Source organism: Grus americana, chromosome 12 (genome assembly GCF_028858705.1).
Source record: "Grus americana isolate bGruAme1 chromosome 12, bGruAme1.mat, whole genome shotgun sequence".
NCBI classification, from domain to species: Eukaryota; Metazoa; Chordata; class Aves; order Gruiformes; family Gruidae; genus Grus; species Grus americana.
In genome coordinates, this window is record NC_072863.1 from 8,369,336 (window position 1) to 8,472,127 (window position 102,792).

Here is a 102,792-nt window from a genome sequence, read left to right on the forward strand (position 1 = left end):
GCCATCATCGGAGCACGACGGCAGTATGGCAGTATGAGGAACACAGCACTAGCCTGAGCAGAAAAGCAAGAAACACTCTGCTCTGGACAAACAATATATATACACACACGTATATATAAAAGCCTACCTAATGTAGGGAAGTGGTGTGAAACTTCCAAACCTCTATTCATACTAAACCATTAAAGGCAGATTGCACTGATGGGATAACTGTGTTTATTGCAGAACAGCAAGATGCCTACAAACCCAGGCACGCGCATTGCTGTGGTGGTGTAAGACAAAACAACGGAGCAGGACAGCTGCTGTCCCCCAGCCCTCTGCCCCAACGTCATCATTCTTCCACCAGCCGGGGAAGAGAGCAAGCACCTGCATGCCCGGCTTTCAGCGCGGGTGAGTGGGGTCCAGGATAAGACCCCAGCCCTTGGGCTGCTCAGGCACTTGCTCCCTTCCCCCGGGTCTGCTGCTCAGCCGGATGGCAAGGACGCGGCATTGCCAAACCTTGCAGCGATGGCTCAAAGTGTTCCCACGTCAAGGCAGAATCGGTGATGCCTTGTGTCCTTGCAATAAGTGACACGCATTTAAAAACAGCAGTATTTTTCCTCCCCAGTGTCCAAACCCACTTGGCTGATTCACCAGAAACACGAGTTTTATAAAACACCTTGAAAATTTCCAGCTGTGACATGCACAGGACCAGACTGTTCCAAGAAGCACTACATTTTAAGAGCATTTAAATATACGGTTACACGTCTTTTCAGACCTTATAGATAAATTATTTAAGTATTTTCTTTTAGGAGGTATGGCAGAGGGAGACAAAAATAATTTTTCAGTATTTTGAAGCAATAACTTGACTAGAATTACAACACACACTAGTAAGACAGATGTAGGCAGTACAGCTTGGAAATCTTTGCTTTGGCCCACAGAGGAAGTCAGATTATATTACCATGTGGCCTCAAAAATCAGAGAATTAAGGGGTTTGTGGATGACTAAAGAAAACTAATTGGAGAGGTATTCCTAAACTTAAAAGATAATTTTGCAGAAATATTAAAAATGAGTGATTTTTCAGTGGTTACCTATAGGAAGACGGGATGTTGGTCTACCTTTTATTAATTTAATTAAGATGGATCCTCCTGTACGTGATCTCAGGTGGTCTAGCTCATGTATATGCTAGAGCAAGTTTGTATGATAGGATTTTTTAAAATTTTTCTTTTAAAATCAGAATCATAAGCATCTAAAGTTGCTGAACTCGAATTATTTATAAAATTACACAAGGTGTTATAACTGAAGTAGACCACTGGCAGCGTAGATATATGGTGTAAACAGAGCCACAAACACACCAGCTAAGGATTTGTCCTATAAATCACAAGCCCTAGGATCTTGAAAGGTCAACTTTTTCCTTAAGCAGCTGTGTGGAGCTGTCAGATAAAGTTAATTGTGCTCCTTCATATTAAACTAATGTATAGCTAACGAAGAAGGAAAAAATAAACTGAAATCTTTTTTATCCTTAGGATTTACAGTAAAGGATTACATATACAAACCTAAACACCAGTCACATGAGGCTTTACTCACAGTAGCTTCAGCAAACGTATTTGCCAAGGGCAAGTGGTGAAGCAAGGTGGGGATCTGACCGCGCAGGATCGATGCACAGTTCATGGCTGCCACTTCTGCTGCATGGAGGAGCATCGAGATGACCCTCATTTAGCCATTCTGAGGTCAGTGGGATGCAGTTACCTCGAGCAGAGGGATTTTTTTTGCTTGTTCTGGCAACAGCCCTTCAAGCTCAATAATTTAAAATTCAACCACACAGAGTTTATTTAGAAAAACAACCTTTTATACCTGCAGAGAGCCTGGGAAAATAGACCATTCCCACCTCCAGCTTTTTGCTCAGTGGTATTTTAATCGCATCCAGTGAGGACCCAGATTTCCTCCCAGATCTCACGTTAATTCACTGTTATCGAGAGAATGATTATACATTATGAGAGAGCAAACCAGAGCCTTCGGGCATATGCATATTATATAGTTTCTGAAGAATGCCCCTGTGAATTGCAAGTATGGTTACAAATTACTGGACTTCCAAAACATAAATATGATAACGTGCTTTGCTGACCTGTGGTTGTCTTGAAGTCTCTTGCCCATGGTCTAAGACTATTTTAAACAATATAGAGATATCAAATCAAGATAAGAAGCTGCAGCACTGAATTTATGCTAACTGCAAACCTGCAGTTATCAGTTATTAACCTCATTGATAAGAATTGTTCTTCTCATCAAGAGATGGTAAATGAAAAAACCCAGAAAGATTAAAAGGTGCTAAGAGTCCTTTTGGAGAGGGCTACATGAAAAGCCTTAAGTAGACAATATTTCTTCACAACAAACATACTGTCAGGTTTAATACCACAGCTATTAGAAGTTATTTACTGACTAGAAAAAGATGATTTTTCATTCCCTAAATAGTAAATAGTACACGTATTCTTCCAACTGAGAGGAAAAGCACAGAATAGCTGCAGTTCATTTCTTCTTGATTCACAGTTGCAAACAACAAAAGTTCACAGCAAAAACTTCCTCTTTCAGAATAAAGTAGAAACATCCAGTTGCTAGAAGTACAAATCTCGTCTTCTGTCATGAATCTGAATACCTGAAAGACACAGCACTATCAGGACAGTCAAACAGCATAGTCCATGCAATCTCTTAGGATGTTGTGCAAACAAAATTGCACCTTTGGGTCTCTTCTGATGCAAGGCTGCCCTTAGTAGAATAACCAGAATGACCCATCCAAAGTATCCCCAAAATATTGCACATCAAAGAACCAACACCAGGGTATGACACAGTCTCAAGAGACTAATAAAAGCATGGAAGCCTGAATGCTTTGGGCATAATTTCTTAGAACAACTCTCCTAGCAGTGTGGTGGGTTTGTTGGTGAAAACTGCAGTGGTGCTAGCACACAGTCTGACAGGGACCTCAGCCTGAAGCTGGGTGCTTGAGATACCAAGCAAGGGGTGTCCTATCTTTTGGGGATCTGAAACTTGGGGAGTCAGTGCAAAATAGGCGTGAAGCAGCAGGCTGATGGTATAACCACAAAAACTAAGGCAGATGGAGTTAGAAAATCATATATGTCATTTTAATAGAATGTTTTTTCTTCTCTCTGTTGATGTATTTATGGGAGATGGTGTGTCTATCTGGGGGGAAAAACAAACTTTTGAAACACAGTCTGGAAGCAAGTAAGGAAGCATCTTTAATTCTGCATGCATAAGCAAGGCAGCTATCCTTCACAGGCAGGCATCGATCTGTTCCAAACCTGCTGGTTTCATTACTCACCTGCAGTGGCATGGCTTACGCTGGGATTTTCTGAGCCTTGGTAAGAGCTTGCTTTCCTCTCTTAAAAAAAAAAAAAAAAACTGAGATGAGCAGAGATTCAACATAGAGCTAAAAGTAGACAGCAGATCCTAAAGAAACCTTGTGCTTTTGCAGCCCAGCCTATAGCACAGGTGCTGGGAGCTCTGTGCTGTCTGGCACAGCAATATACACTTCCATAAATATAAATATCAGCTGTTCTTAAACATGACACAGCGCAACGAGAAGTATATTTAATAGATAGAGCCAAGAAACAGGGACTCCCACAGCCAGACTGGATGCACACATCCTAAGGACTTGCCAAAGACTCCCTGTGAACACGGGCCAGCCATTTCTTATCTGTTCCTTTTGGGTCGCTTGATAAGCACATGTATGGCATTATAGATGTGGTGCTACGAGGATCCCCAGATATTCAGAAAGGCCCTGTAAGCATCCTGAAAGAAAAGGCTTTAACTGGTGATGGCTGGGGAACGTTGAGCTGTTTAATTTCCTTTTCAATTTTTCCCCACTCGTTTTCTTTCTGAAATTTTGAAAAAAACATCCACTGTTGTTAGCACTGCTTCACTTTTTTGATCTCAAGACTAGTTTCAGGAAATATCTCCTTTGGGCTCCCAAGCCTTAATAGGCTCACATTGCCCCCTTGGGGGAAGAAGGGCACCTAACTTAAATTAAATCCTAGAAGTCCAGACTTTTAAAGTAATTAGACTGTCATTTACTAGCTGCAAAAAGTCTAGGGTGCGTGCCTGTGCAACACAGACACACAGTCTCAGCTGAATCTACCTAACTGCGTACCACAAGCAGAATGTTTGTATTCCAGCTGAAGACATACACACTCTCCCTTTTCTATGCACAGACACAAACAGGCATTAGACACTCTAGCAGGAATAAGTTAGCAAAACACCTGTAGTCAAGGTCCTTGTAACAACATAGGTTCACTGTAGCCTCAAAAGAGGAACTGTGGATAAGTCTACTTGCAGATATAAGCAGTAGTTTCAGCCCATGTTCTGCCAAATTCCTGCTGACGCAGATTAGAACCTGGGTAACCAGTAGGTATTTCACAGCTGTCTATTTTTCAAAACCTAAGACTCGGGATCGCTTCTTCACCGGCCTGGTCCTTTTTATCTAGGAGCACCAGGTGGGAGACACTGTATTTTTCCAGCAGGCTCCCTAAACATTTTTGCAACTCTTGAAGGTCAGTGCCAAGCTGACTATCTGGGTAACACCCAGGAACAGCAATGCAGGTGTACCCTAACAGGGCACCAGGAAGCCTCGTCCCAGAGAGCTTCTCAAAGGCAGAAATTACTCACAAGGGAGCAATTTTATCCAGCAGCCCTAGATGCCGTGGGAACATCAGCTCCCAGGAAACAGACATCAGTCACCAGCCATCTCTCTTCTGTGTGCTAGCACTACACAGGATTGGGATTCCTACTAACTGTTCATAATAAATAAGCAACAATCATTGCTCCTGCATGGATTGCATTAGCTCTGGGAAAGCTACTGCAGAGAGCAATCGCAGCCTTTGACACGCAGGGCAGCAGTGCTTCATGGCAGGCAGCAATTAGCTGGGAGACAAGGCACGGCCGGCCCATCAGCCCCTTTACCCCAGTCCTTCCAGCTACAGACAGAATGGGGAGGGAGAGAAATCCCTGGGCTTTCTGCTAAGGGCTGCAGTTTCACCTCCTGTAGGCAGACATCAGGAAGATACAGTTGCTCAGGGCTCTTACCTGGCCACCCCTTTCTGGTCATAATACAGGAACATCTGGTACACACCACACCTGCTACCTACAAGGTAGAGATCCTGATAGCACTGTGAATAACATTTATATTCACTTAAAATATCTCCCTACCGTAAGCCAGAAGGTAAGATATTGCACAAGTGGGCAATGCATATTTTTTGATTAAGCCATACTATATAACTAATCAATCCCAAGTATCACACTACACATCACGGGTTGTCTATCAGAAAAAAATTTCTATGAGCTGGGCTGACGATGGCTCCAATTTGAGAACCTTAGGAACAGGCTGTGTTATTTTGCCTCTTTACATAATGTGCCATCAAAGAATAAAGTGATAGTAAGTATTTCCTTACCTCCCCCAGGAGCTGAACTTTGACTTATATTTTGAAACCTAGCAGGTCCAGTCATACAAGCAGAACTTGAGTGTTGCTTCATGGTACATTCTTGCATGGATGTTAAGCACCTTTCCTGTTGCAGGAGACCAAGAAGAGAACTGTATTTCCTGTCAGAGATTGGTTCATCTACCACGTGCAGGTCAGGCAAGGCATGATGATATACCGAACTGGTAAGGCTGGGAGTCCCAATTGAAGGGAAGGACCATAAATCTGCAGGTTGAGTTGGATGACTCCGCAGAGCTGGTGGCTGGTACTGGCCTGCCATACCCGCAGCAGAAAAATTCAGACCAGAATTTGACATGCTTGTTGCAGAAGATGACGGATATGGTTTGGAGCAATGTGAAGAGAAATTCCACTGATGGGGAGACATGTTATCTACTTAAAAAGAGAAAGAAAGCATCCGAAGTCTCATCAATTCTTACTTTTTTCCAAGGCAAATTCCAATGGACTTCTAAGGGAATGCTACCAGATTGCATATCCCTTTTTACAGGAATAGATATTCACTTCAGTGCTGCTTCTCTTAAAAATCAGCCACAAATTCATACTAAAAGCAGACTAGCCACCACCACCAATACTTTCACATAAATATTACATGTGTTTTCTTACCGGCCACTAGCATTAAGCAGGTTTTTAACAATTGAAAGCTTAGACAAATATATTTTTGCAAAGATGACAAAGCGTCGTGCACTTAATGCATCTGACTGTGACGGAGACTCTTGGCTGGGAAATGAGGACCCAGTCCTGCCAACAGGCCCATGGAGAGCTTGGGAAGCACCCCAACAAGCACAGGGATTTACCCAGGAAGTCCCAGCTATGTAAGCCAGGGCTTTTCAGGTGTGATACTTTGCTTTCTGTTTGCGCACAATTCCAAATTTAAGCACGCTGCATCTTAAATTCCTTAGTGAAAGCTAGTCACCCCCCATCTAACACCACGCTCATGCATGGAAAGCAGCTCACCATTCTTCAGCACAACAGTCTCGCCTTTGTGCTTTGTGCTCAGGTCTTGTGGGTTCTTGGCATTGCTTAGAGCTCTAGAAAAATGTTCATCTACCACACTGTTAATATCCCCTTGGAAATATGTAAATACAACACTCTGAGACCCCCATTCTGTTTTCACAGGTTCTTTGCTTTTACATGGCTTTGGAGAGAGCTTCCTTGTTTCTTCCATTTTCAATAACCAACAGCCCCTGCCAAAAAACCCAAAAAACAGACCAGTCAAAGAAATACTGTTCAACTTAAAGTATTTCATATTGGAAGCACATAATAAGGAAATCAGTAAAGAAAAGGTGTGTGGAAGAAGCAGAAATCCAGATAAAGAATCTAATCTTACTAGTAACAGTTCTTCTGGCCCTACCAGTTTCAGCAGGAAGATGGACTCACCACAGACTGTGCACTTTAAGTATAAAACAAAAGGAGAAATCTTTCAATAAATACGTACTACATTTTTCAGAATTGTCATGGGAATGCATTTTTCCCCAATCAGACGACTTGAGTCCAATTAGTCCTTAACTCGTTCAATGCACTATCTTAAGTTTGATATAACTGTACAATATGCAACTTGAGTAAGGGATACTGCATCTTGAAAGCAGTGAATGGCTCAGAGATGCAGAGGGCCTGATGGATACCAAGCTGGTATGAGTTACCTGTCAATGCCATAGTATCGGCTCTATTGAAGAATAAAACAAACACATCTGTCCACCAGCTGTCATTTCTCACCCTTACTTCATCCTTCTTTATACCCCTGGGCGTAGGACCTAGTACTGTGCAAATATGCCCTGAGGACGGAACTGTGCTGAAAGAACTGAAGCACTTAGGCAAATAATTCAGAGGTGGCATTAACGCTGGATGAAGTTCAGGATGAACTTATCAAAAAGCTTTACCCAATTCTAGTTTTTGCACTGTTCAAAAAACATATTGACAGAGAAAAAAAAAATAAAGAAGAAAAAATATTCATTGGTGCTTAAAATAACACTAAATTTAGATAAGGTAAAGTTTGAAGTACCTTGATCACTGTCAACACAGACCTCCACAAGGAAAAGACTTCTGAGTAATTAGTTTCCTCACCTGTTAGAAAAAGACACTCAGATTGAATTACTGAAAATTCAAATTATGGCAAATTCAAGTTAAAAAAAACAAAATCAAAACAAAAACCCCTTTTTTGTTTGAAATAACTTACCTAGGAACATGGTGGGTCTGCCAGTTGCTTTAAACTTTGGTAGCAAGACTGCTAAAACACACACTGTGGCTCAACCAGAAGATTTAAGGCAGGAATTACTCTAAAATAGTTTGCAGGAAGTCAACAGAAGACTATAAGACTCCTTTTTGTTCTCCTTAAAAATCTCTGCTGCCAGATAAGGTAAGAGTAGGACAAGGAACATCACTGCTTACCCTGAAGAAGCATCATTTTTATGCATTTGTGCAGTTGCTGGCCACAGGGGAGCTAGTTCTACAACCGGAGCTTGTACGTTCTGCTGTAATCAAAATCATATTTAGCAATGCTCATGCTATGAATGCAGTGAGAAGTGCCTGCTGTTTCTATTCAATTTTCCAGCCTTATTGTCAGCTCATCACACTGCATAGCACAATTGATTTACCTTGGTAGTAAAAAGGCGGCTGTTATTTTTCAGACAGGGGAACCTTTGGCCGATAGCCAGTTGTATCACGCAAAACCTAATGAATCATTAGATTTGTGTTTCCAGCCAACTAACCCTGCAATACACAGTGTTGCTTAACCTATTCCGATACATTTATCTGATTTCTTTTCTAATCATAAATCTCTGAATCCTCAGAAGCTTCCTAATAAACATTGCACTCATTTGCGTCTCAAAGAGTATCCTGAAGTATCTGCAACGGCTGCCTCCAAATGGTCTCTCAGTGTTTCTTACACATGAAAAGACTGTTCAGGATGCAAAGCCAAGTATTCAGACATTAAGAAATAGGAGGATTAAGGTTATCCAGCTGTAATCTTTTTATGCTTAAGCCTTCATCTACAAACTTCTTGTCTATGCTTAACATTTGCTTCTATGTCTCGTTTTGCTTGTTACCTCTACCTCCCCCCGTATTCTCTGCTCAGTTCTCCCCCTTCATAGTCCCTTGCTCAGCCAGCCCTAACACCCTGTCGTCAACTACTAATTTATGTTCAAACTCAAGAGTTCCTAGTCCTCATCTTAGGATTTCTATTGCTTTGCCCTTCTTGCATCCTTTCGCCAGCTCCAGCCTCCAGTCTACCTAAACATAGTGGTGGGGATGGGACACATGCAGGTTGGTTGCCAGGTAGGAAACGCAAGGGCCTACTCTGTAACAGTCATCTGATTCAGAAGACAATCTTTCAGAACTTTAAAACTGACCAAACTTTCCCAAACACAGAAAACAAACCAAAAAACCTTCCTCCCAATTTACACCTTCCCAAGGGCCACGAGGGGAGCAGGAACTAGCACAACTCAGCCAAACAACTGGAAGAACAAGCACAGGAAGAGACTATTTTTGCCCAGCCTTGTTTTAGAAAGCAACCCACTGTTTAGGTTAAGAAACTTTCTGGTTGCTCTGCTGGATGCCAGCGTTTGCCATTGTAAATTCCAACCCAAGCGGTGAAAGCTTGGCAAAGTCACCAGCGACCATAAGGCCTGAGAAAGGACTATATCGGGCCATCTCGACAGCAAGCAGCAAACCAGCTCTTCCTACACCGCTCCACCACTACGTACCAACATACAATTTACAAAGCATTAGCTCTGGCCCAGAGGTCTATTTTTCCTGTTCCTCACTCAGTGCAAGCCAGCCATTGTGTCTTTGTGCCACTTTATTAACGTGCTTAACTTGCTCGTGACATTAATTGTAAGCTCCTTTAGCACTGTTTATTGGTGCGCAGCAGCTGTTATGCTTGTGTGAATTGTGACCACAGTAGTTAGAACACTAGAAAAATAATATATATTTTCTTAAAGAAAGAATGGTCACATCTATCTTTTTTTCTGCATTTCCCTTAAAAACCTCTTGTGCTTTCCAACAAGTAGTCACAAGAAGGCTGGACATAACCTAGGTCATATCTCAGTCCTCTCAGTGATCATATGCACATGAGGAATCTAATGTCCCGAGAGTCAGGACTTAGATTTGGAGCACTGTGGTCTTCGTTACCTCAACTTCCCATTCTTCTGTCTTCCAGCAGGAAGTCTGCAAAAAAAGGCAGAAATCCTTCCGATTTGCGTCTGCCACAAGCTGCTGTCAAAACATAGAAGTGGAGCTCAGGATGAAATGAACTCAGCTCAGCTCACCTCACACTACTCTCAGAATGGGTTAATTACGGCTAAATAGTGCAAGTAATTATCCAAGTTATTTGTCCTTCAGGTGAACAAGGATGCATGGTTAACAGAGGTTTAAGAGCCATGTTGTTGACTACTCACCACAAGTGACAATACTTTACAGTATTTTTCACATTCCCCACCCATGCTAGTAGTATTAATTTCCCATCACTATAGCGTCAGACAGGGAACTCTGTTCTCTGTTTCATGCAGCCCAAACCAGATTTAAAAATAAATAAAATTAAAAAATTTCCACTTCCCAAGTATTAAGCAATTATCTGCCAAGTAGGCATTCTCTTTCATCAAGTATCTTTCAAATAAGGAAACATTTGAAGAAGTCAGTGAACACACGTTGAAATTATCATTTAATTCTCCTACCTTAACTCACTGTCACGAGTTGTGTGACACCAGTAAGGTTTTCCAGATGCGGGACGGTCATGCTGTGTCCAGCAGTTTGGGATCCTTCCCCCAGCAGGCTGTGTGCACTCTGCAGTGACTGCAGGAGGAGACAAGCAACGTTCATGAACTCCCTACATGCTTTCTAGCCTCTAGCTGCGAGTGAACTAGGCGTTTCCTTCAGCCTATCTGCTAAGAATGCATGAAATGCACTCCAACAAGTCAACCAGGTTAGGAGGTTTCAGGAATGAGGAAAATAAGATTGTAAGTAGGTTTGTGTTTTTTTTATGACAATGTGTACACAATAAAGAAGACAGCGTCTGGACTTCGGAAGAGTTGAAAGTAAGATGATAAACAAGTTATGGCAGAGAACCAAACTTGGCCAGGGTCAGTGAGGACTTTCCTATGCCAAGTTATAGCATATTCAGCATTAAGTGTGTAACTACAAACATCTGCAAGGAAAAGATTACCTGTCTCCATCCCAGTATAAGCTGAATAACCAATTCTCTCTCTCCTCTTTGCTGGATCTGTTGAAATAACTACAGAAATCTTCAGAAAATATTGTTCTTGTTCTGTAAGGGCTGTAGCAAGAAACAAGTAGCTTGGGGTTTTTCTGTAGTAAGTTAACCAAAATTACCAAATTGCAGCCATTCCAGAAATGCTGGATCAGGGTCATATTTGCCAGTCACAGCTGGAAAAACACACTGGGGAACTCGAGTCACCAAACTGGTGACATTATGTCTTTTACTCAGTAGTTCAAGAGTTTGTTTACTGACCCAGTCAGAAAGTAGGAGAGCACAATCCAATTCCCTCTGCCTAAATACACATGAATCCGCCCTCTGCCATCTCCCAGAACAACTTAACTACCAGGCTGTGAGATTTCCTGGGATGGTGCTTAGCCTTTTATTGGCACAGTCTTTGCATAAACACATTTTCATTGTGAGACAGACTGGATTCCAGTCCGTCAGCAGGGCAAGTGCCCTCAACATCTCACTCACACGTTGATCCCCTTTCCTGAGCTGTTTCATATAGCAGAGATTTCTTCTGCTGAAGCTTTTCAAGACCTCATTCAAGAATTTCCTCTTAGATTGGTGGTTAAAGCACTTAAGGTTGTTAGATGGCATCAGTTTAAAGATCCAAGGTGAACACCCTAAAGAACTACTGGGTAAAAATGGGATTATCACCCCTGTTCCTTTAGAGTGTAGGAATTGAAACGACTGATTTCCAGTGCATTTTAAGCATTCAAAATGTTAAGCTTTGAATGACCAATAAATAAATAAATCTTCATTTCTGAGAATAAAAACTGAAATTCTGCTTGTCCTTAACAACTCCCCCCCACCCTCAATTGTAACCCTGCTGTCTGCAGTCAGTCATTCCTCCTGTTACCATGCAAGGTACATTAACACACCAAACCAGAATGAAGTCGGAGACAAAACCCACAGAGAGGGAACAAATGCCACATCCCACTGTAAACACAGTTCTAGCAACTTGTCTCCTGGACTCCAGTTGGAACCCTCTGGAACATTAATACATATGCTTTATAAACTGAAGTCGCTGTGTATCAAATGCTACGGTTATCTTTTACTGAGGAAAAAAGACAAATACATTATCTCAAAACTAATCAGAAAAGACTTGTTTTGGTCACGAGTTTGTTTATTAAAAAGGTAGTATAAAACACAACCCCTTTAAGAAACAAAATTGAAGACAAATCAAGGGATTCTCAGATGCTGTCACAGATCTAGATACTATTCAAATTTTTTTTTAAATGTTGGTTTTCTAAAGGATAAGCGAAAATGATCAATTTAACTTAACGAAAGAAAATAACCTGTCAGAAAAATTCCAAGTCAACTTACTGAAAAGTTTAATCTAACAATATACTTTCATATTACAGAATGAGCAAAAAACAATTTGCTGCAAAAGATTTCATAGTTCTATAAATATTTGACAGAACTTTCAGAGTATCCTGACAGTAAGACTTCAAGCCTTGTATAATGAGCACTAAAATACACACAAGTCAAATCAACACAAGTACACAACTTACATAATTCATTTATCATACTGCAGTATGTTTCCTCAAATTCAGAAATAAAAATAAGAATTTAAAATCCAATTAAAATCTATAGGTATGTATCTTTTTTTAATTCGATTAGGTTATACAGTTCAAGAATTCAGGGTATGGATATCGATTTTAGTGGAAAATTTAAAGGCAAGTTTGAGTTTCTATGAAGCATCCAATACCTTTAAGTTTTTTTAAGTGAATTAAGCTAAGTATTTGTAATTGTAAATAGAATAGCCTTAACTGAATCATGTCTAGGACAAGTTTTAGCTAAAAATGCACTGCATTTAACATACTAACGATTTTAAGTGAATTGCAATCCTTATACAAAACGTAAGTTGTACGAGGGACTGAAATTCAATTAAAAAAGTAATTAAAAAAAGTCAGCAGGAGAAACAGATAAACATTTTGATGCAAAATGAAACTAATTCTCTCTTTACAGCTGTATATGAACATTCGAGAACCTGCTACAACTTACATGCCTTTTCTTTTGGGGCTTTTTGTTTCCAGATGTTTACCTGGGCCATGCTCCTCAAACTGTGAAATCTCTGATGGATATTTGTAACTCCGTACAATTACCTTGCCAGCAAACCACTCAATAGCATTTCATGGTAAAGCAAACTACCAATCTTGAAGCTAAGCAACTGATTTTGTATTGTGTGGTTAAGAAAGTGATTATCTATGCTGCAGTACGCTGAAGTACCAGTTAGTTAATACTCTTTCCCTGCTGTTCTATTTAAGTGGCTTCACATCCATTTTATCACACTATGCAAATTAATAGCAGCAGCTATTTCTCTAGTTCAAAACTGAGCAACCACGATTATCCACAAATTGTTTCAACCTGCTGCTAGTTACTGTTTTCATAATATACGGAGGGAAGGAGACAGCTTTTCTCCAATGAACCTCTCAGCAAAAGGCTAGGGCTAAAGGAACATGCAGTACACTGGAACACTGGAATGGAACCTAAGAACAATTTGAAATTGAGCAAAAAGTTTGATTTTGTCACTTCTAATGAGCAAGACAAGTCATTAGAAAGCACGCTTAATTAAAGAACAAATATAGTGAAAATTTCACTGGGGTTTTAACTTCTTACCAATTTATTTATGATGCTGCTCAGTCAGAAAAAATTAAGTTTAAAAAGCAACTCAGCTTGTTCAGCTTCAGATTTGTTAAAATTTGGTATTAAACATTACTGTGCTATACTACAAGATTTTCATAATCATACTTCAAAATAGTAATTTAAAATTGTGAAAAATTTTAGTTCTTGTTCAGATTAATTTATAAAAAATTGCATCATTTAAAAAATAAAACATCAAAATAATTTGGTCTCAATGAAAATCTGCTGAAAAGAAAGTCACAGCTGCATTAACCTCTCCACAGATTATTACATGCCTCAATAACTCAATGAATAGTTTATAAAAATATATTTTTACATTTTACTGGGGAATAAACAGAGGTAGACAAAAGGAAAATACCAGTTTGAGTGTAATGCCGCACTTCAGAACAACATATTTTCATGGAAAAAGTTTTTATTTTCTTAAAGATCCTAGTTAATAGGAAAGCCAGTAAAGCATTTGGTCTCAGTCTTTGTTGGTGCTCTACTTCAGTGTGAAGTCTAGAGGAAAAGGTGAAAAGACTAACATCACGTTTGACTTTTGAAGCAAGCCAATCAAATTTGTACATCAATTGGAGAGAGGAAGGTTACTGCACATACAATGATTCTTTATTTTTCAAAGTCTTTTTGCAAACACTAACACTAACCTTATTTTTTATATCTGATACCATGATAAGGCTTCATAGAACTGTACAATATTTATACATTTGTCAATAGTTCCCTGTATCAGTTGCAACTGCACTGTAAAACAGGTGATTGAACTGTGTAGAGTGTTATATGACTAGGCTCTCAAAAAACCCCAAACAAAACACAATAGTCTAACAGATCTAAAGCCTGGAGTCTAGAAGCTGGAAGAAAAAAAAAAGTAGCACTGAAAGCAATACACACCACACTAAATTACACTTTTCATATGCCAAAACTTCAAGCACTCAAAGGTCTGTGGTGCTTTTTACCAATAAAATAACTAAGGCAGAACCAACACAACCCAGAGCTGTAATACAAATATGCTGCTATGTGCAGCTACAAACCAGGCAGTATTTCAGATTCCGCGAATTGTTTAGACACCTTTTTTGCTGAAATGTACATTTTGCACACTTGTAAATATGAGAAAATGGTATTTCTTAGCTGGCAAGAGTTACAGCTCCTCTTTATAATGCAACTCAAAACTGGAAATTTGTCATGCCAGCTTGCAACGAGCCCACAGACTTTTAAACCCTGAATTCACCTATCATCTCTGTTGTAAGACCAGGCATTTTGTCACAAAAAGATATAATTTATAACCACAATGGCAAGCTGTAACTTAGATGCTCTGGTTGGCGTAGCTGCCCATACATATTGATTACTATCAAAAAAAGCCCAAACAACCAAAACAAACATAGAGTATCATAACGACTTCTGGAAAAAATATAGATGGCAATCTCGGAGCAAAAGTTTGAAAACATCAATTTTCAGAGTATTCCGAACACTTCAGGATGGAAATATAATAACTAGCATCTATGGTTTCCTGCAATCCATATGAATTAAAAAAATTCAGAAAGATCCTTCTTACAAATGTGCACTAGTAACCATCCATATGAACAGCGTGCTATGAATTTAGCACCAATATTTTAATTGTTTAGTGCCTAAATCCATATTCTATCCTTAGGTATCAAAAAAATGGGATTCTAAATTAAGAACAACTATGCCCAAAACAGCTCTCCCAAAGTTATTTTTGAAAGCCTGCCACTTATTAAGGTATCTAAAGTTAGAATGTCTTCTAAATCCTTCTTTTGGAAATATTTCTAAGAGGGCTAGCATTTGTTTTTTCCATATAAAAGAATATTATTTGAAAGCATATTTTCAAGTTTCTAACTTTTGCACAACAAACTGTATTTCAAGTTGCCAAAAGCCTTAGAATTTTATGAAATATGGGAGATCCTCCCCACTTTGGAGAGCACGTAAGGCTAACCCAAAATGTTGACGAGAACTCACACTCATCATTCTAACAAAGTTAAACGAAACCCCTTACTCTAATATTGAAGTAAAAACTGAACAGAGCCAACCCATCAATCAAAAGCCTGTTTTGCGTACCTACTGCACACAGACCACCAGAGTTTAAGATCAGTCTTATTTCATTATGGCCTAGAACGTCTGTGCTCATGCATTTCTAGTCTTCTTGACGTAATTCCAGCCTCAACAGATCTAAGCATCAACAGAAGATCTAAATGGGGGAAGAGGTATTTACTGAATGCTGCGATTTCATAATCTATCTTCACTCAGTTTGCCTTATGTTGGCTATGGCAACCTTGTTTGTTCTCCACTTCCTTTACGTTTTTAACTTGGTACTACCCTTACCATTTGCTGCTTAATGCATAGCAACATACTCAATGCATTCACCCTATATGTATCACAGCACCTGTTCCATAAAATGATCCGAAGTACTCAGGACAAGAGTAATTTTTAAGGATGAGATACCAAGTTCCAAGGGGTACAGGAAAATTAACAGTAAAATCCACAGACCTTGTAATAGCTTTGCATTACTTAAGTTACATATAGTTACATAAACTTAAGGGTTGGAACATATTTCACACTTACATAATGGAACACTGACAAGCATAGAACAGAAGAAGCCTGATGAGTTTACTGCATTCTTGGCAACTTGAGTTACTTTACCTGAACAGCCAATTAATACAAACTTTTTGAATCTCATTAAATACTGCTTTTAATGAAAACTTCAAAGCACACAGCTGATGACATTCTAATATGCATATATTCATATGAACATTGTCTGCAGTCACCCTGAAGAGAGGGATAAACTCAAACATCACCCTAAAAACCATGCTTTCATAAAGCATTAAAGATGTTATGTATCTGCTTCAACATCACTGCCTGCAAGGCTGCTGTCTGTAGATGGAGCACCATCTTCATTAATACCCTCACCATTATTCTCCTTCTTATGGGCTTCATCATTTACATCCTTAGATGTGTCATTAGCTTTTGAAGGTTGTCTGCCTTCAGGCAGTTTAACGCTACTTGTTGCGGAATCCGAATCAGATGTAGGTTGCTGCTCCTTTGCATCAGGATCCTCTAAAAATGATCCCCACACCTTGAGCCTTTCTTCCCTTTCTCTTGCAGTCTCCTCCACCTATTAAAAATATGTTTGTACGCATCATTACAAAACCATGCTTGTAAAAATGTGTATTTACACAGATAAAGTTATACACTTATATTGCAGTAGTATCTCAAGACTTCCATAGGTCTCGCTGACTGTGAACTACTGATCCGTACATCCAGTGACTAATCCTCCAACTTGGCATCTCCAACACACAATTTCTAACATCAAACAGGTCCTTTAAATTTTTGCTGAACTGAATAATTAAGGATGATCTTTCTGAGACATCCTAGCAGTATTTGACAAGAAGCACGATGGGGCAGGGGTGGGAAGGGTACGGGAACACCAAGCACTTCTCAAATTAAAACAGATTTTCAGTTTGGAAGAAATATTTTATGAAATAGGACCACAAAAGGCTACCTGATAATCCGTTACACCATCCCATGTTTCAGCACTCAGCTGACGGCCACCAAACCACCTTCCATTTAGAGTTAGCTTGCACAGATCAGCTTCTGTTGCTTCTTTAAATGACACAGAAGCCACGCCATCAGGGTGTCGCTGTAAGGATGTAAGGAGAGACAACTTTCATTTAATAGTTTTCTAAATAGTGTATTTATTCCAAGATCTTTTAGACTGTCTTACAAAAATCCACCAGGATATAGCTCCATCCTGATCATACACAATCACATATGAAAAACTCAATTAGCAAGTTTACACATTTTGTTCTATAGGTACTCAGAACAGACTTTTTGAACACAGAAAACAAGCATTTCAGCTAGTTTAGCCACAAATAAATGTATTTATAAACTTCCAAACTTGTGACATGTATCCAAGTTATTGGAAAGAGTTATGAGTTTGCCTTCACGTAGGCTGAAATAGATAGGTGCTCACAAATTAATTTCCAAAACAGCTAATTTTAAAATAGTGGAAGATTAGGTCAAGTTTCCAGCAAATAAACACACAAAACCAAGTAAATGCTCCACTCATATTTAAAGAATCCTAAACGTTTTGCACATTTACACATTACAGCAATTCTGCCAACACAACCGGTAAAAAACACCTACATCAAATATCAGAACCTTCTTCACTTGACCGAACTTTTCACACTCTGTCCGCAGATCTTCTCTGATCTCATTTAGCACCAAGGGATCCTCCTGCAATGCAATCACAGATTAAACACAAGCACTTCTCAGCTTCGTTTTTGCTCAATCACCAATGGAACACATTTGCCAATCTATTAAAAGTTCAGAAATTCAGCTGTTGGCAGACAGCTCTTATTTGAATTTAATAAATGTTACTTATTAATAAGGCTTTTATGCTGGCTTCTCCATTCTAACACAGTTACCGTCTACTCCTCTTTCCATCCCAAAAAGGAATATTGTCAGGATACACACAGTGAAAAAGGCCGATCTGAAAAACACGTATCTTTGTCTTGCTTTTTGGAAATAGATGAATGAATTTTAAACAGATGCTCGGCACAGGGAAGAACCCTGCCCAAACAGTAAGTTTAATTTTGTTCTCATCTGCCTAGAATTTTGCTAAAATTTTTATGGCAGAAAGTTCAGACAATATTAACTATAACAGCACAATCTACAGTAGCAAACTGCATCTTCCTACCTCAAAGTCCTTTGGGTGAAACATATTCCTGATAATAACGATGCGTTCATGTCGCATTCGAGTTGCGCCATCTTTCTTCTCCGGCCTCCAATCCAGCTGTCTAATGAAATGAAGCAACAGTAAGAAGATATTGTTGCGGCTCTCTTCAGTTTCTACAAGTATTTGTTGAAAAAAAATCATTAATTTGGCATTTCTTGCAATACATCAACTAAAACATGTATTTTGACACAAAGAGTTAAGTTACTTTTCTAAAAACTGCGATAATCATCCAGTTTTACCACTTCTACAAAGCAGTGGAGGTTTTAGGTACTTAAATGCTCATAGAGGGAATATAAATTATTTTAAAAATCAAAACATTTGCTTAAACATTGAAAAAACAATCTTCAAGTTTTAATTTCTTCCTAATATCAGCTCAGATACAGGAATCACCTGCTGCCAAGTATAATACGAATGTCAGTATTTTACCATTTTTTAACTTATTTTGTAAAAAAGGAGATCCACGATTCCCTTTAAATAGAAGTAGTTAAGTTTTACCAAACAAACACGCAAGAACATCTTGAGTCTACACAGGCATTGGTGCAAGATGTGTTTTGTTCTACGGCGTACAGAGCCACCACAAACAAGCAATGGAACTCAGCACATCTGTTCTATGATTTTGCCTTCTCATGAAAAATGATACTTCTGGTAGAAATGTCTACTTCATATCTTATCACAAAAAACAAAACAAAACAGACACATTCACTTACACTTCTAAATCTCAATATCTTATATTTAGGAGGAAAAAAAAATCCTGTTTAAGTTCCTTCTTGTATCTGCCACTTCACCTGAAGAAAACTTAGATTTCCAGTGAAGACAGTAGCAAGTAAATTATGCTCTTCCACTCAAAAGGAACACCAACTGAAGTCAGTTTATTGCCGTCAAATGCAAGTCCATTATTTTCATACTTCTCCCTCCACACTGAAGACTTCTTATAGCAAGAACTGGCAGTGTATCTCTGAGGCAGATACATTTCAATCTACTTTTATTTTTTAATTGATGTCAAGTAGACTTTGCTCCCTTTAACTACGGCAAAATACTTCTGCATTACTATTTAAAACATTTAGTGAAATGCTGCTTTTATTAAAATATTAAGAGTCCAATATACTTAAACTTCTTTCTTCTTTAATCCGCATCTTCTTGGTTCCAAAAGGCAGAAGAACAACTTTTAAGTGACAAAAGCATGAATCTAGGTACAATTAAAAAAAACAGCGTATCTTATACCAGAGAGAGAGGTCTGGGGGAATCTACAGAGATATTTTAGTATTTGCTCCCATGGAAGCTAGCACCTCTTGCCCTTTGCAACTATTAAAGTATGGTACAAACAATAAGTGGACAGCCAGAGTGTTATTACCTTATAAAAGTAATCCTAGATACGTTGACAGGACTTGCACACTCACACACTGAGGAAAAAAGTCTTTTCTCCCCAGAGTTTTAATATTTTCTTCTGTAACTGAAAGGACCTTGGTTCACTATGCATTATTTTAATGTGTCAATCAGGAAGAAGTTCATTATGTCAACCTTTAGGAGTTTCTCCCCTCCAAATGTGTATTACTTAAGCTATTTAGCAGTCAGATAGGACTTCAATTTTTGCATAACTCTTAGCATTGCATTTGAAAGAAAAAGCAGCACTTTACTAATAGCACTTAGAACTCAAGCAATGTTTTACTGAAATAAAATATACAAACTTCTGCTGTTGAGACAACTTCTTCTTGTAGTCTTTACATTTCTTCTTCTTTTTGCTTGCATCATACTCCCCCTTCAGTTGAAACTTTGCAACTTCAACATGCAATTTATAGCCTCTAATTTCTGCCTCATCCAGAAGTCTCAGTGCAAGTTGAACTGATTCTCTCTATTTGAAGATAAAACAGAACACAAGCTTTAAAGCACATGGCGTAGTCAAATTACTCCAATAACATTTAAAAATATTGTGCAAAGAATCAATTCCCTGCCACTAAAAACCATAATGCCATATCTCTTCCAAGTCTCTTGACACACAGCTGGTAATGCTTTTTTCATCAAAAGCGAGTATTTCTTCACCACTGTTACAGCACATTAATGCTCCCAAAAGCAACTGCATACATTTCATTCAAATACATCACAGACTGATCTGTAATGGTCAGGCAAGCTGATTTTCTATAGAGCTTCTATCACTCTTCCAAGAACAGCAGATGTTCAGACTAACTTTTAACATTTTCCTAAAAGTCCTTTAGAGTGGAGACTGTCTTTATACTTGTGCACTGAACAGCCCTAACTACTAAAATTACAATACTAGCACAGACTTCAAGGCAGTTGATTTAGTATTGCCTGGAGCTTCTTGCAGAATTGAAGTAGATTGCACTTGCAAGCACTAACTTTCCAAATGTGAAACACATGAAGGAAATAGCACTGCAGCCTAAACTTTTCTAGGTTAACACAGAACGCAAGAACAGTTCGGAACCTAACCAGTCTCAACTAAAAGCTGTAAATACAGGACTACAGTATGTTCCTTCCCGCCTCGTTATTTCTGTGTTCTTTGCCACACAGTGGCCTATTTACAAAGTAAAAGGTGACGAGGTCCCCCATTTCACCCCATAATCACTGGCACCCAAGACAGGAACATGTAGAGACACGTTCAGCAGGTATTACGGACATTTTCAGGGGGAGCATGGGGGTGGATGACAGGAAAGGAATGAGGTGCACAAGCAGATAAGTAGGAGTTTCTGGAATAAATCTTTAAAACAGACACCTAAATTCTAAGTTATACTTCAGATATTTCAAGAATCTTCTGACTATGATTCTGAAACAGTGGCCACAAGTACCTTCAGCAGGAAGGAAAACTGCATTTCAGTGCACCACTGACCTTTAGATAGCAACAGAGACCATCTCCTTTAAGATTTCCTTCCTTATCTTTGTACAGTTTGATTTTGTGTTCTTCTGTCTGAGGATCTCGCATAATAATGCCACATTTTGACATGACTTGTATAAATTCATCTTTTGTAATGTCTGGAGGTAAACCTGCAAAATGAATTAAAACGGAAGGCTTGAGTATGTTCATTTTTTTTAAAACCTCATTAGAACAAAAACCCCACAGTGTTTCTTTAAGTAAAAGGTATCAATCTTAAGGATGAAATCCAACATATACCGTAAGAAACCACTGCCTTTGGGACCAATGTTTTTGATATTACCTTTCAAACACTACTTCATACCAATATTTTGAAAATCCTTTTACTTTTTAATAGGTATAACATACAGCAACATCTTTGTGCTCCCTAAGATGCAGACCTAGAGCTTTAGCGCTATACCTGATACGACATTGCAGTGGACACAACGGCCTATGCAAACATAACTATCCTGCCTAAGTTTTAAGTTCCACTGCACCTCTACGTATCAGAGACAAAAAAAACCCCCACCCAACCTATAAACAGATGACTATTTTCTCCATCCACAAATTCAACAAAAAAAGCAACTGATAACGTATGGAGTCCTTAAAGTCTGCACTTTGAATTGAGGACAAGAACAAAAAACAAAATGGAGGAGAAAATTATGTGCATATTCCATGCTAGTTTGGCCTGGGTGTAGATTTTTCAGAAATCAAGTGTGCAAATTTCTGTGACTATCTTATTATAAACTTGTTCTCATTATCCTATTCCTTAGGAGCTCACAGAAATTGTTTTCCTTTGCTGTAGCTTGCTTAAAAATAAATTAGTGACTTGGCTGACACAGTTCACAGAATATCACATTTAAAAGACAAAATCACGGAATATGTCCCTTATATTACTTTCCCACATCTGCAATTCAAAGGTCACAAAGACATTATGCAGTCAGGAACACGACGCTAAGTAGCTTGCAAGTCATAGACTGAACAGATAATATTAGAAGTCAGTGAGACATATACAAGTCTCTTTTACCATCTTCAGCTCAAAGTAGAGAAATAAATGCTATTACTTACCAGTCACGTAAACATTTGTGTTTCTGTCTTCTTCAACATGAAACCAACCTAAAAGCAAGAGTTTTAATTCAGTTACGCCAATATATTAAACATGGGAGCATCCACTGATGTTCACATTCTGTCAGATTTCTAAGCATTTTTGCTTGCTTACAGGAAAAGCTCTGAACACACTTTAATTTGGTTTTTTCTCCCCCATTCTGTATATGGACTTAGTAGGATACCTATGAAGTACCATACAATTTCAAATCATTCTGGAAACTTCCAGAACCTCTCATATCTTTGCTGTACACGATAACACCGAACAATTGCCAGTTTCCACTCGGTACTATTCAGGCTGCAGCCCACACAGAGGGAAACCGTTTGTCATTTACCTGGCTCAAGCTTCCGTTTTTCTGCTTTTTGTTTTGGATCTGTTTGTTGTGGTCCTTTCTCATTTGCTGATGGTTGCGTTCCTGATGTCTTAGAACTTACTGGTTGCTTACTTTCAGTTGCTGTGCCAGAAGCAGATGAACTGTCTATATCATCTGCATTGAAGCCATAGTTGGCATGATATGTTGCCAGGAAATCTTCTGTTATCTGAAAAGAAATTAGGAAAATTAATTCAAAATTTTGAAGAACTACAAATTCAGGTTTGTGTTTTAATGTTAGGTGATGGTCATTTTCTATTCCAGCAACACAGAAAATAACAGTATTTTAAAAGTGTTTTTAATTCATCTGTGTAAAACCATACATACAACAAGAACAATCAGTTCAGGCATTAACTGAACTAGATTAATATGCTAATTCCATACAGCACATGAAGCTTTTAAACAAACATTTCACAAATTCTGCCTTTTTCCAAGCAAAGCTTTCTGTCTCCACATAAATTTGACTTGCATGAAGGACAGAAACCAAGTGCTCCTGACCACGTTGAAAAGATAGTGACACTGAAGGTAAGCCAACAACTTATCCACAGGTGACAAATGACTGGCATTTTTAGGCATCTGCCTTTTCATAGAGACATTTTCAGAGATGGCACATATTTCTGTTGATAGACAATAAATATTGCACTTAGACGGAGACGTATCTTAACACACTGTTTATAAGGCCATACACTCTACTTTCTATCCTACTAATAGATAAACAATTAGCTTGCTCTTTTCCAGAGAGATACTACACTGGGATAAAATACAAGATTGCCTAATGTCTACTTTTTAGAGACCAAAACAAAAAAACCCTACAAATTACACCCAGTATTTCCAGCCAGATAAATTTTAATACTAGCCACTAGCAATGACATGCAGAAAGATACCATGTCATAGCTGATTTTGCTAGCATCTATGAATTATTTTCTGAAGTTACATCTTCTGAAGTGATGTATTCCCAAAGCTGAGCCTTAACCTTTGAAAGTTTTATCTGACTCTGACCTGTGCTGCACTTGCTTCATCTGAATTCAAAAGGGAACAAAACTTAATGTCATTAAGCTATTGTAACAGTGTGGCACAATGAACAGCAGTGTCAATGATAATAATGCAATCTCCTATCTTCCATAGTGATTTGCAGTTAGAGGTTTCAAGTCTTAAGCTTTTATTATGACAAATCAAAAATGCAGAATTGACAGTAACAGGCTTGTCACAAATAAAGCAAGATGCTGTGGAGCCCCATATAACTTAAAAGTTTAGCATGAAACAGCTCCGACACTAAACAACATTTGCAAGACACCTTGATCAGGAATGTAAATGGCTGCTCTTACAGACGTGACATAACACAATGTCAAGAGAAAGGAAGAGTACAACCACCTCTGGTGAAGAAGACAACTGTGTTCTAATCAGGTTCATTACATTTGACACTAGCAATCTCAGCAAATCCTTAGTTTCACAGCTGATGAAATCCAGAGAATTAGAAGCTTTTAAACTTTCTGGTGAACAATATTATTCATTTTCATCAGAGAACTTACTGATAAATTAGTGATTAAACCTGAAATGACAAGACATCTTCCTGCAGCAGACTTTTTAAACTTCAGAAGAAACTGTATTCCCATGTAAAGCTAAATTTATTCTTAACAAATTACTTACCATGGACTGCCAAATTTTGCCAGTCAATAACAAAGACTTTTTTTCCATAATATGCTATCATACCATACATACCATTACTTCAATTTAAAATGCGTTTTTGCAAGCATAAAGGAATTCATACAAGTATAAAGGCTTTTATTGGAACTTATATCATACCAGGCCTGCACAGAAAACAAGCACTCACAGAATTTCTTACTTGGGGCTTCAATCCAGTTCTGGTGGAGAACTCCATACCCCCACAGTTGTACAGTTTGGGGCAATTAAGCTCATAGGAAAAGAAATACAATACTATAGGACATGCTAGTATGTAATTAACCACTGGTCACGCTGAAATGGAAAGGAATAGATTAACCAAATGAAGAACAGATACCCTACACTGACAGAAGACATCCAGCGTCTGTTTTTTCATGGCAAGTGATGAAGGAAGGCAGATGAATTCAACATGCGATTTTGTGCTGTCTGTGAAGGACTATAAAAAGCTTGTATCCATCAATACAGCACCATTGAAAAAACACTCCATTAAATAATACACAAAGTTGCAATCACTTTTATTAAATATCTGGCTGTCTCCAGTGTTTTCTGAGGAATGCTGACCATTAATATCATTAACGTTTTGCACTGCATTGAAATATGCTTTAGTAGAAGTTCAACAGGCACTCTATTCCCAAAGTAGAGTACCAGTGCAATACTAGTCTGTAGATGATGATTAGACCAGTTAGAATATTTTAATTTTTTGCCAGAGAACAGAGATAAGGAATTTTATTACTGCTTGTGGAGCAGAGAAAGAACTACAACTTCTGGCTCCTGCAGTCTTTTAAATCTACTTTGATAAAACGTTCTGTTGAATAATCGCCAGCCAAATGAAGTAACCTGAGATACGGTATCTGGCTCAGTGACCTACCTTATGACACATAGTGCTTCACAATCAATCTTTACCAACGTCTATTATATTTACTACTGAACTTTGCTGTTCCTATATAATCTGTCCAACCCTTAATGCTATCTCCTCTCCAAGAAGGAAATCTGAGGTAAGAAAGGCATTTAAGAAAGACCAATGCTCCTGAGAAAAAGAGATAAATTTAGAAAAAAAAAAAAAGTGAGAAAAAAGGGAAGGAAGAAGGGGGGGTGGGGAAAGAAGAACCTTTTTAAAAGTTACTGTGCTTACTGGATATAGCACTCCACAGGGAGCCAGGGATACTCAGTTCTCCACTGCTCCACTTTGTGAGTCTAGATTTTTCACATGTTTTTACCCCTCTGTAAGCCATCTGCTACATGGACACCTTACTAGGTTTACACACATATAAACTTGGCACAACAGGCTTCATTCTCACTCAGATTCTCTGAACTGCAATGAATTCAGAGTCACAAATAAGAACCGGCACAATACATTTATCAAGTATATGTATAAAATGTCTTGATATTTGTAAATTAAGTAATTGTGCTCATTGTTATATGGTAACAAAACTACCATTTCACTTGCAGATCAGTAGATCGGCTCAACACCTTAGATCTGTGTTCCCTCCCACCTTGAAGAACCACATTGTTACAGCAAATTCATTTTTTATACTTAAAATATTTAATTTAAAAAAAAGTTTAAAAACTGTAACATGTTTCCATTCCACGGAATGCCTCTAAACCAAATAGACTTAATTTTCAAGTGCATTTCCAAGAACTAAGGAAAGGGAACAAGACATGTTTACACACACATCATTTTCAGATAATAATAATAGAGGAATATACTATTCCATTTTCACCTAGATCTCTTAACAGACTAGTTCACTTCTTCACTGCCAACAAAAAGATGAAGATTACCACAGCTACTGTAATAAATCTAAGCATGTCAAAGGCAGTACCAGTTCGTTAAGATCCACAAATATAACTGTGACTTCATGCCGGGCCCGAGCCATTCTACAGATTCACAGCCAAGGAGAAAAGCCAACCTACAGCTCTGCACAAGCAAAAAGCAGAAAGCAGCCGGTGAGGTTACAGATGGAGACAACGCCAGCTGCCGTGGTTTTGCCTGCAAAAAAGAGTGTTTCAGTGCTACAGGCTTTGCAGCAGCCATCTAATTTGCTGAATCCAGACAAGCGAGACACCTCCGTGGTGAGGAGACCCAACACCCACTGTTCTTCATTCTCACCCTTCCTCGGGCAAACTTCGGCACGCCACGGGGAAAGAGCTGCCCCGGGGCGCTGTGCGGGAGCAGGGAGAGGCACCCCGTGACGCTCCCCCGCAGAGGGCCGCAGCCAGGCGAGGAGGCCGCTCCTCACCGCGGGAAGGGGGGAGGGAGCACCGAGCGGGCCCGGCCGCCCGCCCTCAGGTAGCGCTGAGGCGGCTCCCGCACCCACCTTGGGGAACCAGGCCTTCTTCTCCCGGTCCCACTCGTAGGCAGCCCCGTCGGCCGGGTCCACGTAGGTGAAGGGATCGGACTCGCCCTCACCACCGCCGGGCTCGGCCTCGTACTGCTGCTGGAGCTGCAGCTGCCGGTAGAACTCCTCGTTCCCGTCCTCGCTGCTCATCCTGGCCCGTTCGGCGGGGCGTGGGGTGGGGGAGACGCCCGCACCGGGCCTAGACACCCGCACCGCCGCCGCCTCAGGCGCCCGCTCGCCCCGCCCCTCTCGGCGGCGGGGCCGGGGAGCGCGCGGGCACGCGCAGCCGGGAGCGGCGGGCGGGTGCGCGCGGGGCCTCTCCGCCTCACGCGGCCGGTGACCGTCCCAGAGCCCCACAGCGCGCAGGAGCGGAAGTGACGCCCCGCCCGCGTACGGGCTTTTTTCCTCCCTCCCACCCCTTTCTACGCTGCAGCCACTGAGCTGCGGGCTGACTGATCACGTGCAAGGCGGCGGAGCCAATGGGAAGGAGGGCGGGGCGCTTGGGGCCGCGGGGGCGCGCGGCCGGGGGTTGGGCGTGGGCTCGTTTTCCCGCCTCTGGGCGGGCCGAGGCCTGCAGTGATGGCGCAGCTCCCCGGCGGGCTGAGGGGTGGCTGGGCTGGGGTGAAGGCGGTCGGTCTCCTCTCTGCCTCGAACCGGCCTCGCTCCTTTCCCTTAGGCCGCAGTTCTGTTTCACCATAGGCAGGGCCTTGGCATGAGGGCGGCTGGCTCTGAGGCCCTGGGCCCGAAGGCCCTTCTGGGCCCGCTGTGGGTGGGAGCCGTGCCTAGGTGGGCCGTGCACGGGGACTGTTGCAGTTTTACTTACATGATGAAATAAAAGCCTGCTAAGGGGCGTGATGCACTGGAAGTGCTTCCTCCTGCAATGCTTTTCCCTACTGTGCCTTGCACAACACTTGAATAGGCAAGTTGCTGCTGTCACTTGAGGTGCTGTGCAGCTAGCTGGCCATCATCTCTCACTGTGACTGAAAGTCTCTTGTCATATCCTACTAGAAGCAAAGACAAAAAAACAGGTAGATGACACAAAAATGGCATGCTAAATGCAAAAAAAATCACATTGGTTCTTGCTCCTCCCTTGGCACAGGTTGCTGGTGCAAATGGTTTGACTGATTGAGCTTCCTGTAGAAGGAGCCGCTGGCTGGGTCTACCTGCCTGGCAGAAGTACCTGTGTTCCCCAGGGTGGGTGTGACGGCTGTTGCGCTTCCTTTGGAAAGGATTGGTGCCTTCATACAATGCAAGGGATGAGGCTTGTCTTCAAAATTTTGAATTGGTTTGCATTAATGAAGCCTGCAATTAGTTATTGATCAGTGTAGTACTCTATCTGTGGATACTTAAATATTTTAAATACAGTTTTCTATTTGAATCAGTTATTTTCAAAGACCTTCATTCAGTGCCATCTAGTGGTTTTCACTGTGTAATTCAGATAGTGTTACATCAAAACCAAATTTAATTGCTAAAGTATGTATTTAAAAGTATATATTTTTATTTAGAGGATGAAACTGTTTAGGTTTTATTCTGCAAAATTTAACCGAGAGCTATAAAACCCAGGTATTAAAAGAGTTCTCATATTTTAAATGAAAATTTAGCTGAACAGTCCCACCGAAGCTGGCAGGGGCTGGTTGCCAGTGGCAAAGTAATCTTTCCACTCAGCAATGAAAATAATACTTAGTACAGTTTTCTGGAAATGAGTCTTCCAGGAACAAATATATCTTTACTGTCATACAGACTGGAATGATAATAAAATCAAAGACACAATCCTGAGCTTGTGAAGCTCTGTAGGGAAAGACCGACATCAGCTAACTGGCTGGTCAACAGACCGTCAGATGAAATTGCTGAGGATATAAATATAGACTTCTAGTAACCTTTGGCTGTTTCACAAAGAACATCCAGCCAAGTTAATGACATCTTTCATGCTTCAAGAATTTTCCCTTGGCAGGGCTATTACGATAGTTGTCCAAAGATTGTTTTGTGGTCACTTATAAACATTTGTATTAGTTCTCAAATGGGTATTGGATTTTGGTGAGGAGCATGAGAGGCTTAACATAAACTGTGCTTATAAAAATTGGAATTGTATAGCTGTTTGGAAGTGAGATAATCATAGCCTTAAACATTGTAAGACCAGTACAATTTAAGTCTTAAGCTGCTAATTTGATTTTGGCAGCTTTTTACATTCATAACCTGAGTAAATGTAGTGAGCGCTGTGCCCACACAGTACAGATTGCCCTGGTGTGCAGATCTGCCTACAGTGAGTCGTTGGGGCACTGGCTTGGGGAGTGGGAGATCCAAATTTAATCTCAATCCAATGGAAGTGAGAGTACACTTGTGTGCAGCAGGGTTAGTGCATGGTACGTCTGATCTACATGTTGTAGTGTAGCTATGAGGACAAACTACCTCAAATTCCCTCACACTTTCAGCAGATAACAGCATGCGTGTCGGCAGCTACTGCAGCACAGCTTCTTACCGTGTCACTGCCATCTGTTCTCTTCCTCTTCAGTAAAGATGGCACGGTGAGCCACTCAAGGAGCTGATTCGGCTGGAAACTTGTCATTTATGGGGGTCAAGACAGCTTTCCTCTCAATCACATCCTTAGAACGATGTAATTCATGGCTGCGCAAGCACTGCTGCTGCAAGGTGCATGTTCCAGGGATAGTGTGAAAAGCTCGAGTGTTACACAGCTCAGATCAGTCTAAGCTGTCAAGAAATGGTGTTTTAAATCCTGACAAAGTATCTCAAAGTCAATATTAAAAGGAGGCATTAGCATGGTGATTTTTTATCTGTGTCTGACTCTTCCGTGTGATAAAAGACAATCTTGGTTCATCAGAACTGATTGTTGGTCTAGAGACACGACCTACTAAAAAGTACCCAAATCTTGATTTTCCTCAAGTGGCTTTTGCTATCTGTCAGAGGGGAACCAGGAATTCACTAGCTAATTCTTAATTAAATAAAGAGTTAACACTCTTTTCTTAAGATGGTTTGTTATGTTAAATCAAGGAGGCAGTAACTAGCGAGTAAGGACAGAGAGGTTACTCCTCCCTGGGCTTTCCTTGGGGCTGGAGCCTGTAGCTGTTATACAGACTAGTGAGAGTGAAGAGGAGCCTTCACCATTCACGGTGTGAAAAAGGACAGGACCAGATCCAGATGTGCTAAAAAATCTGATACCCTTTCCTATGCTGATGGGGGAAATTCCACAAAACAGTTCAGCTTGCACTGAGGGGACCATCTGTGGCAGAGCCCATAACTAAACACTAATTAAAGCCTGTATTTATTTATGTTTTATTATAAGTACTACTGCTTGAAATGTGTAAGTGCTGTAGCTATGTGTAACTTCAGCTTATTCTTTAATTGTAATATTCTTAGCAGAAGCACATGAGCGTCACCAGGCAGCCCATATTTAATTATGTAAAATAAAACTATGACAACAAGATGGTGAGCTTTGAAATGGCTATCATGTCATAACTGACTGTGATACTCTGTGCCATTGGCTGGAGATGCAGTCTCTTACACTATATCCATGCTTTGACATGGTTTTGTGGATTTTTTTTAAACTGAACCAGCATCCCGTAGTAACAGCACAAATTAGAGTGCTGATGCTAAACCTGTTGCTAAGGTGAACATTGTTACATTTATATGTATTAAAACTGCTACATCTCATTCACAAAATAAACTATAAAAAGGTACATGCTAGAAATCGTATTTACTTACTCAGTAAGACTCCACATGAACAAGACCTTTAATGGAGTCTTGCCTTTCAGTATTTTGTGCCTTTTTTCTACCTATTCTTTCATTGTGGATATAAATAGTAAATCCCTAAATATTCATGCCAGTTCTTTGCTAAATAACACTCAATATTTCTGTAAATGGACGTTATTCCCATATGTTCTTATAGAATTACACTTGTACTACCTAGAACTGTTTTTTGGAACACTGAGAAGAGATTGCAAAGGAAACAACCCTTTTCCCTTAAATACAGTTATGGTAATGTGGAGACATTTTATAGATAATTATATTGGGGGAATAGATGGAATGAATAATATCAGATCGGTTAGATAAAAATAAATATTGACTAATATATCACTCCAATACAATGTCATGAAGATTTGAAAGTACAGAATTATAAAGGCATAAGGTACACAGAATGGTTAAATTATGGTTAGAAATATTGCCAGTCTTTAACCAAAACGTGAAGAATATAGCAAAACCACCGATTTTGTAACAGGATATATTAGCAATAGGGAGACCATCTAGTTAGAGAGTAGTCACACAAGCAAGAAGTAGCTGCATGCAAAGCAAGGAAAATGGTGAATTAGGAAATTGTGGGTTTTAGGGGCTACTGTAAGGTGTAGCCAAGGATTTTGCAGTGGTAAATTTGGTCTCCAACAGAGACAAATTGTCAAGTCCAGAAACATGGGGCAGATTTGTTTTCCAAAGGCTTTAATAAGCTAGAAAAAAGAATGATGTAAGGAACTGTAATGTTCGTGGATTTTTCTTTTGTTTAGAATTCCCTGTGGTAAGATCCAGGAAGATAAAAGTAGGCTCATAAGTGTGTAGGCTTATTTACTTATTTCGGTCTCGCCCTGCAGCTCCGTCAACAAAAAAGAGAAGGGGAAAATATCAGTGCAATATGTTTGTTATATTTGTACATAGCAGGGACTGTGTTATATTAAGACAAAGAGAGTAAAATAAGGTCTCTGGAGTCTGCTTTGCCATTATTTCTGTGATGTTATATTTCCATTTATTTCAGTGGTCCTGGTGTACAATTTGTTCAATAAAAGGGAGAATCCATTTGAAAATTAGTGCTTATAGCCTTGCAGCTTGTAACATGAAGAATGTAGTAAAATAAGGCCAGGCCTGATGGGATTAAAATGGACTGTCATTAAACTGGTTTAAGATGATGACAAAGGTTTTATTCCAATGCCCTTGGGATTTATAGTTTGGTTTTATTATTCTGATTAGGGCAGGCAACAGAGAGAGACTGCAAATAGATTTTCTCATCTTATAATGAACTCTAATGGTGCATGGATGGATGGATTTCCAGCTACATGTTTTTAGGAGCTTTGTGCAGCTGGAAGGGTGTTACAGCTTCAAGGGCCAGTTAAAATTGAAACTTCTGTGACTAACAGCACTATTTTATTTAATTCATATGTTGCAACCTCTCTTCTATACTTTAAAGCACAAATTCTTTTTTGAGATAGAAGTCCCTTAGTTTAAGCAATGGCAAATTTATTGTGTTTTCTATCACCAGCTCCCACAGAACAACATTTTGGTTCAGGGTACACAAAATGCATAAAACTAGGTGTCTTTCAACATTTTTGTAATGTGGGGTAGGAAGACTTGCCTCCTGTCTGTCCTGATGGGAAGGCAGTCCCTGCCAGCAGTGTTGCTGAGCGTTTTAGGGATGCAGAGGCTGCCCGTGATCGGCTGTCACTGACTTGCCTCTGCATGCAGAGTCATAAAATCAGTGGATTTGAGATGAGAAAGCCTATCTCATAAAGACAATCTATCCTAATATTAAAGAGGGATACTACTTGAATAACTTGAAGAACAGAAAATTAGTACAGTAGAAAAATCCAGCTCTCCCAGCATGCTTGAAAATGTGCAGACCACTTAGCTATGACCATGTACACTACAGCAGGGGTGGATCTGTGGAGGGAAATGGTTAGCCTGACCCCCACACCGTACACTTTTGGGGGCTTTACTTCAAAAAGTACTACTTCTAGTCTGGTTCCATGGACTGGACACACAGTTTCATCTGGGAGAAATCCACATTGTGCACTCAAGACCAGTCTGGGAGACAGAGCAAAGTAAGGCAAGAGGGGACGTTTGAGGAGTTCGCTTCCAAAGTGCACTGTAAATCCAAACTAGAACTCTAATACAGATGCACCCCTACTTCTTGATGTTAAATCACTATAACAATATAGAACTTTGTGCTGTCGATATGGTTTACCCATAGATCGCAAAGGATTTTACCAGTGTGGTTAAAGATGATTATAGCTTTTTGAGAGAGATGATCACCTGCTGGTTCCCTTGCCTTCCTTAGGAACTGAGAAGGGCATCCCTTTGCAGAGCAGTCAGCTCTTACCCAGAGTTTCAAAGTCACTGGCAGAGCAAAGGCTAGTGTGGATCTGGCCCATAATGCTTTTTCTTTTTTACTACACCGAACTACAAACTTTAGCTTTCTTTCATTTTAGGATGCTTTCTGATGTGATTACCAATTTTTAACATTTGGGACAAGAAAAGAAATAAATAAAAAATCTGTCTGGTTGATGGTGTCATGAAGATATGAGGTTTTGCTCACTTGCTGTAGATGCAAGTACTTGACAGAGGGAGCTCTCAGTCACAAGTCAAAGAACAAGTCACCAAGAACAAAACCATCCTCACAGCCAATTCTCACACCAACTTTGCTGACTCCTGTCCTGCCCAGTGCAGGAATTCTAGCTAGGGATCCTTGTTCGTGCTTGGAAACATGAACAATCCCTTTGAGCTTACGCTGGAAAGTTCAGCTGTTGCAGCTTCTTCTCCCGCACAGTTTGATTTCTTTATTGTATATTAAAAAAAAAAAAAAGGAACTCCTGATGAAAACTCTTTCACAGGCAGGGCAAGGCTTGGCATCTCTTTCCAGGATCCCAGTAGTAGTGATTTCATTGCAAAGGCTCAGTTTCTGTTCTTCTTCATCCCAGACAGACTAAACACTTTCCTCTTCTTTTGTGATACTATAATCTGTTAGCAGTGTAACACTGATTTCTGAGCCATGCGTGCTGCCCGTGACTGACAGGGCTCTGGTAGGCGTATTACTGTGAGTAGCACTGGGAGGCTTTGTATGAAATTTTGCCTTGCAGCATGAGACTTGCTTTTTAAAATGTTGCCGGAAACTTTTACTCAGCCAATACAGAGCAAAAGGATTGACGCAGGAATTGCTGAAGGCCAAGGCACGTGAAAAAATAGTAGCTATCAGATGAAAGGTGGAAGCATCTACAGAAGCATGGTATGTAAAAGAGCGGTATAGGTAGAGGATGTGGTTAGGCAGCCAGCAAAAGGCAAACAAAGCAACAAGCACCAGCACTGTTTTTGCAACTCTCTTGCGGGATTCAATCTACAAGAAAATAATGCATATTTGGTATTAATAGCAATTAGTAACACATGTTTATGTAGTTGGTGCTGATTTTCAAAGGAGTCTAAAAGTCTAAATACAATAGTGACCAAAAAAGCAAAATGGGGGAAAAAAACCCAAGAAACCAATAGAAGAATAAATCTATTTCATAATTTTTAAACATAGTGTTTTCAGTGCAGAGCACATTCCCTTTCTATTATAAATCACGTGGCAATCTCATCTAGACTAGGATCTAAAAGTACAATAGTTAATGTGTCAGCTCACATGGATGAGGTCTCAGTGTTTAAAATTCAACTTTGTAACTCCTGAGTTTAATAGGTTCATAATACAACAAAAAACCCCCCATCCCTCTTTAGGAGAGCATGTACACTCACGATTAAGTTAATGAGTTGTAAGCATGTCCTTAAGTGCATAGCTGAATTTGGATTGCTAATATGGGCTGAGTTTATGGAGTTTTTTATTCTATTATCAGGTAAAGGTTTTGCGCTCAAGAATTCAGACTTAGTCAGCGTGATAGATTTTGGAAAATTGGACAAGTTAGTGCTTGATCGTAGCTTACCTGCTTACGGGCATGACCATGTTCTTCTGCTGGCATGTTGGACGTACTTTTATATAAAGTTCTGGCAATAAGAAAGTAGTAGACAGAAATGACAGCTAAGGGTACAATATAGAACACTAAGAAGCAAACCAGGGAGTGAGCTTCCTGCAGGATCTTCTCAGATACAGGATAGGGGGCACATGCCTCAAAAGTTACATTTTTCTCAGGATTGCTGAAAGAATACAGATCGGAAAAAACAGCCTCTGGGATAGCAAATATCATGGAGATGATCCAAACACAGCCAGCTTTACAGCAGGTCTTCAGGAGTGCATCTGAAGTCTGCAGTTCCAAGGGCTTAACGATGGCTCTGTACCTAAAACCAACCAACATCACTGTCAGAATAAATACAGTTATAATGCAAGCACTGACAATGCAAACTTCTTGAAGATAAAGCCATCCCTGGTCTTGCTAATTAAGGGTGGTAGAATCATCTTTAAAAAGAAAACAGATACTAGATCTTTATAATTAAGATAGAAATGTAAAAGTTAACTTTAAGTATGCATTTTAATGAATTGGCTGGCAGGACTTGTCATTAAAGCCTTCCTAAGTAAATATGACTTCTACTATTTGGATTAGGATCAGTAAGGGCAATCATCTCTCCTATTTTTATGGCACTTCCTAGAAAGGTAAATGAGGGAATTAGTATGCAAAACTGGTAAAGGTATGAAACAGGTTAACTATTTTACAAATACACCCCTCCTCTCTTCCATGTTCTTAAGGTCCCAGCTGAGTGCAGCGATCTGACTGAAAGTAATGCTCCGGTATTCATTCATATTTATAAAACAGGAGCTAACACTGCTGGTGATTCATGGCTGCGATTCTGCAGCATGTGGACTGAGTCAGACATATGAAAAAATCTGTGTAAATCTATAGATGTGTGAAAATCAGTGTGGAAATGGGACATGGAAAAAGGACCAACTGCTACAAAGGTGGATGAAGCAGAGGAAACAATACACGCTGCTCCCAAAGCATGAGGGACCCTCAGTGATGCCGACAGAAGACCCTTCCGGGGGGGCACAAGACTGGCATGAAAGGAAAGGCAGTGAAAAAGACTCTGGAGGATAAGACAGCTTCATTGTTCTATTTTGCACAAGCTGAGGGTCTGGTCTTTTTCTCCTCTAGGCAAACTTAAATAGAAAACTCCAAGCTGGACTGCTATTTATCAAATAAATACCATTTTTATTGATGTCGAGCTCTTCTAGCACACTGGAACATGATAGTCTAGCATTGTGCACGACTGATGTTCTGAGCTTTCTCAGTAAGTTTACCATATAGTTACCCTGTGAAAATGTAACGTGGAGTTTTTATATAACACCTACCATGAAGAATTAAATACAGAAGCAAGTGTCATCCTAGAATCATAGAATAGTTGGGGTTGGAGGGGACCTTTAAAGGTCATCTAGTCCATAATGGATTCTGAATTGACATCATATAGGACCAAGACCTTGGAGCTATGATAGATAGTTCAGTAAAAACATCAGCTTAATATTCAGCAGTAGTAAAAAAAACCCCACCAAACCCTAAAAAAAAAACAACAAAAAGGCAGAATGTTAGGAATTATTAGGATAACAATGGAGAGCAAAAGAGACTACTGTGCAATTATCTCTGGTTCATGCAACTCTTGAACACCATGCGCTGCTCTGCACAGCTTAACTCAAAAAAGCCATACTAAGGATGGAATATAACATGAATAGTCTGGACAGATGGATAGGGATCATGGTCTTTTCTGGCACAAGAGCCAGGGCCACGTGCAAAGCAAAAAAAAGGAGCCGTTTATGCAACAGGCAGTGAAAGTCATTGCTAAACAAGTTCAAGAGGCTGACCAAGGATCTAGAAGAGAAATCCATTGAGGTTATTAAATAGACAGAAACCACATCTGCTCTGGAGGTCATCTGAAGGCTTAGGGGATAAGTGTAGTGTTGGATAGTGGTCTTTATTCTTCCTCTGCATCTTTTCTTGTCCTTGTCCTACCACTGCTGGAGGCTGGTATTGGCCTACACGGACCTTTGATCTGACCTGGTGTGGCCATTCCTGTGTTGGCTGATTTTTTTTGGAGTACAGTAACTGACATTACTTAAATTCTGGACACATGAGCTACTTGCTGTTATATACAATTCACAATTGCTGCCATACAATATGAAAATCTTTTTCTCTCTTAATACTAAAATTCATTTTGGTTTTTTTTGCTCCTTGATGTGCTCGTGCTGATTGAACTGAAATCTCATTTTTGTTCATTCAGGGAAGACGTGCGTGGAAAACTGACTGTTCAACTCCTGACAGCAGTCAGATGGGAGCAACTGATCCCTGCTAACAGTGCTGTCGTCGTAACCTGAGTTTAAATTCAGGACCTCTGGGCTAAAATATCTCTGGAAAAGTTATAAGAACTATAAGATAAAATATTCATATTGTGTCATGTCACACTAAGCACTTATCAAGCTGAAAATTACGATAGTATTGCAGTAACCATCAAATCACAAGAGTCATCCATTTGTCCCCCAGTCTGTTCTGTTGGGGTTTTTGGCTTTTTACCCCACATGTCAATCTTTTACATTCTAGGATTTTAGAGCCTCACTGAGTGCGTAGGACAAAGGATTTCCATTCAGTCATTTTCAGTTTTATTTTTCATCTTCCCTGACTACTTTAGTGCACCACTAGATAGCACCAATATACTGTCTTTTCCCTGCCTTAAGCAATTTCCCTTTTTCTGTGCAATTGAGAAAAAAAAAAAAAAAAAAAAAAAAACAAAAAAACATGTACTGTACTTCAAGCTAATAAGAGGTCAAAAGACTTAGAATCTTTCTCACTTTACTCCCTCAGAAAGAACTGCTCCAATTTTTCTCACATACATTTTAAAATTAAATGGGAGAGTGGTTGGTTGTTGGCTTTTTTTTTTTTTAAATCTATTACAATGTGCCATTTAATATTGTGCAAAATGATTATTTCTGCTCTTTTATTAATTTCTAACTTCACACCTGCGGTATGTCCTGGCAAATCAAGTCGCATTAGACCCACCTGTCAGCACTGAGAACAGTCAGGGTAAACACTGATACTCCAACTGAGGTTAACTGGATAAAAGACAGCAGCTTGCACCCAATTCTTCCGAAGAGCCAGGTATCCACAATATAACGTGTTGCATCTACAGGCACACAAGTTAATAAAAGCAGTAGGTCTCCAAATGCCAGGCTGGTGATGAAGATGTTTGGAACCGTCTGCATTGATTTAATCTTGAAAAAGACTTTGATGAGTATAGCATTTCCAAGGAGACCCACTGAAATGATCACAGCATATGTAACATAAATTGTGCACAGTATTTCTAATCCTGGAAAGGAGTCTTCGGTCCATTTTTCATTTGTGGTTTCATTATCAATGATTGATGTCAGTTCTGTACCATTTGTAGATGCACACAAAGTCTCATTAGCTGAATGCAAGTATACTTGAGACATTTCTTTAACTGTTTCTTCTCCCCAGGCTGGACTTAAATTGATCAAAAAATTGTTTAATATTTAGCTTGCAGCATATCATCAAGGTCTGTAGAAAGGTACAGATTTGTGTCTGAAATTAAGATTCCCATTGCACATTAACTACTTTCATCCCCTTCTGGGTCTCCAAACATGCCTAGGAGAAATGCACACGGATCTTGTTCTGAACTGTGTAGGAGGTGGAGAATCTTTTTATTGGCTTTTCAGCTAGTGGAGCAGAGAGGGAGGAGGAAAAAGAGAAAAGGGGTTTCTTTAAAGATATTAGCTGAAATGATGGGTTTTTTTCTTGGAGATATCTGGCAAGTAAATATTATATTGTAATTACCGTAGCATTAGGGTTTGCATATTACCTACCAAATGTTTGTTAATATTTTTCAAAATATTCTAAAAAGGAAATGAAATGAAAACCTGAAATAGTTTTCTCAAGCATAGAATATACTAATTTAACACAAGACTCTACAGTATATCTTAATGGCACATAAAGTATCTCAGAATATAGATAGTATTTGCTGAAAAAGCCATGGAGACAGCCTGTGCTTGTCTACATTGTGATCAGTCTTTCTATCACAGAAATGCAGTAACCTTCCAAAAGGCAATATAAGATCAAAATTTATGGCCATAATCCTGCTAACACCTATATGAAAGCTTAGGTTTGTCCCTTGAAACAGTCCCATTGCCATCAAAACAACAATTTATGCTGAAGTTTGAACATGTTTATAGATAGTTGCTGTACAGAAGCCTGTTATCTTGCAATAATCATAGAATCATAGAATGGTTTGGGTTGGAAGGGACCTCAAACACCATCTAGTTCCAACCCCCCTGCCATGGGCAGGGACACCCTCCACTAGACCACGTTGCCCAAAGCCCCATCCAACCTGGCCTTGAACACTTCCAGGGATGGGGCATCCACAACCTCTCTGGGCAACCTGTTCCAGTGCCTCACCACCCTCACAGTAAAGAATTTCTTTCTAACATCTAATCTAAATCGACCCTCCTTCAGCTTAAACCCATTACCCCTTGTCCTGTCACTACACTCCCTGATAAACAGTCCCTCCCCATCTTTCCTGTAGGCCCCTTCAGGTACTGGAAGGCCGCAATTAGATCTCCCTGGAGCCTTCTTTTCTCCAGGCTGAACAACCCCAACTCTCTCAGCCTGTCCTCATAGCAGAGGTGCTCCAGCCCTCCAATCAGCTTCGTGGCCTCCTCTGGACTCACTCCAACAGCTCCATGTCTCTCTTGTACTGGGGCCCCCAGAGCTGGATGCAGTACTCCAGGTGGGGTACATGCATGTATTTATTGGCTTTGGATGGTACAATTGATGATTCAAGTCTTCTGGGAGAAAAATAACTTTTCATGATACTATCACAATCAAACACGTTAGTACTGTGGGTTTTCTTATCTTTAGATTAGTCAACAGTCAAATCTTAACTCTGCTCTGTGATGAACTCCTGATTAACTTTAATGTAAACTAAGGTAAAAGGAATGTGACCTATTGAGTTAAATCTCCTGAAATTAAGGAAGCCAAGATCTAATTTCTAAGTAGTGCAAGTGGAAAAGATATCAAAGGACTGAGCTTTATGCCTTGAAAATGAAGATCAGTAGCTGGAGTATTTTTTCCCCCAGATTGTTCTTCGGCTGTGATGTTCGAGTGGAGAAGGTACCCTGCTCAAATCACAACTGCTGTCTTATAGCCAAGTCCCTTTAGCTGCACACACATGGACACACAGACACACAAAATCACATTTGTTTCATTTACTCAAAACCCCCTCCTCTAAGTACTACACATGAAAAGTCTAATATTCCCTTTCCCAATTCCAATCCTTGAAAACACAACTATGCCTGAGGTATCAGATGGTAGATGGTAGATCAAATGGAAGACCAATGCTGTGGCCAGGTGACTGAAGGAGTCACTGGTACAAAAAGGATGCATGGGTTAAAATTCCAACTACGTTTTTTGAAAGTGCTTTTAGAAGAGAAGTTCTTGTCACGATCAGCCATAATACATCCTTTTATGCAGGCACAGTATGTAGGTTGCTTACAGATTTAGGTGCCTTTGAGGATGCCCGATTATGTTGTCCACCCACACTGGTGTAGTTCTGTGTATTATATTTAATATAGACTTCAGCAACTGTAGCAGATTGTGACAGCTTAATGTCAGATAGTTACATAAAATGTTTATAGATTTCCTGTATAGGAGAAGTAGGGTATCACCAAACATTGGGAACTAATTGCTGTTTACCAAGTGTTGAATACTGAAGGCATCTGAATGAAACATCAGGTGTTTAGCTGAAATTGGAATTTAACTGAAAGAAACATGGTACTTGCCTTGAATTGCACTAGAGGTTGGTTGATGCACCAAAGTTCAGCTAGCAGCATAGATCCCAACCTCTTACAGTCCCAGAGCTTTCAGAGCCATCTGAGAGAGAATCCAGAGGACTGGAGACTCTTGAGCAATGAGCTGCTCCAACAGTTGTTTTGGGGGATGATTCAGGCATGAAGGGAAAGGTGACAGACCTCTCAAACCAAATTTAAACCTCTTGAGGACATCAATGTGTGCCACCAAGATGAAAGCAACCACAGAAAGCAGCAAGGGCTTAAAATTCTGTTTACTTCTGGTACTTCAAGTGCTTTTTATTCCAAGCTGGACCTGAATTCATATATCTGAATCTGAATGTTCAGTCTGACGCTTCATACTTTAGAAGCCCACATTACCTGGGAACACAGACACCTTTTCCCTGCTCTCTAATAGGGCACAGTACCTCTGTCTAACCCAGCTCACAGCAGCATGAAATTCTACTTGGATTTCTATTTCTACCGAGAGATTGTATTTTTCCCAGCTTTCTGCCTCCTTGGGGGAATCTGGCAGAAGGAAGATCCTTCATTTCTCACAATTCTTCCTACAGTCCTTGTGTTACTGCAGGTTTTAGCTACTCAGCCAGGTTCTCTCTTTATGGAGCATAAGATATTGTCTTAGTCGATCGTTAGGATGTGAAAAATATTATTTTGAAAAAGCACACAAAATCACGTTCTCTAGACCCAACAAAAGCCTGAAGGACAGATAGTAAACATCGAATATGCAATTTGTTGACGGTGGTGGAATTTCAGTGTTTCTGTTCATCAATTTTGTGTGCTTTTGATTGGTGTCATGGGTAGAGACCAGGCAAGACAAAACACACCGCGTTTTTAACACAGATTCCGATAGCTTTCAGTTGTGCAAATCCAGCTGAAAAGGAAGAGAATGGCATCATTATTCCAAACAGTAAACAACTCTAAGGCGTTATTTTAGAGCTCTGTCTTCTGGTGCAAAGAGAAAAGCAATTTGGGTATTTGTGGCTATTGTTTCAAGTACCAGGCTTCATAGAAAATGAATCATAGAATTATAGAATTGTTTAGGTTGGAAAAGACCTTTAAGATCATCAAGTCCAACTGTTAACCTAGCACTGCCAAGCTCCATGCTGAAAAAAAAAAAAAAAAGAGTAAAATTCTGAAGAGTATATAATTTAACTGTATTTTTAATGCAAATTTTCTGTTTTAATGCAGTGTGACTGCTGACTTAAGTAATTTCCATGTGCTGTGTAGTGTCACCCACTCAGAAAAATCTCTTTCGGAACCATTTGCTCTGCACCAAGCCAAAATATGGAGAAAACAGCCAAAATCTTAACTTCCATTAAAGAAATTGATTTTCCAAAATTGTAATTATTTTGTGTAGCGTATTTTTGTTATTTCAGTATACATTGGTCATGCTGCATTGATCGTTATTTATACAAATATGTCAAAATGCTTTGTAGCTGGAGTGCTAGGAACACAAAACTGATACACACTGAACTACAGCTATATTAGCCAGCCTGGGTTTTTTAGGATTATTTTAACTCACTTTCTTAGGTCATTATTTGAATAATTTCTGCATAGAACTATTTAGTTGTCTTAATTCTTCTTTTATGCCTCAAACTCATTTTCGACCCTTGCTTTGATTGTCTCTCCTAGCAATTTCACCATCTGTTTATTGCTGGCTGATGTATCTTTCTGTCTCTCCACTGAGCGAACTGACGTTTATGTTCTTTGGGTGTTAACGGCAGAGAGATACCGAACAGCTTGTCTATCCTAGTCCTGAATTTTTGGTAGACTCTGTTGTGGCATCCTCTTTTATTAAAGGCTTTTCTCAGATTAAGATCTCTTCTACGGAGGAGCCTGATTGCTATCCACTGCCCAGATTGTTCAGCACAGAGCAGGACTCTGCCATGGGGCCATCACAGGCACATTCCTCTTACTCCTCCTTGGAGGTAGAAAACTGATTTGAAGTCTGGCAGTCTGCCCAGGTCAATGTAAATCTTTTTCTTCCAGCAAATCTCAGTAGCCTTCCTTTTCGGTCATCTTCTTTTGACATAAATATGAAGGAAGGCTTTTTGCTCCTCCATCAAGAAGTCCTAACCTTGAATCCTTTAACAACTCTAGCCTATAGGCTAGACTCTGCAGTTATAACTAGAATTATGTTATCTGAAATATCTTTTTCTTCCTAGCGTTTTCTGAAGTGGCTTTGCCCCCTTTGTGTTGGGAGGAGGAGTCCCTGCTCTAGAGACAACGTTCTCAGGGATGGGTGTGCGTAACTGTCTTGTTTCTGACTTGCATGTGTGTTGCAGCTCTAGTGTCTTCTCTTTAAATTGAAATTGCCAATAGCATGACAAATAATGGCAAGATGAGGGGACAAAAAGTATAACTCACCTCAAAAGTAAGAATGAAGCTTTTGTCTGACAGCCATTTGATGGGCTGTATGACTTGCGTGACTGTTCCCAATCCATTTTCTAGTGTTCAGGCAGGCAAGTATTAAAGGGAAAAGCCTGAATGCACACCCAGAGGGAGCGTCAATGTCAGAGACAGCGGTCCATATTTAAAGCAAATTCCTAACAAACGCATCCAGGGCTGTTTCCAGTTTTGCTCTGTCCTACTGCGAGAGAGTGTGTCATTTCTGAGCACTACTTCTGCGTCCCTCCCTAAACAGAGAGAACATCACCTCCCCATCTCGCCAGGCATCCATTTCAGAGCTACAAGGATCAGGGCAGGAATCATAGAATCATAGAATGGTTTGGGTTGGAAGGGACCTCAAACACCATCTAGTTCCAACCCCCCTGCCATGGGTAGGGACACCCTCCACTAGACCACGTTGCCCAAAGACCCATCCAGCCTGGCCTTGAACACTTCCAGGGATGGGGCATCCACAACCTCTCTGGGCAACCTGTTCCAGTGCCTCACCACTCTAACAGTAAAGAATTTCTTTTAGAAAGAAATTAGGAAGGTTGTGTAAGGCACTGCCTGTGCTGCATTTCTTCACTTGCAAGCACCAGAGCTTGGTTTCAGTGTCCGTCAATCTGATGTTTTTCAGCACTCAGTGGGAACATCTTCTCTAGCCTGTATTTTGATTTTTTACCATTGCCAAGTGTCCTCAGCAGTTGGAGACAAAACAACTACTGAGCTATTAAAAGTGAAAATATCTTTTTAGGACACTTTAATGGCAATTTTCTTGGCTGTGTCACATTCATAACAGAGTGTAACCATTCATTGTCAAAGACTACCCATGTAGGAGAAAAATACATTGGTTTATTACTGGTTTTATCGCGCTGTCATCTGTGTGGAGTTGATTCCACTCCAAGGGCAGAGGGAGCTGTGCAGGCACTGAGACTCAGGGCACCAAATCCTGCGGTAATGTTTGATTGGAACTGCGTCCCTGGTTTCTGGAACTGAAGATGAGCTATCCAGTTACACTTTCAAATACCACAAGACTTATCAGCATGTCTAGGAGCAAAACCACACCATCCCCGCTCTGAGTGTTAGGAAGGTGAGATGGAAGATCAGTTCAGATGAGCTGTCAGGAGCGGCACTCAAGTGACACAGCAACAAGTTGGCTATCTTCTTGCTTAAAATCTAAGAAAATAGCTTCTGATTTTGTTGCAATGTCTAAATCCAGATTATTCAGTGGAGTTAGTGGGATTCAGTCTGCCTGTGACAGGATCTCAAATACTGGTATTAATTAATCAATGGCTCCAAATACTGTTACACTGTTTCTCTGTTCTTGCATCCCTTCCAGCCTCCTCAAGCGTTTCCTCAGCCAGTTTCCGTATGGGAATGGCCAGTGAAATACTGGTGTCATTTCTCAGAAAAGAGAGAAAAATAAACACTGGAACGTATCCTTGATTTTCTTCTGTTACAGGAACAATCAGGCAATGAAGTAATATAGCAAGCATAATTCTTTTGGGCATCCTTGAAACTCTCAATGATACATTTAATTTAGAACCATTAGAGTGCCATTACATGCTAAATACTTTCTGATACCTAAAAGCACGGAGTATTGTGCATTAAGACTTAACAATCATCTTACGCAAGAGGTAATTATCTTCCCAGTATTTTGATTTTTAATCTCAAATCATTTCCCATAATGACATTTCTTTCGTTGTCCCAATAAGAACTACCTGCTAAATTTAGAAAGAATTATACTTATTGGGGATAAGTATTGCTAACCTGTATTGCTAACCACTACTGTAGATGCATAAACTGTCAGAAGAAAATTTAAATAACCTGTACTGACCTTTAACAGTCATCCTATGTAATATTTATCTATCACACGGTTATCAAAGTGCTGTGCATACACTGAGCTAGAAGGCAGCTTTGGCCACTTGTCCATGCAGAGACATAAAAGGTCTCCAGGGACCCTTGAGTGAGCTGCCTACACCTCGGGTCTGCACCCACTGACTTCGTTGGTACGAAGGGTGGTGGAGTTTTGTCTAAATAGCAAGATGGGAGTGGGGAAGGTTTTGCCCGAGTCACTACAGCCGCTGCAGTAATTTTACTATCATTTTTTATTTCTTTTGCATCATCTAACCTATTGTTAACAACCCACTGAGATCTGACATCAAATAATTGTCTTCATAGATAAATATACTTTCAGGAATGCTTCTTTCTTTGGTTTAAAATAGAGCATGCATTTCCTGGTGTACGTATCGCTAAAAATAAGCAATCTGGGAGTAAATGAGAATGACTTAGAAATCAAAGGAGCTTTTAGATTGCTGCTTTCTCAGAGAATGAGCAGTCTCTACTGACACAATCAGAATCGCGGGGAGGAGGATGCATTTGTACCGGTAACACACCGCTGCCCGTCAGGTCACGTTCAAGCCAGAGCTGCGGAAGCTGTTCCCAACACTTAAAATTATTAGGATGTGAATCAGAAGCGCATAGCAATTTTTTATTAGATTTGTCTTTGTGCATGTCCTCTCTCTGTGAAAACCATCAATGCACAATTCTGTGACAGAATGTCAGCGTAGATATGTTGGAGAAAAGCAAATGTAATGGTGTCGGCGCGGAAGATATTATTTCAGCCCAAAGAAAATTACACATCTTCATTCCGGCTGACAACCTAAACAATGCCATGCTTGAAACATAAATGATACACTGTTTAGCAAGAAAAGCCATTAGGCATATGATGGAGAGTGGAAGTGAGCTAACCGCCTTCCCAGAACAAATAGCGCTTTGCATTTTACATAAGCACGTTGACAGGTTTTTAAAAATTTACTTCCAGATTTTGCTTTTTGAATAGAAAAAAGATCAATAGAAGAATGGAGACCTGACATCACTCCGCGCCATACAGCTTGCTCTTCTTCCCGCTGTTAGACCTCCAAAGCAGGAAACATCCTGATGGATCTGCCCAAGAAATGGCATTTCCAGCCCTTTCTTGGCAGCTTTAGAAGTCTCGAGTATTCCACCACTTTTCTCACTGCTTGTCCAGCTTTTATCCAAATCTCTGCTGCTCCTAATCATTTAATAACGTTATGAGGGTATTTAGCAAAAACTTTACAAAATCAAGGTACATTTCATCTTTTATCAGGAATGTAATAAAACAATTACAGTATGCAGATGACAAGCCAAGTCTCATGGTGCTCTCATATTGATCCTCTTTTGCTGCCTTTTTATTTTCAATTAGAGTAATCAAAAATAGGGTTGGGAGGACTTTCAACAGGTCTGCCAGTCCATCCTTTGCCCTAAGGCAAAATCAACTTTACTTATACCAATTCTAGTAGATATTTGTCTTATCACTGTGAGTGTTTTTTAAGACCTACAGTGACAGTGATTCCATGTTCTCTCTAGACCACTAATTCCTTAAAATTAGAAATTGTTACCTAATGTCTAGTCTAAATTTAAGGCTATTCCCTTCTGTCCTATAAAGTGTATGCAGAAAGAATTACTGCACAAAGGGAGGACAGTGAAGGTCAAAGCAGGATGGTAGGGAAGGAAACAGAGTCAGACTGTCCCTCCCTTAGACTTACCGATATCATAGCAGAGACAAACTGATGTAAGAGGGACTCAGGGGAGGACTAAAGCTCCAGTTCCTCCAAAGACCTCCACAGCCTCCTTCCTCACCCTCACAGGACTCTCCTGGTGTGTGCAGCAGCCAGATTAGGGGTGCAAGGGGAGTCAGTCACAGCCTTGGCACCCAGCACCATGGCACAGCGTGTCCTGCTTCTCATTGCAAAGCAGAGAAAACTCATATTCAGTGGCAGATTGTGGAACAAAGAGTTTACTAATGAAAATAAAGAATACAAGCAGACGATGATAGTTCAAGTGTCCGACATACTGAACTGTATTTTATATTCAATTTCTTTCTCATTGAAAGCAATTTCAAGTGAGAAACAAGTGAGTATGAAGTGGAGCTTGTTTGCATGTTTTTAATGCTAATATTTCTCCCAGAAAGCCAAGGAACTGAAGGTGATCTGTCTAATTTCAAGTAGGCTGGCTGTAGTTACTGTATATTACTGAAATATTAATCTTTTTCCACTAATTGCTGTGTGGGAGTTATTCACAGAATGAAAGAACCTTTTGTATTTGCTATCGTACATACCAGCTCTAAGACATCGCTCCATTGTATTTTTTTACTTCTCTGTCATTGGTACAGGTTAATATTTTACTGTATTAGCAATCATCAAAAAATCTTTACTTGAATGATACAGTGAAAGGCATTCAAAACTGAAACAAGGATTCAGTTGAGCAGGCAGGTTATCAATACAAACACATTTGCTGAAAGAAAGCCCCTCTTTAGTAGGAGAGAAATCTTAAGTCTCGCTTGTGATGTTATGAAATGGAATTTACCTCCTGCTGTATTCACAGCAAAGTTTTACTAAACAGCAAACTTCTTAATTGCCACCTCCAAAGACAGTAGGATTTTATCTGCTGTTGTTCTGTGTCGGGGTTTTTTTGCAGGAGAGGTAGTCTGAAACCTAGATTGTACACATTGATACCCATTAGAGGTGGGAATTTAGTTTTTCTTGTTGCCACTTTCCATTTGAAGCTACTGGGCAAGATGTTCAAATATTTAAACAGGCATCTACATCTCTTTAGAGAGCTAAATCCAAGTCACCAGTGCCAGCACATCTGAAAATAAAAACATACAACTGCAAGGAACATCTTGGAAAGCTGAGTCCAATTTCTTAATGTATAAGTTGATCAAAGTCCATCTCAGAAAAAGGAAGGATACTGATTGAGGAACCTAGACATCCATGCCTGAGACAGTCAGTCAACAGGCTCAGAAATATGTCTTGAAACTCAATTTTATGGGTATTAGGTTGTGAGGATAAGTATCAGATGAAGAAGGGAGCAGAGGGATGGCAGGAGGGTGTAAAGAGAAAAAAAAGAGGACAAACTATGAGAAGGGCTAATGATGAGGAAGAGAATGTTTCCAGTCTCTGTTTAACATGAAGGATAATCTTGGAAACACAGGGGGACCAAATCCTTATGTGGTCAGTACTGCCACTCCACTGAAGCCTAGAGAATTGAATCATGGGATGTTTTAGCTCTATAATGGTGTTCAGAGTGATAATTGTACATTAGAAGTAATTATTTAGATCAATGTTTATTTCTACATGCCACAAAAGAGAACCATCGCTAGATAATCAGATGAAAACAAACTCAGTATCAATGAAAAAATCTTGCTTTCTGTGGATAGTGCCGCCCTGAATCCATGGGGAGTATTCTTCGTGAGCAAGGATGTTTGGTCTCACCATCTTCTGGAGGTACAGCACTGGGGTTGTAATGAACTTCAGCTATTGAGAAGAATTGGGGAAAAATGTCCGTAATAATGATTTGGTTTAATATATTTAGAAAGAAACCTGTCTATGCAGAACTCACTGATTTAAGATCTTTGGGAAAATAACAGAAATCAGTATGTTTCCAAAAAAACCCCAGGTATGTTTGGTGCTTAGGTCGGACATCCTATAAAGGCTTTTCTTTTGCAGAATATGGATCTGCAACAATTTCTCCATCTTGGAAGGCAAAGCCTCCTGCTGGGATTCTTCTGGATTAAACAGGGTCAGAGCAGATCCTGTTCAGCTTTCTGTAATCCCAAGATCTTTGCTCTTTTGGGAATGCCTGAGATAGACAGTAGTGCTCCCTAACTGGGAGTAGGTCCTGTGCGAATGACAGACAGCTGGCCCAGGGCAGAATATCTCTTGGGTGCCTAAGGTGGAAGCTGAGCAGAGAGTTGCCTTCCTTTTGGAGAAGAGCCATAACAGGATCTTAAGGGCTTTCTTACTTTCCTTAGTACAGCAAAAGCCATCTGTAATGTAGCCATTAGCCCCAAACTGAAGCCTGGCACAGACAAAGCAGTGAAAGGTTTCCTGTTTCCATTGGTTGGGATTTAACAGTCACCATATGAAACCTATTGCATTCTAGTCTATGCAGTGCACCCTGTTTTTCTTACCGATCCTAAAATTTATATCCAGAGAAGTCCTGGGAAGAAAATCTGAACCATTGAAAGTTGAACTTGTTCCATTAGAATTTAGGCTCCACAAAGCCTGGGATGGTGATTTGTGGTTTAAATGCCTTGGTGTAGATCCAGCAGTTGCATCTGACCCACTCCAGCCTGAAATCAGAGAGTGGAAGGCACAGGAATAAAATTCTGTACAGGTGTCACATCTCAACCTGCTAGACACCAGGGAGGAGAAAGGTCTGTGCTTGCTTCTTGTACCATCCTTGGACCTGCCCTGAAGCCACGGGTCTCCCTGCAGCGCAATGCACAATTCCTGCTGTTAATTTTTATGCTAGCTCTGTCACACTTGTGCAGGTGGGGCTGGATATTAGCAATTCAGTCTTCTATTTCCCCTTTAGGGACCCAATCTAGTAATACTGGTTTGAATAAGGTCATACCGAAGAAGACAGGAGGTGCACAAAGGAGCGGAATGACAGCCTTACCCTTATTGCATCATACAGCATCGAGCTGGCTCGTGCTCAGGGGACAATACTCTATGTGCAACTTAGAGCGTTCTTGCTGAATTCCCTCTCTGCAAAGGGAAAGCTACATATTCCTCAGCAGCACACAATGCACAGGACCGCTGTGTTCAGCATGTATGTGTTAGTACAGGATTTTTAGTCTGGTTCTCTGAAAAGACTAAACCAACTGATTTAGATTCTTCTTTGTTAGACCCATTCCTAATGTCAACTACTTTTGATGGACACACAGAGGTACTGAAGTTACTAAATTCTTCCACATTTCTGTGAAAAATCAACATCACTGGGGTAGCCCAGAATAAGCCACAGCTTTGGTATGACCTATTAAAGAACAATGTTATTTCTTGCTGAGCTGGTAGATAGCAGAGGCTTCAAATAGTTTAGGTTGGAAGGGACCTTTGAGGGTTTTCACTCCAACCTCCTGCCCAGAGTTGGATCAGATTGGTCAGGCATCTGTCCAGCTGAATTTTGACACTCCAGGGAGAGAGACTTGCTCCACCACCTCTATGGGCCACTGTCACCTATTCAACTACCCTTATTGTGAAAAAATGTGTTTCCTTATAAATAGTGGGAGTTTTCCTAGCTGCAACTTGTGTCCATTGCATCCTGTCTTCCTGCTGTGCACCTCTGAGAAGAGTCTGTCTCTTTTCAATAACCAGCCCTCAGATAGCCAAAGACAGCAATTACATCTCCCTTCTCCTTCCCAGCCTGAGCAAACACCCCTCCTGCACATAAAAAATAGCTACTAGTATGTCCAATATCCTGCATAAAATTCTAAATCTCGGCTTTATGAAGACTGGAAGGCCATCAGATACATAGTTCACATAAGGGAACACGGAATGGCATGTGAGAACAGAATTAGAGACCAAGCTGAAATATTTTTCGGAAATCTACGTTTTTACTGCATGCTGTCACCCCGTCATCATATCATATAAGCAGTTAATGGAAGAGGATAAAGACCTATTAAAGAATAATCATCCAATGCAATGCAGAAAGGCTACTGAGGGGAGCCTTATTTCTTAATGTAGAACAAATGTGACGGCAGTAGGAGGCAAAGACTTATGAGTCAAGCTAACCAAAACCCCTCGATGCTTACCAGAATAATTACTCAGACGAAATCTCCCCCAGCAAAAGTGCACTCGGCACTGCTTCACTACTTCTTCCTTCATTAAGCAGTGAAACACAAAGATAAAGAACCCTAAAGAAGTAAGAAGAGAAATTCGCAGGGTTTCAGGTTTTCTCCAACGTGCTGTCCCTTTTCTAAACTGTTTGTGTGCCACTCAGTTACCCGTATGTTATGTCTGGGCAGGGAGGTGGTCCCTGGGCCAGCATCATGTTGGCCCAGAATTGCACTGAGTCCTTTGTGCGTATGAAATGGTAACGAGAAGGGCTTGCTGCAGATTTGGTATCAGAACAATCTGCAAGTCACTGTAGATTCTATTAACCATTTTTCTGCCCAGATAAAAAGGATTGTGCCAGCTCCTGAAAAGAAGCATTTATTGGGCCCCATGTTTCAAAGGCATGAATTCATGTCTTTAATAGATCTATCACAGCAATGCTATCTAAACAACACTATCATCCCACTGCAATGCAGCATTCCTATTAAAATAGCTAAACGCTGTAACACAAAAGCTATATGAGCACTCCTCTTCCCCCATGCTTGAATTACATGATTTTACAAATTTATTTCTATTCTACAGCCCTAAACTGTTGTATTTATAGCAGTACTCCATTCAGAAATTACCTTGCAAGGTGTTACAAATGCTGAAGAGATACAAGAAAAATATCCTCACTGCTCCCCAGGCAAAAAAGACAAAGCCCCAAGTTAAGCCCAAAAGGAACATCAAGCTGAAAGCACTTCTGAGGTCTTGGAGAAAACCCTGTTTCCAGAATCTGGATCTCTTTTGTGTCCTTGATTTCATGGCATGGATTTGAAGGAGAACTGTGATGTACATGCCTGTATTCGTCAAAAATACTAAGAAGACATAGGCCACAACGGAGATGTAAAACACTATGTTCTCCTGAATCCAGCAACTGCAAGAAAGGGAGGTATGTATTCAATACGGAGTTTTGTGAGCAGTGAAACTAATGAAGCCTGGTTTCTAAAATAAGTGTCCCACATGGTTCTCCAATACCTTGTAAGGGGCATCCCCTAACACCCATTACTTTCCCCCAGTGAAGACATTCATAGAATCTCTCGACTTGCCTTTTTTATGGATGTTATAGGAATTCAATAACTTTAAGACTTTTATACTTCTGCCAAATTCAGATAAACCTGGCAATCAGTTTGCAATTTAATCATGTGTACACACAAATACACACTGCCATAGGAAAACCAAGTTAAACATGACTTAATTAGAAGTCTAAATAAATGGTATAGCACAGAGATGAGCACAGGTTAGCCTTTCCTCATACATAAATTAGGGAGTTTTACTGCCTTTTTGCTGAAGATGGGCCACACTTTTCCCTCTGAGGTGTCACGAGTGTGTGTTGCCTCTCTGACGGGATAGAATTCAAATATTCCAGGTAATCTTCACCAACAAGCGATCAGATTGTGCTAAACAGAAAGCCAGCAAAAAAAAATGCAAGCATTCTCTGCTATAAAACCCTTTTAAAAAAGGATAAAAGAATGCAGTGTTTTCCCACTGGAAAAGAGAGGAGGTTGAGATGATTTAAATAAAGGAATTTGAAATGATGAAGAGACAGTGATGTGAATTGACGTTAAAAAAACAGAAGCAAATGTGCAAAATGCTAGAGCAATTGTTCTGCCTTTGGGTTTTACCAGAAATCTAGAACATGCAGGAGCATATACAAATGTCCCATCAGACTGAATTAATGCCATGTACAGAAAGACATTTTCCAGAAAGTAAAAATGGAGTTAACTGGCAGAAGCCCTCCCTGTCCACTGACAAGAGAGTTACTCCAGGTAGTAGCCATACGTCCAAAATGAGAACGACTAAAAGGAGAGGGTTAAGATAGGGAAGAAAAGACAAAAGCGAGAGAGCAGTTGTTGCCTTCTGGTTATTTCTTGTATCTTTAAAATACTCTGGTGACCATCAAAAAGCCTGAAGTATTATACTTACAAACTGCTGAACGGATTGCTCTCAGAATGTGATCCATTGCCATAGAAGTCTTTATTTATAATGAGCACAATAGTAATTACAATAGCTGGTATTCCTAATATGGAAGGCAAGAGAAAAAGAGATATTTGAATTAAAAAGAAAAAATGGAGAATATGGAAAGATGCCGTATAATATCTGATGAGTAATTACAGCCGACATGTACATCTTAGGATCAAACTCTACCCCTAAAGCTCCTTCTGAAACAAGTGTAATTAAGTGTGGCATAGCAGGTTTAATCTCCTTATTGATGTAAATTACAAATGAGTAGGCATAAAAATATCTGTGTTTGCAAAATGTTTGTGAGTGTTCAAACATCTCCAGAAGGGATCCAATCTGGTAAAATAAAACCAACTGATTATTACAAAAAGCAGAGTGTCAAAAGATAAGCAGACCACAGCATTTTGTGTTAAGATCTGAGACAGACATTTTCCAGACAGTGTTTTACCGGTCTTCCCTTCCACTCATTTCCCATTTCCCATATCTCTTTCAGTTCTGGCTTTTCCGTTGAGAACAGCTGCCGCCAACACCACCATCGTGGATGGCTGCCCCTGAGAACAATTCTGTGCGACATCAGAGCTAAGGATAGAGAAGATGCTACACTGCACACTATTCAAAAGTCTGATAAAAACTTTAAAACAGCATCTAATGGTGACCCAAAAAATATGGACCGAATTCGGCTCTGGGTCAGTGTCTCTGATAACACCTTTTCTAAGACCTCAGCCAGCCTTTTGGGTCATTTTTGTTATGTTTCTCCCAAATGAGTCTCTGATGCTCAGTGCTTGGAGGAAAGGTGAATCAGTGAAGTCCTCAGGAGAGCTACGAATGAAAGCCAAACCCACCCCCCGCAGGGGAATCATGCACCGAATGGCAGGTAAGGACGTGAGGCCCGGAGAAGATCAAAATCACCTCTGAGCATCACCAGGGCCGGGGGGGAGGCTGTGGGCAGCTCATACTTCCTCCGGCACAGCCACTGACATGAGGTACTGTGATAAATCATTCCTGTAAAGAGCAGGAGGGGTAGGGAAAGCAGTTCTTAAACCCACTTTCACCTTTCCTTGCATCTGTGCAGGGAGCAACAGGCACATTCTGTTAATGTCTCCCTGGCAGAAGAAACTTAAGCTGAACCTCCCTGGGAGGGAGAAGAAATCCATCCTTACAGCGCAGGGTGTGCACCACGTTTCTACTAGCTCAGTGTCCAAACTTACTTTTGCAGATCTGCCCCTATCTTGGAGAAGTTAACAAGCACAGAAATAGAGAAGAAATCCGCTTACTTACCCCAGCCAGCAATACAGCATTTTAGGATGTACTTTGGGACATAAACATTGAAAACTTTGACAAGAACCAAGTAAAAGTGAACAGACTCCAGGCACATCCACGTGAAAGCTGCAAGAAGGAAATAGTGAAGGAGCACAGCCACGGTGATACAGAGATCTGGCTGGTTGAACGAGGACAGCCAGGAATTGGTGAGGAAGACCATGTTCAGCATCAGCAGTGCGGTACAGAGATTGAGCAGGATTTTTGAAGGGTTGTCTCTCCGCAGCTTTCTAAAAAGAAGGGGAAAGTCCACAAGGTTATCATTGCATGAGTTGTGCTGGGTGCATTCGCTAATGCAAAGGAGCACAAATGTGTACTCATCATATTATAAATTGGCTTCTTGTGATCTAAGTTGGGTCTACATTAGTGTTTTATATCACATCACTAGTGTGTTTTTGAAGCAGATCTCCCAGGTTCTGTATACATGGAGACCTGCTAGGTTTTTCACACTTGGTGGCGGAGAGACAGACTTAACATCATTTTTTTACTACTGCATCAAATATTATTGTTATTGCAATATTACTGGATTATGAAAGTACCCACAGTTACCTAAATCTAGGGCTACATCATCTCTGCAGCTACTGGCACATATAGTATAAAACAAAACCTATTCAAAATGACAAAACACAAGAATGACCAAGAGCAAGAGAAGAGAAAATTTTCCCTGTTTTATTGTTGATATTTTCCAATGTATAGTCCATATACAGGGAATATTCCCGATTGCCAATATCATCCAATGTATAGTCTATATACAAGGAATATTCCAGATTTTTTACATATCTTACCCGTGTCCATGGGTAAATTTATGAAATGACAGAAATTTAGGAGACCAGTTCAGACTAATGCTTGTATTGAAGCATGAGTGTTTGAATCCCTCTTATTTCACCACAGTCACGGATCAAAATAAAACAATATTTATACTGTCAGCTCTCAGTCTTCTGTCCTATGCATCACAGCATCAAACATTACCAAACATTCTCATAGTTGCTGCAAATTCATTATTGCTAAAATATTAAAAGCGATATAAGAAAAAAGATCAGACTTACTCAAGGGCTAGATATGTCACCAGTGTTATACCCAAAAAAAGGGAAGAAGCACCACATCCTGCATAGCTTATCAGAGTTAATATACGATCATGTGCGATATCTATCTCTGTCCGGGACAAGTCCTATGTTACAAGATAAAGAATCACAGTTGTTTGCCATAACAGATAAAGAAAATTGCTTTCCTTATTTTCACATTGATAAAGAAATCGATTTCTTTTCTGCTTACTGCTATTCTTGGAGGGTTTCCATTAATATTTTTATGTGTTTCTTATTCTATAGTCCTACAGAATATCTAAACTAGTAAAAATACCATATTTAAAGTATCCAGTAATAAGTTGTGAAGCTAGAAAAGCTGTACTTCAGAAACCACAAATTCAGCAAGGATTCCAGGATCTTGCCAAAATTATTCCAGTGGGAGCTCGCTTTGTAGGAGAAACTCTACTTTGTTTCAACGGCAGCAGCCATGCTGGGAACTGCACAAATCTGCTAAATGTCGTGGAGCGTGGGAGGATCCTCCACGTCCAGAAAACATCCCTCAGCAAAAATCATCTGGGAGCCTGGGCCCTGATTCTCCACAGCTGCTGCCGGGAGTAATATTGAGAGGATTTTATTGTTCCCTGCCACAAGTTCTCTTCTATTTGGTGAAACTTCGAACCTTAGACTAGTAACCTACATCGGTGATGTGATGCTGATTACTAAAGTGGCAGTGCAGAAGAGGTGTGATCTTAAAATCAGACTGAATTCTCTTTGCTTGAATGGAAACTTTAGCAAGTTGTCTGAAATCTGTAAGCGACATTCCTTCCTGTAGAAACCACACTTTCACTACCAGGGAGGGCTTTCACGCCTCTCTGTGAGCAGGGTAATGCTGACCTCTAGGGGAGGCTGGGCAAGCAAAAGGGATGATGGCCTTACCCCATCGAGTAGGTTGTATCCTACTGGGGTTGGACAATTTTAACCTACTCAGTTCGCTTTGAACTTGCCTATCGCTTTGCATTTGTTGCAGCCCATTCTCAGGCAGTCATCTCATTTTTTGACGTCCAACTTTTAGAGGCAGTTTTCTCTGTGTTAAAATACTGGCTGCCTTGTCTGCCCTATAAATAAGAGACGGTAGTTAATGACATCTCCCATATTTGTATTAAACTTCTCTTTCTGATGGAGCATAGATAAAACTTTCAAAAAGATGTAATGTCATTAGTTGCCACTGGCAGGTAATAAATTTAACACAGAATTTCCAACGCAGCAAATAACACATTAACGTTGATTAAGTTACATTGCAAAGAAGCACAAACTACATCTGTAAAATGAATTTGCCTTGAAGCAAGTGACATTTAGAGGACTTTATACCATATAAAATATTGTAACTGTTTTGTTTGTTATTAACTGATTTTGGCAAAAATTGCAGATCTCTAACAGCTTGTATAGATGTGAATCTCCCATCTCTCCCCAAAACCAGCGATGACTTTGTTTAGTGCCATGGGACTTTTCTGGAGGTGATTCATGGAGTACTTACCAGTAGGACTCCAAAATGGGTAAGATGGTTACAAAAACAGATTGTGTAATTCATATCTGTATATTCTATTTCACACCCCGATGTATTCCAACCACCCAGTCCATCTGTGTAATAGAGAAAAAGGGATTTTTAAGCAGAGTTAGTCATGCTCATTCATTTATAGCTCTGCAGCACGCACAATGTGTGAATATGAGCTCAAGTTAGTACAGATTGCAGGGTCATTTAGCAGCACGCAAGTGAGATTTCACACAGGAACATATCTTATATAGTTGCCTGAGAACCTCAAAACTTGGATGAAAGCCTTTGGTGGAATGCAGAAATATTTAAAGTCATTTACATGCCTGCACACAGAGAAAGCAAGAAGGTAAAGAAAAGTGCACCGGACTAGATTACGCCGCAGGGTGTGGAAACACAGAAGGCAAGAAATATTTACAGGGCAGAGGATTTGTTTAGGCAGAGTGTAGCATTGAAAAAGCCAGATCTTCCCTGGTAAGACTAAATTTATGACCCTGTTTATGTGGCACGTATGACATTCAGAAGTTAAGCTTGTGATTTAAATATATATATATTCTAACACCAATAATTGCAGAGAAAAATCTCTCCCACGTGTTCTAATTTAACCCAATACACACTTCTCTGTCTGTGGACTATCTGAGCCATATTCAAGACCTGACCACAGGAAAGCCCCCACTGACTTCCCTGAAGTAACATTCATACATTTCATTGCATTTCTGCTTTTTTCTTAGACTAAGTCTTCTTATTCATGTAGATGCACCATTGTACAATGCCGGACATGTATCTCCTAGTAGTAACACCAATTACTGAGGTATCAACATCAGTGGAAACCAGCAACACAGACTCAACAGGAGTTTCAATGCAATGTCAAAGAGCTGAAGACTGTGTGAAGCTGGCGACAGCAAGCGTACCAGCTCTGTATGTAACACTTACCGTTCCTCTGAAAATCCCAAAAGACACAGTGCACTGCTGCATTACCCTGAAAGCAGAGAAAAAAGAGGCTGCGACATTTATTCAGTACGTCTGTGCGTCGCCTGCATTTGCAGATGGTGCATCATGCCTGTAATCGGGGTTTATAACTAAGGCAGTTTGATTTGATTTCCTCTATACTGCTCGACAAGAAAGCCCACTGATCTCTGCGATTATTTGCATGGTGGTGCCGCAGAGGGTCTGTAGGTGCCTGGAGATGGCAGCAGTTCAGGGGCAGTTGGACACTTGGTCGTGGGGAGCACGCTGGATATCGGCCATCTCACCCATGGCACTGAAAACCAGCAGAGGGTCCCAGTTCTCACCTTCCCCTTTACCAAGGGAAATCCTGGGAGTCAGTGATTTTCCCACTTTTCCCAGTTTTTCTGTATCTTGTCTTTTAAGGACAGCAAAAAAAATCTGACAAGTTGTCCAGCTTAGACCGATTCCTATGTCTAATCTCATTGGCTTCATGTGGTATCTTGAGATGTCATACCGAATTACTGGTGAAATTCGAAAGTTATGTCTAAGACCTAGAATGGCAACCTGAGATTTTATACAATAAAACCCCCAACAATTCTCAACACAAGAAAACCTTTATTTTATTATTTCAGCGTTTTCACTGTCTCTGAAACCAGTCAGGGAAGACACCTAAGAGAAAATAAAGCTTGCCTGCATACTGCAAACAGCTAAACAGATTATTCAACGCAATGTTTTCTCTTGGGGACATTCTGGTTTATTACTCATCATGCTGCAGCAAACTTTCCCAAGGCACAGATTCATTTTCTTTTATTATTAATAAATTTTAATAAAACACAGAGTTTACAGGAAGCCACCCTAACAGATAAGCTGTTAAGACGTGTGATCTGTAGACTGTCAAATATAATTGGGCAGAGAGCCAGGGAAGTAGGTTAGGATGATATGTCATTAAATATTTAATTAGGATATTTTTAAAAGGTTGAGGAAAAAAAATCTGAGAGGTGCCAGATGGCCTGGTGGAGTAAAAATGATGGAAGAGAAAGGATATCTAGATTAAATTTCTGAGTATATATTATTTGCCAGAACTGAATGGAAAGAGCATATTGCCATAAAAGCAGCATTTTCAAGCTCTCATTAACTTGAACTTTAATCAAATTCATCTTACTGAATAATTTTGTTCTGCCCCAGGTTTGCAATATATTCGTGTGGAGGCTGGACCATCAACATTGGCAACACAAAAATGCTAAGGTGGAACTCGGTCAACAAGTTTGATCCATGCCCATTTAAAAATAATTTAAGATAGATTTTAGTTTTGAAACATCATTTTGAAACAAAGCAAAGCAAATTAATTTTGAAAATATCTATGCAATGTTTCGATTTGTTTGAAATTTACCTCTTCTGGTGACTAAAACAATTTGCTGAATTTGGAGGAACTACAAATCATTTCAGTCAAATTCCTACCAGTTTTTAGCAAATAAACTATTCCTTGAAAAAACTTATCCAGATCAAACCAAAGAAACAATGAAAACACCCCTTGCTGCTAAGCATGGATCTAGAGTGGAGACGCAAGCTTTACTAACCTGCAGGAATTGGACACTGAGATCTGTGTGGTCTGTCAATGTTTTGGCTGGTGGAGAGGTCAGGCAGTAAAATATTTTAAGCTTATTTGTCCTGTTGCCAGTTTATTGTAAGGCTAAGTGAAAAAGGCTCTACTTCAACACGTCCCTGATGAAATGAACACATCCTACCATATTTTGGTCTATGTGCTGAAGAGTAATAGTCACAGGCTCATTAAGGTTCTGAATTGATGCGTTTTCAATGCTGGCACTCACAACATAAGTATTCAACCTCTCCTTCGTTAAATTGTCATCCTGCAGTGGAAAAATACAGTCATGCAAAAAAAAAAAAAATTTAAAAAAAATATCCAAGCTCTTCCCTACTTCCATTTTTTTAAATTGTATTTCTTGGAAATGGTGACCAGCTAAACACCATGCCTGATGTAATTTAGCTACTTGCTACTTCGTTAGAAAATGTAGTTAGTTGCAAATTCAGGGACAGTTTCCACATCAGCTGAAGCAGAACAGAGTTTCAGATGCATCAGCTGGATTGAGAAAGCTGTATAATCATTTCAGTATATCAAAACATCCAGTTGTACATCATTAAGCTCATTAGACAGTAGACACAATTGTGCATGCTTCTTCTGTGTGAAAAGCATTGCTCAGCACACTGTATGCTCCATCATACCAAAAGAAACGTCTCCCTTTTTAATTACACTCATTCACCTCCCCCCGAGTTAAGAAAACACTGCAAATACTAGAAGAGTCCTAAATGCTGCCTATCAGTGGTGCTGTTATTTTAATGGAAACATAAATCTTGAGATTATTTTAATGATATTGGACATGTACTATGCATGTTCCTTAAACAAGAGGTTACTATCAGAGGAAGATTAGGGTATGTGCTTTTCCTGCAGAAGAGCAGTATTGGAATAATGTTATCTACAGAAAATGAACAAAAAGTCTAAGTTCTACAGACACCTCTCGGAGCATCATTGCTACAGCAAAGGTTTTGCTGCCTGGGTACATTGTCCCTGCACATTTCTTAGTGCTCCATCAGTCTGATGCTAAATATGCCCAGAACAGATGACACTATTGGGATTTTTCTTTTGTACACACTAAGAACAGCTGAACCGATTACTGCCGTGTTAGCATTTGGTAGGAGTCATAGTTACCACAAAGAGTGAAGTAGCGCCAAAAAACTTAAACTGGATCTTCGAATGCTTGTTTGGGTCAGAGTGCTCAATCCCTAGGAATTTCTTCAGTGATTTTGGCAAAAACACTGAGGCCAAGGCCTTTTTGAAAGGATTTTCTTGAACAGTGATCTGCAGGAGAGAGATGACATGCTCAGAGCTGCCTTCCTCAGGTCAAATACACAACGGTACAAAATAGCAGCAGGATTGTCTGGTTTAATCAATGGTCCCTGAGGTGATACTTTGCTCTCACCTTGAGATCCACCCCTCTGTCATAGGAGGTAACGCCAAAGGCCAGTCCTCCATATACGCTGGGATCTGGACGCATCACCAACAAAGCCAAGGAAGTGGTTATGACCGACGTATTTCTTTCTGTGTAAGTCACCTTATAGCCAATCTCCTCAGTTGTCTTCAGGATACTTTACCAAGAGCAACAGCAAGAAAAAAATAAATACATCCTTTTAAATGTTCTCCTGGCTTCACAATATCCAGCCAGGAGACAATCAGCTAAAAACCTCTGCTCTGATTTATGATCACAAGGAGCATTCGCTCGAGCAGAATGGGTCAGGTGATGGCAAGCAATTGAGTTGGCATGTTTCAGTAAGCTGGAAGTCTGGCAAGTGGAAGATATCCTCCGGGAGGGTCAACATGAGGTGGTTCTGGGAAGACCCAAGTCAAAAATCACACCCAGTCAAATATTGCATTTCATCTGGAAGGCAGTAACTTGTAAAACCTGCTAATTTGATTGTTTGGAATCATCTATTTGTACCCTCAGGTAAAATATCAGAGCCAGAATAATCTAGTCTGCAAGGGATGTCTGGAGGTCTGTCATCCAAGTCCCCACCTCCCATGGGCAGGGCATATTTTAAAGGTAGGTCAGCTTGCTCAGGGTCTTGTCCAGTAAAGCTCTGAATATCTCTGAGGATGAGATTTCACAGGCTTTCTGGGCCCTGCTCTCAGTGGGGTTTTTTTTAGGTAGAGAGAAGAGGCTGGAATCCAAAGGAAGCAGCACATGAGGGTTGTTTAATGCTCATGGGTATTACAAGTCAGAGACTGTTCCACGTCTTGTTTGGCCTCCCTTAAGGCTGTTCAGCAGTATGCAAGAAGGGATAATACTCTGTTGAAAATGTGCAAGACAGCTGGCCCTGACGGACTAAAGGAAAACCTTCCTGTCGTGCTTTGGTCTGGTGTTATCCTCATGCATCGTCAGTCCCAGACACACAAGGACCCCCATGGGATCCCTTCAGCCACAGCTGCCCTGTAGCTGCAAAGTTTGGAGTTCAACGTCCCCAAAATATCTGGGATCCAAAACTTCTACCGAGGCCTGAAAGAAGGAACGTAACAGCTCCTTGCGAGGATATCAGGCTAGCACTTGTCAGGTATCATCACAGTGGTTGTGCTCTTCTGAGGTCTGATTTATGGAAAAATTAAAATACCTAAGATTCTCCTGTCCACAGAAATTGTAAAGACATTGTTATTACAACATGTACATACCAACTCTATCTCCATTAAGGATCAGGAATCCAGGGCCTATTAGAATATCATCCTCATCCCCTAAACCTTACATTTCACAGGAGGAGAATTCAAAGTAATGGATATTTCACTTAAAACCCCCCTACAGCCTATTTGAGAAGGCAGAGGTGTTGAGTGCTGGCAGCTATCACAGCCCCCACTCCACACACTGCAGTGCGGTAGACTTTGAAGAGAGAGCATGCAGCCAAAAGGATCACGATGCTACTCAACGCTTTCTCTCCAGCAGATTTTCTAAGCTATTTTTGGCTACTCTTCCTTGCGGACTCCTGAGTTTGAAAAGTCAATGCATAGTTGTCCAGTACAAACAACTGGAAAGGTCATTTTTCTTGCTTTTAATATTTCTTATTAAAACATTGTTTTGCATTAAGTGAAACAGAAAACTGCAGACAGGCACAGCCTTTAAAATGAGAGATGTTGAAAGACTTTTTAATATGATGAACAGAACATCTCTTACACTGTTGGTTAGCGTTGGATTGGTCAGTGCAAAGTAGAATAATCTTCCCCATCTGGAGCCTCAGGCTGTGCAGTGAGAAGTGGGTAAGCTGTCTTGCCCAAATCAGAAATGGGTAAACTGTGTACTTGCATTTGCCTTTGCAAAGGCTGGCAGTAGTTTTCTGAATGGTGCTCTGCTCAGCAACAGAAGCCAGACATTTCAAAAACAGGTAGTTGAGTTACCTTTAAGTTCTCAAAGGAGAGAGATGTTTTTAAGGTGATCTAGCAACCTCGATTTTAGCATGTGTGAGAATCACACAATGGACGTAGGATCCTAAATGTGCATTTTGAAGTCTAACATTGAATAGCTATATCTGAAAAATCTTTATCAGCAAAGGTACAGTGCTTGGGTCTGGCGTGCTGGTGGAACAGACACATGTCTCCAGGCTGACCTGCCAACAGACCTGCTGAGCTGTAAAGATCACCGCTGAGCTGAGCTGAGCTGAGCTGAGCGGGCAGCTAGGCAGTCACCCTGATCTGCCCTCCAGGCTGAGATGCCCAGAGAGAACAGCTCTGCAATGGTGACTTCTGCAGAACTGGTTCTGGTAAAAGCACCTTTGACAACACAATAACCATTTTCTACTGCTAAGAACCACACACATGTTTAAGATCCAAGTACAGAAATAGCTAACTCTCATGGTGATATTTTAATAGACTGAATGAATTACTCCATGGTGCCATTTTAGCTTAGGAAGCCACTTCTGGGCAAGTTATCTCACTTACCTATTGGTCATTTTTCTAATATTCTGATCTTCTATTTCTTGCAGCAAAATATAGTTTAGTATAGACAATATAGTCCCTGCAAGTGTCACACTCATATCCGCAAGCCTTACAATATCAGAAATTTTACTTGCAATGATTTCTAATTCTTCCATATGCAGTGTTGCATCTGGCAAGAGGTATAAAATATGCTGTACAACATCTTGTGCGTTCTCTGAAAAAAAAAAGAAAGTACAGACAATATATGTGGCATAGCTACATGCCTAGCTATATAGCTACATGTCTCTCTTAAAGCAAGGAGTTAGTCTGCTTCTCCTCTCTTTCCATATGGTCATAATGCTTCTGATCTATTACAAAATTGTCACCTAAGAATAAGTCAATAAGCCCTCAACATGTCAATGAAACTGGCAAAAACTTCAGAGCAAAACCCGGATATCTCAGGTTGTATTTTAAAGGAAGAATAAGAATATTATCGCCTGCTTTTGGATTATAAAGATTACCTGTAAATAATATTTAGTTCTAACTTTGATCATGTTTACAAGCGTTTGTGAGTTCAGAATTATGTAAGATCCACCCCACTCCCCAAATGCTGCTTAACTGGTGTAGCAGCAAAAGCAAATTCTGAATGGTATAGTTTGAAAAGTTGTATTTGCCATTCATCATCTCATCATCCTTCTATAATTTTTTTTATAGAAGCAGAGTTTTACACCCTGGGAGTCAGACAGACTGTACGCAACTGCAGATATCTTTCAATGATCTATTATTTGATGCCACTGCTGAGTAGGTGGATAAGCTGTGGTATTGTTTTTGTTCACCATTCACACAATTTGCTCTGTTTGGCATAGCTTAAAAGAAGGTATAATCAGGTGGTACTGGTCACCTTATAGCTTACATGAATTACAGCACAAACTTTTCAATTCCGTACACTGATTAGTGCTTCTTTGTATGAGATCTACAGAACATGAACTATGAACTATTTTGATGTGGTAATAGAGAGAGTACAGACAGGCAAAGCCTGTCACATGACTTATTGGTTATTTACTTCGTTCTAAATCTAAGTGTAGGATTTGAGACAAGTCTTCAAAGTGATAGCTAGAGAATTTTGCAGCACCTACAAAATTCATCTACAATAAAAATGCTTTAAGATGACCAGGTGAGTAGGGTGTATATAAAACAACCTTTTTGCTTCAGTTCTTCAGATGTCCAATGTAAGCATTATCTGAGTATAACTATTTTTACTTTGAATCACTGTGTCACTGAAGTGTCTGGTGCCTTACCTTCTGTTATCATGATATCATGGAGGTCTAAAATATTATTTGGAAGTTCTTCCAGTAATTTACATTCAGTCATATTTGGTTTCTTCCAAAAAGCTTGTTCAAGTTCAATATTAATTGCACTGAAAAAATAAAACCGTGTACATTGTTACAAGAAAATTGATGTTCCTCACATTTCCCATTCAAGTAGCTGAGAATGTAATTAATTAGCCCAATTTTGAAAACTAACTTGCAAGTCAGCTCTGACTTAGCACTCATTTCCCAGAGCCCAAATGCCAGAGCAATTTGAAATGCATCTAGAGGTATTGGAGGGCAGAGAGCCATGAAAGGATGGCACAAAATGCTACGGTGCATCTGTTTCCCCTCCATGCCCAAGCAGAAAGTCAGCTTCTTACTGTGCTGGCTTGGACTGGCTGCAGGTGATGGAAATGATGCACTACTCCCTTTTCCTGCAGGCTCTGCTGGACTGGCCCTGTATACTATGCATCTTTCTTGGCATGCACTGCCAGGACAGACCACCATCTGGTTCCCCATCACACAAAGCTTGGTGCTCCCACCCGTTTCACACACAAGAACCAAAATGAGATGATCTCATCACTCACCAACTCCTTTGAGCAGACTGCAGAGGGTTTTTCTTGCAGCTGACCTCTGTTTTGGTAGCTGGACTTGTTAGCGGCCAGGAATAATTTCCCTTGTAGGTTGTGTGTGAAAAGCTTTCTGGACAATCCATTAGTGCTGAGGAAGAAATACATAAAAGCTCTTTAAAAAGATTTAATAGTCAAAAAGAAGACCCCTCTGACACCCAGGGACCCAGCTGTTCTCTGGACCTCCTTTCCTGATGGGACTGAGCTGTAATTTGCAGACTGGATAGGAGTATTTTACAAGTTTCTCAGCTGCAAGAATAAATTTTGCTTAAATATTTCACCTGTTCTATGACCTTCTTCTCTTTTGTTCTACAAGGTCAGTTCTCAGGTAAAGTGTTCATTTCTCAGCACCACAAACTGTATTTAATGACACTACATCCTGCAGGCTTCTCTAATCTATCTGAAGGTGCTTTCTTACTGCCCCTCCTTATCCCATCAGTGTCTTTCCTCTAGGCTTGTAGTTTAATTGTCTGCAGCTGATCTTTTGTAAGTCTTTAGTATAAAGTGTGGATTAGAATTTCAGGTACAGTCTATTAGCTCCTATCTCTGGCTTACTTCTGTATTTTAAAGAGCAATAGGGATTGTAACCAAACCAACAAAGAGATCATTTGCCATTTGAGGCTTGGTCCAATATGCACTGGCATTAAGCAAGTGTCTGCAATGGGTTTGGTTTCCATGTTTGGCTCCGGTCTCCCTCAATAGCCAGGCTCTGGGCCACCAGCTATGAGCAGGGGCTCCTGGATTTGCAGCTGCATCAGCCTGACCTTCCCTTCATGGCAAAGGTGCTCAGACCTGTCTCGGATTCAGGATTCCAGTTTTACCTTACCTCGGTTTGTCTGGAACTTAGGTTTTCGGTCTTGCTGTCATTGCATGATGCTCTGCAGCTTGTGCATCAGATGAGGCCAGCCTAGCTACTGGTAGCGATGTTTTCTAGCCTTAACCATTCCACAAAGTTTCAATTAGATAAAACTCTTGTAGCCAGAATTACAACACATGGGATTTCAATGAGGTTTCAACGACATATTACCTATTGGCTTGACAGCCACATCTTCAGGCTTCACAAATAAGGACAGTGGTCCCTCCTTGTAAGTGTCATTCAACAACTGTTTGATCTTGAAACTCAGCACTTCTTGCATTTCAAGTGATGTAGCCTTTATAATGCCCTTACAGACGTAGCTATAGATATAATACACAAACAAGGCTACCATATTAGTAACATTTTACAATTGTAAGTGGCTACAAAATTAAGGAATAACTCAGAAAATTATATTGAATGGGACAATTTATGTATGTATTTTGTTCACCATAAGTGCAATCCTATGACAAATGCCACCAAACGCCACCTCTTCTATACACTAGTACCTTATTGCTGGAAATGCTTTCTAAAGTACAAATTATTGGGAATACAGGTACAAGAATCTATTTATAGTTTCATGGTAAATACCTCAGAAGATTTCCTAATCACATTATCTTGGCAAAGGAACAACTCTGTCACAAGTAAGCATTTTTCAACCATGTTTTAAAGTTTGGAGTGAGCTAGTCATAAAACAATGAGGTACCTGAGTACTTCTCTGTCCAAACAAAGGTAGCAGACTCCAAGGCTCCCTGGAAAACTGAGACTTAACTAAGTGCATTCAGTGGCTCCGCTGGATTCCAGCTTTTTTCTCCTCAAAACAGCTATTCTTCCGGATAACTACATTTGCTGGCTTTACAAGGTTTGGAAAGACTGTATCTCAATCTTTGAGTGGCTTCAGACGTGACAGAAGGAAACAAAAGCCAGCTCTCAGTTGTGCATGGATCACCTCAATGGACCTCTAATTTAACTGAGGGCTAACGAGTGAGGTTTCCTTTGGACTGGGATGTTTCATGTGTTTCTAGCTCACTCCTGTTTCTACACAGTTGTTCCCCACTCAGCATGGCCTTTGTAAACCATCTGCAGCCCCCTGAAGGTGATGGGAACCCAGCTTTCCTTTCTTTTCTGGCCTAAGGTCAGAAGGCAGTTAGGATTTCCTACAGAAGAGGTGCATGATTCATCCTGGCAGACTTCTGGGGCACTGTCCACCCACTGTTCTGGCCCCAGTGAAGGATGCTGCTCACAGCCAGCTCTTAGAGTGAGTGCAAACCTCCCAGCTTGCCATGGAAGCACCTGGAGCCCCCCAAGGTATAGGATATGAGAGGGAAACCTTGGATGCTCAAATACATTTCCTCAAGCCAAGAATTACTGTGGATCTGACTCCACATGTGCTTTTCTGGTTTAGACAACTAAAGATTCCACACTTACTCTGAAGCTAAAACAGCCGAGAAGGGGTATAATTCCTCCTCACCCTAAAAATGAAATCAATATGAACTACAGACACCCAGTTCATAACCATGGGTCTTACCTTTGTGACATCTGCTTTACCTTCATCTTCTGTTCACATAGAAGGACACAAAAAATTAGAAGATGGTTAAAAATCAACTGGCACAACTTGGATTTTAAGGAAAGCAAACAGTAGAAACTCAATGTGCTCATTAAAATAGATCCTATTGCTTTAAATGTTACTAGGACTTGACTCTCTAGAGTAGCTTTTGTTTCACAGTACTTCTGGAGGTACATCAGGATAAAGCAGAATCTCATAGTGCATTGATGCTGCGTCATGCAGAGAGCAGAGCAGATCTATATTTAATGCTGTTCAATGAGTATGCTCACCAGAAGGCTATTGCAAAGTAGTCTGCTTGCAGATAGTGCTGGGCACATCCAGCATTCCTTTGTCTGCACAGAACATATCAATATCTATTGAAACATAGTGGCTCTCCAGCCCAACTATTTACATGGGGTACACCTACCAGATTGAAGGTCAATATTTAATAATTTCAATAAATCACAATAGTATTAGCATTTACACCATGCAACTACTATATCCTCTGTGCAGAGATAAGAGAAAGTAAGTTTTTCAAGCAGAAAATAACACATTACATACATGAGCCCTCTTATAGACACTGCTTTGTGGATAAATACCCCTGCAAACAAAAAAGAATAGAATAATTATTTCACAGTAAGCATATAAATAGACCATGCCCCATTCTGCTATCACTTATAAAAAATATTTTGCTACCACAATAAGCCAGACTTTGCAGCAGAAAAGTCATCTTGAATTCATCAGAGGTGCGTCGACATAAATCGCCAAGAACAAGTGCCGTAACAGATATGCACCCTGACAAAAAACGCTTCTTCCAGAATGGGACCCACCCTTCTCTTACGGTTTTCCAAGTCGGATTCACCCCATGTAAACAGTGCAGAGTGTTACTGCGTTGTCATTTGTAAAGCAAGCAGTAACTGTGGAAATCAGAGACGATAGTAGGAAGTCAAAATATGCATAAAATGATAAAACTCCAAGTCTGTACAAGGGATCCTTTTATGAATTGCTAAATATCCCTCTCAGCTGCTCACAGTTCAGATATGAATACAGCTGCATTGGGCTAAAAGCTATGGAATAGAGGAGTCATGCAAAAAGCCATTGCTTCTGAGCAGGGTTTTGGAACTAGAATATCCTTTCATTAGACACTGCCACGCAAGAGCCAGTGTGTACGTACTTACACAAAGTAGACAGCCCCCAGGGGTCTGTGACCCTCACTCTGCGGATGGACATGACCCCTAAACTCCTTCACACTCACACACAACCGCTGAAACAGGCCTTCAGCACTACTCACGTGAATGGACCCTGCAGGTACCAGCACTCTGCCCTACTTTCCATCTCCCACAAGTGCCAATTTCTGTCCTTTTTGACTTGCCAGCATGGCATACCAGATACATCAGCCCACCTGACGCATTGCTCACACACTGCAGAGGCAGCAAAGGTTTCATCTTCATCATCAACCAATTTATATGGCCAGAGATGAGGTCTCAGGGTAGCAGCAGCTACTTGCCTTGCATTAGGCAGGATATATATTTTCAGGTGAATGAGCCCAGTAAACAAAATGTGGGTGTTCCACGTGACCGCAGTTGTACAGATCTGGAGGGTTGGTTTATACCCGTGTCACGGGACTGGCCAGTTGTGAAATGGGTATTTGGAACCTGGCTGCAATTTTGCTCAAAGGACAGAGGGTCAAGGTGACACCACTTTACAGCCAGACGCTTACCTGACTTTAAAGTTTGTCACCACAAATTCTTCTCCAGTAAATATGATACTAAACTGGAAAGAAAACAATAACATTTTTATTAACTTGATTTATCGATACTTAATCTAGACCTGCTTGTAAATTTAGAATTGTCATCAAAATTCTAAATCCTGATGAAAATGGCTACAAATTTTTGCAAAATGTCAACACTTTTCCTTCCTTCTGAATTTAATTTTATCCTGTTAAAAATGCGTTGGATAACATGATTCTGAAACGCCACAATATTGTCACATGGCTCCTCATCTCCGTGTTGTCCCATAAGTTTGCATTCTGTACCAGCTGTCCTCATCATCTGATACTTGCTAGAAATACATGAGAATGAGAAAAGCAAGCTACTCACCCAATTTCCAAGAAGCTTCCTTGCATCATAGTAATCAGGAGCTTGCTCAGATTTGTAGAAAAGGGAAAAGTTCATGTCAACGTTAAAGAAGCTGACTGTAAGAAGAGAACATAAGTGAGATGCATCCCCTAGTTTGCACAGAAGGTGCCTGCACCCCTTCGTACCTCCTCACCCCTCCGTTGAACCACGGTTGTGTTTCCCATTCTCACAGTCACCGAGGCTCTTTGGGAAATCCCACTCTCCAAGTGTCCGAGTCTAGAAATTTTACTGAAGAGCCTAAGGGCCCAAGCACACGGCCAAGTTGTGACACCTTAACAAACAAATTGTGGTTCGTACTTGTGGGCGCACTACCTTGGATTTTACTGCCTGCTAAGAATGCATAGGAAGACACAGGAGGATCTGCTGACATACAACAGCTTGCTAAGCAGCAATAGCTTAAACATGTGACTGAGTATTAAATGGCCATGTGTGTGGTGTCAATCAGTGTCAGTGATGGTCGTGTCAGCATTTAAAACAGCCTCGTTTAGCACTTACGTGGAATGGTGCCATTGGTGCTACCAGTTGGGGATAACGGCAGCAGCGTGGGAGCCCTTGTTGATGACACTTCACTCGATCCTGCTGCAAGGAACATTAAAAGGCCTAAGAATCCACAGTGGCAAAAGTGTAAGGAAGAGCACAGTCCAGGTGAGAGAGAGATATGAGTCCTTCAGCGAAGGTCATCATAACAAAGAGCTGCTGTTGTTCCACAGACCTCTGCAGGGTGGAGGCAAAGGGGGAAAATACACCAGGGAGGGGGGGTAATTTCTCCAGAGGTAACTACAGGGTTACAAGGGAGAAAACAGGATTTGCAGAGTTTAGATCACGAGGAAGACCAGAGTCCATGCCGCATTATCTTTTTTCGTTGCTTCTGTCGAAGAGCAGTTATCTCTCTGTTCCCTTCCCCTGTGCCAGCCTTCAGGAAAAGGCATTTGTCAAACGCCGAATGCTGATGGCTTAACGTGCGGCAACGAATGTGAGGTGGACATTGATATTCATGGTCTCTGATTTAATGATAACCTGGCATAAGGATTCCCGTTATAAATGCTGGCCACCCTGCCTGTCGTTTTCAAAGTAAAGCACTCAGAGAATTCGTTCGCAGCTAATTTTCCTTGAAGTGAATCACTTTGTCAAACCAGATATGATTTTTGCATTTCACATGCAATCTGCCACATCACCAGGCAGACAAGGACAAAAGAGGTGATGTTTGTCACATGTACTACAGAAAATTGCAGTGAACCAAATCACCGTATAACGTTACAGGCCTCGGTGATGAAAGAAAAGCAGGATCACAACATTTTGCTCTAGAGGTACCATTTCCTTGCTATGCTGGTAATTTGTGGTTTTTTCTTCACTCACATGACTGTCAGAGACTTGACATTCTAGCTCTGACTAAGAGAAATAAACTTAACGTATGAATACAAAGCCAAATGTCTATGAATAAGGAATGTGGTTGGAAATAAGTAGGATAAGGCCATGCTTCATAAAACATTGTTTTCTCTACTGTAGTTCAAGGTAAGGAGAATCACCCATGCTTAAAATATAACAGCCCATCTCTGACCCATTCAAATCAATGGCAACACATCGATGGACAATAACAGAAACAGGGTCTGTTAACAACTTGAAGCCTCCTATTTTTGTCCTAAATAGCTTCAAATTATTTTGTGAAATTGAAGGGACAGCCGAAGTCAAAAGCCTCTTCTGAACAGGCACGCTACAGTATACAAGCTTCTGCTTCCTAGACAAACAAGCAATTTTACCCTTTACATTAAGCCACCGGCTGTGCGCTCAGCACAAAGTCAAACCAGAGTAATTTCTGAGTTCTGACTTCATGAACACGTAAAATTGGAAGTCCAGCTCTGAGCTGTCTCTCCAAGGCTGGCTCTTGCAGACTAAGCTCAGACCCTTCAGGCTTCAGCTCAGACCTTCAGCCTCCAAATCCTCCTTGGAGGTGCCAGTCTGTGTTTTGGTGTCACCTCAGGATCTAGCCGGTTTCAGCCCCTGTAGTATCATCAGCAGAGGCAGCAGGCTCAGAGCTGGCAGCGAGCTGAGCCAGGAGGCTCCCCCGTACCAGGAGGCAGTGGGATGGGGAGCAGGAAAGATGCACAGGCTGCTCCAAAGACCAAACTGTCCAGCAACCTGCTTTCACAGAGCAGAGCTCTTCGTAGCACAGTCTCTGCTGCTCCCAGTGTGTACAGAAAGCTGTAAAAATAACAAGCCTGCTTTTCCCAAGATGCTTGATGAATCTTGGGTTTTCATTTGGAAATCTCTCCTCTTTACTGAGGCCTTTTGCTTCTGAGATAGCACTAAACTGTTGGAAAAAAAAAACAACTAATTTACTCTGCTTTACTTTTCCACTAAAACACTAGCAAGTCCAGGAGCAAGCTGCCATTTCAAATCCGTGGCCTGCAGTAGGTCAGAAACATGACCTGATGTAATGGGTATTTGCTGATTCTTTATTTGGAAAAGATCCGCAGGCTTAGACCATCTAGCTGCAAGACAGACCTAGATATTCAATACACAGATCTCCTACCAATAGCCACTAACACTCTTTGACATACATATGAATATGCAGAAAACAAGAAGCCAGAAGTGTCTACTGAATTACAAGCAAAACCCTAGAGACAAAGGAAAACAACCCCTCTAAAAAAACCAGAAGGACCTGAAACTAAGGGGATGTGCTTTTCCCTCCAGCCCCCGTGCACACCAAGCCCTCCCCGTCCTCACAACACATACTACCGTGAGAATACAAAGAGCAAAACCCGGAGTACCTGACCCCCAGTGCTGCGGAGAGGCAGATATTCCAGCATCCCCAGTGACTTTAGTCCCACAGCTTCGACTTCTAGTGGAAACCTCTCTGCCTTCCTGTGGTGCGAAGCTGCAGAGATGGGGTCGGTGAGCCCCAGTGTGATACTACAAATAATTAGTCCCTGGTTTCAAGCTGACAGAAAATGAGTGTCTTGTTACAAGCTTTTTTTAAGAACTGCTGTCATAGAGGAAATGCGATGAGAATGCAGAAGGGCCGATGCTGTGCCGACATGCCCTACCACTGGAATAAATGCTTTTTTCTTTCCTTAGACAAATACACATGTGATATTAGGCTATGGTTTGTCAAGCCATAAACCAAACTGTTAGTACATCTGGGGTTTAACTTGTCCTCCTGACTGTTACAGTGCTGCAGATCCTCTCCAGATAGGAGGAATCTGCATATAGCTGGGTGATTATGGGCTCCACTCTGCTCCTGTTGTTATTGGTTTAATGTTTCAAAACCCATCGTCTCAGGGGTGATGTATGACATCACCCAGTGTCAGCCAGGATGAATCAGAAAAATCTGCAGGGGGAAAAAAATAATAGAGAAATGGCCAAATAAATCCCAAACCCATTTGTCGTGGTTTAACCCCTGCTCTCTCAGCTTCTTCTGCACCTGGCAGGGTGTGAGAAGCTGAAAAGTCCTTGACTTAGTGTAGAGACAACAACTACCTAGCAACAACTAAAAACATCAGTGTGTTATCAACATTCTTCTCATACTAAATCCAATACACAGCACTACAGCGGCTACTAGAAAGAAAATTAACTCTATCTTCGCTGAAAGCAGGACACCGTTCTAATCAGGAATGTAACTCTCAATGCCATTCTCATCTCCTGACAAATGAAGCATAATTACAACTTCACATATTCTAATTTATTTCTTTCTCTTTCTCATTACCACCTGCAGAAAACAACAATCTGTTTATTCTCACATGTCAAGGATCATTACCGGCAGGCAGGTGTGGGACTAGCCACCTACATCCTGCAACTTCATTTGCTTTAATTAACATGCATGTAATTCCATTCACGAAATGAGGGCTAAGGAGTGATGACAGATGAGATCTGAAGTTAGAAAAATACTGTGCCACTGACGTTTTTAACATGGATTTTGATTTGATAATTTAATAAATGGTTTACTTGGCATCCTGTAAATATGTATGGTTTCCAATAGAAAAGCAGCAAAAATTAGACCAACCAATAAGAGAACTGTAATAAATATATTTCTATATTATTAGCAGTCATTTTCAGATATTATATATTCATCCCTCTTCCAGATTATTTAAAATTAAGAAGAAAATCAGAAATCAGTGTGTGGGTGAGGTAGGGGGAGGAAGAGATGAAGACTGTGAGTCAGTGAGAGGATGAGCACACACACTTTTACTTCTACACTTTTAGCAAGGGCCCAGCCGAGCTGGAAAACTAAAGGATCATCTTCAAGAACTCTGGGAAAAAAGCAGAGACAGAACAATAACTTTACTTCTGCTATAACCCAAAGCCAGTGCAATTTCTGTGATAATTCTATCACTTATAAAAAGTCATCGCACCTTCTTAAGGCAGCTTCCTGCTACATTTATGTGAGAAGTTTCACTCACTTAGCCTAAATGAGTCCTGGCTTTCCAAAATTATTGTAGGATTTCCAAAACAAAGCAGGCTGCCCAACTTCCCAGCACAACTGCATAAACTGTCCACCGTCAAGGTGAACCAAGCCCTGTAAACTGAAGCAATGTCCAGGTCTATGTCTATAAACAACATATATAAACACGAGAAGCAAACCTTGCAGCTAGTAATTGTCATAGGGCATAAGTAACAATCTGAGTCACCACATCAGCATTGAAACGGCACTTCCCTGTGACATTTCATTACATAGCAACACTTTGGCACAACTATGTCTTATACACATGGTCCAGATGTTCTCACGTAGACTCCATATGTATGACTCCATATGGACAATCCATACGGACTATGGCCAAGCGCAGCTTCCCCTGCTTTATGTTCCCCAGGACATAAATCTCAGTATGTATTTACACCACTCACTGTTATTCCTACCTAGTGGATCATCAGCATGCTTCTGTGCAATAGCTAGCTCACGAATTTCAGTTAATTAAAGTGAGGAGATTTACAGTGGAAGCAGAGGTCTTGCCAAGATCTGACACATGACAGATTCTCAAACGTGATTAAATTTTATGGACTTTACAACAGTCATCTTAGTTATTGCTCTTGGGAAAAAATGCTCTCCCAGTGTGGAACACAATGTGGATCCAGTGGTTCATGGCACCATAGCCAAGAGTAGCCTCGGTGCCCGTTGGTGTAGTTCATCACTTGTGAGACACGCTGCTGTTTCTCCTTGCTGATAACCTTTGAGTATTTGGACCAACATTTTCCAGACTGAATGTCCAATTCAAGCTGCACTGGAGAATCCTAACTAGAGGAAATCACTTGGTTCTTGGGGACTGCTTTAGAGGGAAAAAATGCTTTGACCATTGAAAGTATCTCTCTAATGTGCTTTGTCTCACTAAAAAGCTGCTCAAATTCGTCCAGGTTGTTGTTTTTGAAAAATCAAAGTCCAGGAACGGTGAGTGGAGGCTTTGATTTTAGGTGCTAAACTTTTCATCAGCAAACATGACTAAGCTGCTCACAACTCCTTGCCAAGCAAAGTACACACCTTTCCCACAGAGCAAATGTGCCCGAGGGTAAAGGTGTTAATTGGAAAAGGGAAACTGAGCCTTCCTCCTCCCTCCTCATCAGATCATGTCCCTCCCCCCAGTCAGCAACACGAGTGGGGATATAGCTCAGGCAAGATGCAGTGCAAAAAGAGGACTGCCTGGATAAAGGCAGTGGGGCAGGGAGCCAAGAGACAGATGGGAAGGTTGTAATTTACAGCAATTGTTATTAGTGCCTGCATTCTTTGGTGCAGAGCGAGGGGGTGTGCAAAGAGGGAGGTGGGGGAAATCCCTCTGAGCACAGGTTTCAGCCACAGTCTGTGATTTCCTGATGCTCTTCTCACTGCCTTGGGCTCTGGTTCGATGAAACCTGGAGCAGGAGATGGGAAAGTGCAGTGAAGGCAGCGGGTGCTGTGCTTGAGGGAGACATGCTGTCTGATAGGACACTCCTTAGATTCTCAAACTGGACACTAAAAATGACCAATTACTTATAACTGTGCCTCTGCTTTCCCTGTGAAGCCATCATCTTACAGAGGATTAGTAAAGATTATTATTGTGGAGCACCTAAATATCATGGCATGTCATTAGCTTTATGTAGATTAGTCAATCAGTCAATTAGTCTCAGTCCTCTGTTTTAATACTTTGTCATTTAAATGCTGTATAGTACATACATACAGACATCAGGAACAAATGATGAGACAATACAAAACGCTGCTAAAGAGTGCTTTTCAATGAAGCAACATCCATCTAGGGCACACAACAGACAGGAGTCTTGCAGAAAAGCAATTACTATCATCTAACTAATGCTTCTAGTTAAATATTGTTAAACATATTTGAAGAAAATTTCTGTGTCCAGCCTACCTCGTTCAGTGCCAGGCCAGCTGAGTAGCAGGCTGGTGCTCCAGCAGAAGGATGAACCATTAGCAGGTTCATCTAAAAGATGCCACCTGCCGGCAGCCTCCAGGGGATTTTGGTGGCAGAGCCTGCCCCTGCCAGCTTTCCCTCAACGGCAACCTCTGTATCTGCTTCAAGAAGAGCCTGTGTGGAGTGAGTAGGCAAAGTCATGTGCACGGCTACAGCCCTGCACGCTCCCGGTCTCAATCACAGCAGCGGTGACTGGGAGGCTATTAGACAATCCCTGTTGTTGTCCTGAGCAGTGGAGGGTTCTCTACTCTCTGTGTGTGATCCTCAGCAACACACAAGCCCCAAGAAAAGAAAATGTCACTGAGACTCACCACAGCGCAGGTGACGGTCCACAGTGGGAAGGATGCTGCTGAAGTTCCAGTACCCTTCCTTCCAGCTGACAGCATTGCCCATGGTGCAGTCCAGCAGCTCTTCCCAACCCATCACACGGTCCCACATTTGGAAGTAGTACAAGCTGCCAATGAAGCTGTTGCTTACCCGCACAATAAAGCCATCTTTTCTTTTGTGCAGATGACCCAGCACCAGGCTACCGTTAGGTTTCAGGCACTCAGCGCTGCCAATGGTTTCAGTATGCACAAGATTACCATTGCAGTAGACCTCCAGCAGATGTTTCCTGGTGTCCCACAAGCAGCACACACTATACCACACAAAAATGGCCAGATTGATCTCAATGTCTCGTCTGGTGCCAAAAATATAGAGTCTTAACTGCTTGTTTTCTCCAGAGAGTCCAAGCTCTATGTCATTTATGTCAGTGGAGGTGTTGTTAGTGTCATAGGAAAATGCTGCCCAAGAGCTGACATTGGCCATCCGGTTTAGGTCAATGCACACTGTGAACTGACATAGCCGAGGGATGCTGTAGTTGATCAGAGACACATACTTGTCATTCCTTCCCAGTAAATCCAGTCTTTCTCCATGGAGAGAACGTGTTTCTGTAAGAAAAAAAAAACATTAGGAAGAAGGGTAAAGATGGGAAATAAAGTATCACTTCCAAAGAAGAAGCTGCAATATGACTTCATTTGGGTACTTCCCTGAATGATGATTAAAAAAATCAAAAGTTTCTTCTATTTCTAGTTTCTGTTGCCTTTGAAATTTAATTCTGAGACCACCCACACTACCAGTAAAGAGAAGATGAGTTTAATTCTGCAAAGGAAAAGTTGAAGTCCTCAAGACATGCCAAATAGGAATCAACACAGAATTCGTGTCTAGGGTACACATGATCCAGTATCAGCACAGGTGTCCAGTGCAAAGGTCTTGGTTGCTTGCAGAGTTTGTTTGGTTGCTTGCAGGTTTCACTCCCAGGTGACATATCACACCACTGACCTTCAGTTTTTAGGTCAAGGTTTTTGCTAAAAATAAAAATCACAAGGATTGTCCTTTTTTCAGGCTCCAGACAGTTTTTTTGGGCATCTTTTTTCTTCATTACTTTAAATTACCTCATTATATCTTTACAACCTACTCAAAAGGTTTTGCTGACAGAGGCAACCTCCCTGAGTAATACTAACCACAGACCTACACTGGCAGTGAGTAACTTGCCCACATGTGGCCCCAGCTCTAACTGCAGAGTAGCAGAGTAGTAGCTGCAATGACTCTAACTCAGCCAACCTTGGTCCCTGGAGCAGTCTGGCAGGGGCATGAGCAAGCTGTGGAGGGTCTTTCACTCTGCTTATCTGGGTTTTGCACTCTACAGCCAAATGTCTGTTGTAAGTGTCTGGGCCAGGAGGCAGCCCAGTGTAATGCTAAGACACGTATCTCCATTCTGGCTCCTGGATTTGCCACGGTGTCCTACTCAGCAAGTCCCACTGCAGTGACCACCAGCTGTGACAAAGTCCCTTCCCCAGGTGTGAATCTCTGTGACCCTGCACAAAACCCAGAGCAGCACCGGGCCACAGGCAACACGTTTAGACAGCAGCACACAGTCACCGCAGCAGGAGCCAGCTCCATCTGCCACCAACAAAGTGTTTCTGTAGGGGGTGAGGTGGCCCCACATACACCATCAGAGGGGTAAAATTTAAGCAGACTCAAACTGTAACCCAGGCCCCTCCTGTGCAAGTGATCTGCACCTTTAACTTGCCATTACACTCACGTGTTTACATGTGCTTCAGTAATTCAGGATATATTTCTTCTCGATAAGAACAGCCATTATGTTGAGTCTTTTATCAGTACGTCTAGGGGCTGTATTTACAGCATTTTCCTCAAATGAATTTAAATTTTTCCAAAACCTGGTTGCCATGCAAATCAGGTATTATAAATCACTCAAGTCTAACCTGACCAACAAAACTCCAGTGACTATTTGCACTTCTGATAAAGGTTATGCACATCAGGGGCTGCAAAAGTAGCTGGCACTTCTGCTTCACATGCTTCAAACTGGAGACAAGTAGGAAACAATCCATCCGCAGAGTCTAATTCTCTGTAGGTGATCAAAAGTGGTGCGTTGCTGTCCTAGCATAACCTTGTGCACTTGAAGCTTAAAGAGAATATTTCTATTACACGTGACACCACTCTTCTATCTTTCATGTCTGTCTTGGCTCTAAAATCAGCTCCACTGAACACCGCACTGTGTTGTGGAGCATGCACCCACATCCTGGTCTAGCTCTAAGACAGTGGTTTGCACCCAATATAATTATTTTCCCATTGAGCGGGAGTACGCAGGACTCAGAACAGCAGTATAACAGCAGTGTAACATTCATCCGGTGGAGGCCCCTGGGTGGGACGAGAGTTCAGCACCCCCCCACTAACACACCAGCTTTGCACATGAAATCACATGGCCAGTGCTGGGGTGCAGGAGGAGATCCACGATGGAGCTTTAGGGGATCCAGAGAGGTGGATGTAGCTACTCAATTACAGCTCAAGCAGTGAGTAATTCATTACAGCACAAGAAAATGCAGCAGCCATCTTCAGCCGTACTTTCCAGCAGGGCCCAAAAACCGTTTAGAAGAAGCCAGTTCCCATGCGTTAGTCCAAGAGATAGGAATCCCTGTGGGATGTACGACTGGGAGAACTGGCACCCATTCCACTAGTGACTAGAGCACAAGTGTCTTATAGCAGATATACTAGGAGCCTCTGTCCAAAGCTCAAAGTGGGTAAATTTGGCAAGACCTAGGCATTAATTCAGTGGTTTTATTATGAAGGCTTTACTTGGAAAGAGCTCATTTTTCCCTTGACGGCACTGTGTGCTGGAAGTGACCCCAGTGCAACAGGGTGCATTTTAGAACCTGAATTATCTCTGTGTCCTGTTTGTTCTTGAGGGGAAGTCAAAGAAAGAAATACAAAAATCAACATAGAACTAATTACTGTTTTATGGTGCAGCAAAAGGGTGTTGAGTGTGTTCATGAAGCACAGCTTACTGTGTTAGACTCGGGGCCTGAATTATTACTGGGGAATTTAGTTCTTGCCAGTAGCTTTGTGCTTTTCCCAGAACACCACGAAGTGAGTAAATGCACGGCTCTTATTTTACAGGGTCCAAAGACACCCAGGAAGGAAAGAAGTGAATAATGACAAAACCAAGAGGCTTTTCACCTCCAAACGTGGACAGCAGTTGTGATGCAACCAAAACCTGACATTTCACTCCTTGCCATATTTTCTCATTTCTACTGACTCATCTGCAGCCCAGACTGAACCAGCATCCCAGGAGAGGGTGTGCATCATGCCCAGACCTGCAGGTCGGCAGGCCAACATATGCTCAGGATAGACAAGGACCCCAGCACCAGTTGCAGTGAGAAGGGAGAGGTCCAGAGCAATAATAACTATTGCACTGGGGCCGAACGAGAGGAAAGTGGGCTCCTATATAGATCATAGAATCAATAGATACACTGTGTGTGCACAAACCAGGAGACCAGCAGACATGCCCTGGGCTGGGGGATGCCCAGAGCCCACTGGCAGCACCATCCCTAGGGTTAATCCTGAGGGGAATTACTGTACCTGCCAGGAGGGAAAGATGAGCAGCAACCATCAAGATGCAAAGAGCCTTGTGAGAAGAGTGCTGTCCAGGGACACGTGTGAACCTCTTCATTCTTTAGGCATGTTCTGAAAGAAAGATGTTGGTGATCGCTCCCTTACCACACACTCAGCTGAGAAATTCAAACTGCTTTCTGCGGTTTGCTGAAATGGCATTCACAGCACAGGAGCCCAGAAGTCCTCCCTCCCCGTGACCAAGCTGAGTCACTAGATCAGTCACCTCTGTAAAGGTCACAGCTATACACCCTCTGGTTTCTGCGGGTTTCCAAAAGAGATGAGGTTTACACAATCACACTCTCTGTGCATGTTTTGTCCATCTGTAACAACTCTGCAAACCTGTTAGCAACTTTCAATGTGCTTTGACAAAAGGAGTCCATGTCTGAAGTGGTGAAGTTCCTACAAATGTGGGGAAAACAAGAAGAGAAAGCCTTACTGGTGAGGTCACACTGAGTGTGCTGTACCCTACAGACTCCCGTGGGATGGGAGACTGGGATGGGAGACCGGAGAGCAGCAGGCTGGGCAAGGGGCACATGGAGAAGCAGGACACAAGGCTGCTCACAGACAGCACAGTCAAACAAAGTATTCGTTCTCACCGCTGGGCTTTGTCTACAAACAAACTTTCATCAGTTTAATTGAGCCCTGAGAACATACTCGTAACTGGGGAAAGGCTAATTCCAGGGTATAAACATACACTGAACACTTAAAGCAAAACCCAAATGTGCCACTCTAAATTGGAAGGACTTTGTCCTGTTTTGTGCTTCATTTTGATTACATTTGCTTCAAAGATGACCGTAGTGAAACCAGAGCAACTGCGCGGACCGGCAGCCTCGATGCCCGAGAGCCCCGGTCTCACCCCTAGTGCCCTGCACGCTCCCCTGCTGTGCTCTGCTTTCTCCACTCACTTCACCGGGTATCAAAGGCAAAGGCTTATTCTTGGTTTAGGACCACACTGGATTAAATCTTCAACTAATAATGGTGTATATAAAATGGCTGTAAGGGATGGACTAGATCCTCAGATTGCCTGAGTCGGCCAAGTTCAGTGGAGTCTCCTGGCTTCACATCAGATGCAGCCCTCGCCTGGGGCTCCCCACGAACGGTTATTACACTCGGACCACTGGCAAAATGGAAATTGTCCCTTTGTGTCCAGACATGTAAAATAAACATTAGAAAATTATTTTAAAACTAGGCTAATAGCAACTGTCTCAATTTCCTTTTAAAACTGCACTTTACAAAACTTGTAAGGTTAGGAAATTTCACCCAGTTTTCCATTTACTGCTGTGACAACAAATCTCTCTTCCCAACCTTCTTCTTTATTACTCCAGCAATGATTTGCTGACTTTTGCAGTAACATTTAAGGAACAAATCATTATGCTTTCAGCTTGTGGTACCTAAACAGGAATTTTTACATATTTCAGGTGATTCATACTTTCTCCTAAAAACACCATAGTCATTAAAAGGTGCAGCTCAAAAACTCACCTCCCTGTGTAGCACAGAAATCAAGGCAGATTTTTGCCACTCCACGCTGTTTCTTCCCTCAGATGCCAAAACACTGATGAAGAGAAATATGAAGAGAAAATCAGGTGGCATGTTGTGATGTTTTCAGTAGATCAGGTAATGAAGAGCAAGTGATTTCTGTTCTGAAACTGCATTTCTTAGGTACTGGAAAACCTGCTGTGACAACAAATCTCTGTTCCCAACCTTCTCCTTTATTACTCCAGCAATGATTTGTTGACTTTTGCAATAACATTTAAAAAACAAATCATTATGCTCCCAGGGTTGTATTAAGTTTTGTCCAGAACAAAGTCCAGAACATGGAGCATTATCAAACTCAAATTAGAAAGAAACAACAGAACTGAAGTGTTCCGCTCGTTTCTGATACAAAAGTGACTGCACTAAAGAACCTAAGTTGTAATTTTCCCACAACAGCTTTCTGCCTCTATTTGTAGTATATAGCACTATAACATAAAGATCAACCAGTATCATTCTTCCATCCCAAAAGATATTAATCAGTCATTGTCAAGTTAAAAAAATATTAAATACTGTGTGCTACTAAGAAAGACTTTATGAGTTGAGATCAAGGAGGGAGTGGGACCAGGAAAGGACTGTCATTTTGGCTAGCTAGAGGTTAAGTCTTCAATTTTGTGAGTTAGCTCTAGAGAGACGAAATGGTTTGCACAGAGTCCTGGAGGGCTTGCTCCTGTCTCCTGCAGGAGTGTGATCCCAGTGGCTCCCAGCCGTTCAGCTCCCTAACTGGATCTGGTTAGGGACATAAGAGGAACTGGAGAGAGCCTGAACCTCCCAAGGCTCCTTAACACTGCAGGTCACCCTGCTCCTCCTGACACTTTAGTCTCCAAACAGGATGGAAGTGTCCCTTTCTTCTGCTCCCCTAAATAATCTAGTCATCCATCTTCACCTTCTTCCTGACAAATCTGTCTCCTCCTCTCACTTACTCCGGTATAAAGACACCAGACTTCAGGTTTCTCCCCTAAACACCACTCCAGCACCCCTGAGCCAAACTGCCCAATATCTCAGGAACTCCTCTCCCACCTTGTCTTCTCACTGCGCACCAGCACAGACCCTCTCACAGCCACGGCTGAGCACCCTCCTGCCACCCACCAGCCTCAGCCAGCAGGTTTTGTTCTCCTTCTCATGGCAAGAGCATATTCATGGAAATTATTAGGCATGCACCGTTTGTCTCATCAAATCCATGCTGCACAGTTTCTAGTATTCACATAAAGTCTTGCATGGAAAACCCTTCTTCAAGCATGGGACTAAACAGGACACTGAAGGATCCTTCAGAAGTCATCTTTTTGTACCTGTCAACTTTTTGAACCTCTTAAACCAGTATCATGGCATCATGGTATGGAAGGAGTTTTTACTGCAACTTCAGAGCAACTATTAGGAAGGTCTGTCTGTCCTCTTTCTCCACTTCCTCCATCTTCTTCTCTGTTTCCCTGTTTTTCAGTTTAGTTTGGTGTTTTTAATTATTCAACACAAATTGTTTATCAGCTTTGCTAGAGATTATTGCAAAGGGTCTGGAAGGCCACGTGAGGGCATCTCCTCTTTAACGCTAAGTCACGGGCAGAGCCTGATCTAATAACCAGCATCCTGCATCCATTTCTGGTCAAAACTTTCCTGGGAAGTTTTGGAGGAGGACACTCAGAGCAGGAAAAAACTCTGTGATTAAGGAGTACAATGAAATGGAGAGAAGCAGAAAATGAAGACGGAAAACATTCAGACTCTCTGGGGCCGTTCAGATAAAAAGAAATTTTACTTTACTTTGGATGTGCGAAGATTTTTGCCAGGAGGTTGCTATGGTGACTTTTCAGCTCTCCCAAACCTCCTCATACTGTAATTACATCTCAAAGCCTGTGAGCTGGGAATCTTTGATTCTTTGGAGGAAGAATGTGGGTGGCTGACTCTTCAGGATGTTTTTGAACCAGCCATTTTTATTCTAAAACAAAACAAAAAGATTCATATATTTGTGCCTTTAACAGCTGCTTACAGTTTCTATTAAACCTTCTGGCCTCACGGGTTGTCATCCTCCCAAGACCTTCCTGAATAATTTTTAACTAAAAGGCTTCCTTTTGAGAACACTCCAGTCCTGCATGATGCATCAGCGAAGGTTATTTAGAGGATGTTTAGCTCTCGATCAGACTGAGCTTTCTTTATATCTCTGGACATTTAAATTTGGTCCCTACACTACAACGTGCGTAATAACGGGTATATTTTTGCATTTCCTCAGCTTTTGTTATTTACTTCAGTTGTCACTGATTGCGTGCTGAAAGCACAGAGCCTGTGCAGGTATTTTCCACATTTTCTAGTCAACAGACCTACCCAGCTCTGCACAGCTCCCCTGAGATAACGCGCCATTAAAAAAGCGTTAAAAACCAACATACATATCCTTTGAAACATTCAGACTACTGTTATTCAAAATAAACAGTATAAGATATTGGACAGCAAAGGGATCTGGTGTTAAGTTTCAGCAAACAATTGTTATTCTTTTTCTTCAGGACAGAAGCATCGGGGTGCCTTGCACGGCCACGCAGCACGGAGACCTTGCAGCACGGGGCGGCTGGCGGAGCAAAGGGAGGGCTGGAACTGCCCTCTGGACACTGATCTGTAAATAACATGCTTGATCATAAACCATAATCCCGCAAATTCCATTGTAAAAGATTAGATTAGTTCACTAAATAAGGGCAGGAAAAGATTAGCAGGGTGCTAATCTTCTCTTTCAAAAACCTTGAAAATGTACATATTACAGAGCATTTTCTGGGACAGCTGACAGCTAGGCCATACAAACTTCTAGGTTACAAATTGGTTTTAATACAAAATTGACTTTTTTCATTCCTTTCTAACTTCAAAGCTAGGAGAAAACCTTTTTGACCATGACTTATTGAATGCTGTAGTAGGTATTTTAGACACCTGGGTAAAATCCTTATGAAGTTGTAGGCGTTCAAGAAATACAACTTAAAGAATACAACCACACCTTCAGATTTACTCGAGTCCTTTCCTATAGGCTGACTCTAGAATGACATACATTTTGTTCTGTCAAAATAACCCAAGCAGGTATTTTTAGACGGAAAAAAAAATATCAAATTTTCTACATTCTCTTTTTTTATTTTAAAAGTTTTATACTTTTAAAATTCAAATTGGAACAAGGATTTTGAGTGACCCGAAAGAACATGTTCTGAAATATGTTTTCCTTTTTCTTTCTTGGTTATGTTTCAACACCAGAAGTAGTAGAAATGTTAATGAAACCAAAATCCTGTTCCCCCCTAGAGTAGTTATCAATGGTTCCTGAAAGAAACCCAGAGTTGCGAACATTTTGCACCTTGCTTATCGCAGTCTGCTGTGCCATCACCTCACATTGCCTTTCTACAGGGCAGAAGTGCTGGGTGAACTTCCAGAACATGGTGTTCAGCAGGATCACGGCCACTCTCTTCCACTTCCCGGTGTGATGCAGCTCTGCTGTTTCAGCAGAGTTCCCTGGGCATGGGCTTTTGAAGGACTGTGCAGCCCTCACTGGGTGAAAATATGCCCCAGTTGTTTCTCCACTCACATCCAGCTCATTGCCATGCAATTGCTGAGATGCTACTACCACTTTGCCCACCAGGTGTTACAGCTGGAGCACCGGGCACAGTGTGCAGCTGCCTACACGTGCTGTCGCACGTAACCACACATGAGCAGTACCTGTTTGCTCTTAGCAGCCCTTAATCTGCTCATTTTTTTTCTCCTTGACCTCAAAAGACAGAGCTGTAAAAATTGCATCTGGACATCTGTTTTGCAGCTATTCTTGGTCCTGGTCCACCTCTGAAATCTTCCCAGGTCCCCCAGCATAGGGGATCTCCAGCTGGTGTCCAGGTACTTTGCTGAGGGCTATTCCTCCCTCTCAGCCAAGCACCTTTCCAGACATCTGAGCCAGGGCCATGGCACAGCCCACTGCATCTCCTGTGAGTTCCTGACAGATCCCTCTCAGCTGGAGTGGCTCAGCCCTGGCCTTTCACCTGTCAAAAACATTGCATTACCCCTAAGGATCAAGCCTCATCGACATTTCTCACAGCAAATTAAGTGGAGAACCTTCTACACAACCCATGGATCTCTCTGCAGCACCTAGCAGGTAGTTCATCGATCCAGTCTGCTGCTGTTGTTACAACCACAACACGTAATTCCTGGGACGGAAAGTGCTACTTCCATGCAATGCACCTACACGTCACTCTCTGGCTTAATGGCCCCAGAGTGACTGCACCATGGAGATGGACACAAATTACAATATCAATCTCATAACTGATTTTATTAGTAGTGTCATCTCCTAGTCCTCTGGAATTATGGATTAAGAAAATTGCCTTCAAAGTAATTTGATGTTATGAGTCTTTGGAACAGAACCTTTATGGCTTGAGACGTTAATATCGTATTAGACTCACGCTGTGGGACATTTAAGTAATGAAAGAGGAAAGAGAAGGAAAGCTGAGGTAGATATGAGTGGCTGTGGTGGGAGTTTAAAAGACTGAGAGACAGATTTGTAGCAAAAATGAAAAGACAGATTCTAAAATGACCTGGGTAAACCTGGCTTGTCTCTACGACGTGGTATGAATAAAGACACCTGGCACTGACACATGCAAATGTTTGCAAACCATGGGCTGACTTGGGACCACTGGATGTCACTGTTGCCCCACACAAATTTTGCTGGTGGCCCTGTAACGGGCGCACAGCAGGTGGCTCTTGCAAAGAAAATGCTGTCATTGAAGCAAGAGTAAAAGCAGCATAAAAAGAAGAAAGCTGCTTATTTTTCAAAAGCAGCATTATAAAGAAAGAGTAGAATTGCAAGAAGCAGGGAGTGAATTTTGCTCAGGGTTCATTGCTGTCTTCCGAGGGTGACATAAGCTCATCTCCTCGAGGTTTGCAGCAGCATGAGCCCCGAGCCCAGCCAGACACACACAGTCCTGCAGAAGGTAACATGTGCCAAGCTGACACATGCTGGAATGAGACACGGATTGCGTCCCTGTCAGCTACGCATTACTGCTTAACGTATGAGCCTGAGACTGAAAAGACTGTTAAGCACGGCTCACGGCACCCTGTAATCCATCTGCAGAACAGGAGGGCTGATCTGCAGCATCAGTTAGCCCTCCACCTCTCCTTCAGCTCCTTTTTAATTATGCTGCTGTCCAGATCCTGGGCACATGTACAGTGCAGGAACAAAACCAGAAAACCAAACATAACAAGAATACTGTCCCGTGGTTAATAATTTCTACTGCCATTCTTCTACAAGCCACAAATACCTTCTGGAAGAAAAGTAAGAACTGTAAGCTGGGTTCAGATATTTCTTAGTTACCTTTAAAATCAATTGTGCCAGTGAGACAGAGTCCCTCTTGCACAAGACCACCAAAATTACAAACCAGCGATTTGGCCCTGTGCCTTTAATCTGTGCTAGGTTGCACTTTAAATCCCCCCTTCTTTGGTAAAATCTTAGTGATACTCATGTTCTCATCAGAGCCTAACACCACTGTCCAGGCAGTTCAGAAAGACAGAGACCTCCATAGCAGTCTGTGGAAGGAGCTTCTTTCAAGTTACTGAGGTCCGAGTCTTCTCTTTGATTTTTTCATGCCTGGTGGTTGTGGTTTCAGGAAAAAGGATCCCCTGCTCTAAATTTTGCATTGGATCATTTGGATTGGAAAGATGCCCTGGACCCACTCTCTGGCTGTTCCTCCCCATGTGCAACAGGACTTTCCCTCCTGCCCCTTTTGTTCAGTCTGCTCCATCAACTGTGCAGAAGGGGATTTCTGACCAGTGGTATTCCCAAACGGGGTTCCTGCTGGGATTCCTAAATCCTCCCACATTTGCAGATTCCCTCAGTGCATGTGCATGGAGGAAACCCCTGATCCCAAGTTTCCCGATACATGCACCTACATTTAGAAGTTACCTAAAGGCTGGAAACTTATTGTTTATAACTCAAGGATTTCTACATGATGCTGCTAGTCAAAAATATGAAACCTCCAGTTACCCCGAGAGCCACCAAAATTGGGCGGTTCAGCAGTGATAACAGACTAAGTATTTCAGACAGCCAGCTGGGGCCAAAACCAGACAAAAGCAATAGGAAGAAATCGTGTTCCATAATAGCCCTGCAGATGTGGAAGAAAGCAGCACATCAGTGGCAGGATTTCCTCCGTAGCCACTGCATCCAGCTGGGGAGTTGGAGCTGCCTGAACTATGTGAACTATTCTGCTAGGAAAGTCCAGATGACACAGAAACTCAAATAGATAACTATCATAGCCAAGATTTTTTCCACAGCCTGAATTCAGTGTATCACATCATCGCTGCTTTTCTCATCCCTGTGGCTGGGGAACTTCTTAAAGTGATAATAACATTTTCACTAGACATGAACCAAAGCCCTGTAAAAGCTTCGCATTTCAACACAATAGGGTGAGGTTCACATCTCACTTAAGTGGATATAAATTTCTCCCTCTGCTTCCACTAGACCTGGCTGTGCATTCAGGGACCCAAAGCACAGGGACTGTCACCAGCTATCAGCACAGCACACTGTCACATCGGCCTTTGGTTCCCCCAGGACAGATGGAGCTGCTAAGAGGCAACAGCCCTTCTCCATAACGTGACTTGTAGGCTAGGATTTATTACTAGATTTTATTTTATTACCAAGCAATGTCATGAGTCTTTTTATTCAGTCTCTTGCTTACCAGAGAGAAATGTATTTTTCCCATTAATTATAGGCACTAGATGTGAGGGGGAGGAAGAGCTTTTGTTTTCTCTCCATTCCAGCTAGTTAACAACATGTAGCTGGTGAGAAGGAAAAGCAGTCATGCAGAGGTAGAGCCTGGTAGATGGAAACATTGCTCTGTGGCCTTGAAGATGCAGGTGACTTTGGCACCCCTCTCATGCAGATAGTGTGTGTCAAACATACAAACAATGCCAGCAGATCCCAGTGCCTCCCTGTTTCATGAGCTGAAAAAATGAGCCATGCCTACACTTTACCACCAGAAGTTTCCAGGCTGGAGCTGCAAGTGATCTGCAAAGGGAGAGAAGGAAGATGGTGCCCTGTTGTAGAATGGATGGATGGATGGATGGATGGATGGATGGACAGACGGATGCAGGCCAGAGGGGCTGGTTGTTCTTCAGCTGTATCCCACCATCAGGCAAGGAAAAGGGGCCCAGGGTGGTCAGCAGGAGGGCTGGTGTCCTGGCTGCCAGAGGGCTTCCTTCCCTGCCCACAATGGCCAGGCCACGCTCCCAACAGTGCCCACGTCACCAGTGTTTGCTGAGGGTAGAAACGGGTTTGTCCTGTGGCTTCTGACTCCTGCCCGTGACTGTGGCCGACTCTTTTATCTTGGCTAGCACAAGGCAAACCCCAGGCCATTCAGTGGTTTGATCCAGACGTGCCTATTCTAAGCGCATCCTCATGCCATCCGCACTCTGTTCAGAAAATTTGGATTGGGAATTTCATGACACCCCTTTAACTCTTTTAATTCCTCTGTAAATAGGCAACTGCCTTTACTTAGCAACTGCCTGACTCATTTCCTCTCTGAGCAATCCTCTGGGTTCACTCAGCAGTACTTCCTCTTCACATTTTCTACATCTTCTGATATTTTTCCTTTTTTAGCTGAGGCAGGCCATTAAAAATAGCAACAGGATTGCACTGTCTGTTTGTAAAATCAATACTACCACCCCAGAGATCTTCTCAAGCCCTTTCTCAGAATCATTCTATTTTCAGTTGTGTAATTACTGTTAAGTCTTGAGGCAAGAGAAAGGATGCACTTTAGTAGTTAAAAAAATATTTATTTATGAACATTTAAACTTGTTCAATACAATTCAGAATTATATTTTGAAATACTTCTGAAATAATATTGACATTAACAATCTTGCCAAACTAGGAAAAACAGACTTAAGGGATGAAAGATTTTTGCCATCTTTGTATTTTCCCCAGATGCCTAGAGTATATGCTGGTTTTCGATGCACTCTTCTACAGTAGTTTACATTAATTATCACCTAGAACTGTCCTAATACAGAGTTAATTTTTGCTGTAAAGAGATACCAAATTCTAATACATGAAAGCCCAAACCCTATAACTATTCAGCAGAACAAGCTGTGCTGTGCCCATGAAGATCATTGCAGGAAAAAAAAAAAAAAAAAAAAAAGCCCTGGTTTTAGGTAAAGAAGGAGTTTGGGATTTACCAGCTGTAGCAGCACTGCTTGAAGAGAAAGAAAATTGAATATAGCAGTTATTTTTTCATCATGATTATGCTTACTGTAGACGTGCCAGTGTGCAAGGTGCCGTATGCTCACACTGCACGCAGTCTCTGCTATGTGCAGCAGATGATGATCTGCATTCCTAAGGGTGACCTCGTACCCATTTCAGGGCAAGGGCCTTGCTCAGGCTGTGGAGAATAAGGCTTAAATCTGAGACTTCACTACACGTTCAGTAAAATGCCCTTTCCGAAACCAGAAAAGCCATGATCAGCAGCTGGTGATACTGATGTGATGGCCATTCCTGCCAGCAGACCCGCAGCCTGCGCCACTCCTGGGTCTAACCCATGCTCTGGGAACGCTCAAGGAAGCGCCTCTTCCCGGAGCACCCCATTCAGCCTGGCACTGCTCCGGGCAGAGATCAGCCGCGGCCAAAAGTGTGTCTGAAACTCTTGGGGCCCAGGAGATGCTTAAATCTAAAGCTCGATCTGAACTCTGCCAAAGGGATGTACCTTTGCAGCCCCTCAGAACGTTACATCTGCTCCGCTCAGGGCATTGGGGAGCCCGAGCTAGCTTTTAATTGCACTCTCCCAGCTCACTTCTAATTGAATTTTGCTTTAATGTTTGTACATGAGAAGGAGTGATAATTGAAGGGGAGGGGACCCTGCTCGAGTCAGAAGTGTATGCTCAGTTGATTTATAGCAGGTAATAACCAGGGCCTCACTGGATTGTTGCCATTGGGATGAGAGGCTAAAGACACAACTCAGATATTTACAATACTGGGCCTTGTTTCCTTGAACACAGAAGAAGAAAACCAAGGAGGGCTTCCCCTATTCACCATTTCCAAATGAGGGTCATTAGCATGGGCTATGCCAAGACAGTCTGTCCTGTCATTTCAGGAGTCCATTAGATGACTCCTTTTCTCCCTGACACACAAACCGTCCGGCTTGCCTCAAATCCTGTAGCCTTTCCCTTTGCAAGTACAAGCTTTGACATGCAGCCCATAGCTTTGGTTGGGAAACCAAAGACTCTTAGCTGCCATTACAGAAATAGGTGGTAATTGGTCTTTCTATTCAGTTTCCAAGAGCACAGTGGTAAGTGAACCACCAGCTTTAACAAAGTCTGCAGTTGATGCACCCTCCACTACAAGAAGCATTCATAATTCCTGATTTATTCTGTTCTGCCACAGCCTGCTGGAGATAAACTCCAGATCTGATGCTACATAGCATCCTTCTGTGCTGCATCCTACATTTAGTCACTCCACACAGGCATGCACCTTATTTAATTTCTAGTGTTAACCCATGCAGCATGTTCAAGTGAATAGTTTCTTAAGGGCTGTACTGCATCAAAGGTTTTTAAGGAAAATTGTCCCATGGAAGCAGGATGAAATCTGAATGCAGAATATAGCTTTGTGCTTGTACCACTTCTCTGTGGAAATGAGGTATTTGTCAGAAAAGCAGCAAACAGGCATGAATAGTTACCTATTTCTGCAGGTGGCACCAAGCTTTTAGTTCTAAGACATATTTGATCTTTTAAAGTTAATTTGAATGTTTGAAAGATGCTCTCTGTGCTGTTCTACCAACCCTTCCCATATCACAACCTATATACTAGAATGATGCATAGACAAAGCAATAGGGTGGTGACACTAGCTACATCTCATTGAGGTGATGATGCAACACTTCTTCCACCAGCTCTGAGTCCCATCTCTCTGTTCTGTGCCAGTCACCACTCCTATCTGAAGGATTTTTTTTAACAACCTCATAAGCCTCATTTAATTTTTCAAAAATTTAACTTTTTCTTAGTTTCAGGCCCTCATTCCTCTGCTCTGCTCCTGTGAGCTAATCTTCACAAGAAGCACTCCCTGGCCGATGAACACCGCAGCCTTGCATGGTGGGATGTGTCAGTCAGCAGGTGGAGAAGTCCCATGGTGAAACCTGCTTTGCTGTAGTTTCTCCGTCCAGAGAGAAGGAGATCAAGACCTCACAGTGACATTAGCCGAGGAGACGAACAAAGGGCACAGGATGTTTGGAGGCAAGACTGTTTTGCTGCACCGCACAGAGCCTCTTGCAGCTAAATATCCTGCTCCGCTGCACACCCTCGGTGGCTGCACAGCACGTGGCCTCTCTCCAGCTCTGGGACCCCACACACCAGACCCAGCTGATCAACGGTTCACCCAGTCCTTGTCTCTGGGATTGCGGTGGGAACCGCGGTGTGAGGCATAGATAGCCCCGGCCAGGGGGAAGACTGGACGGAAGCCAGTGGCACGAGTGAGTGTGGGATTACAGCTGAGGCAAGCCAACGGCTCGCTGCACTCAGGGAGGGGGATCTCTAACCAGTCCCCCATCCCACCCACACCTCGCACCATCCACCTGGCCTTGCCTGCAGGAAGCTGCACCCTCGGACCCCTTCCACAGGGTCAGTTTTCTGACCGTTTAATCCTGCAGAGACAAAGACACTGAAGGGCTGGCACTGCACACCCAGGGCGTCCTTTCCTTTGAGCAGTGGAGGTCTGCACAGATGGATGCTCAGACCACACCAGCTCCATGACAGCTCTAGCTAACCCACATGCCCACACTGATTTGGTGAAGCAGGGAAAGACCCAGGACTAAAAGTGGACCCGGTCAAAAAACATAAACTAAATATCCTTATTCCTAACCACTTGCCATCGCTGTAAAACTTCAACGCCACAGTCACAACTCCCAAATTCACAAATTGTAAGCTCCCCCACAGCTAGGCCGGGTGCTTTGAGTTTTTGAGGCTCAGTTGGGGATTATCAGCCTTTGCCAGTTACCTTTTTGGGTGCTCCTTCACACAGATGGCCTGACTGGCTGCATTGTGTCAGAACAAGATTGCATTTCACTGCAGCCTTTTGGAGCTGTTACTCTATCCCCAGGCTAACATATCTCCCATACTCGCATGCAAAGCAGAGAGAGACAGCTTAGTGGCCCGAGCCCAAAAACGTTATGACTTATTAATTTAGCAACACATTTCATTCACCACTGGCAGCATTGGCTGAAGAGCAAAATGAGGAAGTCAGATTCATCCTTGTCTCCCACGTTTCAAAATAAAAGAACAACTATAGCACTGCACAGTCATGCTCAGAGCAACCATGAGCTCCTGGGCTGGACGCTGAAGGAAGGAATTGGAAATAGATGATGCTATACCTGTCCCGTCCTCCTTCAGTCCCACTCCACAAAGCACTCTGCTGAGGGATCGTACATAGGTTTTTACAGTACGCCCACTATTGTTATGTTTGACAGCTATTTGTACTGCGCTTGATTTTCCTAGCTGGGCTACCCATGTACTCAAGGTATGTGCACAGTAAATTTAGACCTGAAGAAGATTTTCCTTGCTTTCCTTGTGTCATTGGGACACAAAGTCCCGGATTATTTCACTTATGAAGCGTTTCTGGCCTACAGCCGAGTATGCTGCTATGTACTGAAGCATGTACTTGTTACAATATGTTATAGAAACATTATAATACTTAAAAGGTAGATAGTGTCTTATAATTTCAAAGCACTGTATAACCACTAACTAATTGAGGTTCATGGCATCGCCCTTAAGCAGATAAGGAACTACCACTAAAAAGTAAGTAGCAGCCAATGCTTATTACCCTGAGGTCTGAACTACAACAGCTATTTTTCCAGGTGTGGAATAGCAAAAGAATTGAGTTTGCTCAGATGCCACTGTACAGTAATAACTGGCAAATGTCAGTATTTAAATGGAAACTTCAAATGGAAACCCCCCACCCCCATCCACTCTTCCACCCACTTGCCAGCCCAAGTTGCACAGCTAAAGTGGCAGGACTTGTCACAACTTTTTTTCCCACAAGTTACGCAGCCCCATTACCACCTTGAGTCAGTGGGGTGCAGGCTCTCTGAAAATCATGTCCCCGGGAATCCCCTGAGAAACAAAGGCTGCAGACCTGGTAGGTTGAGCAGGTTGTTGTCATGCTAAGAAGAACCAGTATTGCTGGTGGAAAGCAAGCACCTCATGCACAGAGCTACCGAGGCACTGGGTGCTTCTTTCTTTTTCGTTTCCTACAGCAGAGCAAGCTTCAAAGGGCCTCTGCGTGAGACGCCTGCTTGATGCAGTGCTGAAACACCTTGACGTTGGGAATCTCAGATACCTAAGCACGTGCTGCATCACCACAGTAAGGCAAAGGAGAATCTCCAGGGCTTTTCAAACTCCTCTCCCTCTTTCTTCGTCACTGGACAAACCACGCAACCTCAACAACACGCTCACAGCAGAGTTTATACACATATGGGTATTATCGCACTGTGTTCGCAGTAATTTACACTAGGCCGCTTACCACAGGATTTCAAACTGCTTAGGGCTCACCACTGTTGACTTGAGCCAGAAACCTTCACACGTGAAAGCAGAAGTCATGGCAAATAAACTAGTAGAAACTCTATTAGCAACCGGTGGTGGGTTGACCGTGGCTGGGGGCCAGGTGCCCACCAGAGCCACTCTATCACTCCCCTCCTTCACGAAACGGGAGAAAAAGTATAATGAAAAGCTCATGGGTTGAGATAAGGACAGGGAGAGATCATTCACTAATTACCATCACGAGCAAAACAGACTGAACTTAGAGAGGGAATTCATCTAATTTATTACTAAGCAAAACAGAGTAGAGGAACGAGAAATAAAACCAAATCTTAAAACACCTCCCCCAACCCCTCCCATCTTCCTGGGCTCAACTTCACTCCCGGCTTCAACCTTCCCCCCCCTCAGCGGCACAGGGGGACAGGGAATGGGGGTTACGGTCAGTTGATCACACGGTGTTTCTGCCGCTTCTTCATCCTCAGGGGGAGGACTCCTCTCATCGTTCCCCTGCTCCAGCATGGAGTCCCTCTCACGGGAGACAGTCCTTCACGAGCTTCTCCAACATGAGTCTCTCCCATGGGGTGCAGACCTGCAGGAACAGACTGCTCCAGCGTGGGGTCCCCCCCGGGGTCACAAGTCCTGCCAGCAAACCTGCCCTGGCGTGGGCTCCTCTCTCCACGGGTCCACAGGTCCTGCCAGGAACTTGCTCCAGCGTGGGCTTCCCACAGGCCACAGCCTCCTTGAGGTGCCTCCACCTGCTCCAGCGTGGGGTCGTCCACAGGCTGCAGGTGGAATCTCTACACCCCCTCATCCTTCCTCCATGGGCTGCAGGGGGACAGCCTGCCTCACCATGGTCTTCATCACAGGCTGCAGGGGGGTCTCTGCTCCAGCACCTGGAGCACCTCCTCCCCCTCCATCTGCACTGACCTTGGTGTCTGCAGAGTTTCTTACATCTTCTCACTCCTCTCTCTGGCTGCAAAAGTGCTCTCTAACTGTTTTTTTCCTTCTTAAATATGTTATCACAGAGGCGCTGATGGGCTTGGCCTTGGCCAGCAGCAGGTCCGTCTTGGAGCAGGCTGGCATTGGCTCTGTCAGACACAGGGGGAGCTTCTAGCAGCTTCTCACAGAAGCCACCCCTGTAGCCCCCCCCGCTACCAAAACCTTGCCACGCAAACCCAACACACAACTCTATGACCCGTGCTAAGGGTAGTCATACTGAAAGCCATTAACTCCCAGAAAACAAGAGCCCTAGAAGTTTCTGTTAACAGGGTAGAAGGGTTGGAGAGTACCAAAACTGAAGAGTTTGCTGAAAGGCTCACTAGAGTATGTGCTCAGTGCTTTACTGAAGCTGTTTCGCTGGCTACGGGGTGTTCAGATGGTTGGTGACTGTTGTTGTTCATGGCTCACTGTGCATGGGTATGGGAGACAATAACAGTAGGTACTTCGGAGGGTTCTTCTGGAGTTAATATCACTCATATGATCATGCAGCATTGCCACAAAACGTATCTAAGGGATTCCCACATGCTATTCCTGTGTCTCATTTATTTCAGAAATATTTAAATGTCTTGCTACTTTGGCCATTAAATTTCTCGACAAAAGAAATCTGTCTGTCCTTTGAAAAGATGTAAATAAATGCAAAGCTAGAAAGTAACATACTGGACAGAGTGGATTTCTTGAGGGGGGTCTACAGTCCTGCATGTTGCTGAATCTGTGGCTCACAGCATCAATTTACTCATCATGATGCATGTACCTATTATTTTACACTTGCATGCTATGAAGAACTGAGCCAACGCTCATTAGAGACAGCTACACTGGAGGCCTAATTGCAGAGTACATCACTGATTACATTAGAGGGGGGTGTAATAACTGATTAGCTGTGTGTGCAAAGTGGAACTGGCATACTTTTAGCATCTGCATGATTTGTATCTCTCATTTAGAAAACTCTAGTTACCATAGACAGGCTTCACATATACCACCTTCACACGGTCCAGGCAGGGACATCTTGTTGCCTGTCTGTTAAAAACTGATCATTTTATAATATTAATTTTGATTAATTCATTTCCTTTTTCATAAGTGGAGCACATGTCCTTTTTCTGTGGTGGAAAGCCTACTTCTGTTGCAGCTCACAGCCATATTTTTGAAAATTATTTCTGCTAGGAAAACTCTGCATGCACATTCACTACTGCTTAGAGATTCCCCCAAACAGCAAAGTGCTCCTTGGTTTATAGCTTCAAAGCTGAAATGCTTTCTTTAGATTTTAGTCTTGAAGACTTCCCAAAACAGAAGTTAAATACAGATGTGAAGCTAAAGGAATCATGGAATGGTTAATTTTGGGGGGAGAGGCAATTAGAAAATGCGCAAGGAGAAATATATGGCCTTTCTCTTCCCGCTCCATGTCACCATTCAGAGCTTTGAATGAAGAGTAATCCAAATGGGAAAGCATGAAACCTGCTTATGACAGATGCTAATGATTCCTTATGGCTATCTCTGCAATGCAATCCACAGTTTCAAGAATAAATGGCACTGCTGCGATTCTGTAGCACCAACTCCACAAAACAACCCTACCAGGCAGGGAAACCAGCCACAGATGGGCTGATGCTTGTGGTTTAAGGCTCTCAGCTCCAAATCCAGCCACTTATCACTCCTTCCAGAATCTGAGGGCCTCAGTAGCACAGCTCTTGTTGGGCTAGTGTTTACCAAGAGCTGGCTAATGGGTCCAAAATTGGCTTTTGGATTAAATTAAGGAAAACAAAAATGTGTAAAAAGAGAAAGAGAGTTTTGTTTGTGTAAAATGAGCAGAAGTCTGATCAGAATCTGACCCTGCATCTCTCGCTATGTGTGCATGGATGTATGGGTGCAGGGAAGCAGAGGAGTCATAAAAGCTCCTAGATAATGCCTCTAAAGTATTTCTGAGCCATTGCACAAGTAACAATATACAGAGACTTAAATTCAGACACAAGGGATCTGTTTTCTGTGGACAGAAGAATACTCATGTGGAATACGCTTACAAAGAAGCTTCTTTAGGCAAAACAAACAAACAAACACTAGAGTCATTTATCTCCTTGCCCTCTTTTTGTGCTGGAATACAGGAACTTCACAGTGTTACAGTCTAAAACCGTGGCAGGGGCCTCCCGCTGTCCCTGCCGAGTTCATCTGCAGAATTCCACTTCAGCCCATTCAGCTGGTCAGGAGTAGAGGGCCCATTTCATGGGAGGACAAGGTAGGGTCTATGGAAAAGCAGTCTGTGAGACCAGAATTTTTCCAAGCCAGTGGGAACTGCCAAAGCAGCAATCTCCAAGCCAAAACAGGAAGGAACACCGTAGATTTCAATAACTATACTGCTAACGCTTCTTCTCTAAATACGTTTCTTACAAAAAGGAACTACTCTGTGTTTGCCCAAGCATAATTTCAGTATGAAATTGGTCTTCAAAAACTGATTAAGTAATCCAAGAGCTAAAATCTTTCTTGATACCACTGAACAGGACCCATAGCTTTTACCCTATATTGAACTTGGTACGGTTGGATTAATTGAATGGGGAGAGGCAGATTCAGCAGCAGAATTAACAGATTGTAACTCCCAGACAAGAAATGGAACCACAGCTTCTCGACACAGTGACTGCAGCCAGCCCTATCTGTGCCAGACATGTGTACGGTCTTTTCTTGTGCAGCCCTGACAGCATCCATCTCATGCCAAGAGGGTCTTTGGCCTCTGCCAGAGAGGAAAGCAAATTGGACGCTGTCATCCTAAACCACAACTTGTTAGTGCCTACGTCCACGTGTAGGGGAAGGGTCCCCTTACAAGCTGCTTGGAACGGCAGCTAGATGGCATTGGGATAAAGGAGAGATTTTCAGGTAGGTAAACCCCCAAATACTGCAGGAAGTTGAAATTACGATTAAAGTAGCTCCAGCTACTACGTGCATTAACAAAATCATTATTGGATTTTTTAGTCTTGGTAAAGGAAAGCAAAGACTTCACACAAAGCTTCTATCTTTGCGCTAAGAACCTTCCTCATCACCACTACAAACTGCTCTTTATTTTTGCTTTTTCCAGAAGCAGTGAGGCAGTTATCAGGGACTCTCCTCTGCTCTGCCAAGGAGCTTTGCACAGAATAAAATTATCATGACTGACTGCTCTTCTTCTTTGTCCAAGGAGAATTCTTTGAAAACTGATCTTTCAAAAGAAGCCACCTCTGAGTAGTTAGAAAGAAAAACATCTGAGCAGCGTTGAGTTACTAAGAAATACATTCACGCTCAGATAACTGAAAAATTATTCTGTATTCTCAAATTTCCCATAAGTACTCACTTCTAGGCAGGGATCAATCAGAAGGATTTTTAGATCATTACATAGATTTGAGGAGTCATCTAAGAGTCTTCGAAAAATGTCTTCAGTCAGATGCGCAGCTCTGTTAGCATAATACTGTAACTCTCCACAATGGTGTTTTATCTCAACACCACTTGGAACAATACAATATTCATAAAAAGCCACTGCTGGAATATATTATCTCATCAGCACACGATGATAAGATTAAATTGTTTAGTGTTAGAAGTGATAAGGATTAACATATCAGTGTTTAGCTTGCTGGAATTGTATTACTTAGTGCCATTGACAGTAATCACATCAAAATTCTGGATAATTTCAAATGATTCAGTAATAATTACCAGATTGCACTGTAGGCAAAGGGAAATGCTGGAATCTGCACAGTCAGTGCAGCATTTGTACAATGACTCAGTGTGATGGGATCTGAACCTCAAGAAAACGGACTGAGCTGATTTACCTTAATCTTCTCTTTGGGAAATGTACTGCTCCAAATCAGAGCAGCAAAAGAGAGAAATAAGTAAAAAGAACTATTTTAAAAATTAGCCAGCTGCTCTACAGATCCTGCAACAAATTCTGGACCAGATTTGGGCTCTTTGAGGCAGGGAGTAGCCTACTGCCGTCTCTGTTTAGCTGCTGTTACTGCAGGCTCCTAGACACCGTGGCAATACACATAAATAGCTAGTGATGACAGCGTTAGGTGTTTGCACATGCAGTGAGCACTTGAGCACAGAACATCTCAGTTTAGCTGAACAGATGCAGCTTTTACACACCCTGTTTAGGCAGTCACTTCCACAAAATTGGCCTAAGAGCTTAACTTTTATTTACCGTTACTTGTTTACTATCTTCAGTGTGCTCAACCTACCAGACACACGCACATATACACATAAATACAGTAACCTCAGAGAGAGCTTCTGCTTGGTGGAAAGCCATAGAATAAATAAATAGATACATAAACACTGAAAAGACAAGAGATGGTGAGAACAGACTTTCATATCCCTATTTTGACCCCAATAATAACTAAAATTTGGATGAGAATATGTATGCTAAGGCAACACATAGGTGTTATTCTATGAAATGAGAACAGGATCACAGACAGGAAAGGAGTGGACCTGTTTCCACATGTATTACATGTGTATGTTCTTTCTCACTTTATTCCCTTCTGTGGAAACTGGTCTCCTGTTCTTACAAAACTATTATACAGCAAAGAATGATCTAACATATGGAACTGGTGTCATGCACTGGAGCATCAACCTTTTTTGCCAGCTACCCAAGGTAGCCACATGATCACGGTGGCTTCCCTTGAACTCATTTATCTTTTATCACTGCTCACTATGCTCTATCTAAATTTAGAAGGCAGCAATACAATCCTTGCATTGAATAATACTTGTTCTGAACAATAGTCCCCAAACCCACAAGCAGGAATTGTAGAATCACAGAAACACAGAGCTGGAGGAGACCTCAGGAGGTCACAAGTCCCTCCTCCTGCCCTCCGATCGGACCTTTCTGGGCTGATGCTCATCCAGCCACAGATCTCCCATGCTGGAGCTTTATCATTTCCCCATCAATCTATCCCACTATGCAATAATGTTTTCCTTAAAATGAAACATTAAACTTCCCTGATTAAAATCAAGTCTATTGTCTTTTATTCTCTCTGCTTCAGACCAAGAAAGCAGATTATGACCCTTCATTTGTCTCTTCTTTAGACTAAAAAAAAAAAAAAGTCCCAATTCTTTATCTTTCCTTATTCATCTTCTCATTATTTTTGTTGACTTCCTCTAGATCTTCCCCAATAGTCTCGTTGATGCATTACCATGGCTGCGCTGAGCAGAGAACTGCTGTCTGTCCCCAAGGCTACCCTTCTGTTCCTGCTCTCAGGCAGGGCACTTCCCTTTGCACAATACCATGGCACTCTTGACTCAGCTTGTGACATCCCAAGTTATTTTCTGCTTTATCTGCTATACAGCAAGCTGTTCTCCATCTTGTCTTTCTGCAATTAGTTTTTCCTGTCTAAATGTTTTATCTTGTATCAGTCCCAATTTCTCCTCATTTTCTCCTGGACTGTATTTCTAACTTTCAAGATAATTTTGAATTCTAAGCTTGTCCTCTAACATATCAGCAATTCTTACAAATATTATAGGGATGCTTTCCATTCCATCACCCAGGTAATTAATAAACATACTGGACCAAGCTTGGCTTGATTCTGTATCTCTTACATTAAGCAATATGGTCTGATAACTTTACATCTAAGGAATTATTCACCCAGATAAATACCAGTCAACTGGAGCCAAGACTGAGAAATGAGGTCCTTAGAGTATAGATGTATTAGTAGCACAGATTGTTGCAGGTACTTGTCCCAGCAGGAGAGTAAGACAAACAAGAATGTGCAGTTAAAGCCTATTTGGAAGGAGGGTTGGACGGCTACGGTAGTTTTCATGCCACCAATTTTCTTTCCATCAGCCATGGCAGTTACATTCACCACAGGAAACCCACTATAATCTGTCACAATATATGCCTTACGTTTTTGGATTTAGAACATTTTGAAATACTTTTTCAACATTTTTCAAAATCCTATGCATGGATATAAATATATAGATACATCTGATTTCTCTGGTTTCTTGTTTTAACTCTTACTCAGCAAGACTCCGACATAAATGAAGCTGAAGACACATGAACATTTTACTGTTAGATACTTCAATGATCAAAGCGATTAGGATCTGTAGGCTCACAGAAAATCTGGGGGCTGTTTTTTTGAACTAGAATATAAAAACTGTTCTACCAGATTTCAGACTAAGTCTGGTCAAGCCCAACATCTAACACTGTGTAACACTGGATACTTTGGGAATCAGGGTAAGAAATAGATTAATAGGTGGGTGCTTCTTCCTCTAACACCCTCCCTGGACCTACCGATGGCTTAAGTATTTTCTGAGCTAGCTTTTTTGTTGTTGTTGTTGTTGTTCGGCTACTGTTATTTCAACTCATTTTGGTATTTCTTAAACTGGAATGGACAGTTTAAAACCCCTGGAATCTCAAATTGCATACAGTGCCAAGGGTCTATTGATTTTCATCTCATAATGCCAATATGCACCCATCAGTGATTTGGCCTGAAACATTTCTGAAAGATTTGTCAGAAACTATCACATGACAACTAAAAGGACAGAAGAAATGACTGTCAAATTAAATTATTTACTTTTCCACAGGGACAATGGAAAAAAAGGACAGTCTTTAAAGAATAAATCAGCTACTGCAATCAAATCTGCAAATGCTGCAAAATTGAAAGATGATTGCAAGTGCTGCTGAAGCCACGCAAGGTCAAAATTTTAATGAAGTTCCACTAAAAATGCATAAGCAGTAATTGTGTGAGCGAACTGAAAATCTGAGAAACTAGGTTAGACAAGAAATAAGATAGAAGTTACAGCTACAATTGCTGAAACATTAGCTCAAATATTCCTAAACTGCTCATCAGAGAAAAAGATAACACTTTTTCCACATTGGGGCAGATTTTCTCAGCCCAGTTCCTGTATGCCTAAAGATAAAAGATATGCATATCAAGCCGTATGTATATGTATGGAGAGCAGGAAGGGACAATGCCCCACTTCTACCTCGAGTCCTTTTATCTCTCATGAATTTGTATGTGCTTGGCCTTTTTAAGTGTTCACCCTCCACAGTCCCACCACAAATATCCTGAGTGTGCAACACTCGGTTTATTTCCCTTCCTGTAACTAATATCTTCTACTCTGGAGCTTTGCATGCGCACACTATCAGATGAGTTAAATTGCAAGCGCTGAGGCCACTTGTACATGTGTCTGTTGAAATGGAAAGAACAGAAAATAGCACATCATTTGAAAATCACCATTCCATTTGTAAGCGTTCCCTTCAGCAGAGCGATTCCTCCCATGCCAGTTGTCTCATTTTCCTCAGAGGAACAAAAACGGATAAATAGACACCGACCCTTTTTATTGCACAGTGTGTTAAAGAAATTCTGTAAGTTAAGGAAAATATAGGTAACCTAATCAAAATTCAAAGGCACCCCAAAACACTCATGAGCAATTTATTTTTACAGATATGGAAAGTACAGCCTCATAACTATACATTACTTACGCAGCTTGCAAAAAAATAAATTATATTATATCAGGTACTTTGACCATTTTTTTGTACCACGTGTATTGTACTTTATGCTGTAGAGAATCAATATAAACAATTTTGGTGATATTTTGTGATAGTTGTTGATGAAAAGATAGAAGAAGACGTGGATACAGAATAAGGAGTCAAGAAATCTGGGCTGGGTTTTTTTGCTGTGCTGCTTTGTTCATGACATAAAAAGAGACTTTGACTTCAGTGACTCAGTTTTCTCATCTGTAAAAGGACGATAACATCTGAATGTCTCTCAGTGGAATGGTGAAATTTAATTTCAGCATGTGTATAAAGCACATTGAGATTGCTAAGTGGCAAGGTATTATTACTACACATTATAAACACAAACTCAGGAAATATGGCACAGAATGCTTAGGGGTTTTTTCCCCTTTAGCTGCCCTTTTCTTTTAAATAATAATAATAATTGGCATTCTATTAACACGGAGAGGAAACAACAGACAAAGGATTCTCTGTGCACACATGCTAAAGTAGGGAAAGCCAATATAACAAACAAGAAACAAAGAACAGGGCAAGCTTGTGGTCTGAATATTCAAGTTAAAATGGGGCTCTGCTCTGAATTTTTTAAGGTTCCTTTTTTACTCTGTTGAAATACTACATGATCTTACTGCTACTTTTTTCGCATTCTTCCCATTTATGGGCTAATTCTGCGGCCCTCTGACAGGTAAACTTCCCATTTATGATTTCAAAGGGAGTTTTCTGCACAAGGCCCAAAGAACCTTTCCTTTAATATGGCCACAGGTGCTGTTTTATCCTCACTCTTCCCAGGTCATAAATGCAGAGGCAAAATGAGAAGAGACTATTCCAGAATTCATTGATAACCAAGTAGACTTAAACCCTGGCCCTGTCGCAAACCAGTGAGCGCTCAGTTGCACAGCAGGAACGACCCAACTCGTACATTTGTGGCTGTTTTCCTTTGAATCCAGTGAACCTAAATTTCCATAGGACTGATCCTGGGACGTGCTTTGCCTTTAGACCACGGGCCACTCAAGCCTAGCAAATGCTCTGTAGCACCCGGCAGCTACAACCCTCGCGAGCTTGTCCAGTTGTACATATTTTCCATCACTTCAGGCCAACACTGCATTTGCTAGAGCAAGGTATCTCCAACTCTCATCCATCCAAGTTGAGACTAAAACTTGGTGCACCATCTGAAAATTTAGCCTGCTTCCT

The 102,792-nt window shown here is 41.5% G+C and overlaps 6 protein-coding genes across 12 annotated transcripts; all 6 read right to left on the bottom strand.

Moving 5' to 3' along the window:
- Positions 1 to 264: 264 nt before the first annotated feature.
- Positions 265 to 10,315, bottom strand: VGLL1 (vestigial like family member 1). 6 transcript variants are annotated; one of them, XM_054840032.1, is made up of 7 exons: positions 10,145 to 10,315; positions 9,603 to 9,638; positions 7,477 to 7,538; positions 6,432 to 6,661; positions 5,433 to 5,852; positions 3,308 to 3,367; positions 265 to 2,626 (listed from the first exon to the last, which is right to left on the bottom strand). In XM_054840032.1, exons 4-7 carry the CDS (start codon positions 6,640 to 6,642, stop codon positions 2,586 to 2,588), a joined length of 732 nt encoding a protein of 243 aa, XP_054696007.1. In that variant the 5' UTR covers positions 6,643 to 6,661; positions 7,477 to 7,538; positions 9,603 to 9,638; positions 10,145 to 10,315; the 3' UTR covers positions 265 to 2,585. The 6 variants fall into 6 exon arrangements, with proteins under 6 accessions (XP_054696007.1, XP_054696006.1, XP_054696004.1 ...); XM_054840031.1 differs by having other exon boundaries at positions 7,651 to 9,638; XM_054840029.1 differs by having other exon boundaries at positions 9,603 to 9,686.
- Positions 10,316 to 11,999: 1,684 nt separating this feature from the next.
- On the bottom strand, positions 12,000 to 26,769 carry HTATSF1 (HIV-1 Tat specific factor 1). Its single transcript, XM_054839298.1, has 9 exons — positions 26,410 to 26,769; positions 22,379 to 22,583; positions 22,008 to 22,055; positions 20,919 to 21,073; positions 19,765 to 19,928; positions 18,041 to 18,140; positions 17,488 to 17,577; positions 16,844 to 16,981; positions 12,000 to 16,456 (listed from the first exon to the last, which is right to left on the bottom strand). Exons 1-9 carry the CDS (start codon positions 26,578 to 26,580, stop codon positions 16,175 to 16,177), a joined length of 1,353 nt encoding a protein of 450 aa, XP_054695273.1. The 5' UTR covers positions 26,581 to 26,769; the 3' UTR covers positions 12,000 to 16,174.
- Positions 26,770 to 26,935: 166 nt separating this feature from the next.
- BRS3 (bombesin receptor subtype 3) lies at positions 26,936 to 37,750 on the bottom strand. Its single transcript, XM_054839299.1, has 4 exons — positions 37,164 to 37,750; positions 34,113 to 34,464; positions 28,907 to 33,535; positions 26,936 to 27,431 (listed from the first exon to the last, which is right to left on the bottom strand). Exons 1-3 carry the CDS (start codon positions 37,592 to 37,594, stop codon positions 33,128 to 33,130), a joined length of 1,191 nt encoding a protein of 396 aa, XP_054695274.1. The 5' UTR covers positions 37,595 to 37,750; the 3' UTR covers positions 26,936 to 27,431; positions 28,907 to 33,127.
- A 9,824-nt stretch (positions 37,751 to 47,574) lies between these two features.
- Positions 47,575 to 52,065, bottom strand: LOC129212031 (adhesion G-protein coupled receptor G2-like). 2 transcript variants are annotated; one of them, XM_054840046.1, is made up of 4 exons: positions 51,976 to 52,065; positions 49,989 to 50,090; positions 48,366 to 48,527; positions 47,575 to 47,709 (listed from the first exon to the last, which is right to left on the bottom strand). In XM_054840046.1, exons 1-4 carry the CDS (start codon positions 52,016 to 52,018, stop codon positions 47,582 to 47,584), a joined length of 435 nt encoding a protein of 144 aa, XP_054696021.1. In that variant the 5' UTR covers positions 52,019 to 52,065; the 3' UTR covers positions 47,575 to 47,581. The 2 variants fall into 2 exon arrangements, with proteins under 2 accessions (XP_054696021.1, XP_054696020.1); XM_054840045.1 differs by lacking the exon at positions 51,976 to 52,065 and adding an exon at positions 50,637 to 50,783.
- A 649-nt stretch (positions 52,066 to 52,714) lies between these two features.
- Positions 52,715 to 60,084, bottom strand: LOC129211870 (adhesion G-protein coupled receptor G4-like). The gene is made up of 7 exons (XM_054839616.1): positions 59,844 to 60,084; positions 59,573 to 59,722; positions 58,593 to 58,715; positions 56,833 to 56,878; positions 55,885 to 55,988; positions 54,375 to 54,496; positions 52,715 to 53,558 (listed from the first exon to the last, which is right to left on the bottom strand). The coding sequence occupies exons 1-7, from the start codon at positions 59,916 to 59,918 to the stop codon at positions 53,282 to 53,284; spliced, it is 897 nt and encodes a 298-aa protein (XP_054695591.1). The 5' UTR covers positions 59,919 to 60,084; the 3' UTR covers positions 52,715 to 53,281.
- Positions 60,085 to 62,623: 2,539 nt separating this feature from the next.
- Positions 62,624 to 75,986, bottom strand: ADGRG4 (adhesion G protein-coupled receptor G4). The gene is made up of 10 exons (XM_054839677.1): positions 75,491 to 75,986; positions 69,286 to 69,369; positions 68,752 to 68,846; positions 68,373 to 68,425; positions 67,214 to 67,253; positions 66,635 to 66,663; positions 65,281 to 65,429; positions 64,212 to 64,344; positions 63,613 to 63,731; positions 62,624 to 62,700 (listed from the first exon to the last, which is right to left on the bottom strand). The coding sequence occupies exons 1-10, from the start codon at positions 75,984 to 75,986 to the stop codon at positions 62,624 to 62,626; spliced, it is 1,275 nt and encodes a 424-aa protein (XP_054695652.1).
- Between the last annotated feature and the right edge of the window lie 26,806 nt (positions 75,987 to 102,792).

Excerpts from the sequence above, each read along its gene's own strand:
- VGLL1 (XM_054840033.1), bottom strand. The coding sequence starts at position 6,642 with ATGGAAGAAACAAGGAAGCTCTCTCCAAAGCCATGTAAAAGCAAAGAA. Across the intron at positions 5,853-6,431 it reads GACTGTTGTGCTGAAGAATG|TAGATAACATGTCTCCCCAT; the intron begins GTGAGCTGCTTT and ends TCTCTTTTTAAG. Across the intron at positions 2,627-3,307 it reads CGTAAGCCATGCCACTGCAG|GTATTCAGATTCATGACAGA; the intron begins GTGAGTAATGAA and ends TGTGTCTTTCAG.
- HTATSF1 (XM_054839298.1), bottom strand. The coding sequence starts at position 26,580 with ATGAGCAGCGAGGACGGGAACGAGGAGTTCTACCGGCAGCTGCAGCTC. Across the intron at positions 19,929-20,918 it reads GTCTCTGTTGCTATCTAAAG|AGAGAATCAGTTCAACTTGC; the intron begins GTCAGTGGTGCA and ends ATCTTCAAATAG. Across the intron at positions 17,578-18,040 it reads TTCACCCAAAGGACTTTGAG|GAGGATCCCTTGGTGCTAAA; the intron begins GTAGGAAGATGC and ends ATTGCATTGCAG.
- BRS3 (XM_054839299.1), bottom strand. The coding sequence starts at position 37,594 with ATGTCTCAAGTATACTTGCATTCAGCTAATGAGACTTTGTGTGCATCT. Across the intron at positions 34,465-37,163 it reads ACTGTTCTCAGTGCTGACAG|GTACAGAGCCATCGTTAAGC; the intron begins GTGGGTCTAATG and ends GGTTGGTTTTAG. Across the intron at positions 33,536-34,112 it reads ATGGTCATGCCCGTAAGCAG|ATTGAATCCCGCAAGAGAGT; the intron begins GTAAGCTACGAT and ends ATTTTCTTGTAG.
- LOC129212031 (XM_054840045.1), bottom strand. The coding sequence starts at position 50,736 with ATGTTCCTTTTGGGCTTAACTTGGGGCTTTGTCTTTTTTGCCTGGGGA. Across the intron at positions 50,091-50,636 it reads CATTTGTAACACCTTGCAAG|GGTTCTTTATCTTTGTGTTT; the intron begins GTAATTTCTGAA and ends TTACTTCTTTAG. Across the intron at positions 47,710-48,365 it reads GGATATAAATTTTAGGATCG|CTGAAGTTCATTACAACCCC; the intron begins GTAAGAAAAACA and ends TCTTCTCAATAG.
- LOC129211870 (XM_054839616.1), bottom strand. The coding sequence starts at position 59,918 with ATGCGTCCAGATCCCAGCGTATATGGAGGACTGGCCTTTGGCGTTACC. Across the intron at positions 59,723-59,843 it reads ACAGAGGGGTGGATCTCAAG|ATCACTGTTCAAGAAAATCC; the intron begins GTGAGAGCAAAG and ends TCTCTCCTGCAG. Across the intron at positions 54,497-55,884 it reads CCCATTTTGGAGTCCTACTG|GACTTGTCCCGGACAGAGAT; the intron begins GTAAGTACTCCA and ends CTTGTAACATAG.
- ADGRG4 (XM_054839677.1), bottom strand. The coding sequence starts at position 75,986 with ATGGCCAATGTCAGCTCTTGGGCAGCATTTTCCTATGACACTAACAAC. Across the intron at positions 66,664-67,213 it reads GTGTCTATAAGAGGGCTCAT|AAGATGAAGGTAAAGCAGAT; the intron begins GTATGTAATGTG and ends CTATGTGAACAG. Across the intron at positions 65,430-66,634 it reads GTAAAGCAGATGTCACAAAG|CTACGTCTGTAAGGGCATTA; the intron begins GTAAGACCCATG and ends TTATATCTATAG.